Genomic DNA, 144,179 nt, shown 5'->3' on the forward strand with positions numbered 1-144,179 from the left:
TACTGGGAAATGATACAGGCCATCTCCAAGCCAAGGAAAAAGGCACTTAGAAGAAAGCAGCCCTGCTGATACCTTGATTTTAGACTTTTAGCTCCCGGAACTGTGAAAAAATAGATTTTGTTGCTTAAGCCATCCAGTTTGTGGTTTTCTGTTATGGCAGCCCTGGCAAACTAATGTGTCTGCCATCTGGGAAAAATGACACTTAAGAAAGCTAGGCTGTTTAATAATAGTTTCCTATGTCTTCAGTTACAATATTATATTCTTCCAGGAGGCTGAGAAAGAAAGAATTATACCTTGTTGCCTTCTTTGGAATCAAGACTGAGTGTGGAAACAAAAAGACAACAACATTTTGAGGCACTGTTCAAAATATGCGTTAGGGAAACTGTAGTAACTTGCCATTGATAATAGTGATTTTTTGGTTCAGAAATTCAAGTTATCCTCATCAGGGCTCAATGCATGTTTAAAACCTATCATATACTAGTGCTGCTACCAAGTCCTTTAGATTAGACCAAAGCCAAAAAAGCTAGGGGATAGGGAGGACAAGGCAATATCCCTAATGCAGAATGGAATCTTATGCTTCTATATAGAGTACCAGAACCTTTTATTCACTTAAGTTAAAAACAATTCATGAAAACATCTATATGCCTACTTTAATTACTGCCAGTCAATCAAAACAGAACATTTTTATCTAATAACAATTTTTTTTTCTTTTCTGTGAACTAACTTCAATGGCCCAGTGTTCTAGCCTCATGTCACAGAAGCCAGAATATAGAAATGATATATGAAATAAAGCTAGCAAATGGAAAGAAATTGAATATAAGAAATAACATTGAATTGGAATAATAGTGTTATTAAAACAAGACAAACTTTAAAGAAACATATATGAGAGATATTCCATTTGGATATTTTTGGTAAGCACTCACAGAATATAGAGGTAAATTGATCAGTACTTCTCCATAATAGAGTAAAAAAACCAGGACCTCCCTGCAGACTTGGGAAATTATTCAGAATATAAATATAACAATTCATGTATTGACTTTGCATCCTAGGAAATATCAAGAAGAATGGTTTGATATGAATGTAGAACTTGGGCTTGCTAAAATCAATATTTATCTCTTAGGTCAATCGATTTATTGATATTCATCTCAATGAGAAGTCAGTATGTGTGTATTATCACTGCGGACTAAATTTCAACATAGAAATGTTCTATTCTTAAATCTAGTTATGCTTTTTTTGAAAATACTGCTCCCTCCCGCTCCCTGAATTTTATATGGTTTTTATAAGGTCCATAGAAAATCTATTGAATAGAAAATCTTTAAATCTATTGAATATTTTAGGCTTTTTGTTTCTCATACCTTTTAGGAAAAGCAAAAAATATTGCTTATAAATTGTTTAAAATGACAGTTTCCAAGGTAACCTCTCATCAACTTAATTTCTCATAGTGAAATTTTTATGGGGCTCATAGAAATTAGTTAAAGCTGTGAATTATAAAGATTTTCCAAAGAAATGATGTCATGCCTTTAAAATCATTAACTGCAAAAAAGTGTGGTAAGTAGAAGTAAAAACTCCTAAAAATACTTCTGTTAGTGGCAACCATCTACTCATAACTGCAATGTAGAAAAATATATATTACATATGAATAGGGCATTCAAGCTAATGTTACAAGCTAATGAAAAAGAGCAGATTTGCAGTACATCAACTTCACACATTTATTGTTTGAGCTAATCATTTTTACTTTAAAACTAATGCCTTCCTTCATTAGAGAAACTGGTGGCTGTCTTTAAATATCTTTTATTTCTTTCCCCAAATTTACTTAAATTGAATATAATTTTGTTTTTATAGTAGGGAACCAAGCATATTGAATATTTGTATGTACTCTTATAACTAATATGTGTCTTGCTTAAACTACCCATGATAATAATATATAAGTGACCTTATACCTGACTCACTAGTTATGTATTTATATTTCTTCTTTGTTATGGATAGTGGACTCAGTTCAGTTGGTAGCTGTAACATACCCACCAAACGTTTACTATTCTACTCTTTCCTGTGGAAGGATGTTAGTTTAAAAAAAAGGTTTATAAAAATAAATCACTCTCAAGAGATCTTGTTTACTTGATGCATCAATAATCATGAATTTCAAGGACTTTGGTTGAGGTAAATGAATTTGGCATTTACTTTCATATATCTAGTCGTGAGGCAGTGAACACATCCACCAAGTGAATCAGATCCTAAAGTGTCTGTTCTGTTCCTGCTCTAAGCTGTGAGGCAGAACCATGTGGTGTTGCCTTACATCTCCCAATGCCCACGTTTTGGCAATTTAATTAAGTAAAAGGAGAGCAGCCCAGTTGATTTAACCAATAGACTCACATCTCTCTTATTTCTTTTGACTACTTGTTTTGCTCAAACTTTCTCTTTTTTATTCTTAATTTATTGACTTTAGAGAGAGATGGAGCGAGATTGTAGTCGCTTCACTTCTTCTGTGTGCCTTGACCAGGCAAGCCCAGGATTTTGAACTAGAGACCTCACCATTCCAGGTTGATGCTCTATGCACTGTGCCCCCACAGGTCAGGCCAAACTTGCTTTCTTTTATTGTTTCTATTGTACCTCATATTCTGAAACCTGTATAATATCACTGAAGTCTTGTAACTTCTCTCTTTGAATGTTTTAGCATTGAAGTTTTTATCATTCTTATATCCAGTTATAATTAACCTTCCCATTTTATATCTGAAGGAAGAGCTAAGAACTTTTTCCTGACACTTTAGACATTACAGTATTATATACACGACAATATTATACAAAAATTAACTATAATTAATTGTCCTTTTGATTTTCATACAAAGTTTTTATTTTCTTCAGGTAATAGATTTGGCCAGTTTAGCTTTAGATTGTATCTTCTACATAAACTAGTTTTATTAAATTTAGTTGACATGTAACACTCACTTAAAACTGTTTTAAATTTTTCTTGAACTTTTTAATGGAATTTACTAATTTTTAGTTGATTAACTTGTTTTCTTATAGAAACAATCTTAGATTTCAAGCAAAGATTTTTTTGTTTTTCAATAAGTTCTGTTAAATATAGGGTGGGGCAAAAGTAGGTTTATAGTTGTTCATATGGAAAATAATATAATAAGTAGTAATACAAGAATGAACTCTGTTTTGCATACTCATAACTATAAACCAACTTTGCCCCACCCTGTATATAATATGTGCTAAAGCACTTAAAATATTACCTGACTGAATTGAATTGGAACAAATACATTTTGGATGAGCAATTTTTGGAATATTAGGGAATGTTGATGTTTTTAAACTTTTGGGATTTTATATCACCATTTAACTAGTGGTTCTTTAGAGTCCTTCTTCTACCTCCACATTGAAATAATTATTGGTATACAGCTAGTGCTCGACTTACGACCATGATTGGTTCTGACAAACTGCTCATAACACGATTTGGTCATAAGTTGAATAGGCTATATGTACAGTACTGTGAAATGATGTTATAAAAATCTTTAAGTCATATTTTATCATAATTTTCTATCATTATTGTTATAATCATAATTTTTTTGTTCATTTTATGCCATTTGTATAATCTCTACACCATTTTGTTTCTTATTTTTACATTCATCAGGTTTAAGTAAAACACTGCATTACCAGTACAACTGGTTTAATATTTGCAAAGACAATTTCCTCTTTGTAGACATCTTGGGAGGGTTTGATGAAAAATATCCAAGACACAAAATACAAATTGCTTTACCGAGTCTGGGATAACAGTTGAAATGATGCACGTGGAGATGGTAGTGCTGCCGGAAGCTGGTCTGCACTGTCCTATGCCCAGCTGGGCAATGCTTGTGCTGCCAGATGCGAAGCACTGGTGGCCAGCAATTGTCGTCGTAAAGTCGAATAGTCATGTTACATAGGTCGTAAGTCGATCAATAATTATAATTTGATTTTTTTTGATCCTGCTATTTTCCTCCAATAAAATGATCATGACTTACAATCATATATTTATTTATATTTTTATTGTTCAACATTTGCCTTCTGAACTAGGTGGCTAGCTCACAGAGCTAAAGAATTATGTCTATTTTGTTCATCAGTGTAAATTCAAGGCATAGTCAAGTATTTGGCACATAGCATGTGTGCAATAAATGTTTGTTGAATGAATTAATAATTCAGTGAAGTAGAATAAAGAAGAGGCGTGATGAGTAGGAAAAGGAGGATGAAGAGAAAGAGGAGGAAGGGAAAGATAAAGGGGAGGACAGCCAGAGGAGTAAAATGCAACTAATTTGTATGGCTTCTTATTATACAGTAGCTATTTCATCCTTACAGGAAACTATAGATTGATCTCATTGAAGAAAAAGAGACACAGAAAGTTAACTGATATACTTGTGCTTTATGATCACACACAAGGTGACAGAATTAGGGTTTGAATTCATGCTGTATGACCCCAGTCTAGTCAATTATACTCTAATCTGAATAGAAATACTGGCATTTTCCCTAGCTGCTCATCTCACTGATGCTGTGTTGTTATTTTTTGTTTGTTTGTTTTTTTACAGAGACAGAGAGAGAGTCAGAGATAGGCACAGACAGACAGGAACGGAGAGAGATGAGAAGCATCAATCGTTAGTTTTTTGTTGCGACACCTTTAGTTGTTCATTGATTGCTTTCTCATATGTGCCTTGACCGTGGGACTTCAGCAGACCGAGTAACCCCTTGCTCAAGCCAGTGACCTTGGGTCCAAGCTGGTGAGCCTTGCTCAAACAAGATGAGCCTGTGCTCAAGCTGGCGACCTCAGCGTCTTGAACCTGGTTCCTCCACATTCCAGTCCTATGCTCTATTTACTGTGCCACTGCCTGGTCAGGCCTAATGCTCTTTTTTCCTAAGGCAATTGGTGTTTATGAAAGTAGGTTTACATAAAAGTAGAGTTGCCACAGACAGGGAGCAGAGGAGAATCTCTACCACTGGCCAAGATGGCACAGCACAGGGGAAAGTTCTGACATCTAGCGCACCAAAAGCTAGAAAGGTGAATGGACAGGGCCCAAGTCCAAAAACTAGCAAGGTAATTTGTTTTTTTTTTTGTTTTTTTAATTGTATTTATTTTTAATGGGGTGACATCAGTAAATCAAGATACATATATTCAAAGATAACATGTCCAGGTTATCTTAAAGTTCAATTATGTTGCATACCCATCACCCAAAGTCAGATTGTCCTGTCACCCTCTATCTAGTTCTCTTTGTGCCCCTCCCCCTCCCCCTTCCCTCTCCCTCTCCCCCCTCCCCCCGTAACCACCACACTCTTATCATTGTCTCTTGGTCTCACTTTTATGTCCCATCTACGTATGGAAAAATGCAGTTTCTGTTTTTTTCTGATTTACTTATTTCCCTCCGTATAATGTTGTCAAGATCCCACCATTTTGCTATAAATGATCCGATGTCATCATTTCTTATGGCTGAGTAGTATTCCATAGTGTATATGTGCCACATCTTCTTTATCCAGTCATCTATTGATGGGCTTTTTGGTTGTTTCCATGTCCTGGCCACTGTGAACAATGCTGCAATGAACATGAGGCTGCATGTGTCTTTACAAGTCAATGTTTCTGAGTTTTTGGGGTATATACCCAGTAGAGGGATTGCTGGGTCATAAGGCAGTTCTATTTGCAGTTTTTGGAGGAACCACCATACTTTCTTCCATAATGGTTGTACTACTTTACAATCCCACCAACAGTGGATGAGGGTTCCTTTTTCTCCACAACCTCTCCAAATTTGCTATTACCTGTCTTGTTAATAATAGCTAGTCTAACAGGTGTGAGGTGGTATCTCATTGCAGTTTTGATTTGCATTTCTCTAATAACTAAAGAAGATGAGCATCTTTTCATATATCTGTTGGCCATTTGTATTTCTTCCTGGGAGAAGTGTCTGTTCATATCCTCTTCCCATTTTTTTATTGGATTGTTTGTTTGTTTGTCGTTGAGTTTTATGAGTTCTTTGTATATTTTGGATATTAGGCCCTTATCTGAGCAGGTGTTTAAAAATATCATTTCCCAATTAGTTGGCTGTCTGTTTATCTTGTTATCAATTTCTCTTGCTGAACAAAAACTTCTTAGTCTGATGTAGTCCCATTCATTAATTTTTGCTTTCACTTCTCTTGCATGTGGAGTCAAATTCATAAAATGCTCTTTAAAGCCCAGGTCCATGAATTTGGTACCTATGTCTTCTTCTATGTACTTTATTGTTTCAGGTCTTATGTTTAGATCTTTGATCCATTTTGAGTTAATTTTAGTACAGGGGGACAATCTGTAGTCCAGCTTCATTCTTTTGCATGTGGCTTTCCAGTTTTCCCAGCACCATTTGTTGAAGAGGCTTTCTTTTCTCCATTGTGTGTTATTGGCCCCTTTATCAAAAATTATTTGACTATATATATATGTGCTTTTATTTCTGGGCTTTCTATTCTGTTCCATTGGTCTGAGTGTCTATTTTTCTGCCAATACCATGTTGTTTTGATTGTCGTGGCCCTATAATAGAGTTTGAAGTCAGGTATTGTAATGCCCCCAGCTTCATTCCTTTTCTTTAGGATTGCTTTGGCTATTCGGGGCTTTTTATAGTTCCATATAAATCTGATGATTTTTTGCTCCATTTCTTTAAAAAATGTCATTGGAATTTTGATGGGAATTGCATTAAATTTGTATATAGCTTTGGGTAATATGGCCATCTTGATTATATTTATTCTACCTAACCAAGAACAAGGAATATTCTTCCATCTCATAATGTCTTTTTCGATTTCCCTTAACAATGGTTTATAGTTTTCATTGTATAAGTCCTTTACATTCTTTGTTATGTTTATTCCTAGGTATTTTATTTTTTTTGTTGCAATCATGAAGGGGATTATTCTTTTGAGTTCATTCTCAGTTGTTTCATTGTTGGCATATAGAAAGGCTATTGACTTCTGTATGTTAATTTTGTATCCTGCGACCTTACTGTATTGGCTTATTTTTTCTAGAAGTCTTTTTGTGGATTCTTTGGGGTTTTCGATGTATAGGATCATATCATCTGCAAAAAGTGATACCTTTACTTCTTCTTTTCCGATATGGATGCCTTTTATTTCTTTGTCTTGTCTGATTGCTGTGGCAAGAGCCTCTAGTACCACATTAAATAAGAGTGGAGAGAGTGGACAACCCTGTCTTGTTCCTGATTTAAGGGGGAAAGCCTTCAGTTTCGTGCCATTTAGTATGATGTTAGCTGATGGTTTATTATATATGGCCTTTATCATGTTGAGATATTTTCCTTCTATACCCATTTTGTTGAGAGTCTTAAACATAAAATTGTGTTGTATTTTATCAAAAGCCTTTTCTGCATCTATTGATAATATCATGTGGTTCTTGTTCTTTGTTTTGTTGATATGGTGTATTATGTTAACTGTTTTACGTATGTTGAACCATCCTTGAGATTCTGGGATGAATCCCACTTGATCATGATGTATTATTTTTTTAATATGTTGTTGTATTCGATTTGCTAGTATTTTGTTTAGTATTTTAGCATCTGTATTCATTAGAGATATTGGTCTGTAGTTTTCTTTTTTTGTGCCATCCTTGCCTGGTTTTGGTATAAGGGTTATGTTTGCCTCATAAAATGTGTTTGGAAGTATTGCTTCTTCTTCAATTTTTTGGAAGACTTTCTGTAGAATAGGAACCAAGTCTTCTTTGAAGGTTTGATAAAATTCACTGGTATAGCCGTCTGGGCCTGGACTTTTATTTTTGGGGAGGTTTTTAATGGTTTTTTCTATTTCTTCTCTACTAATAGGTCTGTTTAGGCTTTCTGCTTCTTCTTGAATCAGTCTAGGAAGGTTGTATTGTTCTAGGAATTTATCCATTTCTTCTAGGTTGTTGAATTTAGTGGCATAAAGGTTTTCATAGTATTCTACAATAATTCTTTGTATATCTACGATGTCCGTGGTGATTTCTCCTCTTTCATTTTGGATTTTGTTTATATGAGTTCTTTCTCTTTTTTCCTTGGTAAGTCTTGCCAAGGGTTTGTCAATTTTGTTGATTTTTTCAAAGAACCAGCTCTTTGTTCTATTAATTTTTTCTTTTTTTTTTTTCATTTTTCTGAAGCTGGAAACAGGGAGAGACAGTCAGACAGACTCCCGCATGCACCCGACCGGGATCCACCTGGCACGCCCACCATGGGGCGATGCTCTGCCTACCAGGGGGCGATGCTCTGCCCATCATGGGGATCGCCATGTTGCGATCAGAGCCACTCTAGCACCTGAGGCAGCAGCCACAGAGCCATCCCCAGCGCCCGGGCCATCTTTGTTCCAATGGAGCCTTGGCTGCGGGAGGGGAAGAGAGAGACAGAGAGGAAAGCGCAGCGGAGGGGTGGAGAAGCAAATGGGCGCTTCTCCTGTGTGCCCTGGCCAGGAATCGAACCCGGGTCCTCCGCACACTAGGCCGAAACTCTACCGCTGAGCCAACCGGCCAGGGCCCTATTAATTTTTTCTATAGTTTTTCTGTTCTCTAATTCATTTATTTCTGCTCTGATTTTTATTATCTCCTTTCTTCGGCTGGTTTTGGGTTGTCTTTGTTCTTCATTTTCTAGTTCCTTAAGGTGTGAAGTTAAGTGGTTCACTTGGGCTCTCTCTTGTTTGTTCATATAGGCTTGAAGTGATATGAACTTACCTCTTATCACTGCTTTTGCTGCATCCCATAGATTCTGATATGTCGTATTATCATTTTCATTTGTCTGTATATATCTTTTGATCTCTGCACTTATTTCTTCTTTGACCCATTCATTCTTTAAAAGTATGTTGTTTAGTTTCCACATTCTTGTGGGATTTTTTCCCTCTTTTTTGCTGTTGAATTCTAGTTTCAAGGCTTTATGATCAGAAAATATGCTTGGTACAACTTCAATTTTTCTGAATTTGCTGATGTTGTTTTTGTGGCCCAACATATGGTCAATTCTTGAGAATGATCCATGTACACTGGAGAAAAATGTATACTCAGTCACTTTGGGATGAAATGTCCTGTAGATGTCTATCATATCCAGGTGCTCTAGTGTTTTGTTTAAGGCCACTATGTCTTTGTTGATTCTCTGTTTGGATGACCGATCTAGAGCCGTCAGCGGTGTATTGAGGTCTCCAAGTATGATTGTATTTTTGTCAGTTTTTGTTTTAAGATCAATAAGTAGCTGTCTTATATATTTTGGTGCTCCTTGGTTTGGTGCATATATATTAAGAATTGTTATGTCTTCTTGATTCAGTGTCCCCTTAGCCATTATGAAATGGCCATTTTTGTCTCTGAATACTTTTAGCAAGGTAATTTGGTAGGGAAAAAAAAATGAAAACCTTTTCTTCTCTATCCCTACAAGAACCGTGGGCTTGAGCAGGAAGTGGGATGGTCTTTGAGACAGGATCCCACCATTGTTCCAGGTCATGGCACCTGAATAAACCTCTTTGCTTTTGTTCCAGCACATGACTCATGAGCTTGGCTTCTCGCGGCAAGCAACTCAACCTACATCGGTTACAGTAGTGGTAAGATATTGCGTGGTTCACTGAGCCATGAGTAGCAACTGGATTTGCAGGCGCTAAATATATTCACCTATTCTGTTCATGAAAAATGTTTGCTCAGGAATCTTAATGGCAGTGGTGGCAATCATTGTTTTTGTGGTTTATTTATCTTCTGAGTCTGTGAGCTATAACCTTACCTGCTTGGTTAAAGTCAGAGTATTGTAAGGATAGTCACTTTATCTTTAACTAAATTCATTTTTGCTATTGATTAAATTTATTATTATTTTGTTCTATAATTCTCTACCCATAATTTATCAATTTATATCTAATTTCTTTATCCTCACTAGAGTTTCTTCAGTCAGCAAATACTATGAAACCCCCATATTTAGAACAAAAACTCTCTCCTAAGCCCTGTTTCTCTGCCAAAATGTCACTTTGTGTCTCTTGTTAATTTTATTAAATTTTAATTTTTAGAGACTTAAATTTGTTACATTATTTTTAGCACCCACACCATTATTGTTTCTGTCTTCCACACTTTATAGAAACTGCTGTTTTGGAGGTCATTAGTAATGTTTTGTCCATCATTTCTAGTCTTTCTTAGTTCTCAACTTTCCCAACTTTTCTGCTGTATTTGACCACTACTGGCCACTCTTCATTCTTTAAGCTTTCTGCTCCATTGATTCACTGACATGGTCCCTTACTTAGTTTTTTTTATATTTCTAATATTCTGATCAAAGGGATTATATTTTTCTTATTCTTGATTTTAAAATGTTTTTTTTTTGAGTTTATAATCTGTCTTCTCATTTCTTATTTGTCTGTATCACTGTTTCTGCATCCTTTTATTAACCTTCAATTATGTAGTCTTTTCCTGTGTTTCTAGTCTAGGTCTTTTTATTGTTTAACACTTTTTTCCCCCTGGGAAATATCCTGTTATGGCTTCTAGGCAATAACCAGTAAATGAATGTATTTTGTTTTTTTGTTTGTTTTGTTATTTATTTTGTTTTTATTTTTTTCCCCTGAAATTCTAATTCTATTCCCAAGGATTTGCATGATGATTTGAAACCAACTTAAACTCTATCTAGTAGGGCTGGTGCTTCATCTTTCCAGTCATGCATAAAAGGACCCTCCGTTATCTTCGTGTCTTTCTTCACCCTCACCACTGCATTCTGTTTGTTCTAGCTGTACAGTGCTGCTTCGCAGTTTATCATTTACTTTCTTCTCATACAGCAGGCAGTGGCATCGTCTCACACCCAGAGTATTTCAGTGGCTTTCCAGTTGGTAACTCTGAATACTTTTAATATACTATTCCACCTGTTAAGCTCATTCCAGAATTAGTTTCTTAAGACATAGGTTAGAGTACATATCACTGTTTAAATAAAAAAAAACTGAGATGTCTTTTCATGGCCTATAAAATATAGTCAGACTTCATAAGATGGCATTCACAAAACTGCTACAATTGAGTTATTCTGCTTGTTCAGACCATCTCTTAATGCATTTTTTCATTAAGCTTAACTTTCTAGGTATTTTTCTAAGTAAACCATGTACTTTTATGCCCACATGCTTTTGCTCCTGTTGAACTTGGAATATCTTTCCCTGCTTTCTTCTCAGTCACTAAAAACCCATCCTCAAAAGATTAGGTTAGTTTATTAAATCTTTTTTCTATTTTTATATATTTTTATTTTTTCTGAAGTGAGAAGTGGGGGGTTGACAGACAAAGTCCTGCATGTGCCCGACTGGGATCCACCTGGCATGCTCACTAGGGGGTGATGCTCTGCCCATCTGGGGCATTGCTCTGTTGCAACCAGAGCCATTCTAGCACCTGAGGCAGAGGCCATGGAGCCGTGCTCAGTGCCCGGGCCAACTTTGCTCCAATAGAGCCTTGGTTGTGGGAGGGGAAGAGAGAGATAGGGAGAAAAGAGAGGGGGAAGGGTGGAGAAGCAGATCGATGCTTCTCCTGTGTGTGTTGGCTAGGAATCAAACCCAGGACATTCACATGCTGAGCTGATGCTCTACTACTGAGTCAACCAGCCAGGGCAGTTTATTAAATATTGTATTATGATTATTTGTCTATCTCCATTTCTGTTGTGTAAACATTTCTAATGCAGAAATAATTTTTTAAATTATATTATTCATGCCATCTCCTACTATATACACAATATGCAAATTGTTGGTACAGTATTTATTTAAAATTTCTGGAATGTTACTATGAAATTATGAGACTTCAGAGATTCATAAAAGTTAGTTTCTTTAATAGCTATTTTTTTATTCAGGAATTATTATATACATAGTATGGAGAATAGTTTGGCAAAATGTCAGGGTTAGTCATTCAAAAAGCCTCTGTTCATCAAGTGTCTTTACAAGAACCTGTATAAAGAGCTTGATATTTACATATAAACTGGCCATCGCTGCCCATGGGTCTTCACCTGGATCCTTTACCAGACCATTTCTTTCAGATATATAGCCTATATCTGCTAATTTTTGACAATCCTTACATGAATCACTGAAGCTTAGAAAACGTTTGACATTGCTGCGTGTTCTTTGCTAGTGAGTTGTAAAGCTAATGGAAGTAGATTGCTCGGAAAGACATTAATGGAAAGATTATTGAACAGAATGTTTATCAAATGTCAGAAAATGTTTTATAAATATAAAGCTAAAAGTGAATAAAACTGTAAATTATTTGTAAATCCAATAGAGCTATTATTGATGAAAACTTGTATGTGTCTTTTGAAAATATGTATAGCCAAAAAGCCTTTGAAACTTTTAATTTAATTTTAAACATTTTATTTTTAAAAATGACCCTGAATGGTGCTCAGTGGTTATGGTGTTGCCCCAGTGTATGGACATCTGGTGTTTGGTCCCTGTTTAGAGCACACAGGAAAATCAATCATCTGCTTCTCCCCACTCTCTCTGTCCCCTTCTCTTCCTCTTTCTCTCCTGCAGCCAGTGGCTCCATTGGTTTGAGTGTGGCCTCAGGCACTGAGGATAGTTTTGTTGAAGTGCATCATCCTCAGGTGCTAGAAATAGCTCCAGTACTCAAGCATTGGCCCAATATGGGTTTCCAGTCGGGGAGCATGAGGGAGTCTGCCTTACTATCTCCTCTCTTCTCACCTAAAAAGAAAAAAAAGAGAAAGTAAAAAATTTGAAAATATAGATGGATAAAAAACTGTATAAAACCTGTTCCTTAATCATCAGAAAGTAACACACTATTTATATTCATGGATGCATTTTGAAACAAATATGGAAGCTTACTCTGAGTTTGCTTTTTTATTTAATATAATATTTTAACATCCTTCTACACTATTAAATGCAATATTTTTAATTATATTATCTAATTACAGTGCTTTGCTTTAGTTTATTTAGTTAATCCACGAATGGTCAGTATCTAAATTGCTCTCATGTACATTGTCTTGTAAAAATTTTTACTGACAATTTAATGGAGTATATTTGGAAGGACAAGAGCAGTGGGGAGAGGGAGAGGACTTGAGAGGGCTCACTAAATCCTGAGTCCTCCCAGGACATATTTCTAGCCCAAAATCCTTGACTCATGTTCAAACCAAAAAAAGGGATAAAGTATAATATAAATATATTCAGTCTGAACATTCAACTGATTTAAAGTCCTTTGATGATTCAAAGCACAGTTTCAGACATCAGAAATAAAATCTCAATCTGTGCCTGTTAAATGTTAAATAACTGTATTTTATTATTAATACCAATAATATTTTATTCATTACACATACCAAAGAGATCAGAGTTCATTCATTATTTTATTCATTAAACACAGCTATGACAACCTTCCTGTGTCTCTAGAATGGGAGGAAAAGTGAAAAATGAATATCATTTTTAGTGTGTGAAGTAGGAAAGGGAAGCCATTTGGGTGGTCAAGTGACTCAGTCCAAATAACTTTTTTTAATTGAATTTTATTGGGGTGACCCTGGCCAAGATAATTATACAGGTTTCAGGAGCCCAATTCTCCAACACATCTCAGTGCACCGTGTTGTGTGTTAATAGTTTCTCTTTTAGTGCCCAGATGATAGGATTGTTTTAGCTGAGCCTGCTGCTTATTTATTCAGGCTATTCTACTTCCTGTGCTCCAAACTGCCTTATGTATCCCACCTGCACACCTTCAGTCTTACTCTTTCTTTGCAGAAAAGGAATACTACATGCTGGCAATTAAGACTAAACTGTATACTTGTTAAGCTACCCCTTGTTACCTTTCCAAACCACATTTCAAGGTTTACTCTTTACATAGACTAGGTAATTTGCAGGGGAAAGAAAACAACTTCCATGCTCAGAAAAATAAAACAACTCTTAGAAATTCTTTTTTAAATAATTTGGGTAGACTTCACTATAGTAGCATTTAAATACATTAATGTGTGAGTAACATGTAGGCTCCTCCGGCTAGAGTTGGCTTTCTGTTTTACACAATCCTGGAACTTTATACTAAGTTACAGAATTATCCCAATTATAATTTAATTATCTGTTTAATAACTTATGTATAGATTGCAAGTTTCTTGAAGGCAAGGATCATGTTCAACTTACTCACTTCTGTCTCCCAGAGTGAGACATACTTTATGGCTCAAGTAGGAAGTAAAAAATACAGGTTGATCAAATAAATAACGGAATGGATCTACAGAAGCAGGATAGAATATGTAGTATTTTCCAGGTACATCTGACCAAAGAACCCTTCTTTTGTAGAATATCTATTAATATTTCATTCTATTTATTTTTCTAGTTTGATATCCTGCAGGCACTTAAATTGTATAAAGTCCAAAATAAGGAGATAATTTTGTGCACAGTATTAAGTTGTCCTCTTTCCCTACAACAATGATGTGATCAACGTTGTTCCAGGTTCAAATCAAAATGTGATCATCCTTAAATTTCCCCACTGTTCATTCACATTCCCTCAACTCCCAACCATTTTTGCTTCTCTTTTCATTTGCTTTTCTCAACTCTGTTTTCAAGACACTAGTCTAATCCAAGATGATGTATCTCCCATCATAGGCTCAAAAGTGTTTTTTTCTTGCTGCCCCACAATCACATATCATATCATAACAATCTGAGTATTTTTCATGTGAATCTCTTATTTAAAATATTTTTGGGATTAAAAAAATTATATAAATGTCTGCTTACCTCTTAATTTTGCCAGTTTATTCCCTAAATCACTCTACACTCTAGTTCTATTGAATGCTTTAGCTCTTCAAAGCCAGCAAGTTTCTTTAGCTTCTGATTTTAGGGTCATCATCTTGGGCTTGATAGCTGTGCACTGTGTGATGCCAACACTATGATTTGTAGCCCCCTAAAGTTGTGCAACAAGACTTCCCTAACTGATCACTAACTGTTCTATTTTTCTATCACAGAACTCTTTCTGATCCTTTTCTTTGTTTCTCTTGTTCTTGTTTCTGATAGTTTGATCATGAATGTGGAGCCCTCATGAATGGGATTAATGTCTTTATAAAATGTGACATAATAGAGATGACTTCTCTATCTATGCCATAGAACACAAGTATAATATGACCATCTGTGAATTAGGAAGAGGGCCTTTCCCAATAATCTGACTGTATTTGTGCCTTGACCTTAGACTTCTAGCCTCCAGAACTATGAAAAATGAATATTTGTTGTTTAAGCCATCCAGTTTATGTTACTCTGTTATAAAAACTGGAATTAAGATAGTCTGTCTCTGGAGTTCAGATGACCTGGAAATGCTGAGCTGTCAGGTGTCAGAGTAGCCAACTGAGATGATAAGCCAGAATGAAAGTAACCATCAAACATTTAATTACTTACTGTTATAGCATAAACCAGAAGTAAACCAGAGAAAACACGGGCTCTGTCCTATTCCATTTTCCCCTTGAAAAACACAATGGTCAAGGATCAGGTTGATTAGCACAGAAGGGGAGGCTGACTACTGAAGCCTTGAACTAAATGTTCCTGCAGTTTTATGGACCTGAGGGATGGGAGAAGGGGGAAAAGAAAAAGACTGAGAGTGGAAAGTACTGAATACTGATTCAGATGGGAAAATGTGTCTTTGAATTTCCATACTTTTACCCCCCATAAGGTGTTATAGGGAGAGGAATGTGGAGAAAGCCTCAGCTCCAGAGGAATGTGGAGAAAACTTCTTGGTAATGAAATCTTGAAATGAAGGTTCCTGGGCTAATGGCGGATGTGCGTAAGAGCATGGCTAGATGGGGGGTGGGGATTGAGACAATGACTGCAGCTCCCTTTATAAGGCAATGCATTAGCTGTGTACCAGCTCTGGTGTCAAGAGAGTAGCTTTCACCCACAAAGCTTTTGTAATTGCTTACTGTCGGATTTAAAAATCACATATAGATTTTTTAAACAGGAGCCAGACTCCTCAATATCCCTAGAAGTTATCATTTTAATATACTATATGTTACAACTATATATTTTATTTATTTTCTATATCTGTCTACTAGCTTATAAGCTTCATTGAAGGCAGGGGAATTTCCTTGTTTTCTATTGTATTGCTAATGTATAGAAAAGTACCTGGCATATAAATAAATAATAATTATATTAAAAAGTACCTGATAATTAATAAATATTTGTTCAATGAGTGAAATTAGTTTTATTTTACATCTGAATTTCTGTCTTTGCAATAAAACCGTAACATTTTGTGAGAATAAAATGTTGACACATATTTTTTTCTTTAATGTTTATCCTAATTATCTAAATTAGATAGTTTAGCAGTTAAAAATATTCTTCTCTAGATTAGTTTGTAATTTTTACCCTGCATCTTATGGTAACATTTTAGAATTACAAATGCTGAGTGTAGTCCCCTCTTTATTTAAAAATTTGAAATATTTTGTTGCAGTCCTATTTGTTTAGTTCTCTTTTGTTTCCCTTGCCCAAGGAGATGTATCAGAAAAAAATATTGCTACAATAAATGTCTGAAATTTTATTGCCTATGTTTTCTCCTGGGAATTGTAAGGTTTTGAGTCTAACATTTAAGTCTTTAATCCATTTGAGTTTATTCTTTTGTATGGCGTATGACAGTGGTCTAGTTTCATTTTTTTTTTTCATGTATCTGTCCGATATTCCCAACACCATTTATTGAATTAACTATCTTTACTCAATTATATGTCTTTGCCTCCTTTGTCAAAAATTAATTGGTTATCAAGGCATAGGTTTATTTCTGCATTCTCTATTCTGTTCCATTGATCTATCTATATCTATATCTATATATATCTATCTATATATATATATATATATATATATATATATATATATATATATTTCTTTTTATGTTAGTACCATGCTGTTTTGGTTACTATGACCTTCTAGTATAGTTTTGTATCAGGTAACGTGATTCCTTTAGCTTTGTTCTTCTTTTTTAAGATTGCTATGGCTATTCAGGGCCTTTTGTGGTTCCATAAAAATTTTTGGAATAATTACTCTAGTTCTGTGAAATACGCCATTGGTATCTTGATAGGAATTGTGCAGAATGTACAGATTGCTTTGGGTAGTATGGACATTGTAATGCTGTTAATTCTTCTAATCCATGAATACAGTATATGCTTCCACTTATTTGTATCTTCTTCAGTTTCTTTCTTGAGTGTCTTATCATATTTAAAGAATGGGTCTTTTACATTCTTGGTTAAAAAGCTTTTGCACAGCATATGAAACCAACAAAATGAAAAGACAAGCCACTGAATGGGAGAACATATCTGCCTATATATCAAATAAGGGGTTAATATCCAAAATATATGAAGAACCTATACAACTGAACACCAAAAATGAACAATCCAATTAAAAATGGGCAGAGGACCTACAAATGGCCAATAGGCCTGTGAAATGTTGCTCACCATCATCAGAGAACTGCAATGAAATATTACCTCACATTTGTCAGAATGGTCATTACCAATAAATCAAGAAACTAGTGTTGGTGAGGATGTGGAGAAAAGGGAACCTTGTGCACTGTTGCTGGGAATGCAGACTGGTGCAGCCACTGTGCAAAGCAATATAGAATTACCTCAAAAATTAAAAAATGGAACTAACTGCCTTTTGACCAGCAGTCCATTTCTGGGAATACTATATGTGAAGAAACCTAAAACATTGATTTGAAAAAATAGATAAATCCCTATGTTCATTGCAGCATTATTTACAGTAGTCAAGATCTGGAAGCTCGAGTGCCCATAAGTAGATGAGTGAGTGGATAAAAAATCTGTATTACATTTATACACTGCAGTACTACTTGGTCATAAAAAAGAAGAAATTGTACCCTTTGTGACAGCATGGAGGGACATGGAGAGCATTATGCCAAGTGAAATAAGCCAGTCAGAAAAAGAACAGTACCTTATAATTTCACTCATATGCGGAATCTAATGAACAGAATGACCTAACAAGCAAACTAGTGACAGACTCATAGATAGAGAGCAGGCTGACTACTGTTGGCAGAGGGAGGGCAGTGAAAGGGGCTGGGTAGAGGGATTGAGAAAAAAAAATTTAAAAAAAATTAAGAAAAAACTCTTGGACAGGGATAACAGTGTGGTGATTGCTGGGATGGGGAGGGAGATGGAATAGGGTATTGGGGGCACAAATGGTAATAGGCAGAGACTTGACTTTTGAACACACAATATAATGATGTGTCATAGAATTGTGTGTCTGAAATCTGTATAATTTGGTTAATCTATGTCACCCCAATAAATTCAATAAGGAGAAAAGAAGAAAAAAATGATTTAAATATGCAACTAAATATAAATTAAGTCAATTATTTATAAAAGCAATAATAGCATATATAATGCAAAATAGTGTATTGTTATTTAAAAACTACTTCACCCGCTGCTGGCCTTAAAATAAGTATGTACCATAGCTGAAGGTCTGTTTGATGCCCTCGAAGAATAGCACTGCCAGCCCTGCTGTGTCCTCTCCTTCTCAAGGACAGTGATGCCTCTGTCTTCCATTCTTTTCACTGTAGGTTAAGGTGATGGTGGCAAAGTGTCCTGCTGGCCAAGATTTAAATCTCCACTTCATCACAATATGTTTCTCAAGGACCAGATCAGTGAATTCTCCACTGATGTTGCCATCTCCTAGGTGAAACTTCCTACTTTTGTATGCTTCTAACATTACAACAGCCTGAGTAAAGGCCTGAACCAGCTCATGGGTGGTAAACACTCTAGAGTTCTTCTGGTAATGTCAGAAAGGTGTCTCTAAGGGTGATCTGACAAGTGATGATTTGTGTACCAATGTCCATTCTGGGTATTTGAAGAAGCAGATTTACTCTTGTGCTACTCAGTTTTCAGTGCTGGCTGACCAGTTGGGTCTACTGCTTGCTAGCCTACTCTAAATATTTTTCTGTCTCTACAATTGCATTATGGCATAAGCTAATTTTATTTTTTATTTTTTTAATTTTATTTTTCAATTAAAGTTGACTTTTAATGTTATATTAGCTTTAAATGTACAGCATAAACAGATATTTATACAACTTATAAAGTTGTATGCTACTAATAAGTTGAGTATCCACCTGGTATTATAGTTACTTCAATATTATTAGCTATATTTCCTGTGCTATGCTTTTATCCTCGTGACTATTTAGTAACTGCCAGTTTGTACTTCTTAATCCCTTCACTTTTTTCATCCATTCTCCAGCCCTCTTCCCATCTGGCCACTGTCCATTTTTCCTCTTTATCTATGAATCTGTTTTGCTCAGTTATTTTGTTCTTTAGATTCTACATATAAGGGAAATCATGTGGTGTTCTTTTCTTTGTCTGACTTGTTTCACTTAGCATGATACCGTCTAGGTTAATCCATAATGTCTCAAATGGTAAGGTTGTATTTTTTTGTGTGGCTGATTACTCTTTTCTTGTATAGACTGTGTACCATTTGTTTTTCATCCAGTCTTTTGATGGGCACTTAAGTTGCTTCCATAACTTGACTATTGTAATTAATGATGCTATGAACATATCTTTTTAAATTAAAGTCGTCCCTCACCATATTGCAGTTCACTTTTTGCAGTCTCACTGTATCATGGATTTTAAAATTGTGTATATCTAATTTTGTATTGTGGATTTTTCAGTATATCATGGGATTTTGCGATATATAGGTATTTTAATATATTTATTATTTTAATTATTTTGCACTAAAATATGCATATTCTAGCATAAAAAGTAGAAACTATATAGAAAATATAAAAATATATAAAAATATTAACTAAAACATATTAGTATTCACTGTTGAGTACCCATATAGAATTTTATATGTTGTTAAAATTACTTAGGTTTAAGAGTGTAGAAAGTGTTTAAGAGCATAGGAAGTGTTTATAAGGGTGTGGGAAAAGTTAATAATAGTGTTGGAAAGGTTTATAAGGGTGTGGGAAAGATTTATAAAACCTTAAAAATATATAAATAATAAATGAATATAAGGTTGCTACTTTGCGGATTTTCACCTATTGCAGGGGGTTCTGGAACCTAATCCCCACAATAGATAAGGGACCACTGTATTTTTTTTTTTGGATTTCTTCAGATAAATACCTGAAGGTAGTTCTATTTTTTTAAGTTTTTTTTCTTCTTTTTTGAGTGAGAGGAGGGGAAATAGAGAGACACAGTCCTGCATGTGTCCTGACTGGTACCCACTGGGCAACCCCCATCTGGGGCCATACTTGCAACCAGCTATTTTTAGCACATGAGGCAGAGGCTCCAAAGGAGCCATCCTCAGTGTTTGTGGCAAACACGCTCTAAACAATTGAGCCATTGCTGCAGAAGGAGAAGAGAGAGAGAAAGAAAGAGAGAGAAGAGAGTTGGAGAGGGGTAGAAAGCAGATGGTTGCTTCTGTGTGCCCGGACTGGGAATTGAATTCAGGACCTCCACACACCATGCAGATGCTCTACCACTGAGTCAACTGGCCAAGGCCAGTTGTTCTATTTTTAGTTATTTGAAGAACTTTCATACTGTTTTCAATAGTGGTAGCACCAATTTGCAATTCCACCAACACTGTATGAGGCTTCCCTTTTCTCTATACCTTTGCCAACACTTGTTGATTTATTGATACTAACCATTTTGACAGGTGTGAAGTGATACCTCATTGTGGTTTTAATGAACACTTCTCTGATGACTAGTGACATTGAACATCTTTTCATATCTTCTGGCCATCTGTACATACTTTTTGGAGAAATTGCTATTCAGGTTCTCAGTCCATTTTTAATTGTATCTGTTTTCTTGGTGTTAAGTTGTATGAGTTCTTTATATATTTTGGTAATTAACTGCATATCATTGGGTGTATCATTGGCAAATATCTTTTTCTATTTGGTAGATTGCCTTTTCATGTTGTTGATGGTTTCTTTTGCTGTGAAAATACTTTTTAGTTTGATGTAGTTTCATTTGTTTTTCTTTTGTTTCCCTTCCACAAGAAGATAGATCCAAAAAATATTACTAGAGCAGTGTCAAGGAATTTACTCTAAGAGTTTTATGGTTCTCAGTCTTAGAATTAAATCTTTATTTTGAGTTTATTTTTGTATATGGTCTAAGAAAATGGTTTATTTCATTTCTTGCATGTATCTGTCCAGTTTTCCCAACACCATTTATTGAAGAGATAGTCTTTACCCTGTTGTATATTCTTCCCTTCTTTGTCATAGAATAATTGACCATATAGATGTGGGTTTATTTTTGTGCTCTTTCTTGATCCATTGATCTATGTATCTGTTTTTATGCCATTACTATGTTCTTTTGATTACTATAGCTTTGCAGTATTTTGATATCAGGTAATATGATGCTTCCAACTTTGTTTTTTCTCAAGATTGCTGAGACTATTTGGGGTCTTTGGTTCCAAATAAATTTTAGGATTTCTTTTTAGTTCAGTTCTGTGAAATATGACATTGGTATTTTGATAGAGATTGCATCAAATCTATCGATAGAAAAACAGTCTCTTTCTCTCCCACCTCTTTTCCCTCCCTTTATCTCTTTGTGTCTGTAGATAAAGGTATAGTTACAGATATATATATATATATATATAATATATATATATATACATATACATATACACAGATGTATATTCAAATTGGTTGTTTCTCTGGGGAACCCTGTTTGCTCTCTTTAGGAACCACTATATTTTATTGGTGTTCCACTTAATTAGTATGTGGTTCCCAAGTAGACACAGTACTCTAAATATCTTCTTACCAATGTAAGGTACAGGAATATTGTTGACTTCCTTGCTAAATACTGTCTGTGTAAATGCAATAAAAGTGTACAGTGTATTTGTTGGCTCATATTAAATCTCACATTAATTAAAAAAATTGTTTAATTTTAGCACCTGGATTGTTCTAGGAATTGTGTTAGGATCTGTAATTTCTTTTCCTTTTATAGTTTCTGCTATCTTGTATTTATGAGGTTAATTTTTTAAACTGGAGTTATTAGACTTTATCTTTTAGAATTACTTCTTTTCCAATTTGATCCATTGTTCTAACCTGTATAATGAAAATATATTAATTATTTAGTCATGTTTTTTTCATTCAATATTTTACTATTTCTTCAAACTGGTACACATTTTTCTAGGTCGACATTCATTTTTTAACTCAAAATTGTGAATAAGCTTACAACAGGTTAAAAAGTGAGTCATGTATTCATCATGGTTAGAGAATAATTGTTATACTACCGCATATCCACATGTTTTACTAACATCTTTTCCACATCTATCTTGTCCAAAAAGACATCAACAGAACACACCATTAAATGTTTCATTGAAATGCCAATTCATTATGTCTATATAATTTAATTAATTTGGTATAATTTATTCTTAGTGAACTTAAAGTGGCTCTTGGTGATTGCCAGTTCCTATTTTAGGTGTTCATGAGCCATCTGTCTAATTATATGTCTTGGAATTTTGCTGGGAATTGATAGAACTCTTTATGATGTGTAATTTCAGTATGCACACTTTAATTTTACATGAAATTTAGAAAATATTGACCTTTATACTATTTTTTAACATCCTTTTCAGTCACCATGCTCATCTAGGTACTGCTAATATTAATGTGGTAATTATATGTAGAATAAGTGTTGTCTTGTGGTACACAAGAGCAGGGATACAATTGTATTTCAGAAAGGAATTACATATTAGTTCATTTGAATAGAACCCAGTAAGTTCTCTCTAGCTGTTATTTCTGTTTTCCTTTTCCCATCACCATTTTTTCTCTTCTTCTTCCTCCTTTTATTTTTTTTGTTTTATTTTTATTATTATTATTTTGTATTTTTCCAAAGTGAGAAGCAGGGGGAGGCAGACAGACAGACTACTTACTACATGCTCCCGACCAGGATCCACCAAGCATGCCTACCATGCAGTGATGCTCGGCCCATCTGGGCCATTGCTCCACTGCAACCAGAGCCATTCCAGCGCCTGAGGTGAGGCCATGGAGCCATCCTCAGCACCTGGGCCAACTTTGCTCCAGTGGAACCATGGCTGCAGGAGGGGAAGAGAGAGATAGAGAAAAATGACAGGGGGAACTGTAGAGAAGCAGATGGGTGCTTCTGTGTGCTCTGGCTGGGAATCAAACCCAGGACTTCCATACTTCAGGCTGACACTCTACTGCTGAGCTGACTGGCCAGGGCCCCGCCTCCTTTTTGCAGAGTATATTTCTATGTTTCCCAATTTAGAAGTAGATAACTACCAGTAAATCTCAAATTTATATTTGCTTTGTTTCAGGAAGTGGTCTATTTTAGGTTGAAACCACTTATTCCATATTCTATGCAGGAAGGGGTTTTTGCCTGACCAGGCTGCGGACCAGTGGACAGAGCATCGGACTGGGACACAGAGGACCCAGGCTCAAAACCTGGAGATCACCAGTTGAGCATGGGCTCATCTAGCTTCAGTGCGGGCTCATCTACCTTGACTGCAGGCTCACCAGCTTGAAGCCCAACGTTGCTGGCTTGAATAAAGGATCTCTGGCTCAGCTGAAACCTCTTGGTCAAGGCACATATGAGAAAGCAATCAATGAACAACTAAAGGAGCCACAACAAAGAATTGATGCTTCTCATCTCTCTCCCTTCCTGCCTGTCTATCCCTATCTATCCCTCTCTCTGTCTCTGTCCCTATCACCAAAAAAAAAAAAAATGTGTGTGTGTGTGTGTGTGTGTGTGTGTATGTTTATTTATTTTTGTCTCACTTGGTTTTAAGTTTTCTATGTCTGGATTAATCAGTGTTGTCAGGAGATTGAGTTATATTATATGAACATGAATGCCTTGTTAATCATGTATATAGTAGGAGGTATGAATTTCCAGAACTAGAGGCAATGTATAGCCCAGTAGGTATGCATTTTATACAGTGTCTCATTTAGGTATCCAGAGATAAGAAACTATGGGTAGCCTCAATACTTGAGGCCTGGAATTAGAAAGGCAGTATCTGAGGCTACTCCAATTCTTTCTTGGCATTTCTAGTTCTTTGTCTATACTTCTCTCTATATGCATACTTTATCATCTTGCTGCTGTCAGAATACTTGCACTTTATGGTTAGTTATGGCCTTTGTTCCGCCATGATGTCAGTGTACAAAATGACTAATAATTGCCATAATACTGACCCTGGCTTGACTTAAAATGACTTCTTAGTTCTACTTACCTTTATCTGACTGGTTACTATTTCTGAGTCTCTTAGTTTAGATTCTAAAGAGAGAATCTTCTGAGTTACTAGTTTCCAGTGGATCAGTTAGGATTTTTTGTTAGATGCCCACTGCTGAGAAGAGAACAAGGGCAGGGAAAACCTATTAATGTTTTTAAAAATACAGAATAAAATTTATCCATAAACTCTAATATTTACAACTTCTTATAGGTATAACCATCTAGTGACTTTTATTTACATTTGGTTTATCCTTACATGTATAAAGGTATGATTTCATCATAGAGAATGTAAGCATCAATTAATTTACTTATTTGCTATTTTTTGTTAATATAAAATGATAAATGTCAAGTACTCTAATTTATGATTTCTCTTTATTTTTATTTTTTAAGTGAGAGGAGGGAAGGTAGTGAGACAGACTCCCAATGTGTCCCGTGGGGATCCACCAAGCAACCCCCATCTTGGGCCTATGCTCGGATCAACCGAGCTATCCTCAGTCCCTGAGGCCAACGCTTGGACCAGTCAAGCCTCTGGCTGTGAGAGGGGAAGAGAGAGAAAAGGGGGAGAGGGAGGGGAAGAGTAGCAGATGGTCACTTCTCCTTTGTGTCCTGACCAGGGATCAAACCTGGGATGTTGCATGCCAGGCCACGCTCTATTCACTGAGCAAACCAGCCAAAGTCGATATATTTTTAAAACTGCTTTGTACATGCTGACAGGTATTTTTATTATCTTAGTAACTCTATACTGGATCTTATATTTCTTAATTTTTCTTTTTCTCCCTGAATCTCAGTTTTCTCATCAGTAAAATGGATATAGAAACACCACTATGTGAATAACTCAGCATCTTGTTTCCACGTAAATGATGTTCAAAAATATATTCTTTCCCTCTATCATAGTATATGCACATAAATATACATAGCTATATCTTTCCCTTTTGTTTCTACCTTGTAGCTATTTATAATTTTCTTAGCAGAATTTGTTTTTTTTTTTTTGAGGCTTCTAGTCCTTTTAAAAGACTAAGATTGTGAAGTCACTCAGCTCTTCCTTCTAAAATTTTTGAAATATGCCTTTCTAAAGTACAAGGTACCTGTCAGACTGTGCTGAGTGTTTCCTTTCTTGGCTATTTCAAGCACTAAGATGACAAGTTGACTTTCTCCCAAGGTTCCTGTCACTTAAATTTTATGATCCAGTTTTTTCTTTTGGTCAAAGTTAAGTCCAGAGAAATAGTCCCTCATTGCTTCATCAACCAGCTGAGGGCTGAAATTTTCAGTGAAATGAGACATCTAGCAGATGTCTGATTCATTGACATCTTAGCTATGGCCTGCCTATCTCTAGTTCATTCTTACATTAAAGTTATTTATGCCTCTCAGTCTTTTAATACTCAGTGTATTATATAGTGCACTATTTCAAACTCTGGTCAGAGAATACAATTTTATGGTCTATGAGTATTCTAACGAAAATTAAAATTTTTTTGTTTTATTTTTATAACAATCTAAAAGCTAAAACATTGATTTGATCTTGTGAAAAAGATAGAGTAATACTAATTTGTTATTGGCTAATGAAAAAAGAATAGATTCAGGAAGAGAAAGAAGAGGTGAAGATAGAAAAATACTGAAAAAGAGAATGTGATGGAGAAATAAGGAGGGAAATAAATGAAAATACAAAGGAAGGTAAATTCAATATGAACTGAGATTAGTAAAACCTAAAATAATTTTATATAACACAATTAAATGAAGATAGAATATGTACTTGATCACTTTCTAATATTTTATTTTCTTGTAACTTTTTGTTTTTTTCCATGACTACTTTTAGGGTCAGAAATATTTAGATTATTAAGTAATTATTACTACTAGTGTGTACAGATACTAGTTAAAATTTCAAAAGAGGCATACTTAGGTAATAAACTTGAATATAAATGCAAACATTTTATGGCAGAGTATGTGATTTTATTGTCAAAAATTCAGGTTCCAAAAGATACCAGTTCACAATTTATTATGATAATTGAGTAATATAACTTAAAAATGTTGTTTAACGGCCCTGGCTGGTTGGCTCAGTGGTAGATCATTGGCCTGGTGTGTGGAAGTCCCAGGTTCGATTCCCAGCCAGGGCACACAAGAGAGGTGCCCATCTGCTTCTCCACCCCTCCCCCTCTCCTTCCTCTCTGTCTCTCTCTACCCCTCCCGCAGCCAAGGCTCCATTGGAGCAAAAGATGGCCTGGGCGCTGGGGATGGCTCCTTGGCCTCTGCCCCAGGCACTAGAGTGGCTCTGGTCGCGATAGAGCGATGCCCCGGATGGGCAGAGCATCTTCCCCTGGTGGGCGTGCCGGGTGGATCCCGGTCGGGCACATGCGGGAGTCTGTCTGACTGAGTCCCCATTTCCAGCTTCAGAAAGATTAAAAAAAAAAAATGTTGTTTAACTTTATAAGTAATCATGAATAAAATTAAAAATAAGATATAGTTCATCTAAAGCAATGGAGAAATAAAAGTAGAATAAAGTAGAGCACTTAGAAAAGTTGACTGAAATAAAATAAATATGAACAAGATAATTATATTTATTAAAACACAATTAGAGTTTAAGTCAATTTTTTAAAAATACCTATATGCTGTTTATAGGGGATGTTTGAAAAACAAATTGATTAAAAATATAATTTTATTTAAAATGCTAATAATAAATATGAAATTGTATTAATAGTATTAATATTAAGTGAATAAAGTCATTTTAGTTGGGTGAAGTTTAAAACCAAGGGGTCACTGAACTATTAATGAGAGTTTTTTGTAAGGTGCCCTGGTAAAACATTAATATGTAAAAATTAGCTGAAAGAAACCAAAACCACAAAATCTATAATGAACATAAAGAAAAATGCATTTGATAAGGACAACAAAAACCCCATAATGTAAGTATAATAAACTGAACAAGAAGTGTAAATATTATAACACTAGTGGGTCATCACATCTGTGGAGAAAAATCATGATTTTGGGAGAGTTTTAACTATTTGAAAATAAGTCAACTTATATCTGTTTTTAATATGTCCAAAATATAAATTAAATTTAGGATGAAATAGTGATCTAATTGGTTAAATAATTTTGAGATACACAACCAACAATATTAGACGCTAGGAGATTTATAATAAGAATATTTTAAAAGTCCTAAGCTTTTTTTCACCAGTGAGGTTTGCCTAATATAATCTAACAATTTTTTCCCTGCTTATTTAATAATGGAATATTTTCCCACATAATAATATTCTATTAACTAACTATGTAACTAAAACTACTCTGACATAACCTAGGCAAATGCTGTGCTGGAGACAAAACTGATCACTACTGTCATTGTCACTTTTTCTTTTTTAATGGAAGAGATAGCTATGCTATACAATGAGATACAAAATGCCTACATTTTAGAATGAATGTTGCCCAAATCATTACTGGTTTGCTGATAATAAGTTATGTACTTGAGAAACCCAAGGGGAACAACTGAGAATCTATTGGACCTGATAAGTGAGCTCCATGAAATGGCTTCTTATACTCAATATAAGAATTCACTATTATTTCTTTATACCAACAAGAAACAATTAGAAAATTTGACAAAAATATCCCATTTATGATATCACTGGAACTAAACTTCATGAGAAATCTTGTAGGACTGTATATTAAAACAAAGTAAAATTTTGCAAAACTATATTTAAAGACAAACAAAACATCACTAAATGTAGTGGCATGAGTGGCAATAAATATCTACTCTCCTATTCTAATTCTTCCTAGCCCACTTTTTCAGTTTAATCGAAAGATCTCTCTTTAAAATGAATTGTTTAAGAAAAAGGTAATCAACAGAGTAAGGTTAACTTCCTGCCAAGTTTCTTCTATCAGAAAAGAAATATTCATCTTTCATTGCAGTCAGACAGGGGATTAAGGGTCTAATTTTAAATAGGGTTAGTAAATTGATTTCCTTCCCTTATAGTTTAGGTGTCCTTTAAACCACTCATTTTTCTGTTGCTCATTAGCTGGACAAGTCTGTGTATGGGCCCCTCAGTGATATCCGTCCCTACTTTAGGTCACTGTATTGGGATGGGGTTCCTAGGATACCATGTCTTTGGCTCTCTTTTACCTATTTTTCTATTGTCCTTCTCTCATTTTTTTGTGCAGGAGCTGTTCAAGGAGCCCTGTTCTTCATCAGGAGGGTATAGATTTGGTGGTTCCCTGGAAAGGGGTGAGTTCAGGGTCTACTTTCACTGCCTTCTTGAACCCTTTTACAAAACATTGAAAATTCCATAACAAATAGAATTTTCTGGTTATTTTTTTCAAAAGAGAAAAATCATAATATATTGCAGAGGAATTCCATTAAAGATTAATTAATACCTATCATTTTTCATTGCACCAAAGTTTCTTTATAATTTTAGCCAAAACTTAAACCATTTTTCTTGTGGGTAAACCTTGATAAAATACTTTAACATATACTTTGAAGATTATAGTCAAATAACCAAGGAAACACTAAATAATAAACGTTTTAAAATATGCAAGTGGACCTACGTATCAAAGAAAACAATGGTGCATAATATAGAACCATATATATATATATAATTTACTATGTAACATTGACTTCTCAAGCAAGATACATGAAGGGATAAAATATTTAATAAATGGTATTGGGTGAATTTGATAGCCATTTGGATAAAAGTAACTTTTAACACCTCTTATCTTTATCATAAACATTAAAGTTAAACAAATACAAATGACTTACAATTGGAGCACAGTTCATAATATAATATTGTCATGTGCTTACAGTTTGTGGACTCACTTGTTTTACAATTAAGAGCTTGCTAGGTAGAGAACATGTGTCAGACAAATACATGTGTGTTTACAGGGTGTGGCACATGGGGGTTAAGGTAGTGTGTACATTTGTACAATTTTATACTGAAGTTATCTGCAAACCTGCTTTGAAAATATACAGATGTGAACCACACCCTTCCTAATCATTGACTCCATCATAAGAACTTCACTCACATGGTTTGTTGTGAAGGTTGCACAACAAATAGTCTAACTTAGTTACAAAGTCTATCACTGATAGAGTGATTTACAATTTTTACATATATAACGCACTTTATGTGTTTAACTGAACAAGTAATTTAAACTTCACAAGCTTCAGTATCCTTGTATATGTAACACGAACAATAAAACATTTCTCGTTGGAATTAAATAAGACTGCATATGTAAAATATATTGGCACATAGTAGGCATATAAATATGAATTTTCTTCAATTTCCCTCTTGCCTGAATGGCCTATCTACTCCCTCTGAATGCTTAATATAAAGTAGCTGTAGGTTAATCTGAGTCTATCCCATGCAAACAATTGATTTTAATCTTTCAGATGGGACAAATGGAAATTAATTCTTTTGTTTTCCTTTTTTGATGTTAATCAATTAAAGCAATTAACCTGAAGAGTCCCCCAACAGCTATTTTTGTGTGGCTGTTCATAATATTTTAAGCAGTGGAACAATGAAAGAACCCTAAATCTAACACCCCATTTTGCTTATGTGTCTAGCTTACTGAGAAGAATATGTGTACCATATTGAAAATTCAGAAGCCTACTTTCACGTTTCTTTCTCTCTAATGAAGATTTGCTATTCTAAAGAAAACTAAGTGCCACCTTTTGAAAAACATTTACTACTATATAAATGGTTAATGGATAATTTTATCACTAGCAAAATTACCAATTTGTGATATTTGGAATCAAATTCTAGACTAGCCTACTAACCTTTATCAACACTCAGGAGACTCCAGAAATATTTCACTCAAGCTTTTATGTTTTTAGTGATAGAAATGAGCACAGCTGACTAATGCAACTTAACTAGTAATGCACAGAGGTGAGATACAATGTCAAAAAGCATGTACTGGAAATGGTGCTATGGAAAGGCTAATTGCAATTGTTCAGATCTTTGATGAGCCAAAACTTGTCTTTAAAGGAGATTTGATTTCTTGCAGAACAAACCAGTTTTAGCTTTCCAGATCTTCAGTATATTTTATTTCTGAGCTAGGAAACAAATAGAACTGTATTTAAAACACTTTAGCAATTCAATGATTGCAACAATTCAAGAAGGAATATTAAGGGGAATTAGAACATCCTGTGCTACCACTGAATTTTAGATTCATGGATTTGGATTGTCAGTCATCTTGTCTTCTATTCAAGTAGGAAATAAAATTGTTGAAATATTGAGTTAATTTAGGTCTTTTTTTGCTATGACAGATGACATACCAATTTTAGGTAATTGTATATAAAATTTTCTTTGAGCATTATCTTAGTGTAATTGCTTTTCCAGGTGATTGCAATTTGTGAAGTTAGGTGGTAAGATTACAAGTTGAATTTTTTTAAAAAAATATTTAGTCAGGACTTATTCCCCATTTTACTTTTGTATATTGAAAAAAGTTGTCACTAAAATATTGAGGCAAAATGATGAAATAGATGAATAAGTGTTGGAAGAAACTCTTACCCTAGATATTTAGGAGATGACCAACTGACCAGGCAAGTTCAATAGCTCTCAAGTGCAGTTTCAGGCTTGTTAAATAATCTATTAAATAGGAGAGATGTGTATTGCTAAGTCATTATCTGAAACAAAACCCTATCATTTTCACTGTTTACCACATGCATTGGCATTCAGTCTTTACTAAATTTTTGATTTACAGAGGAACACAGTATGTAGTTCTTGAAAGAAAAAAAATACAGCCTGACCAAGTGGTGGTGCAACGGGTACAGCATCAGACTGGAATGCAGATGACCCAGGTTCAAAACCCCAAGGTCGCCGGCTTGAGCATGGGCTCACCAGCTTGAGCACAGTGTTGTAGCTTGAACGTGGGATCATAGACATGACCCCATGGTTGTTGGCTTGAGCAAGGGGTCACTCACTCTGCTGTAGCCCCCAGGTTTAGGCACATATGAGAAAGCAATCACTGAACAACTAAAGAGCTGCAATGAAGAGTTGACTCTGTCAAAAAAATGCAGCAGAGAATTTTCTTTATGCCTTTAGAAGCTGTAATCTAACTAGGAACTTTTTAAATACGAAAACCTATCTTCTATAATTTTAATTATTATTAGTGTGGATTATTGCAGAGTACCTAGTATTCTGCTTCACAGCTGAAGAAATGATAAGAGTAACAGAAACAGTCAGGTGGGATCAAGAATTAAAGACTTTTTACTTAAAAAAAATTTACATTTCTTTTGAATGCTGATGAACAGGAGACACCAAATCTTTTTCGCCTGCAAACTACTACCTTCTTTATTAGATCTAGCTAATAACACTGTTTTGTCTTTTTCCAAATAGCTCCAGATATATGGAAAAAGATTTATATAGGTGGATGGGGATCCTCAAACCCCTCAGCGAGATCTTCTGAGAATGGCTTTTAAGATACCTAGAGGCAGAAAAAGCCCAATAGAGATCAGGGGAACTACCAGCTTTTAGGATACACACTTAAAGGCTCCAACGCCCCAAAGGGGTCTCCTAGGATGCCATCTGGGTCCTGCTTCAATAGTGGAAAGGAAGGTCATTGAGCTAAAGCCTACCAGGCTTACATGCCTCTGCTGTGAGGAAACAGGGACACTGGAAGGTGGGCTTCCCCCTCGCTCCTCTAAGGGAGGGTTCGGTCTCTTCCAGCCCTGCTCCAGCCACCTATGACCTAACCTTGCCCAGAAAGCTGGGGTTTGCCACTGAAGGCTGTAGGTGCCGAGGGCCGTCGGCCCCATCTACGACACTGTGGACAAGACTAGGGTATTTCTTCCAAGAAGCAGGTAAACTGATCTCATTTGCACAAGGGCCACTTAACTATGTTTTGCCTGAATAGTCAGGTTTTTTATTCTTCCCTCAAAGATCTCTGTTGTGGGTGTTGATAGTCCTATTTTCTGCTGCTTTGCTTAATATATAGTGTTTCCTTTATCCCTGCTACCTCAATGCCCCACTCATATTTCAGGCTGGGACCTACTCCTAATTTAGAGCTCTCTTTCCTCCTTTTGCCAACTTGTATTATGAATTTACCTTTGCCACCCAGCTTAATGTACCCAAGGTTCTCTTTACCATGCCACAGTCACAGAGCTCCAGGGAAAAGCAACCTGGTCTCAACTCTCCAGGCAGAGGAGAACAGAAGCTCCATATCCACGCATGCTGCAAATGGCTTTTTCCAGTCTACCTGAATCATTACCAGCTAGAAGCAGCGGTCATTGGGACTTGGACATGAGCTGCAAAGTATGGAATGATGACAACAATTCCAGTGCCATGCGGACTTTTCCTGTGGGGAACTTCCCTGGACTCCTGCTCCATGTGACAGCTCCTAACAGACTGAACTGTGGTTGGGTTGCATTTTTCAGGGATTTGGCATGGTGATGGGGCCAACTTGGACTTGGTGAACATGTTAAGGACACTACTCTTTTATGGATTCTTGCTGTATTGGCCAAGAGATTGCTTAAAGGCTTTTAATCACTGTAAAAAAAAAAATAGAGGACTGGATGAAGAAGATGGGGCACATATACACCATGGTACACTATTCAGCGAGGAGAAATGATGACATCGGATCACTTACAGCAGAATGGTGGAGTCTTGGTAGCATTGTGTGGGGTGAAATAAGCGAATCAGAAAAAAACAGGAACTGCAGGATTCCATACATTGGTGGGACATAAAAGCGAGACTAAGAGGCATGGACAGGAGTGTGGTGGTTATGGGGGGTGGGGGGAGGGAAGGAGGAAGAGGGGGAAGGGGAGGGCTACAGAGAGAACTGGATGGAGGGTGGCGGAGGACGATCTCTCTTCGGGTGATGGGTATGCAACAGAACTAAATGACAAAATAACCTGGAAATGTTTTCTTTGAATGTATGTACCCTGATTTATTGATGTCACCCCATTAAAATAAAAATTTATTTATAAAAAAAAGAATTAAAGACTTCTGAAAAAAGATGAGGTTTACACTGTATGTAGTAAATAATATAGGTAATTTCCATTGCAAGTAACAAAAAACTGAAGTCCAACCATCTTAAAAGATAGAAGGGACTTATTGGCTCCAGTAACAGAAAAATTCAAGTTGTATTTGGTTTATGAAAATGATTGATCCTGAAGTACATAATGTTACTAGGGGTTGGCTTCATTTCCTTGCAGTCTGCCTTCCTCAGCATGTCAGAATCATATGTAGACACTCCTCTTTTGGTACCTGAAAAAATGATTGAAGCATTCCAGACTTTATACACTCATCTCCCTTTTCAGGGAGTGAATTATCCTGGGATAAAGTCTGAACTTCTTGGAGCACCTCTGAACTTTTTAATAATTTGCTGTTATTCAAGGATTGAAAATATATATGCTCCATCACTGCCAATGAGAGATAATTAAATTCCTCAGGAAGCACCCATATCTCAAATGGAAAAAGAGACTATTCAGAAGAGGAAATGGTGCATACATGCTGAGAAAGTAACAAACATTGGCTGTATTTGGATTGTAAAGAAATGAAGAACATAGACTTGTAGAGAAGATAGGGTAGGATTCCAAACAGAAGGTGTAAGTGGCAATCAACAACTTAGGTTGGATCATGAAGATTACCTTAAAAGTAGCTTGTAAAAAAAATAGTGAGATACTGATGAATTACATGATAGAAAGTTTTGGGCTGTTCTTGCAGACTAGATTAATGATGTTAATTTTAGAAGCCATATCATGTGATGGGTACCTTAGTGTATAAGTTGCCACAGCTGAATCTAATCCTTCTCCATTTCTAACCATCCTCCATGGATATAGCAGCCAGGAAAATGAGTGATTTCAGAGATACAAGAAAAATTACCAACATAAAACTTTTAGTTATGCATGTAAAAAGCAATAAGTCTCAGGGAAGGCTGAAATTACCTGAGTACAGATGCCGTGAACTAATAGATTAAATAAGATATTTTAGGTGTGAATTTTATAAACTGTATTGATAGTTTTATGTGAAAGTTCTCCAACTCTCAGTAAAGAAAATGCCATGGGACTCATTTTCTACAGTTGGAGATATTTCAAAGACTGAACAATACAGAATTTGCTGTTAGATTTGGTATTTCAATACGATTATCTTCTTAAAGCCAACAAAGAATAGACTCCTATGAAAGGTAGAAATGCTTTGGTTGAAAAGAATGTATAGTATATTCTACCTATTATCTAAGAGGGTGTCTAGAAACAGGGGCTATATCTAAGGAGACAGACCTTAGAGCATGTTGAAGAAAAGAAAAAGGCATTTTGTTGCATCATCATGATTGTTTTACCCTATACTTGGAACTGTAGAAATACCAAAGTAATCCCAGCATTGGGACTAAGCTGGTTCTTAATTTATTGTAGCAGCATTGGAGATGGATGGCATAAGGGCTGGTGAAGACTACGAGGAAAGCTCTTAGCCTGTTGGCTCTGACAGTAGTGACATCCAGTAGTACCGATAAGTAATTCTCTTTGCTTTACTTACCTTCCATTTCACCCAAATTTTAAGTAAAATACATACATTTTAAGTGTATAATTTGGTCTTTGCTGAACTTTAGAGAATTTAAATGGACTTATATCAAATCTGGAATGGAGTAACCCAAGGAATAGTTTGACTTTGCCCTTGATAACAGAGCGGCGGTTATACTGGTGGTCTCCCTGTGAAGAGCTGCGAAAAATGAAGCCATAGCTCTAGAAGGGTCAGTAGCAGCAGTAGCACCAGTGGCTGCACTGTGACTACCTGATGGGAGGCTAGAGGGAAAGAAATATGCCTGACTACAGTGCAATACCTCAGAAATATCCCTGAGTAGTAGTTGGGACACTCTGATGGGTATTATTAAACAAGAATGCAAATTTATATTGTACTCAAAGGTTGGAGAGACAAGAATATTTTAGCAATATTATAAACAGCCAGAGTAATAATGGTATAAGAACAGTACTGGAGGGATATCATTGCAATACTATTAACCATATATATGTAGGGTTTATCAGAGGGCAAAATAAACTAATGATCAGAAAGGATAAATAGAAGAGTGAATGAGAAATATATTACTTTAATGAATTTTAAATTCCTCTGCTTCAAAAGAATCTACAAGATTTGGGGTTGACAAAAATGTGTTTTATGAGTGGTATGAGCTAATTTTTGTTGAAAAGAAAGCAACTGATTCTAGAAGAAAAAGAATTAGAGAATGGGTTCTAAGTTTCTAGTTTTTTTATTTATTTATTGCCCACACATTTTAATTTAGATCAGAAGTGACATGGTCCTCCCTCCTAAGAACATCTCTATGATTCTTAAATACCCCATTTCATATGGTCTCTACTTTGCCTAGAAGCAAATAAATAAAGCTGAATGTTTCCTTATCCCAACAATGTTTGTAACTTCTTTACACTGTAAAGGTAATTTTTAGACAATTAAATTTAAGAGGGTGACATTGGTCAGAGTACATAGATTTAGAGAAAACATCTCCACATCCTTTGGATAGTCAATTATGTTGAATAACCATCACCCAGCCCTGGCCGGTTGGCTCAGTGGTAGAGCGTCAGCCTGGCATGCAGGAGTCCCAGGTTCGATTCCCGGCCAGGGCACACAGGAGAAGTGCCCATCTGCTTCTCCACCCCTCCCCCTCTCCTTCCTCTCTGTCTCTCTCTTCCCCTCCCACAGCCAAGGCTCCATTGGAGCAAAGTTGGCCCGGGCGCTGGGGATGGCTCTATGGCCTCTGCCTCAGGCGCTAGAATGGCTCTGATTGCGGCAGAGCAATGTCCCAGATGGGCAGAGCATCGCCCCCTGGTGGGCATATCGGGTGGTTCCCAGTCAGGCGCAGGCGGGAGTCTGTCTGACTGCCTCCCCATTTCCAACTTCAGAAAAATACAAAAAAAAAAAAAAAAAAAAGAATACCCATCACCCAAAGTCAAATCATCTTCTGTCACCCTATACTTTGTTTTTTTTTAAGCCCCTCCTGTTCTCCCCACCCATCTCCCTCTCCACCCTTCCCTTTCCCTTGGTAACCACTGCACCCCTGTCTATGTCAATGAGTCTCAATTTTGTGCCCTACCTGTGTATGGAATCATACAGTTCTTAGCTTTTTCTCATTTACTTATTTCACTCAGTATAATGTTATCAAGGTCCATCTATGTTGTCATAAATGATAGTACATCATCATTTCTTATGGCTGAGTAGTATTCCATAGTATATATGTACCACATCTTCTTTACCCAATCCTCTATTGAAGGGCAGTTTCGCTGTTTCCATGTCTTGGCCACCGTGAACAAGGCTGCAATGAACATGAGGGTGCATGTGTTTTTACATACCCATTTTTTTCAAGTTTTGTAGGTATATACCCAATAGAAGGATTGCTGGGTCATATGGTAATTCTATTAACTTTTTGAGGAACCACCATACTTTCTTCCATAGTGGTTGTACTAATTTGCATTCCTACCAACAGTGAATGAGAGTTCCTTTTTCTCCACAGCCTCTCCAGCACTTGTTATTACCTGTCTTGTTGATAATAGCTAATCTAACACATGTGAGGTGGTATCTCATTGTAGTTTTGATTTGCATTTCTTGAATAGTTAGTGATGATGATCATTTTTTCATATAGCTGTTGGCCATTTGTATATCTTCTTGGGAGAAGTGTCTGTTCATGTCCTCTTCCCATTTTTTTTTGTTGGATTGTTTGTGTGTTTGTTGCTGAGTTTTGTGAGTTCTTTATATATTTTGGATATCAGCACCTTATCTGAGCTGTTTGAAAAATTTATCTCCCATTTAGTTGGTTGCCTATTTGTTTTGTTGACAGTTTCTTTTGCTGTGCAGAAGCTTCTTAGTCTGATATAGTCCCATTCATTTATCTTTGCCTTTACTTCCCTTGCTATGGGAGTCAAATTTATAAAATGTTCTTTATGGCCAAAGTCCATGAGTTTAGTACCTATGTTTTCTTCTATATAATTGATTGTTTCAGATCTTATATTTAGTTCTTTGATCCATTTTGAATTAATTTTTGAGCAAGGAGAAAAACTCAGTCAAGTTTCTTTTTTAGCATGTGGCTTTCTAATTTTCCCAGCACCATTTATTGAAGAGGCTTTCTTTTCTCCATTGTGTGTTTTTTGGCTTCTTTATCAAAGATGATTTGACCAGGTATATGTAGTTTGATTTTTGAAATCTATTCTGTTCCATTGGTCTGCATGTCTATTTTTCTGCTAGTACCATGCTGTTTTTATTATCATGGCTCTGTAGTGTAATTTGAAGTTAGATATTGTAATGCCCCCAGCTTCATTTTTTTTTTCTTAGGATTACTTTGGTTATTTGAGTTTTTTTTATGGTATCATATAAACCTGATGAATTTCTGTTCCATTTCTCTATAAAATGACATTGGAATTTTGATGGAAATTGCATTAAATTTGTATATCGATTTGGGTAATATGTTCATTTTGACTATATTTATTCTTCCTATCCAAGAACAAGGAATATTTTTCCATTTCATTATGCCTTTCAATTTTTTTAATAATGTTTTGTAGTTTTCAGTATATAGGTCCTTTACATTCTTTGTTATGTTTATTCCTCAGTATTTTATTTTTTTGTTGCTACTATAAAAGGGATTATTTTTTTAGTTCTTTTTCTGAGGTTTTATTGTTGGCATATAAAAATTAATAGACTTCTGTATATTAATTTTGTATCTTGTGACCTTACTGTATTGGTTTATTGTTTCTAATATCTTTACTGTGGAGTCTCTGGGGTTTTCTCTGTACAGGATCATGTCATCTGCAAAAAGTGAGGCCTTTACTTCTTCTTTCCCAATGTGGATGTCTTTTATTTCTTTCTTTTGTCTTATTGCTCTGGCAAGAACTTAAACAACTATCAAAAACCTCCCAAAAAATAAAAGTCCAGGGCCATATGGATATACTAGTGAATTCTACCAAACATTCAAAGAAGAATTGGTTCCTATCCTTCTCAGTCTTCCAAAAAGTTGAAGAAGAAGCAATACTGCCAAACACATTTTATGAGGCCAACATAACCCTCATACTGAAACCTGGCAAGGACAAAACAAAAAAAGAAAACTACAGACCAATATCTCTAATGAATACAGATGCCAAAATCCTAAACAAAATACTAGCAAATAGAATACAACAACACATGAAAAAACGAATTCATCATGATCAAGTGGGATTCGTTCCAGAAACAGAAGGATGGTTCAACATACGTAAAACGATTAACGTAATACACCATATCAACAAAACAAAGAACAGAAACCATATGATCCTATCAATAGATGCAGAAAAGGCATTTGATAAAATACAACATCCTTTTATGTTTAAAACACTCAACAAAATGGGTATAGAAGGAAAATACCTCAACATAATAAAGGCCATTTTCGACAAACCATCATATAACATCATACTAAATGGTCTAAAAAACTGAAAACTTTTTCCTCTAAAATCAGGAACAAGACAAGGTTGCCCACTCTCTCCACTCCTATTCAACATAGTGTAAAGGTAATTTTAAGAGACATTTAAAGTATTCAACATTGTTTCTATGCCCATTTGTATTTTTATAGGTAAGATGAATTTGGTCATAACAAATCATATTTCTAAATGACGTTATGCCTATCCTTCTTAACATGAAAGAGAAACCTCAATAAAGCAGTTTATGCTTCCCTGTAATTATTATATTTGACTCTAAAAAAGCTTTTTTAACTTTAATGTGTGTGTTAAGTGGGTTTTGTGCATCATTTCATAAGTAGTGTACTGAACTAGAGGGAGTCCTGAAAAGTTGGGTGGGCTTGCTAAGAAGAGAAGACAGCAATTTAATATGCAGTGTTATCTAAGGATTAATAACAACAATTACTTTTTACATATTCTGAATCACTGGTTATTTTATGGCTGCCTGTGTGCTCCCAAAGCTAAAGAATATTTAGCTACAATTTCAGGGATCATTTTCAGTTTTAGTAATTATAATCATCCTGTGATTAATTTTGATTATTTGTCCATGGGTTCATGTTACAGAAAAAAATGGATAAAATATTATATGTAGTTATAGTTACTTTTAAATAACTTAATCACAATAGAAAATTAAAATATATTCTCAAATAGAAAAAAAATCCTTGTGTTACTAGTTAGTATAGGAGATGATTTTAGTTAATATTAAAATATCTAAAATATTAGCATAGAGACATTGAGGATTTCAAATAACATTCTCCTTTCAAATTCTGCTTCTTTAGGAGATTCAGATTTTTTTTGCTGAAATATCTTTATTAGAAATATAATTTTAAAATTCTTTTAAGTTTTTGAATGATATTAGGTGAGTTGGATTACTATTCTCTCTAATGCTGAAATTATGTGTGATAGATCTTTTAAATTGTTCATAAACATTTATTGGAACAGCTTCACAATATTTCATACTCATAAAAATAGCTTTTTAAAAAGTGTATTTGAAGATTTCATTTGCTAAATCATTTGGTATCAATCATGTTTGGGAGATGTTTGTTGGAAAACTCAGTAAAAGCCAACATCATTGTTTATAAGTTTTGTATAAAATTTTTGTAGCATAGTTGGTTGTTTCAAGGTAAAGTTTTCTTGTTCTCCCTTCATCTTCCTTACCCTCTTCCCTCACATCCATTTTCTCTCTTTTCCTTGCTTCTTCCTTCTCTTCTTTTTGTATTAGTTGAAAATAACAAGATTGCTAATGAGATATAAAATGCCAGTCACAATGTTGTAGTGTAGAGGTGTCTTAGATATTTACAATATTTTTAGCTCTTGCCATGTGATGGACAGCATTATGGTAATTTCCTTGAGGGTATGAGGCCTGTCTATTTTATTTACTATGTTCCCTATGCTAACATAGTAGAATATAATAGACACTTTTATTATACATTTCAGTATAACAAACATATAAAAATGATCTTGAACCTCACTTCTGATGGCTAGTACATGCTTATAGTAAAATTTAGAACTTTAGGATTCCTTGACTCCTTTTATAATATTAGTTACTTCCATAGTCTTTTCCTTGACCATTACTTATGATATAAATAATAAACCGTTACTTATGATATAAATAATTTCTAGTAGTTTTCTGTTAGTATTTTATGTCCTTTAAAATACATAACCATGGAGTTTTCTGGACCTTGGCATCCAGAAATAAATTTTAAAATTTTGACAAGGTTTGTAGCTTTCCTTCAAACAGTATTTTAAGTTAAGTTGTAGGTAGATTTTAGTTTCCTTTTTGTAGTAGGAAAGCAATTAAATTGCCTGTGAGAATATGTCACTAAAAAGCTTTTCTTAGTATTGTATTTTCTCTTATATTCCTGGGTACACTATTCTTGGATGACATAGAGGAAAGGCGGGAGTTTCACAGCCTCATTGATTTTTCTTGGTAAGAGAAACAAATCCTTTCTATATTAAACTTCTAAGTATCATGATTGACATTTAGCTATCCTAATAGGCTCCCATCAGATTTTGGCAAGAGTTTTTATTTTTCTAACTTTTAAATGATTCCATATGAGGTCATGATTGTTTAAATATTAAAATACAAACTTATTTCGATAGGTATCTGTTAATGAATAGACAATTTACTTTTCAAAGCCCATTTTGTTTTTTGCTTTGCTGAAGTCAAGCAATGACTCCATCTAGGCAATGAATCAATGCAAACAATAAAAAATGTACTCCTTTTCTATACACTTTCAGCATGATAGTGTTTCTAATAGGAAACAATTTTGGATAACGTCAGTTCACAAATTAATATAAATTGACACGAGGTTTTGGCACATATTCTACAATTTGGATGCAAAGTCGATGATTTAATTCCAAATTTAAAATATTAGCCACATTTTCACCTTCGTAAATTTTGTTTTAGTTATTTGTGTTCACAGTTTATTCAAAGGTGTGGATTTAAAGGCTGTCGGTTTATGTTTATTTTTTATTTCTTTATCTTGAAATCCCTAGTACAAGGAAAATAATAATTATTCCCTGAGAGCCAAAGTAAATATATACAGTGTTATTTTGGAAGACCCTTCAGACATCAGAACTGTCAAATGGCATTCAAATATGGGGTCACTAGTACTGAAAACATTTAAAAAATATGAATGCTTCTGAAAAGGCTTAGAATTGTAAATGCTGAAGGATGAATAGTTTTTATAATTCAGAATCAGGAGTTAACATTATCACAGTCACATAAAGATAAGATTTGTGGAGATTTATTTTCTTAGCTTTAAATTTGAGCTAAGAAAAGTTGGGTAGTTGAGAGTCACCTGAATTCCCTTTAACTAAGCAGTACCCAAAATATGCATCTCCTATGACTCAGTCAAATTTCCATCAACATTTCAGATTTATTGGCAACATATATAAAATGAGAGATTAGTTTTTTGGCAATATAGATAAAATGAGAAATTATAACTATTAACTGCACTATGTCAGGGCAGAGAGGACAATGAACGGGTATTATGTAAAACTTTTAAATACATTTTTATTCACTTGAAAAACTACTTTTATAATATAATCTTTATATTTAAATAAATCTTTACATATATAAGTAAATATATAAGTATAATTTTTAAAAAATTTTATCTGTATTGACTAGAGCCGAGACCCTCTCTCAACTTATTCTAAAGGGTAGAAGTTTTGTGTTTTTAAAAATCTCTGAAATAGCATTTTAATGCATAAGGACAGTTATTATTTCTTGGTTGATATGGTTGATGTAGTAGAAAAAAAACTAAGTTTCAAATTTAGTTTTGCTTGGTTCTTGTCATATTTTGATAATATGTTATAGTTGGTACAAGATAGAAAAAGGAAGAAAATATGCGGCTAAAGTTGTAAAGGCTTCTGACTTCTGATAGCACGAGCCTCTGTTTTGAAATAGCGCATTCTTGGTGGGTGCATGCTTACTGTGAGGGAGGGAATATTGCCATGCAAATTAGGTAATAGGGTTTCTTTTTAGGGGTAACTGCAAAATGCAGAGCACAAGTAAACATGAACTAAAGGTACAATTCTTTTTTTTTTTTTTTTATTTTTTTTATTTTATAATTTTATTTTTTTAATGGGGTGACATCAATAAATCAGGATACATATATTCAAAGATAACAAGTCCAGGTTATCTTGTCGTTCAATTATGTTGCATACCCACCACCCAAAGTCAGATTGTCCTCTGTCACCTTCTATCTTGTTTCCTTTGTGCCCCTCCCACCCCCTATCCCTCTCCCATTCCCCCCTCCCCCCCGTAACCACCACACTCTTATCAATGTCTCTTAGTTTCACTATTATGTCCCACCTACGTATGGAATAATACAGTTCCTGTTTTTTTCTGATTTACTTATTTCGCTTCGTATCATGTTATCAAGATCCCACCATTTTGCTGTAAATGTTCCGATGTCATCATTTCTTATGGCTGAGTAGTATTCCATAGTGTATATGTGCCACATCTTCTTTATCCAGTCATCTATTGATGGGCTTTTTGGTTGTTTCCATGTCCTGGCCACTGTGAACAATGCTGCAATGAACATGGGGCTGCATGTGTCTTTACGTATCAATGTTTCTGAGTTTTGGGGATATATACCCAGTAGAGGGATTGCTGGGTCATAAGGTAGTTCTATTTTCAGTTTTTTGAGGAACCACCATACTTTCTTCCATAATGGTTGTACTACTTTACATTCCCACCAACAGTGTATGAGGGTTCCTTTTTCTCCACAGCCTCTCCAACATTTGCTATTACCTGACTTGCTAATAACAGCTAATCGAACAGGTGTGAGGTGGTATCTCATTGCCGTTTTGATTTGCATTTCTCTAATAGCTAAAGAAGATGAGCATCTTTTCATATATCTGTTGGCCATTTGTATTTCTTCCTGGGAGAAGTGTCTATTCATATCCTCTTCCCATTTTTTTATTGGATTGTTTGTTTGTTTGTTGTTGAGTTTTATGAGTTCTTTGTATATTTTGGATATTAGGCCCTTATCTGAGCTGTTGTTTGAAAATATCATTTCCCATTTAGTTGGCTTTCTGTTTATTTTATTATCAGTTTCCCTTGCTGAGCAAAAACTTCTTAGTCTGATGTAGTCCCATTCATTAATTTTTGCCTTCACTTCTCTTGCCATTGGAGTCAAATTCATAAAATGCTCTTTAAAACCCAGGTCCATGAGTTGAGTACCTATGTCTTCTTCTATGTACTTAATTGTTTCAGGTCTTATGTTTAGATCTTTGATCCATTTTGAGTTAATTTTTGTACAGGGGGAGAGACTGTAGTCCAGTTTCATTCTTTTGCATGTGGCTTTCCAGTTTTCCCAGCACCATTTATTGAAGAGGCTTTCTTTTCTCCATTGTGTGTTGTTGGCCCCTTTATCAAAAATTATTTGACTATATATATGTGGTTTTATTTCTGGACTTTCTATTCTGTTCCATTGGTCTGAGTGTCTATTTTTCTGCCAATACCATGCTGTTTTGATTGTCGTGGCCCTATAATAGAGTTTGAAGTCAGGTATTGTTATGCCCCCAGCTTCATTCTTTTTCTTTAGGATTGCTTTGGCTATTCGGGGTTTTTTATAGTTCCATATAAATCTGATGATTTTTTGCTCTATTTCTTTAAAAAATGTCATTGGAATTTTGATGGAAATTGCATTAAATTTGTATATTGCTTTGGGTAATATAGCCATCTTGATTATATTTATTCTTCCTAGCCAAGAACAAGGTATATTCTTCCATCTCATTATATCTTTTTCGATTTCCCTTAACAATGGTTTATAGTTTTCATTATATATGTCCTTTACATTCTTTGTTATGTTTATTCCTAAGTATTTTATTTTTTTTGTTGCAATCGTGAAGGGGATTATTCTTTTGAGTTCCTTCTCAGTTGTTTCATTGTTGGCATATAGAAAGGCTATTGACTTCTGAATGTTAATTTTGTATCCTGCGACCTTACTGTATTGGCTTATTGTTTCTAGTAGTCTTTTTGTGGATTCTTTGGGGTTTTCGATGTATAGGATCATATCATCTGCAAAAAGTGATACCTTTACTTCTTCTTTTCCGATATGGATGCCTTTTATTTCTTTGTCTTGTCTGATTGCTCTGGCTAGAACCTCTAGTACCATATTAAATAAGAGTGGAGAGAGTGGACAACCCTGTCTTGTTCCTGATTTAAGGGGGAAAGCCTTCAGTTTCGTGCCATTTAATATGATGTTAGCTGATGGTTTATCATATATGGCCTTTATCATGTTGAGATATTTTCCTTCTATACCCATTTTGTTGAGAGTCTTAAACATAAAATTGTGTTGTATTTTATCGAAAGCCTTTTCTGCGTCTATTGATAAGATCATGTGGTTTTTGTTCTTTGTTTTGTTGATATGGTATATTACATTAACCGTTTTACGTATGTTGAACCATCCTTGAGATTCTGGGATGAATCCTACTTGATCATGATGTATTATTTTTTTAATATGTTGTTGTATTCGATTTGCTAGTATTTTGTTTAGTATTTTAGCATCTGTATTCATTAGAGATATTGGTCTGTAGTTTTCTTTTTTTGTGCCATCCTTGCCTGGTTTTGGTATGACGGTTATGTTGGCCTCATAAAATGTGTTTGGAAGTATTGCTTCTTCTTCAATTTTTTGGAAGACTTTGAGTAGAATAGGAACCAAGTCTTCTTTGAATGTTTGATAAAATTCGCTGGTATAGCCGTCAGGGCCTGGACTTTTATTTTGGGGGAGGTTTTTAATGGTTTTTTCTATTTCTTCTCTACTGATAGGTCTGTTTAGGCTTTCTGCTTCTTCTTGACTCAGTCTAGGAAGGTTGTATTTTTCTAGGAATTTATCCATTTCTTCTAGGTTTTTGAATTTAGTGGCATAAAGTTTTTCATAGTATTCTACAATAATTCTTTGTATATCTACGGTGTCCGTGGTGATTTCTCCTCTTTCATTTTGGATTTTGTTTATATGAGTTCTTTCTCTTTTTTCCTTGGTAAGTCTTGCCAAGGGTTTGTCAATTTTGTTGATCTTTTCAAAGAACCAGCTCCTTGTTCTATTAATTTTTTCTATAGTTTTTCTGTTCTCTATTTCATTTATTTCTGCTCTGATTTTTATTATCTCCTTTCTTTGGCTGGTTTTGGGTTGTCTTTGTTCTTCTTTTTCTAGTTCCTTAAGGTGGGAAGTTAAGTGGTTCACTTGGGCTTTCTCTTGTTTGTTCATATATGCCTGAAGCGATATGAACTTCCCTCTTATCACTGCTTTTGCTGCATCCCATAGATTCTGATATGTCGTATTGTCATTTTCATTAGTCTGTATATATCTTTTGATCTCTGCATTTATTTCTTCTTTGACCCATTCATTTTTTAAAAGTATGTTGTTTAGTTTCCACATTTTTGTGGGATTTTTTTTCTCTTTTTTGCAGTTGAATTCTAGTTTCAAGGCTTTATGATCAGAAAATATGCTTGGTACAACTTCAATTTTTCTGAATTTGCTGATATTGTTTTTGTGGCCCAACATATGGTCAATTCTTGAGAATGATCCATGTACACTGGAGAAAAATGTATACTCAGTCACTTTGGGATGAAATGTCCTGTAGATGTCTATCATATCCAGGTGCTCTAGTGTTTTGTTTAAGGCCACTATGTGTTTGTTGATTCTCTGTTTGGATGACCGATCTAGAGCCATCAGCGGTGTATTGAGGTCTCCAAGTATGATTGTATTTTTGTCAGTTTTTGTTTTAAGATCAATAAGTAGCTGTCTTATATATTTTGGTGCTTTTTGGTTTGGTGCATATATATTAAGAATTGTTATGTCTTCTTGATTCAGTGTCCCCTTAGCCATTATGAAATGGCCATTTTTGTCTCTAAGTACTTTTCCTGTCTTGTAGTCAGCATTATCCGATATGAGTATTGCTACACCTGCTTTTTTTTGGATGTTATTTGCTTGAAGTATTGTTTTCCAGCCTTTCACTTTGAATTTGTTTTTATCCTTGTTACTTAGATGAGTTTCCTGTAGGCAGCATACAGTTGGATTTTTTTTTTTAATCCATTCTGCTACTCTGTGCCTTTTTATTGGTGAGTTTAATCCATTTACATTTAGTGTAATTATTGATACTTGTGAGTTCCCTATTGCCATTTTATATCTTGCTTTCTGTTAGTTTTGTGTCTTGTTTGATCCTTCTCTATCGTTTTTCTATCTTTTGTTTTTATTTGGTTGTATTCCATACATCTTTCCTCTGTTGCTATCTTTTTTATCTCATGTGCTTCTGTGGTGGTTTTTTCAATGGTGGTTACCTTTGAGTAATGAAAAGGGTCCCTACCCTGTTCATTGTAGCGAACTATTTTGTGAGTACTTTTGCACTCCATCGTCCTTTGCTACTGTTAATCTCCGTCTCTCCCCCTCTTTCTTTTTGTTGTTGTCACAGTTTAAATTTGGTTTTATTGTGTTCTTCTTGGAGCTTTTACTTGTGGCTCTGTTTTTTTTTGTTCTTTGTATCTGATTGGAGAACCCCCTTTAGTAATTCCTGGAGTGGGGGTTTTCTGATGATAAATTCCCTCATCTTTTCTGTATCTGTGAATGTTTTTATTTCTCCTTCGTATTTGAAGGATAGCTTTGATGGGTATAGTATTCGTGGCTGAAAGTTCCTCTCTTTCAGGACTTTAAATATTGGGGTCCACTCTCTTCTAGCTTGTAGAGTTTCTGCTGAGAAATCTGATGATAATCTAATGGGCCTTCCTTTATATGTTGTATTCTTCTTTTCCCTGGCTGCCTTGAGAATTTTTTCTTTGCTGTTGGTTTGTGTCAATTTCATTATGATATGCCTTGGAGTAGGTTTGTTGGGGTTAAGAAAACTTGGAGTTCTGTTTGCTTCTTGAACTTGAGGCTTTAGTTCTTTCCACAGGCTTGGGAAGTTCTCATCAATTATTTGTTTAAGTATGTTCTCCATTCCATTTTCTCTTTCTTCTCCCTCTGATATACCTATTATTCTTATGTTATTCTTTTTGATGGAGTCAGATAATTCTTGTAGGGCTATCTCATTTTTTTTAATTTTTGAGTCTCTTTCTTCTTCTCTCTGTTGTGCCTCAAGTTGCTTGTCTTCTATTTCACTAATCCTCTCTTCTATCTGACCTGTTCTATTAGCTAAGCTTGTTACTTCGTTTTTCAGCTCGTGAATTGAGTTTTTCATCTCTGTTTGATTTGTTTTTATAGTTTCAATTTCCTTGGACATATATTCTTTGTGTTCATGGAGTTGTTTTCTGAGCTCCCTATATTGCCTTTCTGTGTTTTCTTGTATATCTCGGAGGATTTTTAGGATTTCTATCTTGAATTCTCTGTCATTTAGCTCCAAGGTTTCCAATATATTAAATTTTTTCTCCATAGATTTTTCCTCATCTAGCTGTGTTACCTCTCTTTCTTTTGTATCCATGATATTCGATTTTCTCTTTCTTAATGGCATCTGAGGGTGGTTTTGTTGATAGTATTAATGAGATTTAATAAAGAATAAAAAGTTAAAAAAAATAAAAAAATAACAAATCGAAAAGAGTTGTTTTTTTTAAAAAAAATTAATAATGAAATAAAGAAAAATAAAATAAAAATTAAAAAAAAGGAAATTATTCCCCCCCTCCTTTTTTCCTCTCCTCTACTCTCCCCTCTTTTTTGAGAAAATCTTGTGGTGGACTGTGAGTTATAACAAACAATGCCTGTGATGGAGGGCCTGAATTGGGGAAAAGTAATAAAGGGGCAAAAAAGAGAGAAAGAAAAAAAAAAAAGGAAAAAAAAGAAAAAAAAAAGAGCGTATGGACCCACAAAAAGCAAATAAGGAAAAAATTTGGGTCACGAATAAAATGATTTGCTTTTAGGTGTTGGTTTTCTAAGAGTTATGATGAGAGGAATAAGAGGAAAATGGAAAAATGGGGGGACAAATTAAAAACTTACTATTGTATTTAGTGGAACAAGAACTAGATAATATGGAGAGCCAGGGATGGGAGCACTGCTAGTGAGTTAAAAAGGTGAAGTAAAAACCCCCCAAAATGCCACAAACATAGGTTTGAGTCCCAGATAAGATAATTTGTTTGTTATTGAGGTTTGAATGAGAGGAGATGTAAAGGAGAAAGGAAGAAACTAATATAGAGGGAGAAAAGAAAGAGAGAGAGAGAAAAATAGAGGGAACCACTAAAAGAAGAAAAAAGAAAGGAGAGAGAGAGAGAGAGTTAAGGGTTTTGGAGTGCAACCCTCATAGAGATAAAGGAAGAGAAGAGAAATGATAATGGGAGATGTAACACTTATGGGTAGTGTAGTTCAGGGAGAGGAGAGAGTAAGACCGGTAGAGAGTTAATCGGCCAAATTGGAGGAGGAAAAAAAAGTCTCAAGAATGAAGATAATAGAAACAAACGAACAAATATAATAAAATGGGATAGGTTATAAAGTCTGCAGATTATTCTTGATTTTGAGAGGTTATCTTCTTGCTTTTTCTTTTCTCTCCCTCTTCCTGGTCGGTGACTCTGTACCCCGGGTTCTGCCCCCTTGGCACGCTCAGGTAGAGGTTTGCAGTTGATAAGTCTCTATGGCAATGTCATGTATTGTGCTTTATTCTCGTTGGGAGTCAAGGCTCATTAGCATTTATAGGCTCCGACAGTGAGAGAGTCCGTGTTCCTGGAGCCTTTCTCCTAGTCTTTCCTTCCTCAATTAGTAGCCTGATAGTCCAGGTATGGGGTTGCTGCTGCCTCTGCCTGGATAGTAAGAGGCTCAAATTGCTGGCAACTCCCCACTCTATTTCCACTCAGCACAGGGCTCTGGGTAAGGCTCAGTCAGTCAGAGCTGCTAGCATAATCAGGCGGGCTTTCCGCCCACTCGAAGACCTCTGGCTCTGCCACTCTATCCGGTAACACAAGCGGGCGCCCACTTCCGGGGCGCTTGGAGGAAACTCTCACTCACTGTCTGCAACCAGGATATCCGGCCAGCAGTCTCACGCTCTGAGTGAAACCCCCAACCGCAGGGAAAAGTTGCAGCGTTGGAATTGAGTCTCGCTCCGTCCCCGTGTGCGGCTTTTGCAAGGCGCTGGGGCGGCCCGAGATTCCGCTTTGGCCCACACAAAGGCCCCTGACTCTGCCCCTCTGTGCGATAACACGGGCGCGCACTGCCGAGGCACTCGGAGGAATCGCTCACTCCTTATCTGCGCGCGCAAACCAGGATATGAGGCCGGCCGCGTTTCGCTCTGAGTGAAACAGCCTCCAGCACGGAAAATCTCCACCGTTGGGATTAGTTCTCACTCCCTCCCGTGCGTGGCTTTCCCAGGGCGCTGGGGCTGCCCAGAGACTCTGCCCTCAGCCCACAGAAAGGCCTCTGACCCTGCCTCTCCGTGGGGCAACACGGGTACCCACTTCCGCGGCTTAGGAAGAAATCTCTCTTCCACTAACTGCGCACCGACCAGGAGACCGGGTAAAATGGCCGCTCTGCTTGTCTTTCTTTGTTTGGGTTTGCGCGAGTGTTAGCTTGTATTGCCCGGGTTGCCACAGGATCAGATTTTCCTCGGCTTGGATCTCTGAGCCACAGCCTGGTTCGGCCGTTTTTGCTGCGGGGGCCTGGATCTATTCACCCCCTTTGCCCGCCTCAGTTTCTATATTCACAGTTACCAGAAAAAGCCGCCCTGTTTAGGTTAGTGAGGAAGGCAGAGCATTTCTTACTCCCTATTTCCTTCGGGGTTTGGTTATGTATTTAGCCAATTTTTCACTCAATCATACCTTTGGGTGTATTGCGAAGAATCTGGAAGCTCCAAGTTTAGGTTTTTCTGTTTCTGGTTGAAGATCTTGTTGAGTTTTGGGGGAGATTTATCGGTATCGCTTCCTACTCCGCCATTACTCTGACGTCATCCCCCTAAAGGTACAATTCTAATAGAAGAGGTTATTGGTCCTACTATTTGAAAAATATCAGGAAACAGCAACAAATGTATTAAACTGCTGTTACTCTCTCTCAATATGTGCCCTCTTTAAACAAATGTCATAAATTCTAATCATGTTACACTATCTGTACTTCTTTTGACGGATGTGCAGTTTGATGCTTTCTTATGTTCCATCTGCCTTTCTTCCTGTGTCATTTATTGGTCATTTATATAGACTTCAAGTTGATTTTTTCTTTTTCTTTTTAATTGAATTTATTGGGGTGACAATAGTTAATAAAACCATGCAGGTTTCAAGTAAAAAACTCATTAAAACATCATCTGCACACTGCATCACACACTCATTGCTCAAAGTAAAGTCTCTTTCTATCCCATTTATGCCCCCTTTGCCCACATTCTACCTGCTTCCACCCTCTTTGCCTCAGGCTATCACCACTTTGTGTCTGTCTGTGCACCACTTTGTTTGTGTCTCTGTCTGTATAATATATATATATATATATTAACATATTCTATGTATCTATGCTTCTGTTTTTATTTGTCAGATTACTTTGTTCATTAGATTCCACGTATTAGTGAGATCATATGGTATTTGTCTTTCTCTGACTAGTTTATTTCAGTTAGCTTAATAATCTCCAGGTCCTTCCATGCTGTCTCTCAAGATAAGATTTTCTTCTTTTTCTTTATGACCAAGTAGATATATGAAAAGATGTTCAATGTCACTAATCATCAGAGAGATGCAAATTAAGACCACAGTGAGATACCACCTCATACCTGTCAGCATGGCTACGGCTATCAATAATAAATCAATAAACAAGTGCTGGAGAGGATGTGGAGAGAAGGGAACCTTGGTGCACTGTTGGAGGGAATGCAGGTTGGCGCAGCCACTGTGGAAAGCAGTATGGAATTTTCTCCAAAAATGAAAATGAGAACTACTTTTGACCCAGAGGGTCTACTTCTATGAATTATATCCAAGGAAACCTGAAGCCCTAAATCGAGATAATATATGCATACTTATGTTCATTGCAGCATTATTTTCCAATTGATTATCCTTAAGTAAAGTGATTCCTGATCCAGCTTCCACCAAATTAACCATAGGCCATGATTATTTAGTTATTTTAAAAATTAGTTGCTTATGTGTCTGTCTTCACTTTAGATTATATTTATCTTAAGGGCAGCAATTCTAATTTTCTATCTCCAAGCCCTCTTTTAAATATCTATTGAATTGAATGAAATATAATTTTATATTAGTTTGTAAGTCATGCACATAGTGCTAATTTATTTATATTATTGCTGGATATTCAGTTTTGATATTTTTCTATAACTATCTTGTGCTCTTTTTCCAATTTTATCTTTATATTTTGAATTTATTTTTAAGTATGAAGAGGGAAGATAGAGAGATAAACCCCCATATATGCCCTGACTGGGATCCACCTGGCACACCCCATCTGGCATCAATTCTTGGATCAACTGAGCTATCCTCAGCACCTTAGGCCAATGCTCGGACCAGCCGAGCTATCCTCAGCACCTGGGGCAGATACCCAAACCACTCAGGCCACTGGCTGCGAGCGGCAAAAAGACAGGGCAGGGGGAGAGGGAGGGGAAGAGAAGCAGATGGTCACTTCTCCTGTGTGCCCTAATAGGGAATCAAACCTGGGACATCCATATGGCAGGCCAGTGCTCTGTCTATTGAACCAACTGACCATGGCCTGTTTTTGAAATTTTACTCCTAGGTCTTGCCTCAGGTCTTTTTTTTTTTTTTTTAATATATATATATATATATATATATATATATATATAGTTAAATTTATTTATTTATTTTTTTTTTACAGAGACAGAGAGTGAGTCAGAGAGAGGGATAGACAGGGACAGACAGACAGGAACGGAGAGAGATGAGAAGCATCAATCATTAGTTTTTCATTGCGCATTGCAACACCTTAGTTGTTCATTGATTGCTTTCTCATATGTGCCTTGACCGCGGGCCTTCAGCAGACCAAGCAACCCCTTGCTGGAGCCAGTGACCTTGGGTCCAAGCTGGTGAGCCTCGCTCAAACCAGATGAGCCCGCACTCAAGCTGGCAACCTCGGGGTCTCGAACCTGGGTCCTTCCGCATCCCAGTCCGACGCTCTATCCACTGCGCCACCACCAGGTCAGGCTGCCTCAGGTCTTTGCCCTTAAATTCCAAAAGATAAGAGGAAAACTTTCTTTGATAATCCAAAATTAATAATAATAAAAAAGTTTCTTACTGAGAACCTGTAAATGTTTTTATATTCATAAATACTCTATATTTCCAATAAGAATTAAATATTAAAAAAGATTATTGCCCTCTTTTATGTTAATACACCACAAAAAAGGAAGACGTTTTTCCTCCGGTTCATGGTTTCATGATCTAATCTTGGCTTTAGTCCCCAAACAAGTTTGTCAGCAGCCTGCTGCTTAAATCTAATGCCCTTGTCTCCATTCATCCTTAGTTGAAATAGAATTATTGACAGAAATGATTTCTGGAGGGAAATTAAGAAATATAATTAATATAGAGCCTTTAATAGTTACTAAATAGTATGTCTGTCTTTATTTGTTTTGGAGGAGGCGTAGTAACTTCACCCAATTTAAATGAATTTGTGTAAAATTTGGCACAGGGACACTAAACTCAGAGACCTTATTAAATATAAGGATGATACTACATTAAATAAGTAGCACCTGTTGATAATCAATACCTAATAGGGTATAAATACTTAGCAATTTCCTCAAGAGAAAAACTGCCTTTTCTCTTTAGTTCAGTTCATTTTGCCTAGAAAAAATTTGATGTATATTTTTCAGCCTCTTGCTCTAAACAGAGGTAAAATATTTGTTAGCAAGTAAGCACCTTGGTTGTTGAACAATTGTGTTACACAGCAGATAACATTTTCCCCCTATGGACTTTTGTTCAAATACTTGCTAAAATTTTTTTATATGTCATGTAGTAAATTCTTTAGCTTCACATAGTTCTGCTAGGATTTAAGGACTAAATATAACCAAATTTATTTATTTTTAAATATATTTTTATTTTTATTTGACATAATTGACACATATCATTGAAAAGGTCAGATAGTACTCAAAGGCTTATAACAAAGCAATAGCCTTGCCCCAGCCTACTATTTCCTCCTAATTATCCTCCCAGAGCTCATGCTCAGTGGGTATATCCAGCATGCCCTACTAGTTGTTTATGGACAGGAAATATTGGATTAATTGGTGCCGCTATGTTATTGGTTGTTACATATTTTGAAATTCAACATTATTTCTACCTATTCTCAATTCTCATTCCTCAGAACCAATTATTTTAAATTCTTGTTTAAAGAATGAGAGTTAAGTAATAGAGAACCACACAAAAGACAATTGAGGCCATTATTATTATAGAAAAAAAAAGACAAAATTAAAAAAAGAAATGCAATTCCAATAAACTGGTCAGCAACCAACATTATTTATATACTCATAATAATGTTAAATCTGAATACTGATTTACCTCAGAACAATAATATAACTATACTGGGAGAGATGCAAGAAACAAAACTAGTATGTTGATGGCATAAAGGTGTAAGGTAACATAAAACTCAGTTAATAGATAGTGTCTAAAATTGATAATGTAGGCCCTGGCAGGTTAGCTTGGTTGAAGCATCATCCCGATACGACAAGGTTGTGGATTCAGTGTATTCAGGGCACATACAAGGGTCAACCAATGAATGCATGAATAAGTGGAACAACAAATTAATAATTTGTGCTGTTAGAATGAAGGAGGTAAAACTAGGGTCTTGGAGCTCCTTTATTTCATTGGGCCTTAAGGTTCTGAAGGAGTCACATAATAAGCTCCAAGCAATGCTACAGTGTCCCTCAACTCCAGGGGCAGCACTCACATTGCTTTCAGTGTCAATAATACCCTCTTCAAATCCAAGAACTTAAAAAAATCTATATCCTGGCTTTTGTTACATTTTGAATTATAGTACCTGGTTTTGTACAACATGGTACCCTGGATCTCAAGGGAAAATCCACCTGGCCAAAGGTAAAGCCTTGCAGAAATTATTTTCTTAATGATTCCAAGAAAAAAAAAAATACCAAAAGGGGAAGAAAAGTGAAGAGATTTTGATTCTTGCTTCTAGTTCTGGTTACGAGAGTTGAATTCAGGCAATCAGTAGGTACAAGTTTGATAATGTAGCATGGTAGCATCTACAACAATGGGCAAGTATCACTTGTATCTGTGTTTTCATTTTGTAAATTTACCTAATGCTTTAAGAGAAAAAATGCGACAAAATTACTTGCCTTCCCTTTTTATGCCTGCCTAAGATTTTTTGTTTTGTTTTGTAGAAACAGAAGAAAAGATTGTTGATGCTTATTTTTAACAATAATATTGCTGAAGGACATTTTTTTAAAGGATTGAAAAGCATTTTTACAATCAAATTCTGTTTTAATTTTCTTCTATGTAGTAAAGTCAGAAAAACAGATATCCTGAAAGGCTATATTAATGACATCTGTCCTATTTTTCTACCTATTGATTTCTTCACCATTATTGGCTTTTAGAAATAAATGACAACTATATATCATTGGTTTGACAACACTATTTTTTTCTAAAAATTTCCATAGTCTCCTATAGGAAGAGGGGAAAAATTGATGTGATATATTTCAAGGAAAAAGTAACTTTCTTTCTGTCAAAGTCATTATTCCCTGCTTTTAATAACCTTGTAGGGGAATAAGGCACCTACTTTCTTACCTACTTCCACATTGCCACCTGATTTCTATCCCTTTCCATCCTTTACAGCACCTCCTCTGATTTATCATTTATCCATTCCCGAGATACCTTCAGTTCCTTAAGTTTATGTAATTTTACATAAACTTTTGTCATCCACCTCTTCTGATTCTGTACTTATTTTCATGTGAACAATTAAGAGTAGTCAAATATCTCACTCAATCTCTAGTAAATTTAAAAATAGATTAAATTCTTGCTCTAGCTAATATTGGTAAATAAGTAGAATATACAGACTGCATGATGTATATATATTTAATTGAGTAAAACAATGTATGTTTTGAAGATGCAAGTGATGAAGTGTTCTCTGTTAGCTACCTCCACTAATTAGTTTATTTGAAAAGCATCACAGACTGAAATATGTGTATACAAATATCTAGATTTCCTTCATAAGCTTCCCACTGGTTAAGTAATATTTTTAGTGACTTCTCTCTCAAACTAATCATGTAACCCTTTAGTGGTTAAGTGTGTAGTGTAAATAAAACTGAAATATTTTGAAAACTCATTAGCATTTTTCTTTTTTCCAATAACCCTTAAATTATATTGTTTGAATGCTGTATATGATCCTGCCATTATGAAATATAACTTTTTTACTGTTATTAAAATTAATGCCATCATATTACAATATCTAATGTGTCATTTAACTACCAGTAATCTAAATTATATTTCTAAGCATTTTTAAACATTTAAAAATATAAGCTATACATACATTTATTTAAATTTTTCAGTGTTGTTTATAGTAAGGCAGTAAAAAGAAACTTGTTTCACAGCATTAGTAAGTATTTGTTGACCATCTTCTGAAAATTTGTTTTTGCCTTCTCAGTTTACAATAGCCCTAGGTATCCATCCTGTGGTCCTTGCAGTTTTAGAGACTCTGCTTCTACCCAGCCCTCCAGGTGTTGAGTATGTAGCTAAAATAATTTCATATCCTTAACCTAACTTAGGGGTAGTATGTTACTTAAGCTGTTCCAATGACAGTAAATGTGAAAGGACTTCTGTTAAGAATATAAGAATTATGGTGCTTGCTCCCTCATTATTATTAGCTTATTATTATTATTATTATTTTTTGCATTTTCCTGAAGCTGGAAACAGGGAGAGACAGTCAGACAGACTCCCGCATGCGCCCGACCGGGATCCACCCGGCACGCCCACCAGGGGCGATGCTCTGCCCACCAGGGGGCGATGCTCTGCCCATCCTGGGCGTCGCCATATTGCGACCAGAGCCACTCCAGCGCCTGAGGCAGAGGCCACAGAGCCATCCCCAGCGCCTGGGCCATCCCTGCTCCAATGGAGCCTTGGCTGCGGGAGGGGAAGAGAGAGACAGAGAGGAAGGCGTGGCGGAGGGGTGGAGAAGCAAATGGGCGCTTCTCCCAGCAAATGGGGCTGGGAATCGAACCAGGGTCCTCCGCACACTAGGCCGACGCTCTACCGCTGAGCCAACCGGCCAGGGCCATTATTAGCTTTTTTAACAAGTAATACACAATACACAGAATTACGTGATCTGAAGAGGTAGGTAGATCATGACGACCAACACCACATGTATTAGTGAGCATGCATGAGGTTATGATATATAACAAACATCTCTCACATTTAATTGCATAACAACAGAGTTATATTGGTTGCTTTTGTTACATGTTATCTTCAGGCCAGTGCTGGTTGGTGACAACTGTCCTCTTTTTCCATGTGTCATTTTCATGTGAGAGTTGAGGTAGTAAAATGCAGTTCCTGTTTTGGCCATGCAGTTTTCTCATTGTATAAAAAATAAGAGAGCTAGTAAGATAGCTCAGCCACTCAAGTGCTCGATGCTTCTGCTCTGTCATACTTCATATCCACTCACCTTCCATTAGCCAAAGCAAATCACACAGCTAAGCCTAAGATTAATGGAACATTCATTAACATTATGAGGTTAATGAATAAAGTCAATTTACCTTTAGCTGGTATAACTTTCTGAAATTTTTTACCTACCAAGAGATAATGATTATTAAAAAAAGTGAAGTACAGTTAAATGCTATTAAAAGTTAGATTTTAGTTTTAATTACTGGGAGAAAATGATGTTGTTTTAAATAATGATTTGCCTTTGGTTTTAATGAGAGAAATATGCAGTGAGGAGTTTTGAAACATCCGGTGGAACTTCTCTAAATTTACCAAATGTTTCTCCAGATGTCTCTAAGTGTCCAATTAAACTTGCAAATTATTTTGCTTCATGTGGGGTTTTTAATTGAAGAATCATTCATTTTCTTCTTTCTTTAAAACTCCTGACATTTGGGCATTGATAATGCTGTAGAGGGAAACTTACTTTCAATAAAGTTATGTACTTGTCTTTACAGTACAGCAATGCTCTTGCAGCTTCCAACATGTGCATGTGGTGAGGAATGACGCCTAGTTTGAATAATGATTTCATGTTTCTTTATCAACAGTGTACGTGAAAGAAATTTTTACTTTTTTAGTTAATCATATTATCCCTCTTAAAATGTAAAGTAAATTGCAATGCAAATCTAAAATTCCTAAGTCATATGCAAGTCAAGTTTTAACTCTTGCTTGTTTTAATATAATTTCCTGAATCAAATTCACTAAACATATGTCTGAAAATTATGCTTGTAATTTTGTTATACCAGTTAGTGACAGAAGCAAGTGATAAGCTGTTTTTATAGCTTTGTGTATTAGTTCAAAACGATAACAATGATATAATCCGATAGTAAAAGGTTTAGACACAGGTAGAAGTAAAGAAAGTCATAGAACTACCCAGCAAGTGGAGGTACAAGTGGAAATAGATTGTGCTTTATTTATGATGACTCAGCTATCAGGTGTCTCACATAATCAGTATGAAGGATGAGAAGCAGGACTATGTAGAATCTAAGAAAATCGGTACATAAAAGTTCTTGCTATAGAGTGTGTGCCCAAGATATCACCATTGTCATAATTGTCACTAGGTATGTGACATGGCTGGCCCTGATGTCATTTGACAGCTGATATACTGCTGTACTACACATCTTTGAATATTTGCTTTACGCCATGTAATTAGCCTCTCAATTCATTGGTTGCTGCTTCATAGAACCTCTAACTGACCATTATATTCATGTTACTCCCCAAATGTTCATTTTTCTGGGTAGCAGCTATAATTGGCTGCCTTGTGTCACATGCCTAATTCCAGCTGCTAAAGCATGTTGAGAGAGATACATTTTCATATACTGCAATATGTCTGCATAACTGCTATTCAAAGAAATACATGCAAAACAATGATCTAAGCAATCTTTTACTTGTCAGACTGAAAAATATTAAGAAGACTGATAATACTGAATATGGGTAAGGGCATGGTGAAATCAATACTCCTATAGTAAATTGGTACTTTCTCTAAGGGAGTATTTTAATGAGAGTAAACTACTAAAATATGAATGTGTTTTAACAGGAATTTTTTTCTAAGATTTATTCTAAGTAATACAAATAAGCATGAGATAGGCTATGTCAAAATTATTTATTACAATATTGTTCCCATCAAGAGAAGTAAACTAAATGCCTATAAAGAATGAGACAGAGATAGAAAGAGAGAGAGATAGATGTTTGTAAGTTTATTCCAAGAAAATATACAGTAGTTACTCTCTGCTTAGGGAGTGGGTGAATTTTTATTCTCTCTTTTGCATATTTTCATAATGCTTAAATTTTCCATATGAATGTATATTATTTTCATAATTAGAAAAACAATTTTCCCATTTTATATAGACTTTTCAAGAAAGTTATTAAAAGAAATAATCTTGCATTCTAAATCTGGTTCTGTTTACATTTCTGAGTCTTTATTCCTCTTTAAAATGAGAGGATAAGGTTATATAATGAATTATTTAATGGATTCTTAAATCTCTGAGATATTTACCTTGTAGAACATTTCAAATCTTAATATTGTCTTCTTCTGAAAGGTGTAATGGAATAAGGTAGAATTGAGTGAGGTGGTATTCGTGACTGCATTATTTTCATAGGAGCTTGTATAGCAGTGTGAAATCAGATATGTTGGTGAGGTGGAAACAGTTGGTGCTTATTGGCACCTCTTTTATGACCTCTTGGAGGTGACATTAAATGACTGCAGTAATCAGAAAGCCAATATCAATGACAACTTTTATTCTCAGAAATAGTCAGGGAAAGAGTAAGGGTTGAACCCGAGATTTCAGAAGAATTTGTAAAGGTATTACATAACCAGAGAGGAAATACAGATAATAAACATATGGAAAGATTTTCAGACTTATTAGTAATTAGGAAAATGAGATTTTTAGATCACAATGAGCTATTATAAAATGTATCAAATTAGCAGAAATTAAATTATCAGAAATATCAAGTGTTAGTAAAATATGAATCAAAGCATACTTTGTTGGTGGCTTGTAGGCTGGGGCAGTCACTCTGGAAAACAGGTTTGGCTTTAGGAAAATTAAAGATTTATATCTCCTATGACTTAAGAATCCCACTTCTGTTTGTATGCCATAGAAAAAAAAAGTATATGTGTGTATCATGTATTCATAGTGCCTTTTATAAATAACAACCCGAAACTGGAAACAACTCAAATGTTCATCAATAGTAGAATTTTAGCATTTTGCTATATTCATAAAATAGAATACTATATCATACATTTCCTAACTAATATGGATGAGCATATACATAATATTGAGTGAAAAAAGAGTAAAATGATAGGTGCAGTATAATTTAAATTTTATATAGTTGTGAATCTGGAAAAATTAAACTGTTATATAGGGATTCATAAATAGCAAAACATAAGAATGAATTATTCATAAAAATTAGAATAATGGTTCCCTTCAGTGGGAAGGGAGAGAAGTGTAATTAGGGAGGGACACACAGGAGGCTTGTGAGACCAGGGCATTCTGTTTCTGAAAACTAAGTGGGAAGTGACTGAGTATACATTTTTCTCTAGTATACATGGATCATTCTCAAGAATGGACCATATGTTGGGCCACAAAAACAACATCAGCAAATTCAGAAAAATTGAAGTTGTACCAAGCATATTTTCTGATCATAAAGCCTTGAAACTAGAATTCAACTGCAAAAAAGAGGAAAAAAATCCCACAAAAACGTGGAAACTAAACAACATACTTTTAAAAAATGAATGGGTCAAAGAAGATATAAGTGCAGAGATCAAAAGATATATACAGACTAATGAAAATGACAATACGACATATCAGAATCTATGGGATGCAGCAAAAGCAGTGATAAGAGGGAAGTTCATATCACTTCAGGCATATATGAACAAACAAGAGAGAGCCCAAGTGAACCACTTAACTTCACACCTTAAGGAACTAGAAAAAGAAGAACAAAGACAACCCAAAACCAGCCGAAGAAAGGAGATAATAAAAATCAGAGCAGAAATAAATGAATTAGAGAACAGAAAAACTATAGAAAAAATTAATAGAACAAGGAACTGGTTCTTTGAAAAGATCAACAAAATTGACAAACCCTTGGCAAGACTTACCAAGGAAAAAAGAGAAAGAACTCATATAAACAAAATCCAAAATGAAAGAGGAGAAATCACCACGGACACTGTAGATATACAAAGAATTATTGTAGAATACTATGAAAACCTTTATGCCACTAAATTCAACAACCTAGAAGAAATGGATAAATTCCTAGAACAATACAACCTTCCTAGACTGAGTCAAGAAGAAGCAGAAAGCCTAAACAGACCTATCAGTAGAGAAGAAATAGAAAAAACCATTAAAAACCTCCCCAAAAATAAAAGTCCAGGCCCTGACGGTTATACTAGCGAATTTTATCAAACATTCAAAGAAGACTTGGTTCCCATTCTACTCAAAGTCTTCCAAAAAATTGAAGAAGAAGCAATACTTCCAAACACATTTTATGAGGCCAACATAACCCTCGTACCAAAACCAGGCAAGGATGGCACAAAAAAAGAAAACTACAGACCAATATCTCTAATGAATACAGATGCTAAAATACTAAACAAAATACTAGCAAATCGAATACAACAACATATTAAAAAAATAATACATCATGATCAAGTGGGATTCATCCCAGAATCTCAAGGATGGTTCAACATACGTAAAACGGTTAATGTAATACACCATATCAACAAAACGAAGAACAAAAACCACATGATCTTATCAATAGACGCAGAAAAGGCTTTTGATAAAATACAACACAATTTTATGTTTAAGACTCTCAACAAAATGGGTATAGAAGGAAAATATCTCAACATGATAAAGGCCATATATGATAAACCATCAGCTAACATCATATTAAATGGCACTAAACTGAAGGCTTTTCCCCTTAAATCAGGAACAAGACAGGGTTGTCCACTCTCTCCACTCTTATTTAATGTGGTACTAGAGGTTCTAGCCAGAACAATCAGACAAGACAAAGAAATAAAAGGCATCCATATCGGAAAAGAAGAAGTAAAGGTATCACTTTTTGCAGATGATATGATTTTATACCCCAAAGAATCCACAAAAAGACTACTAGAAACAATAAGCCAATACAGTAAGGTCGCAGGATACAAAATTAACATACAGAAGTCAATAGCCTTTCTATATGCCAACAATGAAACAATTGAGAACGAACTCAAAAGAATAATCCCCTTCATGATTGCAACAAAAAAAATAAAATACTTAGGAATAAACATAACAAAGAATGTAAAGGACTTATATAATGAAAACTATAAACCATTGTTAAGGGAAATCGAAAAAGATATAATGAGATGGAAGAATATACCTTGTTCTTGGCTAGGAAGAATAAATATAATCAAGATGGCTATATTACCCAAAGCAATATACAAATTTAATGCAATTTCCATCAAACTTCCAATGACGTTTTTTAAAGAAATAGAGCAAAAAATCATCAGATTTATATGGAACTATAAAAAACCCCGAATAGCCAAAGCAATCCTAAAGAAAAAGAATAAAGCTGGGGGCATTACAATACCTGACTTCAAACTCTATTATAGGGCCATGACAATCAAAACAGCATGGTATTGGCAGAAAAATAGACACTCAGACCAATGGAACAGAATAGAAAGTCCAGAAATAAAACCACATATATATAGTCAAATAATTTTTGATAAAGGGGCCAATAACACACAATGGAGAAAAGAAAGCCTCTTTAATAAATGGTGCTGGGAAAACTGGAAAGCCACATGCAAAAGAATGAAACTGGACTACAGTCTCTCCCCCTGTACAAAAATTAACTCAAAATGGATCAAAGATCTAAACATAAGACCTGAAACAATTAAGTACATAGAAGAAGACATAGGTACTAAACTCATGGACCTGGGTTTTAAAGAGCATTTTATGAATTTGACCCCACAGGCAAGAGAAGTGAAGGCAAAAATTAATGAATGGGACTACATCAGACTAAGAAGTTTTGCTCAGCAAGAGAAACTGATAACAAAATAAACAGAAAGCCAACTAAATGGGAAATGATATTTTCAAACAACAGCTCAGATAAGGGCCTAATATCCAAAATATACAAAGAACTCATAAAACTCAACAACAAACAAACAAACAGTCCAATAAAAAAATGGGAAGAGGATATGAACAGACACTTCTCCCAGGAAGAAATACAAATGGCCAACAGATATATGAAAAGATGCTCATCTTCTTTAGCTATTAGAGAAATGCAAATCAAAACTACAATGAGATACCACCTCACACCTGTTCGATGAGCTATTATTAGCAAGACAGGTAATAGCAAATGTTGGAGAGGCTGTGGAGAAAAAGGAACCCTTATCCACTGTTGGTGGGAATGTAAAGTAGTACAACCATTATGGAAGAAAGTATGGTGGTTCCTCAAAAAACTGCAAATAGAACTGCCTTATGACCCAGCAATCCCTCTACTGGGTATATACCCCAAAAACTCAGAAACATTGATACGTAAAGACACATGCAGCCCCATGTTTATTGCAGCATTGTTCACAGTGGCCAGGACATGGAAACAACCAAAAATCCCGTCAATAGATGACTGGATAAAGAAGATGTGGCACATATACACTATGAAATACTACTCAGCCATAAGAAATGATAACATCAGAACATTTACAGCAAAATGGGGGGATCTTGATAACATGATACGAAGCGAAATAAGTAAATCAGAAAAAACCAGGTACTGCATTATTCCATACGTATGTGGGACATAAAAGTGAAACTAAGAGACATTGATAAGAGTGTGATGGTTACGGGGGGGAGGGGGGAATGAGAGAGGGAAAGGAGGAGGGGGAGGGGCACAAAGAAAACAAGATAGAAGGTGACAGAGGACAATCTGACTTTGGGTGATGGGTATGCAACATAATTGAACGACAAGATAACATGGACTTGTTATCTTTGAATATATGTATCCTGATTTATTGATGTCACCCCATTAAAAATAAAATTATTAAAAAAAAGAAAATAATTTTATTTTTTAATGGGGTGACATCAATAAATCAGGATACATATATTCAAAGATAACAAGTCCATGGCACATATACACTATGGAATACTACTCAGCCATAAGAAATGATGACATTAGATCATTTACAGCAAAATGGTGGGATCTTGATAACATTATACGGAGTGAAATAAGTAAATCAGAAAAAAACAAGAACTACATGATTCCATACATTGGTGGAACATAAAAACGAGACTAAGAGTCATGGACAAGAGTGTGGTGGTTACCAGGGGTGGGGGGAGGGAGGACATGGGAGGGAGGGAGGGAGAGAATTAGGGGGATGGGGAGGGGCACAGAGAACTAGATAGAGGGTGGCGGAGGACAATCTGACTTTGGGCAAGGGGTATGCAACATAATTTAATGACAAAATAACCTAGATATGTTTTCTTTGAATATATGTACCCTGATTTATTAATATCATCCCATTACCATTAATAAAAATTTATTAAAAAAAAAAAGAAAAAAAACAACTAAGTGGGTTGTGGTTGTCTTATAATTTAATTATATGTTTTATATACATTTATGAAATATTAACATTATTTCAAAATTTAAAAATAATACTTGAAATAGAGCTGTGGTGGAAAATACAATAATTATTTCTATATGCTCTTCTTACCTTTTTTATCTGGTACAGGTAGTTCCTGAGATGGAGAAGAGTTATGAGTTGAGGTAAAGGTGAGTGATCTAAATTAGAGGATAGTGGTACAGCTAAGATTCTCTTAGGGGGGTCTTCAACTCAGTTGATATATGTAGCTAAAATCCTCAATCTGTTACTAGAGAGAACACATGTGAGAAACTCACAAGCAAGATTGAAGGTTTAATACCTACATGAGAGTAAGTTAAGAAAATATATTGGGAAGAATGTATGTTCTGCAGCTGTTGGATGGAGTGTGTAAATTTAATTTGATCCAATATGTTGATGATATTGTTCAGTTCTTTTCTATCCTTACTGAATTTTGGTCTATATATCACTCAGAGACAACTGTCATAATCTCCAAATGAACCTGACCAGGTGGTGGCACAGTGGACAGAGCGTTGAACTGGGACACGAAGGACCCAGGTTAGAAACCCTGAGGTTGTGGCTTGAGCACAGGCTCACTGGCTTTAGTGCAGGCTCACGAGCTTGAGTGCGGGGTTGCTGGCTTGAGCGTGGTATCCTAGACATGACCCCATGGTCGCTGGCTTGAGCCCAAAGGTCACTGGCTTGAAGCCCAAGGTCGCTGGCTTGAGCCCAGTGTCGCTAGCTTGAGCAAGGGGTCACTTGTTCTGCTGTAGCCCCCTGGTCAAGGCACATATGAGAAAGCAGTCAATAAACAACTGAGGAGCCACAACGAAGAATTGATGCTTCTCATCTCTCTCCCTTCCTGTCTGTCTGTCCCTATCTGTCTCTATCTCTGACTCTCTCTGTGTCTGTCAAAAAAAAAAAATATCTCCAACAATAATTGTGGATTTATATGCTTCTTCTTATAAGTCTTACAGTTTTTACTCCAAGTATTTTGTAGTTCTGATGTTAGGTGCATAAAAAATTAAGCTTGGTGTAACTTCTTGGTGAACTAAAACTTTCACCATCATTATTATGTAAGGCCCCTCTTTATCCCTGGTAACTACTTTCCTATAAAGATTGACCCAATTTTTCATATAGCCATAATTGCTTTGTCTCATTATGATATAGCCACTCCAAGTACCTTGGATTAGTTTTTGATTCTATTATATCTTTGTCCATTCTTTTACTTTTATCCACCTATGTCATTATATTTGAAGTTATTTTATTTACAGATATTGGTATGTAATATTTGTTTTTCATTCTGACAAGTTGTTCTAATTGTATATTTAGATTATTTAAATGTAATGCTATTTTTGATATGTTGGACTTAAGTCTATTCACTTTATTATTTTTTATGTTTGTTTCTGAAGGTTTTTATTCTTGTATTTACCTTTCTTAACTCCTTTGGATTATTTGAACAATTTTTAGCATTAATTTTTCTTTTTTAATTATTTTTCATATATCTCTTTGTATTTTTTTAGTAGTAATTGCTCTAGTGATTACAAAATAGCTGGCAAGCTTTGGGATCGTGTGGATGATTTCCCTGCTTAAGCCAGCAACCCCATGCTGACAAGCCCATGCTCAGAGCCAACAACCTTGGAGTTTCAAACTGGTGACCTCAACATTCCAGGTCAACATCATATCCATTGCACTACCACCGGTAAGGCTGTGTTCTTTATTTCTGACTGGTACTTTTTTTGTGGTTTCACTGTCTTTTTTTATGCTTATTGTCTCTTTGTTGAAGTTCTCACTGAGTTCATCTGTTCTTCCCCTAAGTTCCTTGAATAGTCTTATAACCATTGTTTTCAATTCTGTACATGATCGATTGCTTGCCTTCATTTAGTTCAGTTCTTTTTCTGGAAATTTCTCTTGTTCTTTCATTTGGAGCATGTTTCTTTGTTCCCCCATTCTGACTGCCTTTCTGTGTTTGTTTCTAAGTATTTCTGGCTGTCTTTCTGTGTTTGTTTCAATGTCTACTGGCCTTGGTTGGGGGTCCTATGTAGAGGTGTCATATGGAACTCAGTGATACAGTCTCCCTGATCACCTGAGTCTTCTGTGTGTCGGGTATGTGAGCCCTTTTGTTGTAGTTGAGTCTTGATTGCTGTTGGCATGTTTGTAGGTAGGACTGATCCTCAGGGTGGCTGGCTATGAAGATTGGCCCCAACTGCTGTGTGTGAACGCTGTGCAGGGATTATTCTAACATAGCAGGTTTTGCCCCAGCAGGGTCTGGTGTTTTCCAAGACCTCCCTTTGGGCGTGCCACTTGTAGAGCTACCAGGTTGTGCTATGATTTGGTCTGACTCTGATCCCTAGAGGTGTTGGTTCTGGGGCTTTATTCCAGGGACTCCAGTGTAGGTTAATGTTAGATGCTGCCTATTACTAGCTCTGGGCTACCTCCTAGGGGCTACAAAGCAATACATGTTTGGTAGCTGTCTGTACTGGGCCTGGTTGCATGTGGGAAAGGGAAACATGTATGCTGAGGCTGGTTTCTACCAGCAGTGCAACTGAAGCAGGTCAGCAGAAGGCCCAAGGTACCCTGAGACTAACCACCACCTGCCAGTGGCTCAGTATTCTCAGCCACTAAAAGACTCTTCCTTGGACAGGCTCACAGGGAGTCACCAGGTAAGGGTAAAAGGTGTTTACCAGTTTAATATAGATTTAAACTCATGGCCAGTGCTGGGTCTGAGGCCACTCAGCAAAAATCTCATGAAACACTGAACCAGCTGCCATCTGCCTAGGGTCTGTAGACCTTTGTGGTTTTAGGGAATTGTAAGGTTTAAGCCAGTAGAGTCCATCAGGCCAAAGCAGATTAAGATTTGGCTGTGTGTAGATAGGCCTCTGCATAGGAGCGGTGGTGCCTGTTAGGTGTGCAGGAAGATGGCCGTTGCCTTAAAACCACACAACTTAGTCTCCTCCTGTGTTTCTCTGGCACCTGTGAAGCTTGCCTGGAATTTATCCAGAGTTTTCTCAGAAAGATTGCAGTGCAGGTCCAGGCTGGCTGTTGCTGGCAAAGCCCACAGCCATGTGTGAGCTTGGCAGGGTGGGGCTTCAGGGAGTCACCAGGATTGAACTGGTATAGCTCCCTAGGCTAATGTCTTATTGGGGGAGTGTTCAACCCAAAAAAGATGGCATATGTGGGTGGTGTGGGAGGGGAACTCAACACTGGGACCTGGCAGCTGTGCTTCCAGCCTTGTCCCTAAAGCCTAAAAGCTCAGTCTCTTCTTGACTCTGGCAACTTCTGAGCCACCTTCTCTACCCTGGAGCTTAGGGTGAGTACCTCCAAGAAGGATTTTGTGTACTTTTTTTTTTTTTTTACAGAGACAGAGACAGACTCAGAGAGAGGGATAGATAGGTACAGACAGACAGGAACGGAGAGAGATGAGAAGCATCAGTCATCAGTTTTTCATTGAGACACCTTAGCTGTTCATTGATTGCTTTCTCATATGTGCCTTGACCGTGGGCCTTTAGCAGACCGAGTAACCCCTTGCTCGAGCCAGCGACCTTGGGTCCAAGCTGGTGAGCTTTGCTCAAACCAGATGAGCCCACGCTCGAGCTGGCGACCTTGGGGTCTCGAACCTGGGTCCTCCACATCCCAGTTTGATGCTCTATCCATTGCACCACCATCTGGTCAGGCTGTGTACTCTATTTTTAAGAGGATGCCTGGGTTTCCAGCAGTCTCCCTCTCATCCAGGTGGATGGAATCCTTGCTAGTTCTCATAACCAGGTATTGTGTGGGTTCCTATTCTCTGCACTAGTGCATAGGCTAGAGAACCAGGCATAGAGTTGAAATCTTTCAGTTTGATTGGAGGACCTATATACAGCTGAGATATCCCACTAGATTCTCAACCACTGCACATGGGTGCAAGGCCAGCCCTTTTCGTGTCTGTGCCCCTTCCTACCAGTCTTGATGTGGCTTCTGCTGTATATTCTTAGCCGTAAGACTTCTTTTATGCTAGTCTTCAGATGGTTATCTGGGTCGGCTGATCTATGATTTAGTTGTAATTTTGATGTGGTCATGGTGGAAATGAGTGCAGTGTCCACCACTCTGCCATTTTGGATCCCTCCCGCTATTTACTATTTAGAGTTCTCAAAAATCTATTCTATGTTTTCTGTCCAGGTTTGAGAGTTATATTCAGTGAGACAGAGAGAAATGTGCTTCCTTCATCTTACCTGGAACCTGAACCCCAAAACAATAAATTGATTACTTTGTAATTCAAAGTAAATTAAAAAAATCTTAAAGTGGTTATTACTACTAGTAAGAAGCAAATTGATGATTTACTGTATTTCAGAAAACAATTCAAACTTCATTTTAATTAAATAATATTCATTTTATACCACTTTGATCAAATAAACACTGTGCCATTAGGGGAAGAAGGGAGCCAAATGTACTTTAGTAATAAGCCCCTTCTTCATTTGAACAAAATTATTAAATTATAATGAGAAAGAGTATAGGCATGTCTGAACATTGAAGTCTGAGAGTTGTCAAGTGTTGAGATTATTTTTACAGTAGATTCTGTGTATTAGCCAGGTTCTGCATAGAAACAAAATCAACACAGTGTGTGTGTGTGTGTGTGTGTGTGTGTGTGTATGTGTGTGTGTGTGTAGAGAGAGAGTGAAAGAGAGAGACAGACACACACACACACATAGACAGATTGAGATTTATTTTAAGGAACTGATTTATTTACATGATTGTTGAGGCTGACAAGTCCAAAATCTGCCAGAGAGTCTGGCAGACCAGAGATCCAGGGAAGAGTTAATGTCGCAGCTTAAATCCAAAGGCAGACTGCAGGATGAATTCCCTCTTCCTCTGGGGCTATCAGTCTCTTTTCTCTTACGATCTTCAACTGATTGTATGGGGATCACCCATATTTTGGAGGGTAATATGCTTTACTAAATGCTTGCTGGTTTAAAATTAGTCTCATCTTGAAGTAACACCTAGACTCGTGTTTGACTAAAAATCTGGGTACTGTGTTCTAGCCAAGTTGACACATAAAACTAACCATCACATTCTGAAAGATGAGACAGATAATAATTTAACTCCTTAGGAAATTTTCTATTTTCTGAGTATATTCATTGAAGAGATAGTCAATTAACAATCAAAGACTGCTTTTTAAGGAAAACATCATTTCTCATGGATACTCTATGTCATCTTAGATTAATTTTACTCTAATTGAATTTAAGTATATTTAAATGTATGACTAAATATAAATGGCCTAAATTTTAACTCTTTGAAAATTATGTATTCCTACCAAATCCTCAAGTTAGATAGAAGCAAAACCATAACACCAATATAGTAAAATTAGCCGTATTGACTTAATCAATAGTGATGTTTTGTTATGATTATGTACAGAATAAATAAAAACTCTGTACTGATCAATCTGTTTATGGATTTCTACTTCAGTGATGCTATTTAGTATCAATGATGCTTTTTCATATTAGAGTTTGTATTACTGAAACTTAGCAGTTTACAATTATGACTGGAATTGCCAGGTCCTTCCCAGTGTTCTGAGTCAATGTATCTGGAATGCAACCTACTTGAATTCATTTAAAATTATCTCCCCAGATAATCTAGTGTTCTGTAAGAATGTGTGAAAACATAACATTTAGTGAAATTATCAGAATCACATGCAGCATTTTTAAATAATATAGATTCAATATCACATGCCACCACAACTAAATCAGAATCTCCAGGGGTGAGGACCAGTGATCTGCTTTATTTTTTTTAAGTCCTTCAAAGGATAATGTCCTCAACATTTTAGAATAACTTCTCTATATTATTTTTCTTAAAAATTAATAGTTTAATTTAGAAAATACCTAGATAATGAAAAAACTATTGCTTGAGATCACTGGGGGAAGCCTGAATAATGTATATATTTATATTTAACTAAGTGGAAGAATTCATGCATTATAGATTTAATAGAGAAACTTGATACTTTATTTTATATAAGTAAAAAAATGCTTACTTTGGTTTCTTGTTCAAATAGACAACATCTTATATCTATTTATTATAATAAAGCCAAATCATAGGCAGAGTAGGATTATTTACATTTTGCAAATAATGTATTACTTTACTTCATCTATATATCCAATGGTAAAGCTAGAAATTAAAGAAAAGGAGAGTTAAGCAACATTGTTTACTTTTGTATTTCTACCTTCAGTATTAGAATCTTATTAGTCTACACATAGGATACATGTTGTCATGAGTGATAAGACTGGGTTGTCGCCAACCATTTCAGTTTAAAGAATCAATCAGCTCTAGAATCTCTTCAGTTTTATGCCTAGCTTAATCTTAAAGGTCTTCAAATATATGAATTTAACTTTTAATTTTTGGTTATAAATTATTTGATACTCTTTCCCATGAGGTACAGTTTGGTTAGTAGAGCATAACATTGGTCAGATCTGGTATTTCTTTAAGTTCTTTGAGTTACTATTAAAAGAAGAATTTGATTATGTCCTCAGACATCTATGAAGCTAGAGAAATTGTTGTAAACTAGCTGTTAATTCTTTTATTTTTTATATATTCTTCTGTTTTTCTGTATTTTTTCCAGTGGGAATATAGTAATTTAAAATTTCAAATCTTAGTATCTAATGTTAGGACTACTAAAAATTGCACTAATAAATAACAATTTGTGTATATTACTGATTTGTAGGAAACTTTTAAAAGAGATAGTGGGTAAAAATATAAATTGCTTCCTACTGTATTTAAAACAAAATAATACTGGCAAGTCAAGTGAAGTAAGAAAAAATTTCTGATATAGGTCCAAGTATATGTGGAGATTTAGAAGGATAGAGTTTCCATCTAATAATTTTTTTTTTAATTGAGAAGCAGGGAGTCAGAGAGACAGAATCCCACATGCATCCTTACTAGGATCCACCCAGTAAGCCCCCTACCAGGTAATGCTTTTCTTATCTGGGGCTGCTACTCTGTTGCTCAGCAAGTGAGCTATTTTAGTGCCTGAGGCGAGGCCATAGAGCCATTCTCAGTGCTTGGGGTCAACTTGCTCCAACGATTTGAGCCATGGGTGCAGGAGGGGAAGAGAGGAAGAGAGAGGGAGAGAGAGAGAAGGAGGAGGGTTTGAGAAACAGATGGTTGCTTCTTTTGTGTGCCCTGATCGGGAATTGAACCCGGGACTTCTACACACCAGGCTGACATGGTATTGCTGAGCCAACCAGCCTGGGCCCCATCTCATAATTAGTATAGAATAATGTATTAATAAAAACAGTGGGATAACTAGCCATTTGAGAATGCTGCTTGCATTCTTTACACCAATACCAATTTACAGTAGGTTATTTTTATATTAATACAATGAAATTACTATGTATTGAAAGAAAATGTTTTTCCTCAGTGTGAATGTAGTGGAGAAGGCTTTTCAAGGCATAATATGAAATTCAGAAGTGATTTTAGCGAGACAGAGAGAGAGAGAAAGAGAGAGTGGAAAGAGACAGGAAGGGAGAGAGATGAGAAGCATCAATTTGTAGGTGGGGCACTTTAGTTGTTCATTGATTGCTTTCTCTTACTTATCTTGACAGGGTAAGGAGGTGGACTCCAGCTGAGCTAGTGACTCCTTGCTCAAACCAGCGACCTTGGGCTTCAAGTCAGCGACCGTGAGGTCATGTCTATGATCCCACGCTCAAGCCGGCAACCCCACACTCAAGTTGGTGAGCTCATACTCAAGTCGGTGACCTTGGGGTTTTGAACCTAGGTCTTCAGATTCCCAGGCTACACTCTATCCACTGTGCCACTGCCTACTCAGGCAGAAGTGATTTTAAATGTTAAAATTTTAACTATATGGAAATTTAAAGTTCTATATGACAACAAAACAAGATAATGAAGCAAGACAATATTCAAATGGGGAAATGTGTCACAAACATAAGATCTCTGTAATTCAAAGTTCTCTTTAAAAATCTATTTAAAACAGCAACCCACCAGGAGAATATGAAAATGCTAGACTCTGACACTTTATAAAAGAAATTTATATGACTGTCACATATTAAAGAAAAATTCACTAATAAACAAAATATCCTAGACAAATTAAGGTAAACTTTTACCTATTATAGTAACAAATATTGAAAGAATGATGTTTATTTTGGGTCAAAGATGTAAGCGACGGACATAGTAATTTAGCATTGTTTGAAGTATTTGTAATTCAGTATCATTTTTGGGGGGCAATTTGGCAGTATCTATCTATCTATCTATCTATCTATCTATCTATCTATCTATCTATCTATCTCTATCTATCATCTATCTATCATCTATCTACCATATATCTATCTATTTATTTTTTGTTATTTTCTGAAGTGAGAAGTAGGGAGGCAGAAAGACTACCGCATGCGCCCGACCAGGATCCAGCTGGCATGCCCACCAGGGGGTGATGCTCTGCCCATCTGGGCCCTTGCTCTGTTGCAACCAAAGCCATTCTAGTTCCTGAGGTGGAGGCCATGGAACTATCATCAGCACCCGGGCCAACTTTGTTCCAATGGAGCCTTGGCTGTGGGAGGGGAAGAGAGAGATAGAGAGAAAGGAGAGGGAGATGGTGGAGAAGCAGATGCACGCGTCTCCTGTGTGCTTTGGTCGGGAATCGAACCTGGGACCTCTACATGCCGGCTGACGCTCTTCTGCTGAGCCAACCAGCCAGGGCCGACAGTATCTATTTAAGTGGAAAATTTTCATAATTTGTTCACCAGGAATTCTACTTTAAGTAATGAATCCTAATGACATTCTCTCATTACTGTTTTTCAACTTTGTACATTATAATAAATACACATTGAGGTATATTTTTAACAAAAGTTTAAATAAAATAGGTTTATTAGAAAAACATTAGTTAAATATTTATTGCATAGCTATAAGATGGCATACAATGCAACTGTTTAAGACAATAAGGTAGCTTGAAATGTTTAAATTTGCCACATAACAGTTTAATCAATGTGCTATAACATTATAAAGGAGCTGAAAATTGCTTCATCTAGTGATGTCCCAGTTGTCATAGTGCAATTCATTTCTCACATGTTTGTGTTGTAAACAAATCTGCTGTGCTGCTAGTCATAAAAAAAAATAGGACATACAATTTTGAACTCAATACTTGATAACAATAATATCTATGTTATTGACTTATGTATTTACTTTACTTTTTTTTTAAACATTTTTTTTTATTTATTCATTTTTTCAGAGAGGAGAGGGAGAGACAGATAGAGAGAAAGGAGAGACAGAGAGAGAAGGGGAGGAGGAGCTAGAAGCATCAACTCCCATATGTGCCTTGACCAGGCAAGTCCAGGGTTTTGAACCAGCGACCTCAGCATTTCCAGGTCGACGCTTTATCCACTGCGCCACCACAGGTCAGGCACTTCTTTTTTTGTTATTGGTTAGAATATACTCTCTCACGTAAAAAAGATGTTTGCTGTTAAATACTATGCTATGATATGCTGTCTGTAGCCTCATACATTCAGTGCATACCACATCTTCTGATTGCATCATTTTCTCTTGTGCTTCATTTAATCTTGTGGGTTTTTTTGTTTCTTATAGTCCCTATGCACACACTGCTAGTGTAAGTGGCTGTGTAAGAGGTGATTGATGTGGAAATTGAATTAAAAGTAATTAAGGACTATGAAAGTGTAAAATCAGCTCACCAATCAGGCATATCCCATTCCACCATAGTTACCATCTTGAAGATCAAGAACAAACTGATGGAAGCTGTTAAAGGATATGCTTTTTTGACGGCAATGAGATGAATTCAAGAAGGGCCTATATCAGACATAAAGAAATTTCTGATGACCTAGATTGAAGACCAGACAAAGAAGAATATTCCTCTCAGCACCATGACAATCCTGGCCAAAGCAAAAAGTCTGTTTGCAATATTGAAAGAAAAGGCTTGAAATGGCTACAATGTTGAAATTACTGCTACCTTTGCATGGTTTAAATGATTCAAAAATTTTAATCCTTTGCATAATGTTAAAGTGAGTGAGTGGTAAGTCTACAAGTCCCGATGTGAAGGCACCTGAAGAATTTTTGGAAACTCTAGATAAGCTGATTGTGGAGGGAAATTACTTGCCAAGACAAAAATTCAATATAGATGAAACGTCCCTATTCTAAATATGGATGCCTGAAATGACTTTCATCCATAAGGCCAAGTCAATGACAGGTTTCAAGGCTTTTATGGACAGGATAATCGTTTTGCTTGGGGACATAGTTGCAGCTGACAAATTGAAATCCTTTGTGGTCTAGCACAATGAGAACCTTCAAGTGTATCAGCACACCCTGCCAGTGTACTATAGGAGCAATAAGGAGTCACGGATGACCCAGCCCTTCTTTCAAGATGTTCTCCTGAATTGCTATGCCAATGAAAAGAAGAAGTACTCTTTGGAGAATAATATACCTCTAAAGAATTTGCTTACTGTTGATGATGCTCTTGATATCCTTCTTCTTTTTGGTATTCTCCACCTAAATATCAAAGTGATTTTTCTTCCTTTAAACACCACCTCTTTGATCCAATCAATGTATCTAGGATTTATAGCAGATTTTAAAGACTACTGCTTAAGGAGCAGGCTATTATACCTTTGCCCATACTTTTGCTGCAACTGAGGAAGACACTGATAAAATTCTAGAATGATTATTACATTTATAACTGCATCAAGAACCTTTCTTGGGCTTGGAGTGATGTCACCATGGAGTATCTGAATGGCATCTGCAAGAAGAAAGAGGTTCCTCCGTAAATTCAAAGGATTATCCAAGGATGAGATTATAAAATCAAGGCTGTAGCTGAGATAGCAAACAAGTTTAACCTAGATGTGGATGATGATGACTTGAGGATCTTACCGAGAAATTGACTAATGCGTTGTTTGAACTAGAACAGGAACTCATAGCTGAAGAAAAGGTGAGAAAACAGGAAACTGCAGGACTAGAAAAAGAAAGAACCCCTTCCCCCAAATCACAGTGAAATGTTTTACAGAAGTTTTATTTTTGTTTTAATTTATTTTATAGAGGTAGGAGGGGAAGTGAGAGAGAGAGAGAGAGAAAGAGAGAGAGAAAGAGCAGGGCAGGGGGAAGAGTTAGAAGCATCAACTCCCATATGTGTATTGACTAGGTAAGCCCAGGGTTTTGAACCAGTGACCTCAGCATTCCAGGTCAAGGCTTTATCCACTGCGCCACCACAGGTCAGACCAACCGAAGCTTTTGCAGACCTCAAAAAACTCCTTAGAAAATTTGAAAACATGGACCACACTGCCAAATGGTTTTAATTAATTGAGTGGAATGTTTATGGTGCATTATCTACTTACAAACAAATTTATGTGAAAAAATAAACAAACCATGGAAACCACAATAGACATATTTCTGATGAGAGTGATATCTCCTCATGAAAAGCCTCAGAAGAAGGCATTGTTGTTGTAGGAGATGGCAGCTCCACTCATGAGACTGCCCCTGAAAATCTTCCAGTGCGTCAAGATGTGGAGGTAGAATGCAATGTGTTGATAATGACCTTGTATAGGCAGAGGCTCATGTGTGTGCTTGTATCTTTTTAACAAAAGTGTTTAAAAAATATTAAAAAAATAAAATTTTAAAATAGAGAAAAGCATATAGCACAAGGACAAAAAGATGGCATTTGTGTATAGCTATGTTTGTGTTTTAAGCTGTATTGTTAAAAAACAGGTGAAAAGTTAAAAAAATTCAAGTTTATAAAGTAAAAATGTCACAGTAAGCTTAGGTTAGTTTATTATTAAAGAAAGAAAAAAATTAAATAAATTTGGTGTAGTGTAAGTGTACTGCGTTTATAAAGTCTACAGTAGTACATAGCGATGTCCTGGGCCTTTACATTCACTCACCTCTCACCCTCTCACTGACGTGTCCAGAGCAACTTCCAGTCCTGTAAGTTCTTTTCATGGTAAGTGCCCTATACAAGTGTATCATTTAAAAAATATTTTATAGCATGTTTTTACTGTACCTTTTCTGTGTTTAGATATGTTAAAATACACAAATACTTATCATTATATTACACTTCCTACCATATTCAATACAGCACCATGGTGTACACATTTGTAGCCCAGGAACAACATCTATACCTTATAGCCTAGGTGTGTAGTGGGCTGTACCATCTAGATTTGTGTAAGTGTACTCTCTCATGTTCACACAACAACAAAGTCATCTAACAGTGCATTTCTCAGGGCTAATTCTGTCACTAAATGACACATGACTATAATTAAAATTTTAAAAAGTTTCAAAACAATATATACAGTGGGCATCCATTTTTGAAAAAAATTACAGATATGTAAAATCAGAGATAGGTAGATAGATCTATCTAGATAGATAAATATGTATCAAAATAATAAAAGTTGTTTCTAGAGAGTAGGATTACAATAGAAGTACTTCTGTTCCTACTGTATCTCTTTATATATTATTTAAATTTTTATAACACACATGTTAGTTTTATAAGAATATACTAAGGGGGTAAATAGAAAGTAAAAAGATTAATGGCTTGCTGCTACCTGGAAGTGCTACAAGGTTCTGTCTTCTGCCTTCATACTGTTGAAAAATGTTATCAGTTATTTGGTTGAAGTCATATATGACAAGCTTATCATGTTTTCAGATGGAAAAAAATTGGGAGGGATAGTTAATAGCATAGCTGATTGAGTCAAGTTTCAATCTCTCTAGAAATGGAATATTGGATTGTACCTAACAAGAAAAATTAACAGGAAAAATATCATTTACTCTATTTAAGCATAAAAATTGTTTAATTTAGTTCTAATATGAGGACATCAGGCTTGTATTTCAAGTTTCCATAAGCTTGTTATTTTATAAAAATGTGATAACTCTGAAATTTTAGATTATCAAGGTTTGAGGAGTTTATGTGGTGCTCTGTGCTGGTCCATCTGGATTATTTTGTGCTACATTTTTAGACAAACATTGCAAGTGTTGTGTATAAGAGGACAGGAATTAGGATGTGGAAGGAGCTATAAACCCTGCTACAAACTGTAACTCAGGGAAGAGAAATTTACTGAGATGGGATGGTTGTGTTAAAATGTTGGAGGTTGTCCTATGACAATATTTTTCTTTGTTGATTTTGAGAGTAGAAATGGTACTAATTAAAGAACCAACAAAATGAGTTCGCCTTGTGTTACATAAAATATCCAATTCCTGTACATCTGAGCAAAAACTAGGTAATGTATTGTATATAGACATTATGCAATGTGTTCTTTATTTGGGCAGAGATGTTGAATTGGGTGTTCTCCAATTAAAAAAACCCCAAAAACCTCTAATCTGGGATACTAAAGTTATGATTATAGAGTATTTTCTTATATATGTAGAATAAGTAGTTAAACCTGTAAGGATTTTAAACCCATATACACTTTGCAGAGTTCTAAGAATGTATATCTGAAGTTTATAATAAATTTCAAAGAATAAAGTTTAAAGTTGTTTGAACTATATAATTATATACATATCTGATAGAGTGAATCATAGTATTTGAAGAATAACTTACTTCTGGGGACAGATGGTGACTCTTTCCTATATTCATATATATATGATTGTTTCTGGGACATAGTAAGTGCTCATTTACTTTTCTTTTTTTAAGGAATGGAAAATGAGGTTCTCAGTATAAAAATCAGGAATGAGTAACAGAAAAATGGGACAGATTTGGCAACAAGAGAAAGGAGGTGATGTAAAACCAAGATTACATATCTAGGCACATCTGTATTATTAGATAAATAATTCATACCAGCAATGGGAAATTTGGGCATCAGTATTTATTTAAAATAAATGTAAACTGATAAATTCAGTCTGTGATGGAAAATGAGGGAAGATTGTGAGGATTAGCCAAAAATTCAATTTATGTTCAAACCAAGAGTGTTTGCATTTCAGGGAAAAGAGACTGTGACTTTGATGATTTAGGAATAGATGGTATGGATTTATTCAAAGGGCATTTACAGGAAAGGTTAGCAAATAAAATCCCTGAGTGTCTAGAAGCACCAGGTAAGGATTAAGCCAACTGGAAACCAGGTGATCTGCTATTAAAATTAAGATAAGCCAATAGTCAAGAGAATTTAATGTTGAATACTGACCTAGGGCTTTTTATACTGGGCTTTCTAAAAAGATAGGGGTGGGACAACCGAATATTCAGGGATGGGTTGGTAATTCTACTTTAGACTTAGAAGGCAAAAGGAAAGGGAATTTTAAAAAAAGATTTTGTTTATTGATTTTAAGGAAGAGAGAAAGGGGAGAGGAGTGGGAAGCATCAACTCATAGTAGTTGCTTCTCACATGTGCCTTGACCAGGTAAGCTCAGGGTTTCAAACCAGCAACCTCAGCATTCCAGGTCAGTGCTTTATCCATTGCACCACCATAGGTCAGGCAGGACAGGAAATTTAACCGAGTAGTATATCATCACTTTAAGTGAGAGAATTGTGATGCTGAGTATCAATGGTTGGTTGGACAATAGTGGCTCCTGGTTTTATTTACTATTTTTTTTCCAATTCGCAGAATCTTACAGTGCCAATTGTAAGTTTCTTGATAGATTTTAGAAATTGTAAATATATTCTTTAAATATAAAAGAGTTTTATTTTTGTCTAGTTTTTGCGAAGATAATTTCAATTAATTATTGAAAAAGTAGAATGGTTTAGTTGTCAGGAAAAAATAATAAATCTTTTACGTCCTCTTCACAATTCTAATGAGATAATGTTTTAACAATAAGAATTTTTCTCATTGAGAATTTTTCTTGAAGAAACAAAGTTACTTAGTATTCAGAGTCAAATATATTAAAAATGTACTTGAATACTTATAGTAATCAGTGATTTATGGTACAGTTTTGTTGGAAGAATGTATCCAAGGTTTAAATTTTCTAGTTGAGAAAGCAATTAACCATTGCAGTTAGAAAGAATCAAAAACACTGAAAATGGATACAGCAAAATATTGAATATAATGAAAAGTTTTGAAAATAAAACTTCCAAATATGTGACCTAGTTAACATTACCTATATTAAATTACTGTAAATCACTGATACTCAATGTATGGTCCTGGGATCAACTGAAAAGGAATTACTTGGGAGCCTGTTAAGATGCATACTTTCAGCTCCCACCTTGGAACTACTGAATCAGTGTGTGAATTTTAATTTAATACTTAAGTATATGCACGTTTAACTTTAAGAAGCACTGCTGTAAACAATTTATACTGTTTTGAGATCCAGATCAATTTCTGTTATCTCAGAGAAACTTCCTCATGCTCCTTATTCATAGTGGTCATTGTCTTCTTCGGTAGTGCCTAGAGAGAAAACCAGCACTGTGACTTGATTAACTTGTATTCCCAGATCTAATACCATCCCTGGTATAATAATACAGCCCACTAAATAATTTTGAATGAACGTATGAATAAATAAATGAGCATTTTTTGGAGAATCCAGTCTCTCACATCTCTAGCACCCTCAGAAAACTCTAGGCTTTTCTTATAGTAAGTAGCACAGAGCTGCGAGTCCACATTTACTTATATGGAGCAAATGGTCATGTGTGAAAGAAGGTATGAGTTTCCATTCATACTCTCCATTTAGATATTCAAACAAAGAGTAATTTGGGACTATTTGAAGCTGTAACAATGTCAGGAACAGAAAATACAACCACTGAAAATGTGCTAGGCTTCACCACTGTTACAACTGCATCTTGAGAAAATTGTTAATCTCTGGGATATTTCTTGAAATATCTTTTTTGGGTTTATTTTGCTAGGTGTTAATCTCTCAAAAAGTCAATCCTAATTATCCTGCTGTTGATTTGGCAACATTGTCAACATTTGCTTTCATAAAAAATACTGACAATTTCTTTATGAATTCCCCACCCTCTCCCCTCTGTGTGTGTTGAGTTTGAATGTTTAAAATGCTGTACAGTTTTCATTGAACAGGCTCTTCTGCCCCAGTAAACCTAGGGATGATGAAAAGTCTTTAATGGGTAGGGAGGTGAGTGGTACTGTTATTAAATCCCTCAACATTGAACACTTCCCTCATGATCATTTCAGTTCCCTGACCATTTTATCTATTAGATATTTTTTGTGGGATCCTTTCCTCTTTTACTTCTTCATGGTCTTCAGTTATTATTTTCATCCCTCTAGGACTCCTCCATCTCCACCAGAATATAAACATTCTCAGTTCTTTTCATTTTAGGAAAAATCACATACCTCTTATTTTCCTTCCTGGAACATCTTTTTAAATTTTGTCCAATTCAAGAAGCTTGGCTTTGAGGGAAACAATCTATAATGCAGCCTTACCTCATCTCCACTTCTTCATTGCTTATCAGTCCTCTACTCATGTCAGTCTGTGTTCTGCTTTTATACTCTGCTGAAATTCTCACTATGAATCCAAATGACCTGTGGGTTGCTAAATTTAGTAGACTTTTTCTAGTTTCTTAAAATGCCTCAAAAAGTGGCCTTTACTTACATTTACAATATAACTGATTTCATTCTGTTTCTCAGTTTCTTTTATTCAATTATACCAATAGCTTTAAACTTGTTTTCCTGTAACTAGACATGTCACCTCCAGTTTATCCTGAAAACTCTTGCCAGAGTGATCTCTGAAATCATGCTCAATCATTTCACTGCTGATTAAAAACTTCTGATGTCTTAAGGATAAAATTTAAATTCTTCTGACCATTATAATTAGTCTTTTACTATCTGGACATCTCTTCATATCTCCAAACTCATCTCTCTTTTTTTTAATAAATTTTTATTAATGTTAATGGGATGACATTAATAATTCAGGGTACATATATTCAAAGAAAACATGACTAGGTTATCTTGTCATTAAATTATGTTGCATACCCCTCGCCCAGAGTCAGATTGTCCTCCGCCACCCTCTATCTAGTTTTCTCTGTGCCCCTCCCCCTCCCCCTAAATCTCTCCCTCCCTCCCTCCTTCGTCCTCCCTCCCCCTACCCCTGGTAACCACCACACTCTTGTCCATGTCTCTTAGTCTCGTTTTTATGTTCCACCAATGTATGTAATCATGTAGTTCTTGTTTTTTTCTGATTTACTTATTTCACTCCGTATAATGTTATCAAGATCCCACCATTTTGCTGTAAATGATCTAATGTCATCATTTCTTATGGCTGAGTAGTATTCCATAGTGTATATGTGCCACATCTTCTTTATCCAATCTTCTATTGAAGGGCTTTTTGGTTGTTTCCATGTCTTGGCCACTGTGAACAGTGCTGCTATGAACATGGGGCTACATGTGTCTTTAGGTATCAATGATTCTGAGGTTTTGGGGTATATACCCAGTAGAGAAATTGCTGGGTCATAAGGTAGTTCTATTTGCAGTTTTTTGAGGAACCACCATACTTTCCTCCATAGTGGTTGTACTACTTTACATTCCCACCAACAGTGTATGAGGGTTCCTTTTTCTCCACAGCCTCTCCAACATTTGTTATTACCCATCTTATTGATAATAGCTAATCTAACAGGGGTGAGGTGGTATCTCATTGTAGTTTTGATTTGCATTTCTCTAATAACTAATGAAGATGAGCATCTTTTCATATATCTGTTGGCCATTTGTATTTCTTCCTGGGAGAAGTGTCTGTTCATGTCCTCTTCCCATTTTTTTATTGGATTGTTTGTTTGTTTGTTGTTGAGTTTTATGAGTTCTTTGTAAATTTTGGATATTAGGCCCTTATCTGAGCTGTTGTTTGAAAATATCAGTTCCCATTTAGTTGGCTGTCTGTTTATTTTGATATCAGTTTCTCTTGCTGAGCAAAAACTTCTTAGTCTGATATAGTCCCATTCATTTATCTTTGCCTTCACTTCTCTTGCCATTGGAGTCAAGTTCATAAAATGTTCTTTAAAACCCAGATCCATGAGTTTAGTACCTATGTCTTCTTCTATGTACTGTATTGTTTCAGATCTTATATTTAGGTCTTTGATCCATTTTGAATTAATTTTAGTACACGGGGACAGGCTGTAGTCGAGTTTCATTCTTTTGCATGTGGCTTTCCAGTTTTCCCAACACCATTTGTTGAAGAGGCTTTCTTTTCTCCATTTTGTGTTGTTGGCCCCTTTATCAAAGATTATTTGACCATATATATGTGGTTTTATTTCTGGGCTTTCTATTCTGTTCCATTGGTCTGAGTGTCTATTTTTCTGCAAATACCATGCAGTTTTGATTATTGTGGCCCTATAATATAGTTTAAAGTCAGGTATTGTAATGCCCCCAGCTTCATTCTTTTTCCTTAGGATTGCTTTGGCTATTCGGGGTTTTTTATAGTTCCATATAAATCTTATGATTTTTTGTTCCATTTCTTTAAAAAATCTCATAGGAATTTTAATGGGAATTGCATTAAATTTATATATTACTTTGGGTAATATGGCCATTTTAATTATATTTATTCTTCGTATCCAAGAACAAGGAATATTTTTCCATCTCATTGTGCCTTTTTCTATTTCTCTTAGCAATGCCTTGTAGTTTTCTTTATATAGGTCCTTTACATTCTTTGTTATGTTTATTCCTAGGTATTTTATTTTTTTTGTTGCAATCGTGAAGGGGATTATTTTTTTGAGTTCGTTTTCTAATATTTCATTGTTGGCATATAGAAAGGCTATGGACTTTTGTATGTTAATTTTGTATCCTGCGACCTTACTGTATTGGTTTATTGTTTCTAGTAATCTTTTTGTGGAGTCCTTTGGGTTTTTGATGTATAGGATCATATCATCAGCAAAAAGTGATACCTTTACTTCTTCTTTTCTGATATGGATGCCTTTTATTTCTTTGTCTTGTCTGATTGCTCTGGCCAGAACTTCTAGCACCACGTTAAATAAGAGTGGAGAGAGTGGACACCCCTGTCGTGTTCCTGATTTAAGGTGGAAAGTCCTCAGTTTTACGCCATTTAATATGATGTTGGCTGATGGTTTATCATATATGGCCTTTATTATGTTGAGATATTTTCCTTCTATACCCATTTTGTTGAGAGTCTTAAACATAAAATTGTGTTGTATTTTATCGAAAGCCTTTTCTGCGTCTATTGATAAAATCATGTGGTTTTTGTTCTTTGTTTTGTTGATATGGTCTATTACGTTAACTGTTTTACGTATGTTGAACCATCCTTGAGATTCTGGGATGAATCCCACTTGATCATGATGTATTATTTTTTTAATATGTTGTTGTATTCGATTTGCCAGTATTTTGTTTAGTATTTTAGCATCTGTATTCATTAGAGATATTGGTCTGTAGTTTTCTTTTTTTGTGCCATCCTTGCCAGGTTTTGGTATGAGGGTTATGTTGGCCTCATAAAATGTGTTTGGTAGTATTGCTTCTTCTTCAATTTTTTGGAAGACTTTGAGTAGAATGGGAACCAAGTCTTCTTTGAATGTTTGATAGAATTCACTAGTATAACCATCTGGGCCTGGACTTCTATTTTTGGGGAGGTTTTTAATAGTTTTTTTATTTCTTCCCTGCTGATTGGTCTGTTTAGGCTTTCTGCTTCTTCATGACTCAGTTTAGGAAGGTTGTATTGTTCTAGGAATTTATCCATTTCTTCTAGATTGTTGTATTGGGAGGCATATAGTTTTTCATAGTATTCTACAATAATTTTTTGTATATCTATGATGTCTGTGGTGATCTCTCCTCTTTCATTTTGGATTTTATTTATTTGAGTCCTGTGTCTTTTTTCCTTGGTGAGTCTTGCCAAGGGTTTGTCGATTTTGTTGATCTTTTCAAAGAACCAGCTCCTTGTTTTATTGATTTTTTCTATAGTTTTTCTGTTCTCTATTCCATTTATTTCTGCTCTGATTTTTATTATCTCCTTTCTTCAGCTGGTTTTGGGTTGTCTTTGTTCTTCTTTTTCTAGTTCCTTAAGATGTGAAGTTAAGTGGTGTACTTCGGCTCTCTCTTGTTTGTTTATATAGGCCTGAAGTGATATGAACTTTCCTCTTATTACTGCTTTTGCTGCATCCCAGAGATTCTGATATGTCATATTTTCATTTTCATTTGTCTGTATATATCTTTTGATCTCTGCGCTTATTTCTTCTTTGACCCATTCATTTTTTAGAAGTATGTTGTTTAGTTTCCACAATTTTGTGGGTTTTTCCCCCTCTTTTTTACAGTTGAATTCTAGTTTCAAGGCTTTATGATCAGAGAATATGCTTGGCACAATTTCAATTTTTCTAAATTTGCTGATATTGTCTTTGTGGCCCAACATATGGTCAATTCTTGAGAATGTTGGATGTACACTAGAGAAAAAGGTATACTCTGTCGCTTTGGGATGAAGTGTCCTGTAGATGTCTATCATATCCAGGTGTTCTAGTATTTCATTTAAGGCCACTATATCTTTATTGATTCTCTGTTTGGATGACCAATCTAGAGCCGTCAGCGGTGTATTGAGGTCTCCAAGTATGATTGTATTTTTGTCAGTTTTTGTTTTAAGGTCAATAAGTAGCTGTCTTATATATTTTGGTGCTCCTTGGTTTGGTGCACATATATTAAGGATTGTTATGTCTTCTTCATTCAATGTTCCCTTAATCATTATGAAATGACCATTTCTGTCTCTGAGTACTTTTTCTGTCTTGTAGTCAGCATTATTAGACATGAGTATTGCTACACCTGCTTTTTTTTAGGTGTTGTTTGCTTGGAGTATTGTTTTCCAGCCTTTCATTTTGAATTTGTTTTTATTCTTGTTGCTTAGATGAGTTTCTTGTAGGCAGCATATAGTTGGATTTTCTTTTTTAATCCATTCTGCTACTCTGTGCCTTTTTATTGGTAAGTTTAATCCATTTACATTTAGTGTAATTATTTTTTTATTTTTTTCCAGTTTTTTTTTTTATTAAATTTAATGCAGTGACATTGATAAATCAGGGTGCATATGTTGAGAGAAAATATCTCTAGATTATTTTGACATTTGATTGTGCTGTATACCCCTCCCGCAAAGTTAAATTGTCTTCTGTCATCTTCTATCTGGTTTTCTTTGTGCCCCTCCCCTCCCCTAACCCCTCTCTCCTTCTTCACCCCCTCCCCCCTCCCCCAACCTCCCGCCCCTGTTGCCATCACATTCTTGTTCATTTCTCTGAGTCTCATTTTTATGTCCCTTCTATGTATGGATTCATCTTAGTTTTTTTTTTTTTGTTCTGATTTACTTATTTCACTCCGTATAATGTTGTCAAGGTCCATCCATGTTATTGTAAATGATCCGATGTCATCATTTCTTATGGCTGAGTAGTATTCCATAGTATATATGTACCAAAGCTTTTTAATCCACTCGTCCTCTGATGGACACTTGCGCTGTTTCCATATCTTCGCTATTGTGAACAATGCTGCCACAAACATGCGGGTGCATTTCTCCTTTTCGAGCCATTCTATGGTGTCCTTGGGGTATATTCCTAAAAGTGGGATAGCTGGGTCAAAAGGCAGTTCGATTTTCAGATTTTTGAGGAATCTCCATACTGTTTTCCACAGTGGCTGCACCAGTCTGCATTCCCACCAGCAGTGCAGGAGGGTTCCCTTTTCTCCACATCCTCGCCAGCACTTATTCGGTGTTGTTTTGTTGATAAGCGCCATTCTGACTGGTGTGAGGTGATATCTCATTGTGGTTTTAATTTGCATTTCTCTAATGATTAGTGATGTTGAGCATTTTTTCATATGCCTATTGGCCATCTGTATGTCCTCTTTGGAGAAGTGTCTATTCATCTCTTTTGCCCATTTTTGGATTGGGTTGTTTGTCTTCCTGGTGTTGAGTTTTACAAGTTCTTTATAAATTTTGGTTATTAACTCCTTATCAGACGTATTGTCAAATATATTCTCCCATTGTGTAGTTTGTCTTTTTATTCTGTTCTTGTTGTCTTTAGCTGTGCAAAAGCTTTTTAGTTTGATATAGTCCCATTTGTTTATCCTGTCTTTTATTTCACTTCCCCGTGGAGATAAATCAGCAAATATATTGCTCTGAGAGATGTCGGAGAGCTTACTGCCTATGTTTACTTCTAAGATGCTTATGGTTTCATGGCCTACATTTAAGTCTTTTATCCATTTTGAGTTTATTTTTGTGAGTGGTGTAAGCTGGTGATCTAGTTTCATTTTTTTGCAGGTAGCTGTCCAATTTTCCCAACACCATTTGTTGAAGAGTCTGTCTTTACTCCACTGTATTTCCTTACCTCCTTTGTCAAATATCAGTTGTCCATAGAACTGTGGGTTTATTTCTGGGTTCTCTGTTCTGTTCCATTGATCTATATGCCTGTTCTTATGCCAGTACCAGGCTGTTTTGAGTACAACGGCCTTGTAGTATAACTTGATATCAGGAAGTGTGATACCTCCCTCTTTATTCTTCTTTTTTGAGATTGCTGATGCTATTCGTGTCCTCTTTTGGTTCCATATAAATTTTTGGAATATGTGTTCTATATCTTTGAAGTATGTCATTGGTATTTTAATTGGTATTGCATTAAATTTATAGATTGCTTTGGGTAATATAGACATTTTAATGATGTTTTTTCTTCCTAACCATGAGCACGGTATATGCTTCCACTTGTTTGTATCTTCCTTGATTTCTTTTATCAATGCTTTGTAATTTTCCGAGTACAAGTCTTTAGTCTCCTTGGTTAAGTTTACTCCTAGGTACTTTATTTTTTTGGTTGTAATTGTGAAGGGGATTGTTTCCTTAATTTCTCTTTCTGACTGTTCATTGTTGGTGTATAAAAATGCCTCTGATTTCTGAGTATTAATTTTATATCCTGCCACTTTGCTGAATTTATTTATCAGGTCCAGTAGTTTTTTGACTGAGACTTTAGGGTTTTCTATATACAATATCATATCATCTGCAAATAATGATAGTTTTACTTCTTCTTTTCCAACTTGAATGCCTTTTATTTCTTCTTCTTCTTGTCTGATTGCTGTGGCTAGGACTTCCAGGACTATGTTAAATAAGAGTGGTGAAAGGGGGCACCCCTGCCTTGTTCCTGATCTTAAGGGTATTGCTTTTAATTTTTGCCCATTGAGTATGATGTTGGCTGTGGGTTTCTCATAGATGGCTTTTATCATGTTGAGTTATGTTTCCTGTATTCCCACTTTGCTGAGAGTTTTGATCATGAATGGGTGCTGGATTTTATCAAATGCTTTTTCTGCATCTATTGAAGTTATCATATGGTTTTTCTCCTTCTTTTTGTTTATGTGATGAATCACATTGATTGATTTACGAATATTGTACCAGCCTTGCCTCCCCAGAATAAATCCCACTTGATCATGGTGTATGATTTTTTCCATATATTGTTGGATCCGGTTTGCTAATATTTTGTTGAGGATTTTAGCATCTATATTCATCAGAGATATTGGCCTATAATTTTCTTTCTTTGTGTGGTCTTTGCCTGGTTTTGGAATCAGAATTATGCTCGCCTCATAAAAGGAGCTTGGAAGTCTTCCTTCCTCTTGAATTTTTTGAAATAGTTTGAGAAGGATAGGAGTTAGTTCTTCTTTGAATATTTGGTAGAATTTTGTTGTGAAGCCATCAGGCCCCGGACTTTTCTTTGTTGGGAGTTTTTTGATAACTGTTTCAATCTCATTTGGTGTAATCGGTCTGTTTAGGTTTTCTGATTCTTCCAGATTGATTTTTGGAAGATTGTATGTTTCAAGGAATATGTCCATTTCATCTAGGTTGTCTAGTTTTTTGGCATACAGTTCTTCATAGTATTTTCTTACAATATTTTGTATTTCTGTTGTGTCTGTTGTTATTTCTCCTCTCTCATTTCTAATTTTATTTATTTGAGTCCTCTCTCTCTTTTTCTTGGTGAGTCTACTTAAAGGTGCATCAATCTTGTTTACCTTTTCAAAGAACCAGCTCCTAGTTTCATTGATCCTCTGTATTGTTTCTTTAGCCTCTATGTCATTTATTTCTGCTCTGATCTTTATTATTTCCTTCCTTCTACTACATTTGGGCTTTACTTGCTGTTCTTTTTCTAATTCTTTTAGATGCAGGGTTAAGTTGTTTATTTGAGCTTTTTCTAGCTTCTGAAAGTGTGCCTGTAGTGCTATGAACTTCCCTCTCAGCACTGCTTTTGCTGTGTCCTATAAATTTTGAGTTGTTGTATGCTCATTGTCATTCGTTTCTAGGAATTTCTTTATTTCTTCTTTGATCTCATTCTTAATTCATTCATTATTTAGCACCCTGCTATTTAGTTTCCATGTGTTTGAGAATTTCTGAGCTTTTCTGCTGTGATTCATTTCTCGTTTCATGCCGTTGTGATCGGAGAAGGTGCTTGATATGATTTCAGTCTTTTTAAATTTGTTGAGAGCACTTTTGTGCCCTAACATGTGGTCTATCCTAGAGAATGTACCATGAGTGCTTGAAAAGAATGTATATTCTGCTGCTTTAGGGTGAAAGGTTCTGAAGATATCTATTAAATCGAGTTGATCTATTGTTTCCAATAAGTCTGCTGTTTCTTTGTTAATTTTCTTTCTTGAGGATCTATCTAGTGATGTTAGTGGGGTATTGAAATCCCCTACTATTATAGTATTGCTGTTGATCTCGCCTTTAAATCCATCAAAGTCTGTTTCATATATTTGGGTGCTCCTATATTAGGTGCATAGATATTTATAATAGTTATATCTTCCTGTTGGATTACTCCCTTTATCATTATATAGTGGCCTTCTTTATCTCTTACTATATCCTTTGTTTTAAAGTCCAATTTGTCTGATATAAGTATTGCTACCCCAGCTTTTTTTTTCATTTCTGTTTGCATGAAATGTTTTTTTCCATCCTTTGACCTTCAATCTATGTGTATCTTTTGTTCTAAGGTGTGTCTCTTGTAGACAGCGTATGTATGGGTCCTGTTTTCTTATCCACGCAGCTACCCTATGTCTTTTGATTGGATCATTTAATCCATTTACATTTAAGGTTATTATTGATATGTAGTTGTTTATTGCCATTTTCTTCTTTAAAGGTGTATTCCTTTTTTTGCTATATTCTTTTCCAACTTTGATCTGTTTACAACAGGCCCCTTAACATTTCCTGCAGCATTGGTTTGGTTGTAATGAATTCCTTGAGTTGTTTTTTGTCTGGGAAGCTTTTTATTTCTCCTTCTATTTTAAACGATAGCCTTGCTGGATAAAGTAGTCTTGGTTTTAGGTTCTTGTTCTGCATTACTTTGAATATTTCTTGCCATTCCCTTCTGGCCTCAAGTGTTTCTGTTGAGAAGTCAGATGTCATCCTAATGGGGGCTCCTTTGTAGGTGATAACTTTTTTTTCTCTTGCAGCTTTTAATATTTTCTCTTTATCGCTTAGCTTTGGTATTTTAATTATGATGTGTCTTGGTGTAGGTTTCTTTGGGTTTCTCTTTAATGGAGTTCTCTGTGCTTCTTGGACTTGTAAGAGTTTCTCTTGCATTAATTTAGGGAAGTTTTCAGTTATGATATGATTGAACAAAGTCTCTATCCCTTGTGCTTTTTCTTCTTCTTCAGGAACCCCTATGATGCAGATGTTATTTCTCTTCATGTTGTCACAGAGCTCTCTAAGTCTTTCCTCTGACTTTTTGAGTCTCTTTTCTCTTTTATTCTCTGCTTTCATGCCTTCATTCCAGTTGTCCTCCAACTCACTGATTCGATCCTCTGCTGTATCCATCCTGTTTTTAATTCCTTCCATTGTGGTCTTCATTTCTGATATTGTATTTGTCATCTCTGACTGATTCTTTTTTAATATTTCAATATCCTTTTTTATACTTGCTATTTCTTTATTTAGGTTTTCAAACTGCCCCTCCATTGTTGTTCTAAGATCTCTAAGCATCCTTACAATCATTATTTTGAACTCCGCATCTGGAAGTTTGATTATTTCCATATCACTCATCTCATCTCTCAAGGGTGTCTCTTGTGCTTTCATTTGGGTTGCACTCCTTTGTCTTCTCATAATGGTGTTTTATTTGTAGAGTTGCTTGAGTCTAGGCTTGGTGTTTTCTGCCTCCTGTTTTCAGTTGTGTTATTTCTAGGTCTTCTTGGATTGGTATCAATAATTACACTAGGGCTTTTTGAAGATGGCAGCGGAGTAGGCGGACACACAGACGCCCAGCTCTCAACACCAAACTGGAATACAAATCAATTTAGGAAAAATCAGCATGAAAAACCAACACTGAACTGCAAGAACAGCTCTCAAAAACCAAGGAGCAAAGAGGAAGCCACAATAAACCTGGTAAGGAGTGCCTGAATCTCCTCTGCTTACAGGAACAGCAGGGGGGGGGGAGGCTGAGAGCCCAGAGAGGATTTCACAGAGGAAAAAGAGCAGAAACTACTGCTCACAGCCACTTACCTGGCGACCAGGGTGCCAGGTGGGTTGAAAAGACCAGCTTATCTCCCAAGTGGAAAAAACAAAAAGAGGGACAGACTGTGAGGGACAAATAATTATTATTATTTGTAATCCACTTTCGGATTTGGGCAGCTTTGAAGTCTTGATTTGTTTGTTTTCTTAACAGGTGATAGTCTTGTTAACTGATCTCAGCAGGGGGCTTCCTTGAAACTGTAACCAGGAATGCTGTGGGTGTAACCTGAGATGCTGAAGGTCTGTTCCACCAACTAATCTCACTGAGGGCAGGGTTTTTTCTCAGCTTCAGTAGGGGGAGGTGTATCTCAGATCTCCATGGAGACCTGAGTTACTGCCCCTCCTCCCCACTTCTTGTTTTCAGCTGTGTCTTGTTGTGCTGATTGGAGCTGGATAGATGTCCGGAGATCTCTGATCCAGAAGCACTTCAGCTCTGTTTTGTGAAAGGTTCAGTCCCTCCCCCAGCTATGGCCGCCTCCAGCACGAATGAGTCAGCTTTTTTATTTCGTTTCTTGCATACCTTAGCCCCTCACAGTCTGTCCCTCTTTTTGTCCTTTCCACTTGGGAGATAAGCTGGTCTTTTCAACCCACCTGGCACCCTGGTCGCCAGGTAAGTGGCTGTGAGCAGTAGTTTCTGCTCTTTTTCCTCTGTGAAATCCTCTCTGGGCTCTCAGCCTCCCCCCCCCTGCTGTTCCTGTAAGCAGAGGAGATTCAGGCACTCCTTACCAGGTTTATTGTGGCTTCCTCTTTGCTCCTTGGTTTTTGAGAGCTGTTCTTGCAGTTCAGTGTTGGTTTTTCATGCTGATTTTTCCTAAATTGATTTGTATTCCAGTTTGGTGTTGAGAGCTGGGCGTCTGTGTGTCCGCCTACTCCGCTGCCATCTTCAAAAAGCCCTAGTGTAATTATTGACACTTGTGGGTTCCCTATTGCCATTTTATAAATTGCTTTCTGTTAGTTTTGTATCTTGTTTGCTTCTTCTCTTTTGTTTTTCTATCATTTGTTTTTGTTTGTTTGTATTCCATACTTCTTTCCTCTGTTGCTACCTTTTTTAAGTCAAGTGTTTTTATGGTGGTTTTTTCAAGGGTGGTTACCATTAAGTAATGAAAAGGGTACCTACCATATTCATTGTAGTAACCTTTCTTGTGAGTATTTCTGCGCTTCATCATCCTTTGCTACTGTTAATCTTCATCCTTTCTCCCCTTTTTTTTTCTTTTGTTGTCACAGTTTAAGTTTGGTTTTATTGTTTTCTTGGTGGAGCTGTTACTTGTGGTTATGTTTCCTTTTGTTCTTTGAATCTGGTTGGAAAACCCCCTTTAGTATTTCCTGGAGTGGGGGCTTTCTGATGATAAATTCCCTCATCTTTTCTGTATTTGTAAATATTTTTATATCTCCTTCATACTTGAAGGATAGCTTTGATGGGTATAGTATTCTTGGCTGAAAGTTTCTCTCTTTCAGGGCTTTAAATATTGGGGTCCACTCTCTTCTAGCTTGTAGAGTTTCTGCTGAGAAATCTGATGATAATCTAATAGGCCTTCCTTTATATGTTGTATTCTTTTCCCTGGCTGCCTTGAGAATTTTTTCTTTGTCATTGGTTTGTGTCATCTTCATTATGATGTGCCTTGGAGTGGGTTTGTTGTGGTTAAGAAAACTTGGTGTTCTGTTTGCTTCTTGAATTTGAGGCTTTAGTTCTTTCCACAGGCTTGGGAAGTTCTCATCTATTATTTGTTTGAGTATATTCTCCGTTCCATTTTCTTTCTCTTCTTCCTCTGATATACCTATTATTCTTATGTTATTCTTTCTGATGGAGTCAGACAATACCTGTAGGGCTTTCTCATTTTTTATTATTTTTGAGTCTCTTTCTTCTTCTCTCTGTTTTGCCTCAAGTTGCTTGTCTTCTATTTCACTGATCCTGTCTTCTATCTGGGCTGTTCTATTAGCTAAGCTTGTTACCTCGTTTTTCAGCTCTTGAATTGAGTTTTTCATTTCTGTTTGATTTGTTTTTATAGTTTCAATTTCCTTGGTAATATATTCTTTGTGATCATTGAGTTGTTTTCTGATTTCCCTAAATTGCCTTTCTGTGTTTTCTTGTATATCTCTGAGTATTTTTAAGATTTCTATTTTAAATTTTCTGTCATTTGGCTCCAAGGCTTCCAATATGTTTAATCTTTTCTCCATAGATTTTTCCACATCTATTTGTGTTACCTCTCTGTCTTTTGTATCCATAATGTTCGATTTCCTTTTTCTTATTGGCATCTGAAGGTAGTCTTGATGATAGTGTTAATTAGAATTAATAAAAAATAAAAAGGAAAAAATAAGAAAAAAAAGAAAAAAGGAAAACACTTCACAAAAAAAAGTAATAATTTATTATTTCCCCCTTTTTTCTTTCTTCTCTTCCCCTCCTCTCACCTCCTTAGGGAAATATCGTGATGACCTGTGAATTATATTATGCTAAAGGGAACAAAAACTGCCTATAATGGAGGGCCTGATTTGGGGTGAAGAGTTCAAGGGGCAAAAAAGGGAGTAGGGACCTACTAAATACAAAAAAAAAAGGGAGAAAATCTTAGACAAGCATAAAATGATTTGCTTGTAAGTGATGGTCGACTAAGAGATATAATGAGAGGGATAAGAGGGAAACAGAAAAAAGGAGAGAAAAAACAATAATTAAAGAAGAAAAAAATAAAAATAAAAATAATAAGTAAAAATCTGTTGTATTAAATGGAGCGAAGACTAAATACAATGGAGACTTTGGGTTGGGAGGAATGCTAGTGAGTTAAAAAGCAATGTAAAAAGTGCCCAAAATGCCACAAAAACAAACAAATAAAGGAAAACCAAGAACAAAAGCAGAGGAAAAAAAAAGAACAACAACAAAAAAACCCCCATAAAAACTTGAGTCCCAAATTAAATAATTTGTTTGTGATTGAGGCTTAAATGGGAGGAAAAGTAAAAGGAGAAAAGAAGAAATGAATAGAAAGGAAAAAATAAGAATAAGAGAGAAACGAAGGAAGAAAAAAAGGAAAGGAAAAAAAAAACAAAAGGGGAGAGAGTGAGAGTTAAGGGTTTTGGAGTGTAACCCTAAAGGAGAGTTAGGATGAAGAAAAGAAATAAAATGTAACACTCATGGTTAGTGTAGTTCAAGAAAAGGGTAGCATAAGATTGGCAGAGAGTAAATGGACCGAGGTGGAAGAAATAGAAATAATAATAAAGGCAATAAGATAGAAGAAAGAAACAACAACAAAGAATTAGTGGAACAAGTTATAAAGTCTGTGGATTTTTCTTGATTTTGAGAGGTTAACTTCTTCCTTTTTTCTTTTCCCTCCCTCTTCCTGGTCGGTGACTCTGTACCCCAGGTTCTGCCCCTGTGTCACTCTTAGGTAGGAATTTGCAGTTGATGGGATTCTATGGCAATGTCATATAACTGGCTTTAGTCTCGCTGGTAGTCAAGGCTTGTTGGCGTTTGCAGAGTCCAACAATGAGAGAGTTTGCTTTCCTGGAGTCTCTTTCCTAGTCTCCCCTTCCTGAATTAGCAGCCTGGTGATCCAGCTATGACGCTACCACTGCTTCTGTCTGGGGAGTAAGAGACTCAAAGAACTGGGAAATCCCCACTCTATCCTCACTCAGCACAAGGCTCTGGGTAAGGTTCTGTTAGTCAGAGCCTCCAGCGTAATCAGGTGGGGCTGGGAGTCAATTGTTGTCAAGGTGACTGTTCAGCGCCTAGCATTCAGATTGACCACTCTACCCAGGCTTTCCACACTTGGTAGCCTATTTTGGCTGGGAAGAAGAAGCACTAGTCGCTGTTTGCTTTATGGATCTTAATATCTGCCAAGTCCCTCTTGTTAGGTATATCCCTGAATATGGAGGCTCTGTCAATCAGAAGTTGCCCCTGCTCCTTTAGCGAAAGGCACTGAAAAATATCACGCCTCTTGTCTTGGATCGCTGAACTGGGAGAGATCTTATCAATTAGAGCCCCGTGGGTGCGTAGATTTCGTGGGTTAAGCTAATTTCAGTGATTGGATCCGCAGCTGTGCTCCAGAAAGTATTTCAGGCTGCCTGCACGCCCCTCCCCCCAACGCTTGATTGTTAGCTTGAATGGCTGGGTGAGGTGCTCCGCCCACGGAGAGAATCTCCTGACTAGGAAAGACAGCCTTGGCGCCCCTCCCGGACCACAGCTCGGGGCGCGCGTGCGGTTTCTCGGCACGCCAGTGGCTGCGGCACGGGGCGCGCTCGGGTTTTCTCGGTCCGCCAGTGGACCAGTGGACAGGGACTCTCTGGACCGCGGCACGGGGTGCGCGCGGGGTTTCTCTGCAGCCAGTGGCCGGGGACCGCAGCACGGGGTGCGCACGTGGTTTCTCAGCATGCCAGTGGATGAGGACTCTCTGGACCGCAGCACCAGGCACGCACGCGCGGTTTCTCGTCACGCCAGTGGTCGGGGATTCTCCAGACCGCTGCACGGGGGGGGGGCATGCGCGGCTTCTCAGGGCACGCCGGGGGCCGCCAGTGCCCAGGCTGCCGTCCCGAGTGTGGGCGGGCAGCTGCACGTGTGGGTTGACTCACCACAGGTGTACTCCCTCCTCGGCAACAGTCCTTTTGCTTTCAGTGTGTGTGTGGAACTCCGGAATGCTCCGAGGATAAATTTTTCTGTTTCTAGTTGATAAATTTGTTGAGATTTTGGGGAGATCTTTCGGACGCGCTGCTCACAGCTCCATTTCCGTGACGTCACTCCAAACTCATCTCTTTTTATACCATTTTATACACCAGTCCAAATGTGCTAACTTGTCAGTTCTGTACATTTTTACATCCTGTTCACTCTGCCAAGATCATCTCTCTGCTCTTTCTATGTTTGGTTAACTCATATGTATTGCTGAGGACTCAGTCAACTGGCACGTATTTTAAGAAGTCTTTATCTTTATCTCTTCCTCAATCCATGTAGAGAAGGTGCTTCTCTGGGCTTCCAGCATTATCTTGGGCATACTTTCATCATAGCATTCAGTTTCTGTTTATTTGTTTAATTTTAAGTCTTTTTCATTAGAGGTCAGGGATCATCTTTTTTTTAAATTTTTTAGTGTGAGAGAAGGAGAGATAGTGAGATATACTCCCACATACACCCCAACTGGGATCCACCTGGCAACCTCCATCTGGGGCTGATGCTCAAATCAACTGAACTATGCTCAGTTCCCCGGGGCCAATGCTCGACCTAATGAAGCCACTGGCTGAGGGAGGGGAAGAGGGAGAGAAGAGGGAGAGGAAGGAGGAGAGAAGCAGATGGTTGCTTTTCCTTTGTGCCCTGTCTGGAAATTGAAACCTGGGATGTACATATACTGGGCCAATGCTCTATTCATTGAGCCAACCGACCAGGGTCTAATCATGGTTTTTTATTTGTGTCTTCATTTAGTTTTTAGGAATTAATCATATATAGCAGGAATGACACATAGAATAATAGAGCACAATTATTTACACAAATGAATCAAAGTATGAATTTATTTTCCTCTAGTAGGAAATTAAACTAGTTATTGTTTATTATCTGGTTCTAGAGGATCATCGTAGTAATACTTGATTTGTGAATGTTTTAGTTTATTAAGAAAAACTTTTGTCCTCAACACCAATCTATTTTGTATATATGCTATTTCTTAGTTAAACTCTCCCCAAATTTATCATACTCTACTTAAAAACCTGCTGCAGTTCTGTTGTTGGATGGCTTTTCAGCTTCTTTAGTTACTTATCTACACATCCTTTAATCTAACCTTTATCACTTTATCTCCTATCATGAGCTTCTGACCCAGAAACAAATTTATTTGGATGTTTGGTATATCACTTGGATCAGGTTCAGCAACATTTAACTAAAACTCACATTAATAGTATCCTGTTTAACATGAGAGAATTGTATTTATTTTTCATGTTAAAGAACTTATGTGCTGCTTATGATAGATTTAGTAGTTCCACAAAATTATCAGAGAGCCAGAATCTACAGTTCGTGACTTCTTTATCCCCAGGTATGACTGTAGACAGTTACTAAAGCTCTACCTGTCACAGACATCTTTTAGACTACAGGGAGGGCATGGCCCCTCTCTCAAAGAAATCCTCCTGGAAGATCCATAGAACATTTTTAAAACATCACATTGGCTAAAGCTTACGATGAAATGTAAAAAAGTCTTGTCCAACTTGATAAAAATCCAAATTATCTTTATAGCTCTTTAAATTCATTTTCAGCCTGACCAGGCAGTAGCGCAGTGAATAGAGCATTGGACTGGGATGCAGAGGACCCAAGTTTGAAACCCTGAGGTTGCTGGCTTGAGCACAAGCTCACCAACTTGAGCACGAGGTCCCTGGATTGAGTGTGGGATCATAGAAATGACCCCATGGTTGCTGGCTTGAGCCCAAAAGTCACTGACTTGAAGCCCAAGGTCACTGGCTTGAGACCAGGGTTGCTGGCTTAAGCAAGGGTTTACTCATTTTGCTGAACCCCTTGGTCAAAGCACATATGAGAAAGAAATCAGTGAACAACTAAGGAGCCTAAGGTGCCACAACGAAGAACTGATGCTTCTCATCTCTCTCCCTCCCTGTCTGTCTGTACCTCTGTTCCTCTCTCTGTCTCTCTCTGTCTCTCTGTCTCTCTCTCTGTCTCTGTCACAAAAAGAAAAAAATCATTTTGATTTCTAAAATATGAATAACAATGCTTATCTTGTAGAAATTCTGTAAAAATACAAGTATGCATTTGAAGCTCAAGTACAGTGCCAGGCACATAGCAGGATCAATAGATAGTTGTTGCTATCAGAGATGAAATTATTGAGATTCAGAGACTGTTGCAGCTCCTGCAAAATCTTACAGATAGTAATGATTAAACTAGTGTTCAAATCTAGACCTGCCTGACTCTGAGACCTCTATTTTTACAAATACAGTGAAATATATCAGGAACAAAAAAACCAAGAGCTTCTGTTTTTCAGTTCAGCCTTTTATTTCCTGAATTGCTATATGCTTTTGGTCTGCATTTTCTGGATCACTGAAGATAGCGTTAAAACAAAAATCTAGTGTCTTTTGTTTGATTTATCCAAATACTTGCCTTGCTTGCTTTCCACTTCTTTTTGTGGAGACTTGGCTGAAATCAACAGCATTAATTGAGTGTGTAATTCTGGAACCATCTAAGAAAGCTAAAATCATTTAAAATTAGTTGGGGTTTAGTAACTAGGTTGAACTTTGCCTTTGTCAAGCAGTTTCCAGCTGACTCACTGCAGCTGCAACAATTGACATCATTTTGTGCCTTTCATGCAAAGACTAATTTGGCAGGCAGTAATCCCAGTAGAGTGGGATTCAGAGCCTCAATGAACCTCAGGGTTGGAATGGACTTTAAAGGTCATGAAATGCAAACCTTAATATAATGATTGAATTGAATTAGATCAACCCCACCAAGTGGTTTTCTAACCTACACTTGTGTAAGTCCAGTGACAAAAAGTGTGAAGAGTTTCACATGGCTAAATTGTGTATTCCATGCTATATTTGAATAGCTCTGACTTCCCTATATTGAACTGAACTCTGTACTCTTAACTTTTCAGCCAGCAGAAGTAGTACTATCCCTTGAACAAATGCAGTCCTTTGTGGAACCTTACCATATTTCAAATGTTTGACAACTATGACTTTGCCTTTCCTTAGAATTTTCTTACTGCTAAATACCTCTGATTTTTTTAACTTTTTTATTCAATATAGCTTTAATTTCCTTCATAAGCCTGTGCTCACAGGTATATTAGTTTTGGTTTGGCTAGATTTTTTAAAAGTATTTCTCTCTTATCCTTGAGATGAAAGAAATTTTGTACTTGTAGATTAAGGGATTGTCCTGGTAAAGTAAGAAGGGAGTAGGTTGAAAACTTGCAGAATGATAATAGGTTAGGAAATGATCAAATTGTTGAGGGTTTGCTGGACCTCCTACAAGTAAACCAATGTGACATATTAATTTCAAACTATGAAAGGCTCAAAGGCATGAAAAAATCATAGTGCTCTTTAAGCATAAGGTAGAGTAAGTTGGGTTATTTATTGTAATAGCTTAGGCTCCTTCTGTTTTATTTGTATGGATTTCTTATTTTAGTGTTCAGGATGGATGGATAGATAACTGCAAGGAAGAAGTAATGATTGTTCTTATAATACTTACAGATTTAAAGCAAAACAAAATATTTTCTGAATCTGACAAAATTTTAAGTTATATATGGAAATAATTTAGCAGTTTTAACTCATTCAATGAAATATATATGTTTTTAGTAACTTCAAAAATCTTAAAGAATACAACTGAATTCAGGATTTAATAATGTTTCATGTCTATCACTAAACAGCTCTGTGTTATTTGAAAAAATATCACTCACTATCTTTGCTAATGAAACGGAGTAGTGAGTTCACTGTGAAATAAATATGATGTGAGGATAAATGATATATTTTCTTTAATTAGTATTTATGAAATGATTTTCAAATTAAGTTCTGAGAACTGAAGATTCAGGGGCAAAAAATGTTGACAGAGTTGAAGTTCTCATATAGCTTATATTTTTATTATAAAACTTTTTTATAGAATCAGCATTCTAAAATGGTGATGGAGTAGGCAGATGTTCCAACTGCTACCTCCCAGGACCAAATTGGATTACAAATTAATTTAAGAACAATCATCTTAAAAAAACAACTTTGGACTGAATGAAGAGAGTCTGTAACCAAGAATCACAGAAGAAGCCACACTGAGACTGGTAGGAAGGGTGGAGAAGTGGAAAGGGCTGTCCCGCTCCCAGGAGTGAGTGGTGGCTGAGGGTACGGGGGAATCTCATGGTGGAAAGGGTCACCCTGAGAGTTGTGGGTCCTCATCCCCAAGCTGGGCAACAAAGGCTAGAGCCTAGAAAAGGTGCCCACACAGCATTTGGCAGTAAAAAGAGCTGAGGTTTCTGTCTACAAGATAGAGACAGAGCTCTTAGAGACACATGCTCCGTCATAAAGAAACAGCACAGAAAATTTTGTTCACAGCTACTTAACTGGGGATCCAAATGGGGGGGCTGAGAGGACTAGAGTTGTGTGAGGAGAGTGTGAAGTTGGTGACCCAGGAAGAGACACTTTGGGGGATGTCGACCGGAATTCCTGTGCTGAGTCATTCTTCAATACTGCAGTCGCCATCTTTCTTGGGTGAGCAGTCCCCTCTGAATAGCATCAGCCTGGGTAAAAAGCAACTGCCCCACCCTTGGCATTCTCTCCTGCCCCAATCATGGAGACTGGGTCATTCTGAGAGGCCAGGAAGCAGGGAACATGTCAGTTATTCAGTTTTCTGCTTTTAAGGCTGGAGCATTCCTCCTCCCTGCACCACTCCATGCTCCTAAGTCTATGACTGGTGGTTCCACCTCACAGAAGACTCATTAGAAACTGTCCTACTATAGGAAGACCACATCACTGGGTCTCAGAGGCCACACCCTATTTAGGTCTGTGAAAAAAGTCTGGACAGACTACACCTGCAGCCAAGCTGTGGAGCAACACCCAACACCCTTCCTAATCCCTAAATTGCCACAGGCTCTAGACTCTACCATAGGTTTTCTTCAGTGGCTGAGCACCAAAAGCATCCAGCAGACAGAGGCTGCAGAGGCAGGATTCAGGGAAATTTGGCCTTTTAAGCAGACCTTTCCACAGGCCCAGTGTGGGTAAAAGCCGGCCTAGGAGTGTGGCTTGGTATTTCCATGTGCACTTGAACCCAGCACAGGTAGCCACAAACTCTGGATTGCTTGTGACTCCAAGAAGGTTGCTGAGGGCCAGTCATGGGTAGTGTCTCCCACTGGTCTGTGCTGGGTTCCCTCCAGGGAGGCCCAGGGCTGGCACATCTAGTGGCCAGCTGCAGAGAGCATCAGTTCAGGACCTAACAACCCTTGATAGTGGGGTATGATAAGGAAGGGTTCCTCACAACTGGCCCAGCTGAGGCAAGTTTCACTCTCTGTGATCAACACTGGCATAATGGCTCTTGTGCATTGGATAGAGTGTAACTTCACAGCCAGCTGGCCATAGTGCTGAATATCCTGCCTTGCTGGGCCAGATTCCACAGGGAGAAGGGAGAAAGTCATGAGGCATAAACATATAAATTGTGTGTCCTTGCAAGCCAATTATGGGTCTAGTTGAGGGGCTTAGCCACTTTCTGGGAGAGCACAGTCAGCCCTAGGAGAGGACTCTCTCAGTCTTCTTCCCTGAATCCAGGGTCTCACCAACTGTAAGAACTTCTGCAGAAGGCACTGTTGGCCCCACTTGATCTGATCCTGATGCACACCTTGTTGTGAAGAAATAAAATTTGAGTATCCAGCAGTGGCTGAGTGATTAGGCTCTGGAGTAGGTGCTACATTCCCCATACTGAACTCCTGTCCAAGAGACCCCTGAAGTAGGGGGTCCCATTAATGTTGCATTCCCAACCTCAACTGCTCTAACTCACCAAGCATGCATCATGTAGAGGCGTTGGTTTGGTGAGGCCAATCTGAGCCCACACTACAGTCTTTCTACAGAAGACTCCGTGGGAAGACCATGCAGCTACAAGAGGAGGAGGAGCAGCTGATAAGTGGAGACAAAGCTTACAGAGCTTGGGGCATTTATGGAGCTGCTGTTATCTCTAACCAGGAGGAAGCTAATACTTATACACAGGCTGGCCCCTCCCACACTACCCAGTCACAGGAAATACAGACACAAAGAGTGAAGAGAGCAGTAGTTCCAGACAAGTTGCCCATGGTAGGTTACAAACAACAGCTGACACTAACCCAAGAGGACCTAGAACCAACACAACCAGTAGTGAGTGATAGCACCAACCCTAGGCTCAGCTAACTACTCAAACCACATGCACAAAGGAGGAGTCCAGCAGACTCTGTGGAGAATAAATACAGCCAACAGGACAGTCACTGCATTATGTCTAATACACATGATCAAGCTTGACCTTTAGAGCCAGCCAGCCTGAAGTGATAACTGCACCCACAAAAGGACCAACTGCATTCAGCACTCACAACAGAAATGAAACTACTACTCTCAAGAAGCATTCCTAGAGCAAGTAAATCAGGTGGCCTGGAGATCTGTATCATGAGCCCATCTTCTTCATAACACCACAAGAATTTCAAGGTCAGACAGCACTACCTAATACACAGACAAAATGGGCAAGGAAATATGACCCAAATGAATCAACAAAACAAATCTCCAGAAAAAGAACTAAATGATATGGAAGTAACCAAACTACCAAACACAGACTTTAAAATAATGCTTTTTAGGTTGTTCAAGGATATTAGAGCAACAATGATGGTCATAATGAGCATGTAAAGAAAGATAGAAAGTATCAAAAAGGACATTGAAATCATAAAAAAAAAAACCAGTCAGAAATGACAAATACAGTATCAGAATTGAAGGCTGCACTAGAAGGAATCAACAACAGGCTGCATGAAGCAGAGGATCAAATCAGTGATTTAGAGGACAAGATAAATGAAAACACAGAAGCAGAGCAGCAAAAGGAAAGGAGACTCAAAAGGTCTGAATAAATTCTAAGAGACTTCTGTGACAACATGAAGAGAAACAATATCCGTATTATAGGGGTTCCTGAAGGAGACAAGAATGAACAAGGGATAGAGAACCCGTTGAAGCAATCATAGCTGAAAATTTTCCTAAATTGATGAATGAAAAAGTCACACAAGCTCAAGAAGCACAGAGAATCCCACTAAGAGGAAACCGAGGAGGCCTACACCAAGACACATCATAATTAAAATGCCCAAGTTAAGAGACAAAGAAAGAATACTAAAAGCTGCAAGAGAAAAGCAGTTAATTATCTGCAGATGAGCCCCCATACTGATGACATCTGACTTATCAACAGAAACACTTGAGGCCAGAAGAGATTGGCAAGAAATATTTAAAGTGATGCAAAACAAGAACCTACAATGAAGACTACTTTAACCAGCAAGGCTATCATTCAAAATTGAAGGAGAAATAAAAAGCTTCTGAGACCAAAAAAAAAAAAAAAAAAAAAGACTCAGTGAATTCATTATAACTAAACCAGTACTGTAAGAAATGTTAAGGGACCTGCTGTAAAAAGAGCAATGGAAGAAAGAAATCCAGAGAAATAAGATTTTAGATTTAAAGAATAAATTAGCAATAAATAAGTACATACCAATAATAATCTTAAATGTAAATGGATTAAATGTTCCAATCAAAAGACATAGGGTAGCTGCATGGATAAGAATACACAACCTGTGCGGCCTGACCTGTGGTGGCGCAGTGGATAAAGCGTCGACCTGGAAATGCTGAGGTTGCCGGTTCGAAACCCTGGGCTTGCCTGGTCAAGGCACATATGGGAGTTGATGCTTCCTGCTCCTCCCCCCTTCTCTCTCTCTTCCTCCTTTCTAAAATGAATAAAAAATAAAAAAACAAACAAACAAAAAAAAAAAAAAAAAAAAGAATACACAACCTGTGCATATGCTGTTTAAAAGAGACCCAACTCAGAACAAATGATACATATAGACTGAAAGTGAAAGGATGGAAAGCTGGGGTAGCAATACTGTACTTAAATCTGACAAAATGGCCTTCAAAAGAAAGGCTATAGTAAATTCAAAATGGATAAAAGACTTAAATGTAAGTCGTGAAACCATAAACATCTTGGAAGAAAACAAAGGCAGTAAACTCTCTAATAACTCACGTGGCAATATTTTTGCAGATATATCTGCATGGGCAAGTAAAATAAAGGACAAAACAGACAGATGGGACCATATCAAACTAAAAAAACTATTGCACAACACAAGACTCAGTTAATAAAAAGAAAACCCACACAGTGGGAGAACATATTTGCTGACATGTCTGATAAGGGGATAATAACCAAAATTTATAAAGAATTTCTAAAACTCAACACCAGGAAGGTAAACAATCCAATTTAAAAAATGGGCAAAGGAACTGAATAGACTCTTCTCCAAAGAGGACATACAGATGGCCAATAGGCATATGAAAAAATATTTACCATCACTAATCATCAGAGAAAAGCAAGTTAAAACCATAATGAGCTACCACCTCACACTTGTCAGAATGATACTCATTAACATATCAACACACGGTAAGTGCTGGCGAGAGTGTGGAGAAACTAGAACCCTCATGCACTGCTGGTAGGCATGCAGACTTGTGCAGGCACTGTGGAGACTGGCATTTCCTTGAAAAATTAAAAATGAAATTGCCGCCTGACCGAGCGGTGGCACAGAGCATAGGACTGGGATGCAGAAGACCCAGTTTCGAGACCCCGAGTTCACCATCTTGAGCGCAGGCTCATCTGGTTTGAGCAAAAGCTCACCAGCTTGGACCCAAGGTCCCTGGCTCGAGCAAGGGGTTACTTGGTCTGCTGAAGACCTGCAGTCAAGGCATATTGAGAAAGCAATCAATGAACAACTAAGGTGTCGCAATGAAAAACTGATGATTGATGCTTCTCATCTCTCTCCATTCCTGATTGTCTGTCCCTATCTATCCTTCTCTCTGACTCTTTCTGTCTCTGTAAAAAAAAAAAAATGAAAAAAAAAAAATGAAACTGCCTTTTGATTCAGCTATCTCACTTTTAGGAATCCCAGAGTGAAGGGGGTGGATATGGGGGGAGAGGACAAAGGAGGTGTAATGAGGGCATGTGGTAGGGGTTTGTGGGTGTTTTATTGAGTGGGAAACTTGAACCCATGTTAACACAATAAATTAAAATTAATAAAAAAATAAAAATTTTCTTCAAACAGCTTTATGGACATTACACTACAAGGTACTTTAAAATGTTTTTTCACAATATATGAATGGGATTGTACCAAACTAAAAAGCTTCTGCACAGCAAAAGAAACTGACAATGAAACAAAAAGGCAGTCAATAAAATGGGAGTTGATATTCATAAACAATAGCTCCATTAAGGGCTTACTATCCAAAACACATAAAGAACTCACAAAACTCGACAGCAGAAAAGCAAACAATCTAATTAAAAAATGGCGAGAGGACCTGAACAGATACCTCTCCAAAGAAGACATACAAGTGGCCAACAGATATATGAAAAGATGCTCATCTTCACTAGGTATTCAAGAAATGCAAATCAAAACTACAATGATCTGACCTGTGGTGGCGCAGTGGATAAAGCATCGACCTGGAAATGCTGAGGTCGCCGGTTCAAAACCCTGGGCTTGCCTGGTCAAGGCACATATGGGAGTTGATGCTTCCAGCTCCTCCCCCCTTCTCTCTCTCTGTCTCTCCTCTCTCTCTGTCTGTCTCTCCCTCTCCTCTCTAAAAAAAAAAAAAAAAAAAAGAATAAAACTACAATGAGATACCACACCTGTTAGATTTTCTAATATGACCAAGACAAGTAATAACAAGTGTTGGAGAAGCTGTGGGGAAAACGAACCCTCATCACTGCTGGTGTGAATGTAAACTGGTACAGCCATTATGGAAGACAGTATGGTGGTACCTCAAAAAATTAAAAATAGAATTACCATATGACCCAGATATCCCTTTACTGGGTATGTACCCCCAAAACTTGGAAATAGTGATACACGAAGACACATGCATTTCCATGTTCATCGCAGCATTATTCACAGTGGCCAAGACATGGAAACAACCACCAAAGAGTTCCTTAATAGATGATGCATAAAGAAGATGTGGTATATATACTGCTCACAAAAATTAGGGGATATTTGAAAATGAATATTAAGATATGAAAAAAATGTATTAATATGTTTTAGAGGGAACTATAAGACTATAATAATTCATCTATACTAGTTTCCAAAAAAAGAATACTTGATACCTATTATAAGAGAAAATAAACTATTTTAATATATGTAAGATAAAATGATTTTTATGTTTATAAGGACAAAAAAAGTGTTTTCTATAAATCAAATGTTTTACTGTTCAAAAGAAAATAAAGCCTCATTTTAATAGTATTAGTGAAACAAAGACTTTGATAATAAATTGTTGTGTCTTCAAAGTTAAAGGAATGTTTATTAAAAGAACTGTTTTGATGTGTAAAATTTTATAATCCAGACTTCTTAATTTATGAAATATGAATCAATTTCAGGATGAGCAAAAATACAGTCAGCTCCAGAATATTCAGAATCAGTCACTTAGTCATTCCATCAACTTGTAATTGAATGTATGTTGAATGGTAAGCTATGTAAGAGCACAAACAGGAATGGTAAGTGGTGGTCAGAAATTTATCAGAAAATCAAAAATTTTAAATTATTAAAGATTAGTGATGTATAGAGCTGGTGTTTAAATTTGTATTTAAAAATAAATTAATAGATTTTATTGTCTCTTTCAGAATTCTAAGTAACATTCAGCACTTCAATTTTAATTTGCCAAATTATCTGTGATTTATAAGCATCATTGTCTTTTTCCAAACCTCTTCTGGAGTGGCTTTGGCACTAGAAGACTCCACCTCATTATGTCAGAAAACAGCAGGGCAATTTTATTGCTACAAGCCCCAAATTGAAACCTTGCTTTGTCAATTTTGGTATCACTTTTCTATAGCATCAGTAGCATTCTTGAAAGAATTTCAGAAGAGTATTCAAAACAGAAATATTTGATCTTTACATAAACCTGAATTACAGTCTTATAGTGTCACCTTAAAATGTTTTGCAGGTTGGTAATTTTGTACTGTGAACAAAATTTTACACACACACACACACACACACACACACACACACACACACACACAAAACCTGATTGTTTTTTAATAAAATGCCCTATGGTAGAATTTCAAATATAATGCTAGATTGTTTCATGTCTATTAGAATAAAAGAGAAAACAAACTAAGGCATAGTAAATGTAGCTATCTCATTTTTAGACTGATTGTATATATTGTTGAGAAGGTCAAAACTATTTTTACTCTGGCAAGATATCATCATAAGTATTGTAATTTTTAAAATTTTTATTGATTTTAATTTATTGTGCTTACATAGATTCAAGTATCCCACCGAATATGTCTCCCGCCCCCCCCAACCCCCATGTTCACCTTGATATCCCCTTTGACCCCTCCCCCAACACACTCCCCTCTTCCCTTCAGGATTTGCTGTCCTGCTCTCTATAATGCTATGTTATGAATATATAATTTCACTAATCACTTTCCCTTCTATGATCCCATTCTCTCATCCCCTTTCCCTCTGTCCACTTTCTCTCTGGTCCCTTTGATCCTGCCTCTGCCTCTATTCTGTTCCTCAGTTCACATTGTTCACTAAATTCCATATATGAGTGAGGTCATATGATATTTTTCTTTCTCTCCCTGGCTTATTTCACTTAGCATAATAGTCTCCAGATCCATCCATGTTGTCGCAAATGGTAATATTTCATTCTTTTTCATAGCTGTGTAGTATTTCATTGTGTATATGTACCACTGCTTTTTAATACACTTATCCACTGATGGACACTTGAAATGTTTTCAGATTTTGGCTATTGTAAACAATGCTGCCATAAACATGGTGGTACATTTCTTCTTTTGAATCAGTGATTTGGTATTCTTAGGATATATTCCTAAACTTGGGAGAGCTGGGTCAAATGGCATTTCCATTTTTATTTTTTTGAGGAATCTCCATACTGTTTTCCACAGTGGCTGCACCATCTGCATTTCCACCAGCAGGGCAAGAGGGTTCCCTATTCTCCACACCCTCGCCAGTACTTATTATGTGTTGTTTTGTTAATGAGTGCCATTCTGAAAAGTGTGAGGTGGTATCTCATTGTGGTTTTAATTTGCATTTCTCTAATGATTAGTGGTGTTGAATACTTTTTCATCTGTCTATTGGCCATCTCTGTATCCTCTTTGGAGAAGTGTCTATCCAGCTCTTCTGTCCATTTTTTTATTGGGTTGTTTACTTTGCTGGTGTTGAGTTTTACAGGTTCTTTATAAATTTTTGTTATTAACCCCTTAGCAGACTTACTGTCAAATATGTTCTCCCATTGTGGGATTTGTCTTTTTATTTTTTCATAGTGTCTTTAGCTGTGCAAAAGCTTTTAAGCTTGATATAGTTCCATTTGCTCATCCAGTCCTTTATTTCACTTGACAATTGAGATAAATCAGCAAATACTTTGCTACGAGAGATGTCAGAGAGCTTACTGTCTATGTTTTCTTCCAAAATGATTAAGGTTTCACAACTTACATTTAAATCTTTTATCCATTTTGAGTTTATTTTTGTGTATGGTGTAAGTTGGTGATCTAATTTTATTTTCTTGCAAATACCTGTCCAATTTTATTAATACAAACACCATTTGTTAAAGAGACTGTCTGTATTCCATTGTATGTTTTTACTTTCTTTGTTAAATATCAATTGTCCATATAAGTGTGGGTTTATTTCTGGGCTTTCTGTTCTGTTCCATTGATATGTATGCCTGTTCTTATGACAGTACCAAGCTGTTTTGAGTACAATGGCCTTGTAGTATAATTTGATACCACCCACTTTTTCTTCTTTTTAAAGATTTCTGAGGCTATTTGTGTTCTTTTTTGGTTCCATATGAATTTTGGGGATATTTGTTCTATATCATTGAAGTATGCCATTGGCATTTTAATAGAAATTGCATTGAATTTATAGATTGCTTTGGGTAATATAGACATTTTAATGATGTTTATTCTTCCTATCCATGAACACAATATATTTTTCCACTTGTTTGTATCTTCCTTGATTTCTTTTATCAATATTTTATAATTTTTTGAGTACAAGTCTTTAACCTCCTTGGTTAAATTTACTCTTAGATACTTTATTTTTTTGTTGCAATAGTGAAGGAGATTGTTCTATTAATTTTTCTTTCAGACAGTTTGTTGTGGTTGTATGAAAATGCCACTGATTTCTGAATATTAACTTTATATCCTGCCACCTTGCTCAAATTATTTATCAGGTCCAATAGTTTTTTGACTGAGACTTTAGGGTTTTCTATGTACAGTATCATGTCATCAGAAAATAATGATAGTTTTACTTCTTCTTTTCCAATTTGGATGCCTTTTATCTCTTCTTCTTGTCTGATTGCTGTGGCTAGGTCTTTCCAAACTATCTTGAATAAAAGTGGTGAAAGGGGGCACCCCTGTCTTGTTCTTGATCTTAAGGGGATTGCTTTTCATTTTTGCCCATTGAGTATGATATTGGCAGTGGGTTTGTCATAGGTGGCCTCTATCATTTTGAGGTATGTTCCCAGTATTCCCACTTTGCTGAGAATTTTGATCATAAATGGATGCTGGATTTTATCAAATGATTTTTCTTCATCTATTGATGTTATTATGTGATTTTTTTTCCTTCCTTTTGTTTATATGATGAATCACATTGTTTTGCAAATATTGTACCAGCCTTGCACCCCAGAATAAATCCCACTATCATGATGTATGATTTTTCTGATGTATTGCTAGATCCGGTTTGCTAATATTTTATTGAGAATTTTAGCATCTAAGTTCATCAGGGATATTGGCCTATAGTTTTCTTTCTTTGTAGCGTCTTTGCCTGGTTTTGGAATGATGATTATGCTGAAAGGAGCTTGGAAGTATTTCCTCTTCTTGAATTTTTTGAAATAGCTTGAGAAGGATAGGAGTTAGTTCTTCTTTGAATATTTGTAAAATTCACCTGTGAATACATCTGGCCCAGGACTTTTGTTTATGGGGAGTTTTTTGATAACTGTTACAATCTCATTTGATGTAATTGGCCTATTTAGGTTTTCTGATTCTTCCAGATTGATTTTTTATAATTGGTTCTTTTTTTTTTTTTTTTTTTAATTTTTTTTTTTATTTATTCATTTTAGAGAGGAGAGGGAGAGACAGAGAGAGGAGAGATAGAGAGAGAGAAGGGGGGAGGAGCAGGGAGCATCAACTCCCATATGTGCCTTGACCAGGCAAGCCCAGGGTTTCGAACCGGTGACCTCAGCATTTCCAGGTCGATGCTTTATCCACTGCGCCACCACAGGTCAGGCCAGATTGATTTTTGAAAGATTATACGTTTCAAGGAATTTGTCCATTTTGCCTAGGTTGTCTAATTTTTTGGCATATAGTACTTCACAGTATTTTCTTACAATTCTTTGTATTTCTGTTGTGTCAGTTGTTACTTCTCCACTCTCATTTTTAATTTTATTTATTTGATCCTCTCTCTTTTTTTCATAGTGAGTCTGGTTAAAGGTTCATTAATCTTGTTTACCTTTTCAAAGAACCAGCTCTTGGTTTTATTGATCTTCTGTATTATTATTTTTTAGCCTCTATGTCATTTATTTCTGGTCTGATCTTTATTATTTCCTTCCTTCTACTTCCTCTGGGCTTTGTTTATTGTTCTTTTTCTTGTTCTTTTAGATGTCGAGTTAGGTTGTATACTTGGGCTTTTTCTTGCTTCTTAAGGTAGCCTGTAATAATATGAACTTCCCTCTCAGGACTGCTTTTGCTGTGTTCCATAAATTTTGAGGTGTTGTATGTTCATTTTATTTGTTTCAAGGAAATTTTTGATTTCTTTTTGATCTCATTGTTAACCCATTCTTTATTTAATAACATGCTATTTAGACTCCAAGTGTTTCAATGTTATTTTAGTTTTTCACTTGCAGTTAATTTCTAGGTTTGTGCCATTGTGATCAGAGAAGATGCTTGATATGATTTCAATTTTCTTAAATTTATTGATACTCGTTTTGTGTCCTAACATGTGGTCTATCCTAGAGAATGTACTATGAGCACTTGAAAATAATGTATATTCTGTTTCTTTAGGGTGAAAGGTTCTGAAGATTTCTATTAAATCCAGATGATCTAGTGTGTCCTTTAAGTCTGCTGTTTCTTTGTTAATTTTCTTTCTTGGGGATTTACCCATTGATGTTAGTGGGTAATTAAAATCCCCTACTATTATAATATTGCTGTTGATCTTGCCCTTTATATCCATCAAAGTCTGCTTTATATATTTAGGTACTCTTATATTAGGCACATAGATATTTTAAATGGTTATATCTTCCTGATGGAATGCTCCCTTTCTCATTATGTAGTGACCTTCTTTATTCCTTAGTATAGCCTTTGTTTTAAAGTTTATTTTGTCAGGTATAAGTATTGAAACCCCAGCTTTATTTTATTTCCATTTGCATGAAATATTTTATTTCATCACTTTACTTTTACTCTATGTGCATCTTTTGTTTTGCGGTGTGTCTTTTGTAGACAGCATATGTAAGAATCTTGTTTTCTTATCTACGCAGCTACCCTGTGTGTTCTGATTATAGCATTTAATCCATTTACATTTAAGGTTATTATTGATATGTAGTTGTTTATTGCCATTTTGTTCTTTAAATCTACATTCTTCTATTTCTAGATTTTTTGTTTCCCTTTGTTCTGTTTACAACAAGCCCCTTAAAGTTTCTTGCAGCATAGGTTTGGCTGTAATGAATTCCTTGAGGTGTTTTTTTTGTTTTTGTTTTTTTTTTTGGTCTGGGAAGCTTTTTATTTCTTCTTCAATTTTAAATAATAGTCTTGCTGGATAAAGAAATCTTGGTTTTAGGCTCTTGTTTTGCTTTACTTTGAGTATTTTTTGCCATTCTCTTGTGGCCTCTAGTGTTTCTGTTGCAAAGTCAGATGGCATCCCTAAGGGGGCTCCTCTGTAAGTGTCTGTTTTTCTTTTGCTGCTTTTAATATTCTGTCTTTATCCCTTAATTTTTGTATTTCAATTATGATGTGTCTTGGTGTAGGCCTCTTTGGGTTCCTCTTTAAGGGACTCTCTGTACTGCTTGAACTTGTGTTACTTTTTCCTCATCAATTTAGGGAAGTTTTCAACTATGATTTTTTCAATCATTATCTGTATCCCTTGTTCTTTCTCTTCTCCTTCAGGAACCCCTATGATGAGGATATTGTTTCTTTTCATGTTGTCACAGAGCTCTCTTAGAGTATTCTCAAACTTTTTAAGCCTCTTCTTTTTGCTGCTCCACTTCTGTGCTTTCGTTTATCTTGTCCACTGATTCGATCCTCGGTTTCCTTCAGCCTACTTTCAGTTCCTTCTAATGTGGTCTTTATTTCTGATATTGTATTTGTTATTTCTGACTAGTTCTTTTTTTATGATTTCAATGTCCGTTTTGATGCTTTCTTTCTCTTTTTTTAGGTGCTCATTTTGTCCATCTATTGTTGCTCTAAGATCTTTCAGCATCCTAACAATCATTATTTTAAACTGCATACGATAATTTGGTTATTTCCATTTCATTCAGTTCTTTTTCTGAGAATTTCTCTTGTTGATTCTTTTGGATTGCATTTCTTTGTCTTCTCATTTTGTCTGTGTATAGACTCCTCCTTTGGGTGTGTTGTTTGTGTAGCTAGTTGAATCTAGGGTTGGAATTGTGTGCTCCCAATTTCCAGTTGTGTTGTTTCTAAATCTTCTTTGGGTGGCATCAACTGTTATTTGTAATTCACTGTGGACTACTTGTCTGCTGTCACTGTTCTATTTGCTATTTGTGTCAGCATTTTCTATGTCTTACTTAGCTGGGTCAGGTGTGAGGAGCCCTTCCTTAAGATACCACTCTAACAAGGGTTGTTTGGTCCTGAACTGATGCTCTCCATATCTGGCCGCTTGGTGTGCCTGCCCTGGACCTTCCTGGCTAGAGCCTGGCACAGATCAGTGGGGGTTACTGCCTATGACTTGCCCTTATCAACCTTTTTTTGGAGCTACAGGCTATCCAGATCTTGTGGCTGCCTCTGCTGGGCCCAGGTGCCACTGTAAATATCAGCTGTACTCTTAGGCTAGGTTTTCTCTACTCTTGGCCTGGGAGAAGTTCATCTAAAGTTCAAGTGCCTTTGAGACCCGCTTTTTGTCACCTCTTATTCCTGGCTACTTGTTGGTCTCTGTACTATAATTCAAAGATTAAGTACAATATTGGATGTGGCTTGCCCCTTAGCCTCAGTTGTCATTCTATCTAGACCAGGGGTCCCCAAACTTTTTACACAGGTGGCCATTTCACTGTCCCTCAGACTGTTGGAGGGCTGGACTATAAAAAAACTATGAACCAATCCCTATGCACACTGCACATATCTTATTTCAAAGAAAAAAACAAAAACAAGACGGGAACAAATACAATATTTAAAATAAAGAACAAGTAAATTTAAATCAACAAACTGACCAGTATTTCAATGGGAACTATGGGTCTGCTTTTGGCTAATGAGATGGTCAATGTCCAGTTCCATATTTGTCACTGCTAGCCGTAACAAGACAAGTGATATGACGCGTTTCCGGAGCCGTGACGTGTGCGTCCCGTGTCACTGGAAGTAGTACTGTGTGTGAGCGATGTTGCGCTTTGCGTCTCTGACCACCAATGAAAGAGGTGCCCCTTCCAGAAGTGTGGCACAGGCTGGATAAATGGCCTCAGGGGGCCGCATGCAGCCCACAGGCCGTAGTTTGGGGACCCTTGAATTCTAGACTTTTTTTTCCTTTTTTTTTAGCTCTCAGAAGGGTGTGACCACAGGAATTCAGTGAGTGTGGCCTCTATATTCCCTATGTATGGTCTGTCTGCTAGCCCTACCTGCCACCCTACCCATGGCCTCTGCTGCCATAGGTGGGCTTTTACACACGTGCTCAAACCACCCCAGCCTTCGCTGCTGCAGCCACCCGGGACCTCCACCGCTGCTGGAGGGTTTGCATGTGTGCACTCAGGCCGCCCAGGCCCCTGTCACCGTGCCCTGCTGCCGCTGGCTCGCCCACCTTCCAACAAGTACTCAGCAGCTTGGGGGGGCAGTGTAGCTCAGACCTCCGTACTCACCATCTGTGTCCCTGACATGCTTCCTGCTTCTAAGTGCCTCTTTGCTCTGACTGGAGCATGAGAGCCTCTGGTGGATGGGGTAATTTCTTCCTTTTGATGGTGTTGCTGCTCCCAGGAAAAATGCTCACTTTAGATTTGGGGAATCACTCAGCCCTGGAGGTTGGGGTGGCTGTTCCTCCAAGTGTCTCTCCCTGTGCCTTTAAGATTATATTCTCTTCTGGCAACTCCAGTCCTCACAGTGCTCCCCGCTCCCGGAGCCCTGAGTAAGTAGCTGTGAATGAGGTTTTCTGTGCAATCTCTTTAAGACAGAACCTGAGTCGAAGAGTTCTCTTTCTCGCACAGTGTCCCTGCTCTTTTCTCAACTAAATACTGTTCGTATGCTTCTTCTAGGCTTTGGGGCTCTAGGTTGGGGCTCCGGTCCTGGGGCGGAGGACCCACAACTCTCTGGGCAACCTACTCCACTGCAAGAGTCCTTCCGGGCCACCGCTCACTCCTGGGAATGGGGCGGCCCTTTCTGCATCTCTGCCTTTCCTACTAGTCTCAGTGTGGTTTCTTCAGTGGTCCTTGGTTATAAATTTTTTTTAGTTTAGTCCAAAGTTGGTTTTTCAAGATGATTGTTCTTAAAATTAAGTTGTAATTCACTTTAGTTCTGGGAGGTGGGAGTTGGAACATCTGCCTACTGCATCACCATCTTGCTGCTCTCTTCTGTAGTGCTTCGTCACTGTGGCCAGATAGGTGACTACCCATCCTCCTCATCATATGTATGTTTACAGAAAATAAAACCCTACTTGGGAAATTATTTATTTATTCATTTATTTATTTTATTTTATTTTTTTCAGAGACAGAGTGAGAATCTGAGAGAGGGATAGATAGGGACAGACAGACAGGAACATAGAGAGATGAGAAGCATCAATCATCAGTTTTTTGTTGTGAGACCTTAGTTGTTCATTGATTGCTTTCTCATATGTGCCTTGACCATGGGGCTACAGCAGACCGAGTAACCCCTTGCTCAAGCCAGTGACCTTGGGTCCAAGCTGGTGAGCTTTGCTCAAACCAGATGAGCCCGTGCTCAAGCTGGAGACCTCAGGGTCTTGAACCTGGGTCCCTCGCATCCCAGTCAGACGCTCGATCCACTGCACCACTGCCTGGTCAGGCAGGAAATTATTTAAAAGGTGAAAGATTTATGTGATCTGAAGAGAAATGAGAGTATGAGGCAGGAAATTATTTAAATCAACCCTTTTTTCCTCTTTTGTTACAGCAAATTGAGAAAATAAATAGGAATGTAGTATCTTTCTTAGAGAGTTATACAACACTCTATAGACCTCAATTCAGCCTAGAAAACAATGGCATATTGCCAATAGAATTATTTATCAGTATATTACAAAACAAATAAATAAAATAAGACACTTAGACTGTTGGTATTGGACATGTTATTAGTTAACTATAATACCTGTGTACTATGAGATTTCCCCTGATGTAGCATAGTTTAAAATTTAATATATTTGTTTTTGTAATAAACTTACATTGGATTTTGCCAGCTCATTTTACCAAAATCATTTGAATTTTTTTGTTTGGATCCATTTAAATAACAGTGATAAATATATAAAGGAGTTTTTTTATTTCCTATAAAAGAATTGTGTGAGGAATCACGTTAGCAGCCAGCATATTATAATGAGGTATTCTGGTTGTGTCTTCTGACATCCTGAAAACTCTGACATTGCTGGTGAGGATGTCAATGACGAACAATGAATGTATGTGTATACACATAGGTATTTGTGTGAGGTACTTCCTTAGCCTCCCTAACCCACTTGTGATTCTGAAAGGAAGTGGATTCCAAAGTTTCTAAAACACCATCTTTCCTTTTCTATATTTATCAATCTCAGTCTAGGCCAACAAAAAATATTGCTGTAAAATAGGCAGAGAAATGCTATACAAGCACACTCATACAATTCCTGTGCAATTTCCTTTGTTAACAATAAATACTTCATTGGGAAATTGACATAATGAAATTTTTTTCAATAGGACATATTAGAGTAAATTTTTGTGAAACGTGGAAGAAACAATTATTGGCAGGGTTGCCTGTAGCTGAATTTTATATTCTGTTGTAATTTTCATAGGAAGCAAGGAAATATGTAATTTTATTGATAAGGTCATTTTCATTTGTTTATTTAACAACTTATAGTACTTGGTGTGTTAATCTACATATACAGAGACAAGTAATATCCTTTAGGGTTGTTCATATCCTATAGTGAAGGAAAAAGTCAAATAAACAAATGATATGTAATATTGCTATGCTAGAGGTATGTGTTGTAGGAGGTGGGAATATTTATTTCTCTATGACAGACTTTCTAATCACTAAAGTGATTCTGGATATACACTAGGTGAAGAATATTGGAGAATGTATTTCATCTAATGTACAACTTTATTTAAAAAAAAAGGTACTGAATATGAACATTCACAGTATATTTAGTGAATGACAAATGGTTAAGAGATGAGTGTTCCAGAGGAAAATGTCTGTTTTGGGCTACCTGTGGATAAAATTCTTTTTATAGAAAAATATGTCGGTGACTGCTGAATTTCTCTATTTTTAGATCCTACTTTAAATTAATTATGTCATTAACTTATTTAGGGGAAACCATAGCTATTACTTGTCTTAAGAACTTAGGATATTTTATAAGGGTAAAATACTAGAGAGAAAGTGACTTTAAATATCAGTTAAAAATAGAACATTTTGATAACTGCCATTTATTTGGAGTCGGTAGAAACTTATTACAGGATTCAGTATGAGTAGTGCAAATGGGGCATGAAGGCTGCAGTGTGTATGTGGAAGTGGAGATGCTTTCACTTTCCATTTGATGAAATTGAATTTCTCAGAATGGACTCTATGTCTTTTTAATTCAAAGATTTTCAGCAAGTAGGAGGAAGATATCCTATAATTTATGAAGATAGTTTTTTATTTTTTTATTAGCACTCGGCTTTAACTGCCTTTTTTCTTTTCAGCCATCTTGCTGCTGGTGATCCTTATAAGACAAGATGCCTTTCATTTTCATCTTTCTTCGCACAGCTGGTGCTTACACTACTCTGAACATCCACTGAGTCATTTCCTGCTGATAAATATCTATATGTAGTCACGATTGTCACCTATGTATGTGATACAAAACTGTCCTCTCTTTTAAAGCCAAGATAGCATTTGTAGCAGCCTCTAATCTTATGCACTACTCTCTCCCCTTTCAGAAACAAGCTGGTAATTCTCATCTTGAATAGCTTTAAAATTGCTCATAGCAATCAATGACAACTGAGGCATCACTAAAGAATTTCTTTTATCTCCAAGCTCCAATTTAGATCTGTCATTAAGCTTGAGTAAGCTTGAACTGTCAGAACATTTTCCTTTATCACATGCTCTAAGCACAAAAAGTCAACTTCAAAATCAAATTTTTTTCTCTCTCTTTCTATACTTTGTAATGATTTCATGTGAACAGTAAACGTCACTGAAATAGTATTGTCATTCCAATAACTGTGGCTTTAAAAAATAGTAAGATGCTGCCAAAACCCAAGTATGAATACGGTAAATTATCCCTTCACATTCAGGTCCTTTTTGTTGTGCTTTAAAGGAAAAACATTGTGATACTGAGGGAAAGAGCACTTGACAGTGAGTAAGGAGATGTGAGATCTGTTTCCTCCCTTTGCATTAAAGATTGTATAATATTTGCCAAGTCATTTTCTTCTTTAGGCTTTAGTTTCCACATCTGTAACATGAGGTGGTTTTATTAAGTGAATTTTAAGGTCCTAGCATTTCTAACATTTGGCATATTAATAAATTTGACTTTCAATTTTGTGGTATTACCCTTCTTTGAGAAATGGATTATAAACAGTAACCATTAATAGCTGGAAATCAGAAATTAATTAGGAAGTCCATAATCCAAACCTAATTGCAAAAATGTCTCAGCTTTATCTTCTAGACCAAAACATTGTTTTGTATGGGTTCTGTTGGTGAACAATAGCTATCTTTTAAAGATCACGGTTTCTATCTCGGAGATATTTTTTCATCGACAAATCCTCTAGCTTCACCCACATACTTAAATGTACTTTGGTCTTTTTTGCTTTGCAAATTATCATTTTGAAACAGTCTGTGAGAATGTTAGAGGTGCCAGATTGAGATGGCAGAGCTACACATTCAAAGTATTCAACAGCTCAAATATGTTTATAAAGCCTTTGCTCACTTGCTAAAAATTAAAGTGATTGTTCTTTTTTTTTTTTTTTAAGTGAGAGGAGGGGAGATGAGAAACAGATTCCCCCATGCACCCTTACCAGGATCCACCTGGCAACCCCTGTCTGGGGCTGATACTCTGCCTATCTGGGACCCATGCTTGCAACTGAGATATTTTTAGTGCTTGAGGGAGAGGATCTATGGAGCCATCCTCAGTGCCCAGGGCCAATGCACTTGAATCATTATAGCCATGGCTGTGGAAGAGGAAGAGAGAAAAACAAGGGTCAGGAGGAGGGGAGGAGAAGCAGATGATCATTTTTCCTGTGTGCCCTGACTGGGAATTGAACCCATGACTTCCACACATTGGGTAGATGCTCTTTCACTTAGCAAACCAGCCAGGGTCTGATTGCTCTTTGGTAATTTCTTCACAAGTTCCAAATTAGCTTTGTTGTATTTGTTCTCTTACCCATAAAGGAAAGAAGAAGATGGTTTAATACCTGTGTCTTCTTAAATTATTTTTTGTCACTTATCTTCTTGTAAAGCTATGACCTTAATGGAAATATAATTCAGATCATTATTCCATGACACCTTAGAATGTGAAAATAGTTTGATGATCTTTTAATACTAGTCAAAAAGCTAGTATTAAATACAACTAACATTCTAGAAAGTAATCACTAAGTCAAGGTTACCATTCTGTGATTTTTCTTTTTCTTTTTTTTTTATCAGAGCTAGAACATGATTGCCCAGAATCCACATCCCACTGCACTTCAAGCTATCACATCACTCACCGCTCATTGACATCACTCATTGATATTTCTTAGCCTGACTGATTGAAGTTAGACTTTGATATGCATCTTTTTTGCATTTTTAGCAATAGTTCCTTAGGGAATCATTTGTTAATGGCTAACCAATCTTTTAGGTTATTTTATCCTAGGCTGCTAATGATTAATAGTAGTTTAGGAAAAACCATCTTTAATAGTAAAAGCATTTCAACAGCAATACCTTAACCAGGCAGATTGAGGACCTGAGGATTTGATCCTCAGAATTTTTCTTTGGCAGAAAGATTCAGGCATAGATTTGTGGTGATTTCCAGCTTTCCATGATCCTCTAGAATCTTTTGACATAGACTGATGCCTGCTTACCTTTCCTCATAGTTAATGATGTCATAAAAATACTTCTTTTGTAAATAAGCACCATACATTTCTATTAGACATGTACTCATCTGCAGTATGAAGTTTAGAACTGTGAACCAGTTTAATCTACAAAATTGTTTTGATATTAAAAGAAAAGTACCAAATTGTTTTTTTTTTTCATCTCTAATTTATGAACATATTTCAGAGTTAAGTACTGGGCATAAGTAGATATTTCCCTACATATCTTTAAATTTATATATTTATTTAAATATATATGGTGGTGGTACAGTCCATGGAGCATCTACCTGAGATGCTGAGGCCCCAGGTTCAAATTCCTGAGGTTGTCAGCTTTAGCGTTGGCTCATCTGGCTTGAGCACAGGCTCTCCAGTTGAGCACGGGGTCGCTGCTTTAATTTGGGATCATCGACATGATCCCATGGTTATTGAGTTGAGCCCAAAGGTCGCTGGCTTGAAGCCCAAGGTCACTGGCCTGGCTGGAGCCAAGGCAGTGGCCCCCCCAAGGCACATATGAGAAGTAATCAGTGAACAACTAAGGTGCTGTAATTACAAGTTGATGCTTTTCATCTCTCTCCCTTCCTGTCTCCCCCTTTCTGTCTCTCTCACTAAAAAAAGAAAAAAATGTATTCCATTACTTTCTCTTACACTTCACAAAAAATTATCTGACATTTATGTAATACATTTATTAATATGTTAATGCTAAGTTATAACTTTCTAATATTTAATTCTAATTTATGATTAATTTTCCTATATATTACATGATATATTGAAAGATAAAATATATCTCCTTTATCTTATTTACCAAATAATTTACTACATTTCATTAATCTAAGATGGCATCAATTGTTACATGCACCATTATTATGTATCACTAATAAAAATCTTATCTAGTTATGAAATTTACTTAATATGGCCTTTGCTGGTTGGCCCAGTGGATAGAGCATCTGCACGGCTTGTGACTGTCCCGGGATAGATACCTGGTTGCGGCACACATGAGAAGCATCTATCTGCTTCTCTTTTCCTCGCTCTTCCCCTTCTCTCTGTCTTTCCTTCTTTCAGCCAGTGGCTCGATTAATTCAATCATCAGCCCTGGGTGCTGAGGATAGCTCAGTTGGTCCAAGCATTGGCCTCAGGCACTGAGGGCAGCTGGTTGATTCAAGCATTAGCCCCAGCTGGGGGTTATTGGGTGGATCCTGGTCTGGACGCATATAGGAATCTGTCTCACTGTTTCCCTCTTCTCACATAAAAAAAAAGAAAAAAGAAAAAGAAATTCCCTGAATGTAAGTTTAGTACAAATGTAAAAATACTAAACTATGAAAATAGTGCATTTGGAGTTAAGGAAATGTAATAGGACCATCCTAAGCAGTTCAGAAACTTTTGTCTAAAACATTCCAAAAGGTTTTAAAAATATGATCTTATTTCTTTTTACAAAATATGTGTAATAATATTAGGAAAAAACTTATGTTTCCTTTTTCAAGGTACTAGGGAAATTAAGTATACTTATGAAATAGAAAGAGAGAAGAACCCTTTAAATCTTGATTAATGATATGAACTGGAAACCTTTCAAACTGAGTTTCCTACATTTTCTTAATTGGTGTTGGTAGAGCATTGGAAATGTTTGAAATTGGATTCTGTACTGGAAATATTTTCAAGTTCAACTTTGGTTATATATACTTAGGCAAGCATATTTTTATATATTATATGTAAATCAGAATTTATTTATTTTGGACATATATCTTTTATAGTGGTGAATATACCCATGGACATTTCAGTTAGGGTTCTTTTTGTGGATTTTTGCTATACTATGTATTATATATTACTGTATATTAAATCTGAGAAGTTCTTTGTAAGATGTTAATGGCATTAATGTTAGTATTGGTTTACAATGAATGAGTCTGTTGTTCCAGTTTATTTATATATTCATAGATAGTTCACAAATTATAGACAAGAAGAATTTAGTGACAGAACAAATCTTTGTAAAGGGAATCTAAATACAGGGGAAAATATTTACCTACATTTTTGAAATGTGAGTTATTACAAAAGTGAATTCCCTTTCTGGAGAAATGATATTTGATTTTCATATTAGCATACTAGTTTGAACAGCTGCATGAAACTGCTCAAATAAAAATAAGAAAATAAAGTTTCAAATACAAATTTTGCTTTCAGATTAACAGGTGCAGAAGATCCCAAGCTATACACTTCCATTTGCAAGAAGCATTTTGTTTGTGGTGCATATTAGGTTGGCTATGACTGAAATGCATACAGTAATAGTAAGCATTCTCACAAATATAAGGTTTTTACATGTGTCAGATTAATATTAGTAAGAGGGAAAAAACATAGTCCATGTGTCTGGGCAATATGAATACTTGTAACAAGCAATTCACCGTGCAAATAAGCCTACCAGTCAGTTGATCCAGGTGCTAGCAAAGCTGAATTTCACATTTCTGTATGTGTGAGTGTGTTTTAAAGAAAAGTTGAGTTTTGAAACTGACTGTTGTAAAGAAAAAAGCTTTGGTGGATGTTTTGATTCCTGTGTAGAAGAGGGAAATATAAATGAGCATATAAATGATGTAGCTCTTAAGTTAAAATTTCTTCTTGAATTTGAATTTCATGAAAACAGTAAACATCACTGAGATATTACACATACTTCAACATAATAAAGGCCATCTAATGACAGACCCACAGCCAACATCATACTCAATTGGCAAAAATTAAAAGCAATCCCCTTAAGATCAGAAACAAGGCAGGGGTGCCCCCTTTCACCACTCTTATTCAACATAGTTTTGGAAGTCCTAGCCACAGCAATAATACAAGAAAAAGAGATAAAAGGCATCCAAATTGAAAAAGAAGTAAAACTATCATTATTTGCTGATGACATGATACTGTACATAGAAAACCCTAAAGTCTCAGTCAAAAACTACTGGACCTGATAAATGAATTCAGCAAGGTGGCAGGATATAAAATCAATATTCAGAAATCAGTGGCATTTTTATACACTAACAATGAACTGTCTGAAAGAGAAGTTAAGAAAATAATCCCCTTCACTATTGCAACAACAACAACAAAAAATAAAGTACCTAAGACTAAATTTGACTAAGGAGGTTAAAGACTTGTACTCAGAAAATTATAAATACAATGGAGTAAAGACAGTCTCTCTAACAAATGGTGTTGGGAAAATTGGACAGATACTAGCAAAAAAATGAAACTGGATCACCAACTTACACCATTCACAAAAGTAAACTCAAAATGGATAAAAGACTTAAATGTAAGTTGTGAAACCATAAACATCTTGGAAGAAACCATAGGCAGTAAACTCTCCGATATTTCACGTAGTCATATTTTTGCTGATTTATCTCCATAGGCAGGTGAAATAAAGGGGAGGATGAATAAATGGGACTATATGAAACTAAAAAACTTTTGCACAGCAAAGCACCATTAACAAAATAAAAATGATCTCCCCCCACCCCCTTATTCCCCTTCCCCCCCTACCCTCTCCCCCCAATTCCTTCCCCCATCCCTCCAGGATTTGCTGTCCTGTTCTCTATAATGCTGTGTTATGTATATATAATTTTATTAATCTCTTTCCCTTCTCTGATCCCATCTTCTCTTCTACTTTCCCTCTGACCACTTCCCTCTGGTCCCTTTCATCTCGTCTCAAAGGGGAATGGGAAAGAGAATGGGAGAATATATTTGCCAGTACATCTGATAAAAGATTAATAACCAAAATTTATAATGAAATTTGTAAACTCAACACCAGGAAGATAAACAATCCAATAAAAAATGGGCAAAAGAAATGAATAGACACTTCTCCAAAGAGGACATACAGATGACCAATAGGCATATGAAAAAATGTTCAACATCATTAATCATTAGAGAAATGCAAATTAAAACCACAATGAGATACCACCTACAACCTTTCAGAATGGTGCTTATTAACAAAACAACACATAGTAAGTGCTGGAGAGGGTGCGGAGAAAAAGGAACCTTCATGCACTGCTGGTGGGAATGCAGACTAATGCAACCACTGTGGAAAACAGTATGGAGATTCCTCAAAAAATTAAACATGGAACTTTGACCCAGCCATCCCACTTTTAGGAATATGTCCTATGAATACCAAATAACTGATTCAAAAGAAGAAATGCACCTCCATGTTTACATGCAGCATTGTTTACAATGTTAGCCAAGATCTGGAAACAGCCCAAGTGTCCATCAGTGGACCAGTGGATTAAAAATCGGTGATACATATACACAATGGAATACTATGCGGCCATGAAAAAGAAGGAAATCTTACCTTTCACGACAACATGGATGGACCTGGAAACTATCATGCTAAGTGAAATAAGCCAGTCAGAGAAAGAAAAAATATCAAATGACCTCACTCATTTGAAGAATCTAATGAACAATGTGAACTGAGGAACAGAACAGAGGCAGAGGTGAGATGAAAGGGACCAGAGGGAAGTGGTCAGAGGGAAAGTAGAATAGAAGATGGGATCAGAAAAGGGAAAGAGATTAATGAAATTATATATATATAACACAGCACTATAGAGAACAGGACAGCAAATCCTGGAGGGAAGGGGGGAAGGAATTGGGAGGAGGGGATATGAGGGGAAGGGAAATAAAGAGGTGGGGGGAGATATATTTGGTGGGACACTTGAATTTATGTAAACACAAATTAAAATCATAAGAAAATAAAAAAGGAATTGCTTCCTGGCCTGTGGTGGGGCAGTGGATAAAGTATCAACTTGGAAAGCTGAGGTAACCGGTTTGAAACCCTGGGCTTGCATGGTCAAGGCACATATGGGAGTTGATACTTTCTGCTCCTCCCCGCTTCTCCCTCTCTCTGTCTCTCTCTCTCTGTCTCCTTCCCCACTCTCTAAAATAAAAGGAAAAAAGAGCCTATCAGAGATGACTGCTGATGAGTCCCCTTCTCTCCTAGTCTCTCAGGCTGTGAAGTCCTGAAGGTTGATGATGGGCCATGCTATTCAAACAGCACGTGTGGCTAAGACAGAAACTCCTGGTGCTGGGAAGCCTTGTTGGGGGTCTCCTTTTTCTAGATCAGTGGTCCCCAACCTTTTTTTGGGCCATGGATTGGTTTAATGTCAGAAAATATTTTCACAGACTGGTCTTTAGGGTGGGATGGATAAATGTATCACATGACCGAGACAAGCGTCAAGAGTGAGTCTCAGACGGATGTAACAGAGGCAATCTGGTCATTTTTTAAAAATAAAACATCACTCAGACTTAAATATAAATAAAACGAAAATAATGTAAGTTATTTATTCTTTCTCTGCAGACTGGTACCAAATGGCCCACGGACCGGTACCGGTCCACGGCCCAGGGGTTAAGGACCACTGATCTAGATGCCAGAGTTGGGAGCTTAGGTAGGTAAGTGATTAAACACATATACTTATAAAAAGAAAAAGAGCAAGAACATTGTTGTTTTGACCTACCTACCCTTTGTGGACAAACCTAGGGAATTGGGAGTAGAAGCCAAAGTGGCAAGACACCCAGCAAAGGAAATCAGAGGTTAGTATTAGATAGTTTAAAAATAAACCCACTGTTTTTAAGGATTGGTTAGTTCAAAATAAACCTATCTTTTTCCAGTCCAAGAGAATGTGTGTGTGTGTGTGTGTGTGTGTGTGTGTGTGTAATTTATTTTTATTATTATTATTTTTTTTTTTTGAGGGAGGCAGGGAGAAAGAGAGACTGGAATACTGAGCTGTTCCTGTATGTTTTCTGACCATGGAATTGAATGGGCAACCTCTGAGCTCAGGATGATGCTCCAACTAACTGCACTACCCAGCCAGGGTTTAATTTTTTATTGATTTTTAAAGACAGAGAGGAAGGGAGAGAGAAATGCCACAGGGGAGGGAAGCATTCATCTGTTGTTTCACTCACTCATGCATTCTTTAGTTGCTTCTTGTGTGTGCCCTGACCGGGTATCAAACCCACAATTTTGTCATTTTGAGACAATGCTCTCAACCAATTGAGCTAACTGGCCAGGGCACCAACCCAAGAGAATATGAAAAAGTTCACACACAGATCTCAGGTAGTTGCTCTTTGGTCTGCCCGCACTCTCCTCTCCCTCAAGAATGTACTTCCATTTTAATAAGTCTTGCCACTGCTGCTTGAACTCCTCCTGTGTGTGTGTGTGTGTGTGTGTGTGTGTGTGTCCCTGAATTCTTTTCTATGACACCTTGAAGAACCTTTCCCATGTGGTGCTAAAAGTAGACACAAACCCCGCTTTCATGAATTTTTTGTTTTGTGAAGAGAGATAATCAAATAATTTAATTCCAGAATATGTGAGAGATGCAGGGAGAGGGGATTGGGCTTCCTGTGGGAGTACATAACATAAGAGACACCTCACTAAATTTGGAGAATTGGGGAAAAGCTAGATCTTGTTCACATACCCAAATTATTTGATCCTCAGTAAGTTTCTGTTCAGTTAGACATTTCTGATTGTATTAGTTTTCTATTGATCCTATAACATTACCACTAATTTCTTGGCTTAAAACAGCAGAACTATATTCTCTTATATTTCTGGAGGCAATAGTTCAAAAATGAGTCAAAAAATAATAATAATGGGCCCAAACCAATGTATCAGTAAAGTTCAGACTCCTTAGGGAAGTCCTATGGGAGAATCTGGTTTTTTTATTGCCTTCTGAGATGCATCCCTGTATTCCTTGGCTCATGACTCCTTCCTCTATTTTCAAAGCCAGCGGCGTGGTCACATCACCTTCTCCTCTCCCACAAACTCTCTCTGCTTCCTTCATATGACTGATGATTATACTTGGGGGTCTATTTGGATGATGCAAGATATCTCCCTAATTTAAGATTCTTAACTTCATCACATCTGCAAAGTTTCTTTTGCTAAGTAAAATAACATTCACAGGTTCTAGGGGTTAAAACATGGGTATTTGGGGAGGGGGGTTATAGTTATTTGGTCCGATATTTTATACTCATGTTTGAAAAAGAAGACCTTTATGACGTACTAAATCTTTATGGTTTAAGTAATAAAATTATATTTTACAATATTATAAAGAATTTTGTATGTAACTCAAGAAATCTGACCTACATTTTGATAACTACTTTTGGGTATGGTGATAGTTATTTACACAGGATTTGAACCTCCTATTTCCTACCTGTCTCATACAGCAGTTGCAGCCTTCCTTACCTATCTTGACATGAGTTTTTCTTTTTCTCCATTGATTTCAGGGGAGAAAGGAGAGAGAGAAGCATCAACTCGTTTCACTTAGTTGTTCCATTTAGTTGTGTACTCATTAATTGCATCTTGTGTGTATCTTGACCAGGGGTTGAACCCACAACCTCTGGTGCACCAGGCTTACACTTTATCCACTGAGCCACCTGGCCAGGGTCTTAAACTGAGTTTTACTTACACAGATATATAATTTTTTTTTTCATTTTTCTGAAGCTGGAAACAGGGAGAGACAGTCAGACAGACTCCCGCATGCGCCCGACCGGGATCCACCCGGCACGCCCACCAGGGGCGACGCTCTGCCCACCAGGGGGCGATGCTCTGCCCATCCTGGGCATCGCCATGTTGCGACCAGAGCCACTCTAGCGCCTGAGGCAGAGGCCACAGAGCCATCCCCAGCACCTGGGCCATCTTTGCTCCAATGGAGCCTTGGCTGCGGGAGGGGAAGAGAGAGACAGAGAGGAAAGCGTGGCGGAGGGGTGGAGAAGCAAATGGGCGCTTCTCCTGTGTGCCCTGGCCGGGAATCAAACCCGGGTCCTCCGCACGCTAGGCCGATGCTCTACCGCTGAGCCAACCGGCCAGGGCAAGATATATAATTTTTTTGTGTGTGTGTATTTTTCTGAAGCTGGAAATGGGGAGAGACAGTCAGACAGATCCCACATGCGCCCGACCGGGATCCACCCGGCGCGCCCACCAGGGGCGAGGCTCTGCCCACCAGGGGGCGATGCTCTGCCCCACCAGGGCGTCACTCTGTCGCTACCAGAGCCACTCAGCGCCTGGGGCAGAGGCCAAGGAGCCATCCCCAGTGCCCAGGCCATCTTTGCTCCAATGGAGCCTCTTCCCAGGGGAAGAGAGAGACAGAGAGGAGGGAGAGGCGGGGTGGTGGAGAAGCAAATGGGTGCTTCTCCTGTGTGCCCTGGTCGGGAATCAAACCCGAGACTTCTGCACGCCAGGCCAACACTCTACCACTGAGCCAACCAGCCAGGGCCCAGATATATAATTTAATGAAAAGAAAAATAGTTACTTACTTGTATTTGAGATGCTTATGTGTCCAGCTCTTTGGAGAACAAAGCTATACTCTTTTTTTTTGTATTTTTCTGAAGTTGAAAATGGGGAGGCAGTCAGACAGACTCCCACATGCACCCAACTGGGATCCACCCGGCATGCCCATCAGGGGGCGATGCTTTGCCCATCTGGACCTTCGCTCTGCTATATCCAGAGCCATTCTAATGCCTGAGGCAGAGGCCATAGAGCCATCCTTGGTGCCCGGGCCAACTTTGCTCCAATGGAGCCTTGGCTGTGGGAGGGGAAAAGAGAGACAGGGAGGAAGGAGAGGGGGAGAGATGGAGAAGCAGATGGGCACTTCTCCTGTGTGCCCTGGCCTGGAATCGAACCTGGGACTCCTGCACATCAGGCTGACGCTCTGCCACTGAGCCAACTGGCCAGGACCACAAAGCTATACTTTATGTGTATCATGAGGTCTACCTTGGCAAGGCCATAGCAGTTTGCTTTTTAGTTCCTTTTTCCTGGGCTCTTCCTCTAGGGGTTATGGGTGTGGAGAGCAATTTGTGTTCCACTAGGAAAGGGAGTCAGTGAACCACAAGGAATTATAGGAAGGAAAGAATTTCAAGAGAAAAGTGACAATGAGAGCCAAGAGCATGTTTACCTGGGTTCAGCTATCTTTCAAATTACTTTATTTTTCCCTACAGAAGTTCACCTTCTAGTACAAAATCTAATTTTATTGATTTCATTGGCCATTGTTATGTTTTTCCCCCTAGACCTAGGAGAGAAGTTGAATGAGGTGGTGGAGAGTGAAAGTCTTAAGGGCTTTCAAGTATAGGTTGTGTGGTCAAAATTTGTGAACAGCTAGGGGTAAAGTAGAATATAAAAAAATTAAAGCTCAAATCATAGAGGAACATGAAGGAACCCAAAGTTGTTGTTTTTTGTTTGTTTGTTTGTTTTTACAGAGACAGAGAGAGAGTCAGAAAGAGGGATAGATAGGGACAGAGAGACAGGAACAGAGAGAGATGAGAAGCATCAATCATCAGTTTTTTGTTGCAACACCTTAGTTGTTCATTGATTGCTTTCTCATATGTGCCTTAACTGTGGGGCTACAGCAAACTGAGTAACCCCTTGCTCAAGCCAGTGACCTTGGGTCCAAAGCTGGTGAGCTTTGCTCAAACCAGATGAACCCGCGCTCAAGCTGGAGACCTCGGGGTCTCAAACCTTGGTCCTCCGTATCCCAGTCTGATGCTCTATCCACTGCGCCACTGCCTGGTCAAGCGGAACCCAAAGTTTTTGAGTAGCAGCCGATAGCATAGAAAATTAGAGTGGCCATAATGCCTGAAAAAGGGTAGATAAGTGAACCAACAATTATTGTGTACTCATTATCTTCCAGAACATTTGCTGGATCCTTTTTCTTCAGTGGTTCTGTTTGGCTAGTGAGTTCCCTTTAGAAAGAACTGAGGTTGAGAAAAGTTAACTGATTTTCCAAGGTAATTCAATGGTACTGAATGGCAGTGCTTGTATTTAAAGTTTAGTTTGTCTGAAACCAAAATCCCTTGCCTTTTTAATATCCCACCTCCTGTCTAGCATGCCCAAGTTTGTTATTTCATCACAGAATTACATGGCAGAGACTGGAAAGATAATTCTTAAAATGTCAAATTATTCTCCTATAAAGGGCTTTGATATAGTTGTGGAAATATGGCTTTAGAGTGTATGATAGAGTGTGAACCAGATCCATGGAAAATACATCTTGACTTTGCTCTTTATTTTTTTTCCCTGCTGAGTCCCTAATAGAAAATGAATGTCTGTTGTTTTTCTGTTGATATTCAAGGTGCTTTGTTCCCCATAGGCTTATCTCATGTAAGTGATGCTTCTTTCAAATTTGGGATAGATATTTATAAGGTTACTTCCAAAAAGGTTTACTCTCTACCTAACAACCTGAATAGATATAAGTTAAATTAGATTTCTGCTGCCAAAATATGATCAGCTATTAATGAGTGCTTTGCAGATTTTCTTTTCTTTTTTTTTAATTAAAAGATTGATTCCTTCTTTTTGTGAAAATGAGAAAAGCTCTTCTGATTTTATTTGCATGTTGGGATTTTCTAATATGACTTGTATTCAATTTAACACACTAAAATATGAAGCAAATCTGTTCCTTTAATCTGCTAATGCCTGAGCCAGTATTTTCTGCAGCAAGAGATACCGTATCTTTGTGTGTGCATAGGCATGAGAGCAATTGTTTGACTATTGCTCTTATTAATGTAAATCAACATCTCCAACAAAAGCTTCCTCTATTTCTGCAATTCATATTTATATAAACGGAAAGGTAATGGATTTTGAAAAGCATCCAATAGGTTTGAGCTTCTAGAATTATCCCAGGAATGCAGACAAGATTGAAATATATCAAGGTGTTTTGGAGTGGGGCATTGATAAAGTATTTCCATGTTTGCCGAGTGCCTCTGAGCTGGTGGATTCATACTAATAAAGGCAGAAGCCAAGAACAGTTATAATACGCTTAATTAACTCTAAGCTCATTTAATGCCATGGTCCAGATGAACTCTAGATAGGCAGACATAATACATATAGCTCATTAAAAAATAATTTGGACTTCTCTAATCTATATTTGCATAAAGTTCAGGTTCTTGTCCTGACGGTATTAATTATTTTCTAATATTATTGTTGAAAAATGGATGCCCATGAAAAAATGGTAATTAAAAGAATGCTGGCTGATACAATTCAATTTTACATAACTTATTCATGCCAATGATACTATGAGTTTTCTTTGTCTTAAAGAAACACCTTTTTAAAAGAGGGTTTTCATAAAAAAAACAAACCCGTATAAATGATATCCTGGCTAAAAGACATTTAAAAAATAAACAAAATTAACCTATTTGTCTCTGTTTATGTAAATTGGAAAGCTACTTGCTAGAACCTTTGTATTTCTATAGGGAACAATTTATTATTGCTTTGATCATATTTTAGAACTCATTTTCTGACGATTAGTATGTGTTATTTTGAGAAAATATATGCATAAAATTAAAGGAATCTGATTAACTCTTATTTTTTATGAAATCTCATATGGCACACCTCTGGAATTTTATGTGAATTGTTAATAGTGAATAATTCTAGAAATTGACATTCTAGCAAAGTATCTGTAATAGTATCCTAAATAAGAGACAACAATTGAGCTGAATGTGCTATAGGAAAATTTTCTTCTAATTTTATGTGGAGCAAATTTAAAAAGTTTTCTTTATTCTGTATGTATATATTGGGTCTATTTTATGTAAAGATACAAATCAATGGTCCTATCCAATATCCTTAATATTTATAAACAGAACAAGGAAAGATGGACAGGGAAGAGATTACAAAGGAGTAGAAGTGGGAAAGTTAACATTCAACATTCATAGCCCTGTTCTAGGCACTATGCTATGTGCATTTACCTGATTGCATTGAAAAAAGATTATACTTCTATTCTGTTGCTGTTTGCCAGGATGTGAAGAGCTAACTAAGCCAGGTGTGGCTTATACTCTCTCCTATTTCAAATACTTATCTACCCCCCTCTGCATTGTTGGGGCTTTTCTGGATTACATTTATTAATTCATCTCTTGCTTTTTAGATTATTTTTATGCATAAAAAACTTTAAAAACAACTAATAGCATTTTCTGTATTTCTCTCTTTTTTTGTGGGACCTGCAGTTTCAAAGTTTTCCCAATCACTCTAGCACCTCAAGCATCTATCTATCTTTCTATCTATCTATCTATCTATCTATCTATCTATCTATCTATCTATCTATCTATCTATCATCTATCTATATATTTATTCTTGCTCTGATTCTTGCTTTATATTTCTAAGGCAATATATACTGTTAAAATAATATCCACACAGTTCTTCAAAAGAACTTTAAGGCTGCTGAGATTGCAATGGTCTCTTGATGAGAATCACTGAAACCAAATTATGTCAGTAATTTGTCACTGCTCTGCTGTGACAGAATGAAAGTTGCTGTCACTGCTGAGGAAGTTCCATCTGGTCATTCTACTCTGCTTAGGGACAGAGAAGACCTTTCTCCTACCTTTGTGGTGAGCTTGGATATGTGTTTTCCAGAGTGTAGCTGCTTCACGCTCTCAATATCTCATGGAGACTTTGGTGAAAATAGCTTTTATTTTCTCTTAAAACCAGTTTCCCTAGTTTACAGATGTGTGACTAAGTCTGAACTGAAGAAAAAAGCACCTGTTTATAACTGCTTCCTCCTTCTAACTTGAAACATCATTCTCAAATTGAGCTGGAATGTCTTATCCTTTAAGATAAAGTATACTGCTCACAAAAATTAGCGGATATTTCAAAATGAAGTGATACTGTATCCCCTAATTTTTGTGAGCAGTGTATTTTCTAGGTGGAGATAGCAATGAAATAAAAATACTCACTAGCTCTCTAGGAAGTTTCAGTAACATCTGAATCTTTGAGCACTAAGCTTAGTTGATGGCTAAGCTTAGAACAAGTTCCTCCTTTCTCTCCTAATAGGTAGTTCATGTGCCATTAAGCTGTTGTTTCAGACCAGAGCTAATAGTTTTATGCCAGTTCCACTTAACCAATGTTACTGTTATCAGGAAATGAGGCATAGTCATGTAGAAAATGGGGTATTTCAGTTTATTTTTTGTTTTGTTTTGTTTTAGGTGAGAGGAGGGGAGATAATGAGGCAGACTCCCGCATGTGCTTCAACTGGAATCCACCTGGCAATCCCATCTGGAGCTGATGTTCAAATACCAAACTATTTTTATGGCCTGAAGTTGACACACTCCAGTGGAGTTATCCTTAGTGCTTGGGGCCACACTTGAACCAATCAAGCCACTAGCTGTGGGAAGGGAAGAGGAAGAGCAGGGGAGAGGAAGTGGGGGAGAAGTAGATGGTTGCTTTTCCAACGCAGACTGTCCGTATGCCAGGTCAACACTCTATCCACTGAACTACCAGCCAAGGTTGAGTATTTTTTCAATTCTAATTTACTTTTAATATTATTTTGTATTGGTTTCAGGGATATGTTATTATTAAATGTCTTCAGTGCATGTTGTTTAGAAACATTTCATTTTAGCTCAGAACATTACTGCCATTTTTAGGGAAGGTACAGAATCTATACCCGATTTTCAGAGAACTCTGCAGTATATAGAGGGAGAAGAGAGTAGTCATCTGAGAGTTAATATTGCAACAGGTACAGAAGGAGCTCTAAGTGCTAAGACAGGGGTACAAAGAAAATACCTAAGGTCAAAGCTGTATGTACTTATTCATGAAGATAGGAAGCAAAGATTTAGAGGTACCATTCTGACTAATACAAGGTTTCTGAGACAAGCAGTGAGGTTGTTGTCTGTAAAGCTCAGATAAGCAACTAATCAATATAGTAAAGGGTAGCTTATTAATAGTAACAGATAGGATTTGTGCTGCACAGTGATACATATGAGACTGTCAATAGTGATGAATATGAGCCAATGCGTATGAGCAAGCACAGAAGAAAGCTTCAGACAAGGTCTCCTTGGCAACTATTGAAAGGAGGTTCCTTATCTAGAGTACGAAGCTGTTTTTGTTTTTATGCTTGTTTCTTGCCCTACCTCCAACCCAGAAACACAAACTTATCTGAAGAATGTACTACATGGACCTTTAAAAAAATAAATTTTATGCATCATTTGAGGTGATACCTCAGTTTAAGGCATATGTATTTTCCAAAGGTGGAAATGAAATTTAGTCATCTAATAATGAAAATACATTATTATATTTTCAAATGAGACTTTTAGAAATCTGAATACCCAGAATGAACATTGCTTTAAAAAAATTATTTGGTTATAGATGTGCAATTCAATAAAATATCATCTGCACACTGAATCATGTGCCCATCACCCCAAGCAAAGTCTCTTTGGTCCCGTTTCCCCCACTTTATCCACCTATATGTACCCCCCACCTCCTTTCTTGCTGGCTATAACCACACTGTTGCCTGTGTCTCCGTGTCTATATATTCCTCCTTAAACCCTTCACTGTGTCTTACATGAGGAAAATTATGAGGCAGACAATAACCTTATTAAAAGTAAAATTTTAAACCTCTTTTTATAGGTAGCATCCTCTCTTCTGTATTTCACCCATAAAAAGAAATAACCCTCTACCTTTTGTATACTGTCAGTACTAGAAATATCTTACTGCATGAAAACTAAAATGTGTAAAAATATCCACTGTGCTGAGTATGGGATAGAGAGGTTGTAGAAGAGGTTTTGTAAAATGTATTTGTGCTTACATTCTAATTTTGGAGACTAATCCAAAGGTGGCCACAACCTTATTTCCCATTCCATGTGCTCTCCTGACATTTGACTTTGCCATTCTCCCCTCAAGTTATGGAGTCTCTTTCTCAACTCCGTGGACCTGAGCAAGCTCCATAACTGCTTTGGCTAATAGTATAAGGTGGGAGTGAAACTGTGCACAGTTGGTGGTCAATGACTACCTGCTTGACCCTGAAGAAAGGTGATTCTAGGAGAAATTAGAAAAATCAGGTCTTTAAATATTTTAGATTTTGTCCTGGGAAGTTTTCAAGGCAGAAAATATCAATTGGTTGAAGTCTAAAAGTTAGCAGAAAAGCAAATAATAATTGGGGAAAGTATGTTAGAGAGAGAACATCTTATTTTATTTGTGTTTTGGTTTGACCATTGCTTTTTATGGCTAGTAGTATAAGACACTTTTTCTGACTTACATTAATGAACTAAGAGAACTTTAGCATACCTGATAGGGATATTATTTTAATGTCACTTTTTTCTGGTAGTCTAAATACTATTGTACTTGAGTATATTGGCCCATGATGGAGAAAAGTAAGAGTGAACAGCATATTAACAATAAGATGAAAGAGGTAGAACAGATAAATGAGATTCTGGGGATTAAGAGCTCTGAGCTTTGTTCCCCTTTGGGTTCTAGAGAAAAATAGACTTATAAATTCTTCCCACCACAAATGTGTAAATTTTGTATGCTTTCCCACTGCACTAGTGAGGTCCATCTAGGTGGTAAGAAATAAGCACTTTTGATTTATTCTCATGAGGGAAGTTCATTGTAAGTTTATAGGAGAAGGAAGAAAGCCTAAGAAACTGCTTCAGCAACCAAATATTTAGACCTCAAGAAGTTTGTGTGTGGTACTTGTCTTTCTCTGCCTGGCTTATTTCATTTAGCATAATACTCTCCAGATCAATCCATGATGTCACAAAAGGTAAGATTTCTTCCTTTTTTATGGTTGAGTAGTATGCCACTGTGTAAATGTACCACACCTTTTTTCATCCGCTGGTCTCCTGTTGGGCACTTGGGCTGCTTCCAAATCGTGGTTATTGTAAATAATGCTGCAATGAATGTAAGGGCACATATATTCTTTCAAATAGTGTGTTGGGTTTCTTTGGACATATTCCCAGAAGGGGAATTGCTGGGTCACAAGGCAGGTCCCTTTTTAATTTTTTGAGGTAACTCCATGCTGCTTTCCACAGAGGCTGCATGAATATGCATTCTCACCAACTGTACACAAGGGTTTCCTTCTCTCCACACCTTCGCCAACACGTTTTGTTTGTGGATTTATTGATGAGCGCCATTCTGACTGAGTGAGATGATATCTCATTGTGTTTCTAATTTGCATTTCTCTGATGATTAGTGGCACTGAGGATGGTGGAGGGATTGAGCAAAAAAGGACAAGGAAAATAAAAAGGAAAACTCATGGACACAGACAGCAGTGTGGTCAATTGTCAGGGTTGGGACAAAGATGGTAGAAGAGGGTATAGGTGAGACAAATGGTGATGGACAAAGTCGTGGCTTGGGGGGTGAACATACAAGACAGTACACGAAGATATGTTGTAAAATTGGTCACCTGAAACCTGTGTAATTTTGTTAATCAGTGTCAACTCAATAAATTCAGTTAAAAATTTAAAAAGCATATAAGAATATTAAAGGTAGCAGTTGTAGAACATGATAAAAATTTGAAAATGTAGGTACATGATGGACAGGAAGAGAGCTGACTTTCTGGCTTAGTTGATCTGGTGCTTGGTGGACCAATCAGTGCATAAAAGATAAGGAATACAAAGAGAGAAATATATCAGTAATGGTGTGGTGAAGAATGATAAAATTATTAATGGAAATATTCAGTTTGAAAAAGCTGAGAAACAGGCAGCTAAAATAGAGCTCAGGGTGGGTGGGAAGGTGAACTGGATGAAGGTGGTTGGGAATTATCAATATATGGATATTCCAATAAGACCAGGTAGAGAGGCCTCCAAAGACCTGTGAAATTACTTATCTGTGAATGGTTTTTGGTATATCTACACAAGAGAATGTATTATAAGTTAATTAATTGTTAGAGAAGTTAGCTTACTTTCACAAGAAATACTAAATACTTAGAAATAAATATTTAAGTCTAAATACTTAAGCTAGATACTTAGAAATAAATAAGCTGTGCCTCACTTTGTATGAGGGAGACATTCAAACAAGAAAATAAAGATTTCATAAAGAGCCCTAATTCTTAATCCTTTTTTACATACAGATCCCTTTGCCATGTGACTTTAAAGTTACCCTTATTTAAAAGGTTGAGTTTATTATGTTGCCCCTTGATTCTAGGTTCAGCCACCATAGTTCATCCTCTGAGAAGTTAGCAGGGGATGTGGACAAGAGTTCATCCTCTGGGAAGTTAGCAGGGGTGGTGGACAAGAGTTCATCCTCTGGGAAGTTAGCAGGTGTGGTGGACAAGAGTTCATCCTCTGGGAAGTTAGCAGGGTTGGTGGACAAGAAGGTTGAAAATGCAGGAGTACAGTGACAGTTATGCTTTCACTCCTTTGCCTTTGCCATGTGAACACAACCAGTGGAGTCTGCTGCGGGGAGGTGAGATGTGCATGAAGCACCACTGAGTTGCTCTAGCCAACATCCAGATGATCCAGATATATAAACACCAGGCTGGCAGCCAGCAGAGCCTCACATGTTCAGGAGAGCTCATCTGAGTGACTACAAGAATTATCTGGGTGAGCCCAGGCTAACCCATTGAACTTGCAAACCTGTAAACTAAATAAATGTTTATTGCTGTAAGCCATTAAAGCTTACTGCTTATTTGTTTTACAGCATTATTGTGACAACAGATATAAATAAGAAAAGTGGAAACTATTAGATTTGTGGAGTTCACAGTATCTTGACAATAACATTAATTCTCTACCTTCCTATGCCTGACCTGTGGTGACACAATGGATAATACGTGGACCTGGAATGCTGAGGTCACTGGTTTGAAACCCTGGACTTGCCTGGTCAAAGCACGTATGTGAGTTGATGCTTCTTGCTCCTACCCTCTTCTCTCTTACTCTCCTCTCTCTCTTGCTACTCCCTCTCTAAAAAGGAATAAATAAAATCCAAACAAAAATTCTCTACTTTCCTCAATTAGATATAGTCATAGCTAAGAGTCATCATTGAGAGAAGAGCCATTGCCAAATTTTAAAGTTTTTAGATACATCAAATAGTAAACAGTGTGATTTATTATTGAGATAAGATAGTTTTGTTTAAACAAACTTTTTTTTTTTTTCATTAAAGGAGCTATACAGTTACAGTGATACATTCAGATGTAAGGGTGAGTATGATCTAGGTGTTTTTACAAAAAAACATTTTCAAATGATTTGTAATGCTTGCAGGATTGATACCAGCTGTATTCTCAACTATGCTGATCTTGTTTTCTCTTAGTATAGACAATACTTTTTGAAACACAAAGCTCTTATATTGTACCCATAACTAGATAGATCCCCAAGTTCATATGCAATTTACAGCCTAAATTATGGGTATGAAAATGGTGGGAATTTTAGGACGGATAAAAAAGATGACAATATGTTAGATAGTGCCAACTAAGGAGTGCTGTGCTTAGATGTAAGTTGGTAAACACTTTATATTTTCTATATTGACCATGCATTTCTTTATTTATATTTTACTCTCATTGGGGGCAGGCATATTCAACAGTCTTTCCTGTATAAACCATACATTTTTATATATTGTTTTCTCAAAAATAAGTACATGCATTAAAAACTGGATATTGTAGGTCAAGGTGACATCTCAGACATCTAGCTCTAAGATAGTCTCACATCTTGCTTCTTATTTTCCTGTATTGTATCTTTTGTCCTCTTTTAACAAGAAGTCAGATATGGGCCAAAGCAAAAGCTAAATACTTCCTTATTTCTGTTTCATAGTTTCCCTTCTCCTTTCTCATTCTTTCTTCTTCCTCTTCAGTCATTCTCCACCTCTCGGTCTCCCACGGCCAAGGTAGAAAGAAACTGAAAGCACCCAATATATCACAACTCAGATGTCTTACTGCTCATTGAAAACCTCACTGGGAAGTTTATAGATATTATTATATTCCTATTGCACTTCACCTTTTCCTCCACTCTGAGCCTCTAGGTTCCACAATCATGCATTCTTTACTTTGCTGTATAATCAGCGAGTTCAGCTTTTCTCCTTCCACCTTTTCCTAGATTTTTCATTAAATCATGCTGTTAAGTACAGTAATGTGAATGGGTTGTGTTCTAGAAGTGAGAAGATTTGACACCTAGAGAGAGTGTCACTAGTTTAATTAGCAAGTCACTCTATAAACTTTTAAATTTAAAAATTATGCTGTCTGTTTCTCTCTCTGAAAATAAGAATAATGATGACTTTAAACTCTATGATAATTAAAAGATTTCAAAGTGTTTAGCCATTATTTAATTTGATACCTTTGAACACTGAAATAGGCAAGGTGGGTATTACACACCCTCTCCCTCATACTTACTTCCTCAATATAAACGAGGAAAGCAAGGCTGAAATAGTTTAATTATTAATAACTGACAGAAAAAGGTCCACATTTCTGATATTATCTTTTTCTCAGACCCCTCTCTATAATACCGGAAGGCCTGTATTAAATATGAAAAATTTAAAAATATTATACTATTCTCCTTTTCTTCAGAACCTAAATTATATTATCAAGGATCATAAAATAGAACTTGAGATCTCCCAGCTTCTTATTGGTAAAGAAGAAAATAGTTTGATGTGTAAATGTATGTAGGAAGTAGCATCTATTGAGGATGGGAGAAAGATCTTTTGAATTACGAACATTTGCTATTCGTGTGGTGGTGGGCGTGTACACATGTTGGGGAAGAAGAGACTATAATTATATAATATATGGGTGATTATATAATCCAAACAGGGATCATTTTGAGTCAGAGGGGATGCTAACTGTGCATGATAGTGAGAAATAACAGGCATAAATTTGGACAGTCCTGGACAAACTGCAACATATGATTCTCTAAGGAGATCAAGAACTAGGGTATATCAGGAATACCCTGATGGTTTATAGGGGTTGGTAAGCCTGGGACTAATAATTAGCATTTATTTAACTTTCCTCTTCTTTTCAAGCTCCCCACACTTATCTTCTAGGAGAGAGATTTCATATGTAGCTATTTGTTGTTGGTTAGGTTTATATGTTGCCTTTCTCTTTCAAATGGGTTATGAATGAACTTATCAGAGAATCCCTTTCATTCTTATAGTATAAAACCATGTTATAAATTTGATAATTATACAGTCAATATAAGGTTTTCTTTTATTGATTACACAATTTCCTTGTACCTTTGCAATTTTATTATATTTTCTGGATAACCAAAAACCTTAAAGTCTTTCTCTATTCTCCAAAAAAGTGAATCTTAGTCTTTTTGTAGTCCCTATCTTAACACTCTGAGTATCTGGGTTCTTGAAGATGAGAAACTAAGTGTTATGGGCTAAATTCTATTCTCCCAAATTCAGATGTTAAAGCCCTAATCCTCAGTACTTCAGAATGTGATTATTTGCAGATAAAAATTTATAAAGAGGGGATCAACTTAAAATGAAATCTTTAGGGTAGACTCTAATCCAATCTGGCTAGCATCCTTATAAAAAGAGGGAATTTGGATACAAAAAGGGGCACTAGAAATGTGTGTGTACACAGAGGAAAGACACTGTGAAAACATGGTGAGAAGGCAACCATCTGAAAGCCAGGAAGAGAGGTTTCAGATGAAACCAACCCTACCAACACCTTGATCTTGGACTTCTAGCTTGCAAAACTGTGAGAAAGTAATTCCTGTTATTGAAATCATCTACTTTGTGGTATTTTATTATAACAGCCTTAGCAAATTAATATACTAGTTATCATATATTGCTCTTTTACCAATTTGTGCTGTACTCCTTTTTTTTCCCCTTTCTGTAGATTCACAAACTCTTCTGGTCTATTTCTTACTGGAACAATTTTTTTCTTCAGAACAAAAACATTTAATGGTTGATGTTAACATAAATGCATACATACAACAGAGTACTTATATGCATACATGAAATGAAGGGAAAATTTTACAAGAACCCAAAGACATGCATTTCCAAACTGAAAACATATGCAAAGAACTCTTAGAAAATGAGTAATAAAAACAGACCTATGTTTTTTCTTGTAATGCTATTAAAATATTTTCAGAAACAGAGTAAGAAATAGTCCCTGAATGCTTACTATGGAACAGGCATTTTTCAAGCACTATGGTACATCCTAATATGTAATATGACTTACATCATTAAAAATAACAATATCTAAAGATTAAGTATGTATAAATATTACAACTGCTTTTTTTTGTTTGTTTTGATACCATTACTTAGCAAATGATTGAAATTTATTTTATGGTACTTAATTCTTAGAGGGAAAACTCCATGTATTTATAGCAATGTTTATTTTAAAGTTAGATTTTTTTTTTCTTTTTGTATTTTTCTGAAGCCAGAAACGGGGAGAGACAGTCAGAGAGACTCCCACATGCGCCCAATGGGGATCCACCCGGCACGCCCACCAGGGGCTACGCTCTGCCCACCAGGGGGCGATGCTTTGCCCCTCTGGGGCGTCGCTCTGCCGCGACCAGAGCCACTCTAGCGCCTGGGGCAGAGGCCAAGGAGCCATCCCCAGCGCCCGGGCCATCCTTGCTCCAATGGAGCCTTGGCTGCGGGAGGGGAAGAGAGAGACAGAGAGGAAGGGGGGGGGTGGAGAAGCAAATGGGCGCTTCTCCTATGTGCCGTGGCTGGGGATCGAACCCGGGGCCCCCGCACGCCAGGCCGACACTCTACCGCTGAGCCAACCGGCCAGGGCTAAAGTTAGATTTTTAAAAATGTTCTGAAATATATTTTCTTCAAATATAGAAATTATTAAATTCATTTTAATGCCATGTATAAGAATTAGTCTCTAGATGGTACATTGTTTTATATTTTTAAAAAGTCAAAATTGGAGCCTCAGAGCACTCTGTTCCAGGTATTTTCACATGGTACGTGCTCCCTAAATGTTGTATAAGTACCGCGCACTAATCAATTGTGCCACTGGAGATTTATGCACTCCCTAATAGTTGATTGAAAATATGAGCATGCAACTATCCATTGACATAACTATAGCACCAAAACCTTGATGAGGTTCTCAGAGTCTTGGTGAAAATAGTTATTGTAAGAACATGTTTTCCTATTTAATTTAATATGAAAAAATGAACCTTAAGTCTATGTGTTTTGGTCTTTTCAGGGATAGAATGGTTGTTTATTGTACCCTTTTGTTGTGTTTTGCAACAGGAAAAGTATGAGCTAATTCTTTGGTAGTGTAGTAGCACTTTAGCAGGCACTGGATAAAGTGACTTTCTAAGTTAAGGTTCTTTCTTATTCACAAATGTCAGAAATTGAGATAAGGAGGGAGCTTGACATTGGAATTTTTCTCCCATAGGAACACATCTTTTAGCTCTTATGGGTTTAGCATACTTTTAATATTTTAATGAAGGCTTTTTATGAGCTTGTGCTACTTAATATTTCAAATTAAGGTCTATTCTCCTCCTGATATGCACATGTAACTCCCATTATGCACCATCAAAAGGAGTTTGGAAGAAAAGGCTCTATCTGCATGGAACAGCACATGCCTTAAGCACAGAAGGTCAACAATCATGCTTTGACTTAGCTAAGACTACTTAATGAGAGCTTCAATGCTTAAGTAAAGTGTTTTAATATTTTAGTCAAAGCACTGGAGTTGGATAATGATAAGTTTCAATATGTTCTCAATAAAAAATTATTTCATAGTTATTCTAATATAATTCTCCACTTCCAAAGCATGCAATCTATGATGTGAGGGCTACCTATGGATTTTAAGAAAAACACAGATTTAAACTTGAATGGCTTCCAATAAATTTGAAAACTTTGGTGAACAGGAAAAAAAAAACTTTAATGGTTACTATAACTTTGTTAATTGTTGCAATCTTTCCATTTAGACTCAAATAACCTGAATTTACTAGTTTCTCTACTAAAAGCTAATGGTCTACCATTAGGAAAAGGAGAGAAAAAAATCTAGAAGAAAATTCTTCAGCTATCTAATACTTGATTTTACAAAGTATAACTAGGAATAAAAATTATTTATCGAAGAAAAAATTCAACAATATGTTGAAATTTCTAGAGATGAACAAAAGACTGCATTGAGGCAAAATATTGCTTGAGCAAATCTGATCTTTAGGAAATCTCTCAGTTAGTTTTTGTTTGTTTTGTTTTTGCCTTTCAGAGAAAATACTAGAAATATTTTCCTGCTTCATGTTTCATGCATTTAATGGTGTTGGTATGATGCTGAGAGGATTGCTTCTATGCATTATTATGAAACCAGAAAGTATCTGGATCTTTCTTTTCTTTTTTTTTTAGATTTTTTATTGAGTTTTGGAGAGAGATAGAGAGAGAGAGAGAGTGAGAAAGAGGGGCAAGAAGCAGGAAGTAGCTACTTGTAGTAGTTGCTTCCTATATGTGCCTTGACTAGGCAAACCCAAGGATTTGAACCGGGAACCTCAGTGTTCCAGGTTGAAGTTTTATCTACTCTGCCACTACAGGTCAGGTTGGATCTTTCATCCAAAGACCTTTTTAAAGAGTAATTAAGGAAGAGATATAAAGTCTACTTCTTCCTTAAGAAATATTGAATTGACATAGTCTTTTGACTAGAGTTAATCTTGAAGAAAACTGATAAGATGACAGCCTAATAATAGATGTGAGGTACTCTAAGCTAAATATTTGGGCATATATCTTGTCAAAAGTACCTTTGGTGTTTCAGGGTACTGAATTAAGGAAAGGTACGATTTCTCAATACTAAGCAGGCCAAAAGTGAAAGGGTCTTAGGTGATTAAAAAGCACAACACATACCCTTGATTTTATAATGAGGACACTGGAGGTGCTCATAGGCTTTATTTGAATTATCACATATTAATTAATATCTAACTCTGAAATTCATGAGACCCTTTACAAATCCTATCTGAGTATGAATATTGTGTTACTGGAGAAGTGGTCCATAAATAAAAAGAAAGAGCTTTTGCTTTGGAATGTGTTCCAATTATCTATTCCTCATAACAAACTACCACAAAATTTAAGAGTATAAAGCTAGAACTGTTTTATTATGCTGATAAAGTGATTCATTGACAGAGGATACTTCAAAGGACTGAGGGCTGAAACAGTTTGGGATGGAGGACTCCCTGTCTAGCTTCTTCACTCACATATCTGACACCTTGAATGAGATGAAGGTATGGGCTCAGTTAGGAATGTTGATTAGGGAAATATACATAAGTCTACTCCACCATGGCAGTCTTAAAAAGACTTGTTACACAGTTGATCAGGACTCCAAGAGCAAGTGTTCTAGTGAAGAAGATGGAAAGTACATAGATTTTTTTTTTTTATGACAGAGGTTTGGAAGTCTCACAGCATGTTATATTGGTCAAAACCTTGCCCCGATTCAAGGAGAGAAGACATGGATTCCACCTATCAGTGGGAGGAGTGACTAAGATTTACTGTTTTATTTTAAAACTGCATCAGAGTGAGGCAGACTGAAGAAACAAAGCTTTGGGATAGTTCAAACTTCAGGTGAGCAGTGACAGTAATCATAAGCCTTCCTATTGCTGTCTCTAATTTTTAACACTATTTTTTATTTAAAAGAAATAAAAGGAGACAGAAATATTAAAGAGATAAGATGTCTTTAAAATTTGATGTATTTTTTGTTAAATGTTTCTTCCTAGAGTTTATATAGAAAGCTGAGATCTAGTATCATTATGAAAGATATAAAGGTGATGACAAGAAAATGAACATTTATAAGGAAAGAAAGGGTGAGGATTCAGTCCATAGTGATTTTTTTTTTGTATTTTTCTGAAGCTGGAAACGGGGAGAGACAGTCAGACAGACTCCCGCATGCGCCCGACCAGGATCCACCCGGCATGCCCACCAGGGGGCGATGCTCTGCCCCTCTGGGGCATCGCTCTGCCGCGACCAGAGCCACTCTAGCGCTTGGGGCAGAGGCCAAGGAGCCATCCCCAGCGCCCAGGCCATCTTTGCTGCAATGGAGCCTCGGCTGCAGGAGGGGAAGAGTGAGACAGAGAGGAAGGGGGGGGGGGTGGAGAAGCAAATGGGCGCTTCTCCTATGTGCCCTGGCCAAGAATCGAACCTGGGTCCCCCGCACGCCAGGCCGACGCTCTACTGCTGAGCCAACCAGCCAGGGCCAGTCCATAGTGATTTTTTAAAAAAACAATTAACTCAGTATATCTTGTCTAAAGGTTTCACACTGGTTTAAGTCAAAGTTGGGCAGGTATACTTTTTGCCTATTGGACCTAAAACTTTCTTTTAGCTTGTTTTTCCATTTATTTCTACTATAAACCTGGAAAGTTATAAATCTTATAGTAAGACAAAGTAAATTGTATACCTACTTAAGAGAGTGAATGATAAACAGGGCAAAGAAATCGATTTAACTAGTCAGAATGAATTTTTCAACATACTCATGATTTATTTTATTTGCTTGAGTGAGTTTGGTTGCTTCATTGGTAGTATCTGCTGAACTAAACAGGTTTTCTGAAGATTTGGACCTATAGCATGGGCCTGTTATTTATCTATTTATTTTTTAATTGATTTTGGAGAGAGAGGAAGGAAGAAAAAGAGAGAAACATCAGTTTGTTGTTCTTCCTATTTATGTATTTATTGTTTGATGATTGTATGTGCCCTGATGGGGATTGATCCTGCAACCTTGGCACATTGGGATGACACTCTAAGCACCTGCGTTATCCAGCCAAGGCCTAGTATGGACCATTTAAATGGTCAGAAAAAAGCTTGGATAAAATTTGGTATGTTAAATTTAATGGTTCCTGTTAGCTAAGCTAAAGCCCTTGAAACTGAAATAGGTCACGTGTTAAATCAAGGAGCTGTGGGTAATCATCTTTTGTTGTGAGTATGAAGAAGCAAAAAGAGGTAGGGATGAAATTAGAGATTAGAAGTGATGGAGAGAGAGAGAGAGAGAGGCAGAAGGTGCTGGAATGCAGCAAATGTGGAGAAACCCACAGAAGAACTACCTGGCCCCTCAGAGAAGTAGGCAGGAGATTCTGCCTTTTTCAATGGCTTTCACTTTTCAGTTTATTAAATGTGGAAAAGAAAGAATCTGGTAACTCTAATTTTAGTGAAACACTTATACACTGAAATTTCTTTATCCCTTTAAAAATTTTAAACTTCCTTGATTTTGGATTGTTATAAGACTTATCCTATTATGTACAAAACAAGATACTAAATATTGTGGATGAAGATGTGGTTAACAATAATAAATTAGACACTTATCTTTTCCTCATGGAGACCACAGACTGAGGCAGGAAATAAGATATACACATATAATTGCACTCCAGTGTATAATATATAAACTAGATTAAAAGAGGGAAGTAATTTATTCAACATGTTCTAGGCACTTGAGATACATTTGTGATCAAAATATATTAAAATAACTGACCTGTGGTGGCTCAATGGATAAGGCATCAACCTGGAGCACTGAGGTGGCTGGTTCTAGACCTCAGGCTTGTCACATCAAGACACATAACAAAACAACTATGACTTGATGCTTCCCCCTTCTTTCTTACCACTACCTTTCTCTCTCTCTCAAATTGATAAATAAAATCTTAAAAAAATAAAATAACTGCTATTGCAGTTCTTATATCCTAATGGAAAGGAATGGAAGTATGCATAAGTAAATAGCATATTAGAAGATGACAAATAACATGAATAAAAAATAAAACAGGTAGAGGTGATCAAGAGTGTAGGGTGGTGAGAGTTGAAATTTTAAATAGAGTAGT

At 36.6% G+C, this 144,179-nt stretch overlaps 1 pseudogene; it reads right to left on the bottom strand.

The window, feature by feature from the left end:
* Positions 1-18,297: 18,297 nt before the first annotated feature.
* On the bottom strand, positions 18,298-100,135 carry LOC136335508 (activator of 90 kDa heat shock protein ATPase homolog 1 pseudogene; annotated as a pseudogene).
* Between the last annotated feature and the right edge of the window lie 44,044 nt (positions 100,136-144,179).

The sequence above is a fragment of the Saccopteryx bilineata genome, chromosome 4 (assembly GCF_036850765.1).
Source record: "Saccopteryx bilineata isolate mSacBil1 chromosome 4, mSacBil1_pri_phased_curated, whole genome shotgun sequence".
Taxonomy (NCBI): Eukaryota; Metazoa; Chordata; class Mammalia; order Chiroptera; family Emballonuridae; genus Saccopteryx; species Saccopteryx bilineata.